Genomic DNA, 144,179 nt, shown 5'->3' on the forward strand with positions numbered 1-144,179 from the left:
ATACCTCTGATGTCATCAAAAGAAATGTTGAACTTGCGAAAAGAAAAATGTGTTCTAAGATACCATGTACCTAGTCGAGACAAAAATCCAGAAGGATATGCACATCATTTGCTCTTTATGTTTTATCCTTTTCGCCAGAAAGCAGAATTGTTAAGTGAAAACTCGAGTACTTACACAGAGAAATTATTGGAAAACGGTGTATTAGAAATTATAAATACAAATAAAAGAATATGCGAACCATTTGGTGAACTTGTTGAAGAAGCAATGATAAATTTTCACGCAAATGTAAATAATCTTGATTCTTTCGCCGAACAGGAAAACGACGATGTTTCTGATGAGATTAGTAATATAAACAACCATGACACTGACGAAATTCGAAGTGAAACCGAAAACATCCCAGTTTTTGGAAACACTTTTTCATCTATTACTGAGCCTGGAATTTCCGACGACGAACTCCATGAAAAGATTCGAACATTAAATAAAAACAAAGGCAAATTTTTGAAGTGGTAAATGATTGGGTTAGAACTTACGTAAAAGGTTTAGCATGTAACGCACACCATAAAGTTAAGCCAATTCACATTTTTTTAACAGGAAGTGCAGGTTGTGGAAAGTCCCATTTAATAACAACAATTTCTGACATGCTAAATAAAGCACTTTCCTATCGTGCAGGAAACTTAGAAAAGGATAAAATTCTCATTTTAGCACCAAGCGGTGTTGCTGCCATTAATATAGAGGGAAATACAATACATTCAGCCTTAGGTATACCAGCGGATAGAAATTTCACTAAAAATATTTCTAAGTTAAGTGATAAAAAGAAATATATGCTGCGAAACAAGCTTTTAGAACTAAGCGTTATTGTAATAGATGAAATCTCAATGGTTTCAAACAAGCTACTTTTACATATTCATCAACGGCTAACCGAAATATTTGGATGCGCAGATGACATTCCATTTGTAGGAATATCTGTTATAGCATGTGGCGATTTTTACCAACTTCCACCAATTCAAGCAAGGCCAGTTTACGCAGAATACAAAGATGCATTGTTAAATCTTTCACATTGCTGGAAGCATATTAAGATTGCTGAACTAACGGAAGTTATGAGACAGCGTGGTGATCAACATTTGATTGAATTATTAAACAATATCAGAGTGGGAAAATTAGAAACGCGACACAAAGATTTACTAAAATCTAAATTTATTTCACCAAATGACCCACATTACCCCAAAAATGCAATTCATATATTTGCTGAAAATCAACCCGCCTCTGAGCATAACAAAAAAATGCTTAATAGCATAACATCGGACGAAATAAATATCGAAGCTATTGACAAAATTCCAGAAAATATACCCGTACAATTAGTCCAAAATTTTAATTCTCGCACTCAAATGGAAACAGGTGGACTTGCGCGAAACCTTCTGCCAAAACTTCATGCAAAAGTCATGTTGACGTCAAATATTGATGTGATAAACTCATTAACGGACAGATAGGTACTGTTCATCGGTTGAAAACCGATAGCTCAGGAAATGTAACAAGAATATATTTGAAAATGGAAGACATATATACTGGACTTAAAGCTATGAGAACAGATCCATATGCTATTCAAGAAAATGTTGTTCCAATTAATAGAGTAGAGAAAGAAATCAAATTTAACAAACATAATCCATCTTCAGCTTCTATGAAACGGCTGCATTTCCCATTAATGCTGTCATGGGCCTGTACTGTTCACAAGGTTCAAGGAAAAACGTTTGATAAAATTGTTGTCTGTTTTGATTTATTAAAACAACGAGCCTTTCACTCAGGACAAATATATGTTGCATTAAGTCGAGTCACAAGTTTAGACGGTTTATACCTAACGGGTACATTTGCTAAGTCAACCATTAAGTCAGACACACGAGCAACAGAGCAATACAATTACATGCGAGAACATTCAAAATTGACACAAAAAGAAACTGGTGTAATTAGCGAAAATTCTATTATGGTCACTTTGCTTAATACAAGATCCTACAACAAGCATAAAAACGATATTAGGTCCGACCGCGTTCTCATGGAAAGTGATTTATTATGCCTAACGGAAACTCAGATACCATTGAACTCACATTTCGACTCAAAACTAGATTACTTTACTTTAATTCCAAACAACAATGTGGACAAATTTTCTAGTCTTTTAGTTGGTCATAATGAAACTATAGAATTGTTTGATATTGTAAAAATTCCTGGTGCAATATTTTTTAGAATGACAAAAAGAACGTTTCACGAAAACGCTATTAATGTTTTGCTTCTATATCGTAAAAATTCCCTCAATAGAGATGAGTCATTATACCTTATTCAACATTTTTTGGGAAATGAAACTGTTGATATTATACTCGGAGATTTTAATGTGAATGCATTTAGCGATGAAAACTATTTCCTTGATTTTCTTACTGGATATAAACAAGTCGTAACCTCGCCAACTCATATATCAGGTTCACTTATTGATCATGTCTATATCCGTGAGAATGTTTTAAATACTTTTAATGTCGAGACCTTCGTTAAAACTGTCTATTTCAGTGATCACGATGCAATCAGGCTTAAACTCTCTCTCTGATTTGAAAAAAAACAACCTATGGAACATAAAATCTTTACAGACGACTTCAAACAACTTTTTTCTTCGTGTTTTTAACCTCCTTTATTTTTTTTTGCATTTTAAACTTTTAAATTAATACTGTCCTCGATCGCAACGCATATAATTGCTTTCCAACATGTTTGCTTAAGGCGGAAATCTTCAAGCCGCAGGGCTTCTTGTATCCTGTTAATATCAAGATGTTTATCTAAACTAATTTTGTTCGCTATATGCGCTATTACTGCTAAGAATGTAAAAAATGGGGGCGCAATCGTTCACGCTATCTTTGCCCAGCTCGAGTATAATGGGAGGCATGTAACTTCCTTAACATAATCGCTAAACCCAATATTGCCGAAATTGACCAATATGGAATCAATCCAGAAATTGTTGTGAAAAGAAAAAAAATAGACAAAAAAGGTTTTTCAGAAGTCAAGAAGGCAAAATCGCTTCACTTGTTGACTTTTGTCACCGCTACGCGGGGCGGAATCTTTAAAATCGCCTGATGATTTATAGATAGAGACAGCACAGAGCCCGGACGCTGCTAAGTTCGTGTCCATGCTAAAACCTCGGAAAATTTCCATTTTTGCAAAAGCCAATGAAGATGCTTCATTTTAATCTCTGTCAATTTAATGACCAATCTGAACAGAGATGTGTACTCTTAGTGTAGCCAGAATATTCCGTGTACGGCCATGACTAACAGTGCTTACATTTTGTTGGTCGCCCCTTGCTGGTTTCTGGTTTGGTCGTAGTAGCTTTATTGATGTAGCTGGAAAGCTAGCTAAGCACTATTCGTGGATTTTATCAGGATAAGAATTATTTTATATTTAAGCGAGAAAGGTTTGCTGGCTAGCTAGCTATCCCAATTTTGGGTGCTGATTTGGATCTCCTTTTGGTTGATGCTGACATACCACTTTAAATAGTCGTGAAATTACTTACTTATTAGCTAGCTAGCTACACAAAGTAGTGCTTTGATTAGAGTGCGCCTTTTTTTCTTAAAGAGCCAGCAACAAAAAACCTTTGTCCTGCTTTGCGTATATAATTTTTTATGATGATGATGGTGTGCATATTTTACATGACTAGCCTCACAAACATCGAGGAATATATCCTGTCTATTATTTCCAGGAAAGGCCATGGCTTAGATGGGGAGTCCTAGAGTGTTTAATGCTCATTTTGAGCTACCAGACAACTCTCTGCAACATCCAACAGCCCTCGCAGTGTGCCATCTCCCCAATTTCCCTCACATGGCTTGGGTTAACCCGGGGCTATGATAGCATTCACACGCCCATATCGAATCGCCACCAAGGGGAATTGAACCGTGCCAGAGTTATAACCTCTAAGCTACTGCGCTATTGAAAACAGCTAACTATTCTGTTACTGGTTAATTAAAAGTTCTCCGTGAGTGCCTAATTTGCTTCAAAATCTTTCTTGAACTCACACACAAAGTGTCAGAAAATATTTTTCTAAGATTTCTTAAAAAAAATTCACGAAAAGGACCATCGATTTATTAAATCCGCAATTTATTTTGTGTTTTTTATTTTAACTTGGTGAATTTAATTTGTCAATTTGAAATTTCAGAAGTTAGATATGTTCAACTTTTTGGATTTGTCAAACAAAACAATGACCAATCAGTTTCCTCAAAATGAAAAATTGCAACTAATCAGACTCTCCGAAAATTTGTTGAATTTAATAAATCGATTTCGATAAAATAAATCTGGTATTACCCACATGTTTCAAAATCATGTATCGCCTTATTCTTAGAACTTGATACTTACAACACAACTTCGTTTCATCAAGAAGAATCGTTTCGCATATTTTAAATACGTGACTAATCCGATTTCCCGATTTTTCCGGATGTGACCCGAAAATTGGGGAAAAAACGCATTTTCGGGAAATTTTTGACTTTAACTTTTCATGCAATCTATATAAAAACCGGAAAATATGTTAAATAACTCCTATTTAGCTTTCAGAAATTTATAGAATGTAAAAATTCGCTCTAAGGTAATTGAATTTTAAGCAGATAGTGGAATTTCGCACAAAATAGAAGCGTTTGATGACGTCGTAGAAAATGTGCTGACGCAAGCGAATTTTTATTGCTGCCATTTTGTTCTTTGTGTGACGTACTATAAGTGTGTCAAGTTTGATTCAATTTGGACAAGCCTATGAAAAGTTATTGACGAGGGGGGGTGGGGCGGAATCCGCCCCGGCCCCGGTCGAAATATGTTCGAAAACCCCGGACCGGACAGGGTTAATATTTTACTTGTTTAACAAAGATATCAAATACCAGCTTGATTAAATTTATATACATATAGTTATATATAATATACCTTGGGCATCACATAGCATTGATTTGTATCTTTTTTATCAAAATCCCTTTTCAAATCAAAGAGGCGAAGAGAAGTTAAAGAGACAAGAATTGAACAACCGGGTTTTAATGCAGTTGATAGTAAAATTGTATTATTGTTTCTCATATTTAAAACGTGCTTTCTTAGTCAGATCAGCTGTTATCTAACCATGCACCATCAGCATTTTCAAAAAATCTTCAACAAGAGAGTATATAAATTTTGAAGGCCTAGATACTGAAATATTCAAATGCTAATGTATTTATTGCTGAATTAATTAACAATGAACTACTCCATCATTCAAATTGAGCTCGTTCAGTATACGAATCTTCAAGTTTATACATAACAAGATTTGTATTCTGAAATTTCCAGAGTTTTCCTGATCAGTTTTAAAAATATCCAGTTAAACTGTTATTTTAGAATACTTCATAATAGGTTATAAAAATTTTATTTTTATTTTTTATTTATTGAGTTGTGTTTTAACATTGCGGTTTAGTTACAATAATAATTGAGAATTGGGATACTCAATGATTTGTTTACCCCAAAATTCTCCGTTTTCAACGTCTATACTTCAAATTTCAAAATCTTTCAGGCTAATGACGGAAATCGTCAAGGCCTGAAGTGTTAAGAAGCTGCTAATCGAAAGGGGACAGGGTATAAAACAATGCTCGAAGCAGAAAGGTGAGACATGCGTAAAAAAAATCTAAAATATGGAATCTTGTGTTACTATTTTTCTAAACATTTACATGGGAACGTGAACATCGTACTAATATACGTCGTCGGAAGTCGTAACATCGCTATCGTGATCCAACTCATGCAACTCTTCTTCTGTGAACAAATGTTTTAGCAACCACCTCAATGGCAACATCAACAGAATAAAAAAAGGGAAGGTCGGCGCTAAAATACTGTTCTTCACTGCTAGCACGATGACTAAGCAAAGTAATTGAATAGCGGTAAACAAATTAATTTTTCGCGTTTTTACTTTACGAATATAATGTAAGTCAGGATGGTGGTTCGGCGGTATGAAAAGTAGTTTTATTCGTAATGATAAACGAAGATGCGATAAAGCCGTTACGCCAAGATACAATAACACTCCCAACAGCACCGCGATTGGTATCGTTCTCAATATCGGTGCAAGAAGAACAGATAAGCCAATCATGAGATGGATTAATATGTTTGTTACTCTTTGCTCGATCACTCGAGTGACATGAGGTCGTGTACCTGGTGCATGATTATTACTAAATATGAAAAGCGAGTTTAAGTGTGCGATTGAATGAACTGGGCATGCACACATCCAAGGTATTCCAAAAATTGAACAAACGCTAACGAGTAGTCCCACCATTAGGAAATCTAGATTGTGCCCAGATCCCTTCAATAACTTATGAGCCTTGCGATCAACGATAGTTCCAGTCAGTTCAGTCTCCATAAACGAAATTATGGTTACCAGAAACGCTGGTACAATGGTGAAGATAATTTCAGCTACGGTTAAACTTCTTTTGCTCCCCATCATGTCAACGACCCATCCTCGTTTCCCTGGCGCAGTTGATGTAAAACCATCTGGGATATCAAGTTTTGGTGAATAGTTATCTTTCATCAGGATATCGAAAATTAGGAAAATTAGCACAGAAAATACGATTCCAAAATCACTGAGTAATCTGCAAAACTGGAGCGGGAAGTATTGACTGTGCCTCAGTTGCAAAATATGGTGGCATAACAAACTGGTACCAAACAATAAAACAATCGTCATCAGCCCCAAACTGACGTTGTAGTCTCCTGAAGCATCGATAGTGGTCGTGTTACAGGGAAAGTTTATACCCAATGTTCCCGAAAGGTTCCCAAACTGTTGAGGTTCTAGCATGTTCCATACATAGCGAAAAGACTCATGAATAAATACTGCGGATATTAAAGCCGAAATAACTTCTTCGGGGAACAGTGTAAAATACCGAACAAGATATGACAAATCAAGCGCTATAATAAGCGTGCACAGAATGGTGGTCCAAAAGCCTATCCATCCTCTCCACGGCAAAAACTCTACGTTGATTGTCTTCGAAAGGTGTTATATACTTTCTTCCATAATTAATAAAGGACCAGTCGCACCAAGAATGATTAAAGGTTGACCTGCAAACCAACCGAATATAACGCCACATATGGACGTCGAACATATCATTTCAGAACTCCCAGCAATCCCTCTGTTTCGTGTGATAAAATGGCAGCAAATGTTATGGTAGGTGCAAGGAGTGAGAAGTATACGAAGATCAAGGCAACAAGGCATCGAAAGTTAAACGCGTCTGTGAAATCGCTTTTAAGATGGGGTAACTTCCGTTTAACATCTCTTAATAACCCTCCAAAAATTCTGCTAGTTCTCTACAGAGGATCATCGTATATATCTTCATGAACATTTTTTGGTAGAGGTTTAAATTGGTCGATGTTCTTCGTTGGCTTTGCTCATGTTCAGTGCTTTGGTTCCATTTTGAAATCGATTGATTCCAAACTGAAGAATCCCAGCTCTCAGATGGTAAGACAGTGCTATTTAAAACATACTCATCAATCCCAGCCAACAAGTCTGTTTGTGTCTAAAATTCAAACTTTTAATTCGATTACGTTGCTGTAGTTAGATTGTTTCTTTTTTTAGTTTTATGCTTGCACGTATTTGTAGAAGCAACTGTATTCTAAAATCTACAAGATTTCTAAGCACAATTCGTAACCTAAGACTAGGTTTTAAATCAGATTATATACCAAATGAAAGGCAAAGGGCAAGGGTTCTGTTTTGTCAATAAAAAACCGTTTAGAATTTTACATGAACTAAACAATTGCAAGTCAATTCGGGTAGCATGAGTTTTATTCTTCCTCTAAGCAACTGTTAAGTATCTGTTTGTTTATACAAAGCATCATTTTTTGGTTTATCCTAGATGTTTCTTAACTTGTACAGTGTCTTTCCTGAAATTATAGACCCCTAATTTATCCCTTAAAATGCTTTATGGCAAGAGTTCAATTTACCAATTCACCTTTTGAATTTTATTACAATATTTTGCGAGTTAGTATTTGAACGTACCTATGATCTCTGCTCTGCGTTTTTTAAAAGCGTGTTAAAACTATATAGAAAACTTACTTTACACACAGATTTGCGGAAGTGATCACGCGACATAAGCGTGCCTAAAACTCTTCCTATCTCATAGCAATCAGCTTGGCAGTCCTCTGCTTTAATTACAACTTACAAAAACCTGACAGGTAAGGAGAGTTCAGTCAGGTTACCCAGCTGTTGACTTTTCCCCTACCTCACAAACACTACGACCGATTTGACCGCGTAGCCAATATTAGCAACTAAGATGGTCGTAGCTTCGGAACCATCACTCATGCATTTTGATGCATTCGAATGATTTGATTCTTTATGTGTCGTGGGGTCCTCTAAAAATTTTATCGTGAATGAATCTGACGATATCCTAAAAAAAAAAGAAAAGAAAAACGCCTTCTTTAATGGGATGTTGAAATTGCCGGTTTGCAGCTGTAAACCGGTAATTATAACAGTGATTTATATTTGGGACGTTTAATATTAAAAACAATTCAAATATTACCCTCGATGAAATATTACCCAGAATCGATGGAATTAGAAACTTTTTTCAATTTCGGTAAAGGTTCTTTATGTATCGAACGACCATTGTCTTTTTGGTTATAATGATAGTGTCTTGCAAGTAGCATAGCATTCAAAATGTGTTGAAAGTGCTCTGAAATAATCTTGTTTTGGACGAGACATTCACAAATTCTATTAGCTATCTCTTGTAATGTACTGTCCTCAATGTCTAACAAACAATAGCTGTCAGCAAGCGTATTTTTTAAATCAGACAACGCTTTGTAGGATAGTTTTGAAATGTATGGTTTGCTCCATCGACCTGAACCTTCCTCAATATCTTCTTCAAGTTTAATCCACCTATAAAAACGTTATTAAACCTTTTAAATGCCTTTTAGGTTAGCTGCTAGCTCAGTAATAAGCGTTTTCGTACATAGACTTCATTGGAGACAAGAATGAGATATCAGCTATTTCTTTGATACCGTATGGTAAAATCGTCCGAGGGTCGAATTTTAAAAAAAAAACACTAAATAAGCAATAAGGCTCGACTAAAGCGAAGCAGTGGATAAAAATATAGATGATACATGTTTTCTCGTCATCCAAAACAAAAAAAGCATTTCCTTTTTGGGTTCATTAAAATAGATCCTCTCGTAAACAGGCCACATTATCGCTATCCATGGTATTTTTTATTGATTTTAATCATCGCGACAAGCAACACACCTAGCAACGAAATTTGGGGAATACCTGGAAATTTCCTGCCACTCATAATATCCATCAGCTGTTTTGTGGAGGCTTTCTAACTCAACAAAACGAAGCGGTTCTTCACAAGTACTGGTCATCGCTCTCTCGTGCTACATATTGACTTAATTAAAACATCATCATTTTGGGAAATTTATTTGACGTCATTTTAAATTCTAATTGACGTCATACAAAATAAACCCGAAAAATACAGACCTTGTTTAACGCTTCAATTCTTAACGGGATTTTGAAAATACTCTGGAATTAGTGTTTGGGAAATCGTCGGTTTTTTAGCTCTTTTTTCAAAATGGGCAAACAATTAGTTAGCGATCTGAAGCTGGTAGGGTGCAAAGGTTTTATTTCGGCATGGATGTCAACCGAGTAACCAACGTTGAAAATGCGCTACCTGAACTTTTCACAATGTTTGCTCCACGATTTGGAAAAATCCATAATATCGTAGAGTTGGGGTGTGCTGATGTCAGCAAAAGATTAGCACCTTTTAAGATTTTGGATGTAACAAATAAGTTCTAAAAGTGCTGTCTATATTTGAAATATTTTCTCAGGAACTGGAAAAATGGAGTTGATGCAAGGGAGATTAGCATAAGTGTTACAAAGCCATTCTCATCCCCAGAGCTCTTTGAGATTAAAACCAGGTTTATCTCAAAGAGCTTTGAGGTCGAGAACGGTACAAAGCCTAATAGCGTGTAAAAATCTTATATTTTTACCGGATTGGTTGAGTAAAATTGAGTAAAATTATTATAATACTTGTCAGGAAATCGATCCAAAATTCTTCTTAAACACAACATTTTTTTTATGAAACGAACATACAAACGTAGACATACAGTCATTAAATTGTCATGAGGGAGCCAGTGCCTTACCGCTAAGAATGCTTAGTTCACCTATAACTTCGGAGAGATCTATAACACAATGAAGAACAGTTATTATATTTTAGTCATGACAATATGTTTACTTTTTCTGTTGCTGGAATCTAAAATTTCTGCACGCTAAAGTTTCGCCATTGTTCGTCGCATAAACTAACTTATTTTCTAATTCACGTACTCAAACGAAAATAACTTTATTTATTTGCTTATATTTCAAGTAATAGTCAGTATAGGAAGTTATAAATTTACAAAGAATACACCGTCCAGAAATTATGATCCAGAACTTTAAATGGATATCGAGCGAGAGCTGATGACAACTAGATCATGTCTGTGAACGACACGTTTTCTTTGTGTAAGACGTACTTCGATAAAAAGTTCGAACACTTGAAGCGTCAAATCACCGTTCCTTCGCCTCCACCTTCAAAAACGAGAAAGTTGAACACTGAATTAAAATTCAAAGCAAACCAAAAACAGCTGGCATTTAACAACGAAATTGCCGAGAAAATTGATGAAGCCATATCCCTAATCAAAGATGGCTACTCCTCTAAACCGCTGAAAAACCTTAAGGTGTGAGTAAGGGAAAGAAGTGCTATGTATTAAAAATCGTGAAACAAAATTGAATGTTGGTCAATGCATTGACTTTGTAATTCATCTTTTGATACCTTTTGCTTTCCCAATATGAGATCTAGTAATAAGGCAGTATAATCCAGGTTCATTTATATACATCGTATGGCCATTTTTTTCAAGGTGGCAGTAGCCCTTTTAAAACTCAGAAATTTTTTTTACATAATTAATTACGAAAGGTTATTTTCAGACTATATATCCTTATTTTTTCTGTTATAACACACTTGTCACGATTTTATAGCTAAAATACTATTATCTTTCACCAAGAGTATTCAGCCTCAATATGTTCTCTTTAAAATAAAATTCATGAATAATTAATTATTTCTCCTGAATATAGTTTAAAGGGGGCTTTTCACGAAGCGAATTGAACGGCGAATTCCACGGCGAATTGTATCTGAGCATGCGCAGTTTTGTTTGTTTTGATTTTGCATTGAACTGCGCATGTTCAGATACAATTCGCAGTCGAATTCACCGCTCAATTCGCTTCGTGCCCCTTAAGTCTAAACGCTTGCGAAATTGTACAGAAAAAAATGACGTAATTATTAAAGAGAAACGTTAATAACAACAAAGATGGCGCATTATGTAGAAATTTAAGACGATCTTTATTATGTTACACTGCACGAGCTTTAACTTTCGATAGCATTTTTGTTTTACTTTAAAATTTTCAGACATGCTTGGTGAACCATGCAGCCATGATACTGTCGGAAATACGAACGCCGTAAACATATATATACTTTGACTTTATTTGATTGTATATATATTTAGGTCATAATTTAGAAGAACCTCTTTCGTTACAGTCCTTTAGTTCTGAGCTGTTGGTTCCCACATTTTGGTCCAACCGAGCCGGATCTTTTATCCGCCTTTTACCTTTGGAATCAATTGTTTCTGGGTTCATGTTACATTTATTAGTTTGAGTATAACATTATTGACATGATGTCAGCTTCAATTTTAAAAAAGAAGCGACTTGCACAAGATGTATTAAGAAATGAGCTGAAAGATGTGTTTCACGAGGTTGAAAACGCGACCGAGTTAAATTTTTTTGGACAGTTATATTGAAACATTGACAAATAGTCGTACTTCATTGAATGAGCTTAATGGGGAAATAATTGACTTGCTGGAGAAAGATGATGAAGTAACAGCACAGGTTAGTGACAACTTCAAATTTGAGCAAATCATTGGGAGCTTGATTAGTTTGGCAAGGTCTAAGCTAGCAGTTGCCCAAAGTGCTAAAATTGGAAATGCAGATTTAAACCTTAGTGTCGGACAAGCAAAAAACATTGCTACTGCAAAACTTTAAAAGCTGAGTATCAAACCATTCGATGGAAATCCATTGCATTTGAAAAGTTTTTTTGATTCGTTTATGCATATGATTGACAAGTCGAATATTTCAGACATAGAAAAATTTTCTTATCTTAAGTTATATTTAACTGGCCCTGCTGCTGAAATATTGTGTGGGTTAAATCTAACCAATGATAATTATAAAGTTGCTGTTGATTTACTGAACTAGAAATTACAAAAAAGGTTGCGAAGCATTTCACAAGTTGCAAGCAAAATTAAACTATCAATACTTTGTCCCTAGCACTTCTTGTTTCTTTGGCACTAACATCTTCCGAAATACATCAAAATTGAATGAAGAACCCTGGGGACGAGGTAGGAAAATGAACACTCTGCGGAACAATTCGTTGCTCAAAAACAGTTTTTTTCGCGAATAGACTGCGCGAGTATTTGATGTGCGTGGGATATTCTTTTCAAAATGTGCGAGAAAATTAGATTACGCGAAACTAACAAAAACGAATAACGCGTTTTTCCACAGAATGGTAAAAGTAAAGAGCGCAATACAAAATTACACTTTTAGCAGTATTCCGAAAGATATGTAATGCATCGAATTGTACAACCCGCAGAAGTTGGTCCTAACGTTAACGATTTCGTAAATGACCTCACAACAAAACAGTATTTTTTTCACGTAAAAATACCGGCAGTAGAAGCCACAGAATCTGCTGGAACGAATTTCGAAAACTCACGGTAAACAATTAAAACAAAAACAAACAAATCAAAACAGTTTTTTAACTTTATCAAGATTTATTAAATAGCTTCAAATTTGGGCAGAAAAACAATAACGGATTCGCCTTCTTTTCACCGCACGCATTAGAAGATTACATCACTCACTCCCATTGTACAGAATCTAAAAGAAAAAGAAAACATTTTCATATAGTGAAGCTTCCAGTGCCTTTAAGGGATGGCCAAGTCAATGGAATTGAAAGCACTGTTTTTCATCTTATAAATAATTAAGGCTAATTCGGAAAAGTATAAAAGAAAAAAACTAAACAATTTGGCAACTTTACTAATTTTATATGCAAAGTTCCAACCATACCAACAGTTTCCAAATCTGACAAAATCATTTTAGAAGTGTTTATTTTTTCAGAATTTGATTGATGCAAGGCCAAGGGAAATTAAGTTTATTGTCCTAGACCCATTTAAAAACATATGCTTCTCATCATTCAGTTTTTTTTCAGCCAACATTAATGTAATCACCCAGAGGAAATTTTAATGTCTCTTGTGTGTGTTTTAGAAGCTGAGTACACAAATACACAAAATTACAAGTGCTGAACTTTGGCAATCATATTTTGCAATCAGACCCTTTTAAAAACTATGCTGAACCATGTTAATTATTAAATTCAGCACTAATAGAAAAGCACCTTGGATAGGATTATCGTGAATGAAATAGTAATTTTTACACAAATAATTTAAAAAATAATGAACTTTGTTATGTGGGTTGTTCTCAAACACACGTGGGCGGTGGACAAGAAACTGTGATGTAATTTCTCTTGGTCTATTATTCCTGAGAATATTCTAAAATAAGAGGGTGTCAATAAGCTGCAAACAGCCACATATATAAGGGCGAGTTCGGGCAACTTTTCCAATTAAATTAGTGATTGTCTTGCAAAACCGCCCGCACTTTCCCGAACTTGCATGGAGCATTTTCAAAATTCAATTCCTTGTAACATACCTTGTGGACGATAGTTGGAAAAAGATGCTTTAAGAGAAAGGAGTTAATAAAGTTTAAAAGTTATTTATCAAGTAAATTTTATCAAAAACCATCAAAAACAGTTCTTTTAAGAACTTTACTACCACATAGTTTATTTTATGGTCTATGCAGGTTTTTTCGGGTAAATACTTCAATTTTTTTGCACAATGCTTAACTTGCCCAAAAACGCCTGCACGTTATACGGCGTATGCAGCTTATCAGCACCCTTGTTCTAAAATTACAAGCAGTTTCGAAGATGCCCACGCCGTTTAGAGGACCTGGTCCGGCTTGGGCATCCTTGAAGTTCTGTTTAATGACAGTTTTAATGTTTTAATGTCGTTTTAAACCTTGTTCTCAGGGAGGGTGTACGGAAAACTAATTCCTATTGACAATTACATTGCTGTTGGTTTGATAGCAAAGGTTGATATTTTATTTTAGTTACTGTAACAGGTTACTTATATAATAAATAAAAAACTGTGATAAAAACGGTTGGTCAGCTCACTCTAGCACACAGAGCTATCTGTTTTGTCTGCGTCCTAGCTACAGGTTTTCCTATATCTGGCTATCAGTTAGGTAGTAATACAGCTTCTCCATATGTATTCTACAAATTACTTTCAATTCTTTTATACAAAACTGAGCTCTAGCTACCTTTCGTGTGATTAAGCCTTACCTTGATTTGGATAAAACCAATTAAAATTGATAATATTGTATTCTTACATCTTCTTAGAAACAATAAAATAAAACACAGCTCGGCGCGTTATAATTGTACAAATTACTTCAATATTTCTTTAGGAAAGGGTACCTTACACAGGAGCTTTCCAATCCAACTAAAATCTCCAGAAAAAGCACAGCAACAAAAAAGCTTAAAATACACAAGTAAAGTCGATTAGAAACAGGACTAGCAATAAATTTTTTCAAAAGAAGAAAACCGTTTTAATACTATTATGTTTCATTAAAATACAACTATAGTGATACTTTTCCCTTTAGACAAGATATTAACTAATTAAAGTAATAACAAATCATAGCTGTGGAGGAGCTTGAGTTATACCAGTGATATTGTTTAATGGTTACATTGGAGAACATTGTTAATTGCTAATCGTCGTGTTAATGACATTAATAGTGGTGTTATTGAGAGTTAATTAATTGTTTGTTTTCACTTGGATTATTTGACTGGAGAAATTGTTTTCTGTTCAAGGTAACTAACATTTAGTACTAATTTTCATGTCGTAGAATTTTAGATCCATCGCAATGGTTTCAAGGAACTTAGATCCCATGGGTAATCCTACTACAGGGCGAGGTGGTGATCGTCGGTAGATTTGGCATGTTGTACATTCTTTATCAATTCTTTTTACTTCTGATATCAATTCTTTATTGTTGTTCCATGGTGGTCCTGCCTTATTGATCAATGACATGAGTTGATTGAGAGATGGGTGAGCAAACTGTCGGTGAAGTTTTTCAGCGATTACAGTCATGTTGTTGTCTTCCCTTGAGATAAAAACAAAATTACATTCATTAGGTTTGTGGATTGATGCAATTACTTGACGCGGTCGAGTCAAAGGAATGGTATAATGTCCACTTGAGGTTGTGGCCAAGTGAACAGTTTCTCCCAATGCTTTTGCAGTGTCACTCTGGAAGTCAAGAATCATATCGGCCCTTTTCATAAACGATTTTGATAGTAACAGGGGTAGGACTTTTGGTATCACATCTGTATTTATTTTTACCTTTGTGTTGCCAATGATAGCAGGAATAGATGCTCTTCCACAAGCTTGGACTTGTTCACCGTCTCCGAAGCGATATAAACTTTTGCTATGGTGATGTTTTACTTCCCTCTTTTCTTCATCAGATAGAGAGCTTATGTATTGATCTAACCAAACATCCCCACAAACGGTTTTACTGGCACCGCAATCGAGTAGGCCACAATTCCATGTTTCTGATACTAGATGTTTGAGTTGACCTGGTTTATCGCTTTCGTTGAGAAGGACGATTTCATGAACCATGTATGTATCATTTTGCTTTTCCGGACAGTCTTGTTGCCAATAAAAAACACTTTCGCATATCGCACATCGAGATACACGACCATTCCTGTCAAGTGGGTTTTTAGTAGGTTTTCTTGTGCCATCTGCTTTGGGTCGAGAAGCATGTTTATCTTGGCGCCATGTATTCCCTTTTTTGTTGTATCTTGATGATGATGCAAATCTTTGATTTAGATTACGTTTGGTGTAATATATCCCTTCTTCATCTGATGATGATTGTTGACACTCGTCTGGGTATGCTTCATTAGCATAAAACGATGGTTCTGCTTTGATTTTGATGGAGGACATACTACTGTCTAAGTCACCATCAATTGATTCTTCGGCAAATACTTTTATCAATTTCTGTCTCACATCATCATAAACTAAGTTTGTTATTGTTGCTTTTATGAGTCTTTCATGAGAACTGTCAAGATTAGCAGCCTTTAATAATCTATAGGCTAGCAGATCATCTGGGTAATTGATGTAAGCCTTTATCTTATAGTACCTCTTTTCAAACTCTGTTAAGAAATCTCGAATCTTCTTCTCTTTTGTTCGTTTATAAGTCTCAAATTTTTCAATTGCATCAAATTTTCTGTCAGTTTATCCTTTGCATATATCTTATCGAGCCTCTTTAAGATATTCTTAACTCCGTCTTCAGATGATATTTGTTCAGATGGAAGTTCCAATGCAGGTTCCTGTGATTTCCCATCAAGAGTAAGTACAAGGGACGGTCCTTGTTTCTTTTTATCTAGTGTTGTAAGCTCCGTCCAAATTCCAATTAATTTTTTCCAATCCTCATAGTTCTTACTTTGGGATAGCAGAGGAGGAGCTTTATTGTATGACACCGACGTTGCCATTTTTCTCTGCTACCATGAAAATTAGTACTAAATGTTAGTTACCTTGAACAGAAAACGATTTCTCCAGTCAAATAATCCAAGTGAAAACAAACAATTAATTAACTCTCAATAACATATAGTAGTATTAGAAGCAAAATTGCAAAGTAATTAATTAATTATTTATACCATAGTCTATATAATAATACGGAGAGTGTGTCCATCTGTCTGTAACAGGCAAAGTTGATGTGTTTATTTTCCTTTGATGTTGCCGAAAAGGTTATGTATAATATGTTAAATGTTCTGACGTTACGGCGCGACGAAAATAACACTACTTTAACGTCAATATCCTAAAATAAATTAATGAAGCCATTACAGTGCACCTAAAACTTTGAGGCCAAATAACTTGGAAACGAGGTGGTGACATCAATGATTTTTCACCGCGTGGGTAACTAGGGACCAACTAGGACAAATTTGGGTAATTTTCCCAAACCTGGGTGCCCGAATCCGTTTCGGAATGGACGGGTTTATGACGTCATCAAAAAACCTTTAAACCACAATATTTTCGTAACCATTGATCAAAAGTACATGATCCTATACATTTTCTTGCTCAGCGATTCATGATCTATGCGATGAAGGCAACAGGTATACAAATTTCCAAAAAAAAATTTTTAGGTTTTGACGGGGCCATTGCTGACGTCAGCAAAATCTTTAAACCCTTATATCTCATTAACCGTTCATCAAAAGCAAATGATCATATACATTTTCTTGATCAGCGTTTTAAGCTCTACACAATAGAGGCAACGTGAAAACAAGTTGCTGTCTAATTTCTTTTGTTGATGGGTTGCTGACTTGATCAAAATTCAAAAAACGCTTCTTTTTCATTTTAATCCTGCCTCAGTGGATTTTTCCACGGGTTTTATCGACTAGTTAGCTATAATACAAAGAAATAAGGCATATTTTGGGTCTGTAAAATATACGTGTCTAAAATGCCGACTACCGTTTCTTGTTCACGGCATATTCCTCTTTGTGTGTTCAAGTTCGGCGGACGTATAATCCGGACCAAAAGACGGGGGGTCAAAATCCGGGAGTGGGGGGGGGGTAGGAGCCGTACTTATTGCATTTTTTACTAAACTTATACTTTAACCCCTCGGTCCAAACTTATTTGTTTTATTAGAAAAAAAAATACCCTAGTTTTATGTGCAAAAATATCAGTCCTATTTCTTTACGCTGATTTTATATGATTTTTTTTCTATCGACATTTTGAGAATCTCAATAATTCTCTTGGTATACCTCGCGTGTAGCAAACGTGCTCCACAATTTCGCTTCGCTCGCAAAGCTCAATTGCTTCGCAAAAAACGTTTCGGTGATGACTAAGTATTAATCTCAGCACATATGAACGCTCTGCTTAAGTTAGATGCTGTTAAGGGAATTAAAGATGTCAGTGGTTTACGCAAAGCATTTGACAATATTGAATCGCAAATTAGTAGAAGTCTTCAAAACTTGGGTATAAAATCCGAACATTATGGCCCAATGTTAATTCCTATTTTAAATAGTAAACTCCCAGAAGAGCTTAGCCTGATATTGTCTAAAAAAATGGGACGTGGAGTTTGGGACATTGAACTTGTTTTAGAAAATTTGGCAGAAGAAATTGAAGCTCGAGAGCGTTTACCTTCAACTGGTAATTTTAATGCCTCAAGTGTTAAACCATTTTGTACCGAAAACTTTTTTACTGATTCAAAACTGCAAAACAAGTTGTCAGAATTTAAAAATAGAAACAACCAGTTTAACAAACCAAAATGTGCCTTTTGTGAGTCAGAAAAACATTCATCACAGTGTTGTGATGTTATTGTGGATATTAGTGTGAGAAAAACAATATTGTTTAACAAGAAAAGATGTTTCAAGTGCATTAGAGTTGGGCATATGAGTAAAAAATGCCAGTCAAAAATTGTTTGTTTAAAATGTAGTGGTAATCATCATGCTGCATTGTGTAATTTTAAATCAAAAGACAACGAGAAAAATGAGAAAAAGGAAAATGCAACTACAAGCTTCGTTTCTGGTTCCTCGAAAGTTGTTGGATTGCTTCAAACTGCAATTGCTGAGGTTTTTAATGTGTCCAAAAGTAAATCATCGAAATTGAGAATTTTGTTTGATTCTAGGTCTCAAATTTCATTTATATCCCCAAAGGCTAAAGATTTGCTAAATTTGAATGTTATTGACAAAACCGACATTACTATCAAAACCTTTGGGAAAAAACAGTCTAATAAAACATTAGAAAAAGTCGAATTTTTAGTGAGAGTAGCAGATGGAAATTTTCTACGTGTTTCTGGCCTAGTTGACCATATCTGTTTACCTATTTCTGGACAATTTATTGACAATATTAAAGCATGCCACTCTTTGCAAAATCTAGTTTTGGCAGATACCAATTTGGAAAATTCAGAGTTGCCAGTTGATATTTTAGTTGGAGCCAATTTTTACTGGTCCTTTTTTACTGGCAGAGTTATAAGGCCTAGAAATGGTTCAGGCCCAGTTGCCCTGGAATCCAAGCTTGGTTATATACTCAGTGGCGAATGCAAAATCCCTTCTGCTGTCTTTAATTCCTTGTCATCCAACTTTGTTGAAACAACTGTACTCAAGATTGTCAGCGAGGTAACTAAAAAGCAAGTTTTACATGACACCATAAGTCATCTTTGGGAAAATCCGCCTGATACAAAATCAACAAACACTGACATAGTTAAGGATTTCAAAGAATCACTAGAGTTTAAAGATAACCGTTATCAGGTGAAACTGCCTTTTAGAGAGGATTTTGATGTTATCAATGATAACTTTCTGCTTGCGAAAAATCGATTGCGTACTTTGGCTAAAAAATTTACTGCAGATAACAATTTGTATGATGAGTACAAGAAAATTATTGACTATCAGCTTGAAACTGGTATTGTTGAAATTGTTCCGGACCATGAGAATCTTCCTTCACATGGGCATGTTCATTATCTTCCACACAGAGCAGTTATTCGTGAGGATAAGTCCACCACAAAAGTAAAGGTTGTTTTTGATGCTAGTGCTTCAGATAGCTCAGCCTGTTCATCCTCTTTTGGTTCATTAATTTCATGTTTGTATGCTGGTCCATCATTGACTTCATCATTGTTGGGTGTGTTGCTTAGGTTTCGAATGCATAACTATGGGTTTGTGGCTGATATTGAAAAGGCATTTTTGCAGATTTCCTTACATCCATCTCATCGTGATTTTGTACGGTTTCTGTGGTTCAAAGACTTCACACCTGGAACAAATTTTGATGACTTGGAGTTGGTCATTTTGAGGTTGTGTCGTGTGTTATTTGGTTGTACATCATCTCCATTTCTACTTTAAGCCACTTTGAAAGAACATATTGGTACATTTTATGAGGTTGACCCTGATTTTGTAAAAAAATTAATTGATTTTCTCCATGTTGATGATGTAGTTGGAAGTTTTAATTTGACAGAGGATGTTGAATGTTTCTATTTAAAGAGTGAACAAAGGTTGGGTATTGCCTCGTTTCGTCTGAAAAAGTTTCAATGTAATGATCCTGATGTTGAAAGGTATGTTTATGAAAATTCACTGTTTGACAATCTTGGTCCCAATCAGTTTGATAATGAGTGCAAAGTTTTAGGTGTCTGGTGGAATAAAAGTCAAGACAAATTGGTTTTTTACTTTGAAACGTTCACAGAACGTTTATCTGCAGTTACTAAACGTGACATTTTGCATTGTATTGCATCATTTTATGATTCGATTGGTTTGGTCAATCCTGTGTTAGTTAAGCTAAAACATTTCTTTCAAAAGCTTTGTATTTTGAAGCTAGAATTGGATACAGAACTGTCAAGTGAACTTTTAAATGAATGGCTGGAGTTGTGTCAACCTTTCTCAAAGTCTGTGCCAATCTACTTGCCTAGAGTTTATTGTTTTAATTCACCCGAAAATAAGATAATTGATATTCAGCTTCATGGGTTTTGTGATGCTTCCTTAAAAGCATATGGTGCATGTGTTTATCTTCGATTCACTAAATTGTCTGGAGCAGTTAAATGTGTTTTAACTTCATCTCGATCGCGGATTTCTCCAATCAAGCCACAGACAATTTCTCGGTTAGAACTTATGGGTGCACTTTTATTAGCTGAATTGATCAATTGTGTTAAAAATGCACTTCATTCCTACCAAATATCATCTATTTTTGCATGGATAGACAGTACTGTTGCATTCTACTGGATCGTAAATAATAGAAACGAGCAAGTTTTTATTCGGAATAGAGTAGCAAAAATTGTCAAGTTGTTGTCACAAGATAAGTGGTTTTTAGTCGGTACCAAGGACAATCCAGCTGATATCATTTCACGTGGCCTTGATCCTGTACAGCTAGTGGCAGTCAACGTTTGGTTTTCCGGCCCTGAGTTTCTCTATCGATCTACAGATGCGTGGCCGAAACTGCGTACTGATCATAAAGACTTGCCAATTTCCGTTAATCTTAATGCTGGAAAGAATGCTAACAATGAGGTCTCTGCTGTCATACCTATTGGCAAATACTCGACTTTACAGAGGTTATTATTTGTCACTTCCTTTGTTTTTAAAGTTTGTTGCTAAACTAAAATTGTGTTTGAATACTGCTGCAAAATGTACCGTTAGTCAGCAAACTCTGAATAATACTTCATCGGTTGCAGATTCTACTGTTAGTCAACCAAATGGTGATTCACTTGTTATGGTTGCAGATTATACTGTAAGTCAACCAGAACATTTATATACTTTTAGCTCACCAGCCGCAGATTCTACTGTAAGTCGGTCTGGTTATGTTAGTGATGTGGTTGCAAACTATGCTGTAAGTCAACCTGAAGAAGAATTTGTTATGGTTGTTAACAACTCTGCTCCTAAGAAGCAGTACAGTATGCGTAGTAAAGTGCTTGCGGACCAACAGGCTGAACAGCTTGTTGCCCCACAAGCACCCCCAATAATTGAGCCTAATAATGATTTGCACGAGGGATTGGCATCCATTCCTGAAGATGATGATCAAGCTAAAGTAATTACTGGTATCAATCCAACTGGTGTGGTTTATTACAATGACGATAATATTAAACAGACTAGCGTTCATAGTTTTGGTAATCTTATTACTTCCGGTGATATTACTTCAAGTTTGCATATATGGATCACAGATTTGCAGAACAATATTCCTATCAAACGCTTGGAATCTTTGAAAAAACAATTAAATTGCTTTAGTGATGAACATGGCATAATTCGGTGCAGAGGCAGGCTTGAACATTCAAACTTGAACTATGATCAGAAATTTACTGTACTTATTGATGGTGCACACCCTTTAGTAAAGCTATTGATTTTACATGCACATGCACATAAGAAAGTCAAGCATGAAGGTCCCAAATCAACATTATCACAGCTTCGTTCTCAGTATTGGCTTCCCAAGGGCCGCAGCATTGTCAAGCATGTGCCCCACAGCTGTTTTAGATGTCGATATTTTAATAGTAAACCTTATCGTTATCTGCTTTCACCGCCTCTGCCTGCTGATCAAGTTGTGCTGGATAGTCCCTTTAAAACTATTGGTGTTGATTATCTTGGTCCTCTTAATGTAAAGGACACGCTCTTGAATAATTCACATAAAACGTGGATTTCTTTGTTTACTTGTTGCGCTACCAGAGCGTTGCATTTAGTAGTTGTTACAAACAATACTGCAAGCACATTTATACTCGCATTCAGAAGATTTTTTGCACGACGAGGTATCCCATCAAAAGTGTATTCGGACAATGGGAGTAATTTTGTCAGTGAAGAAGTCCAAGCATTCGTGTCATCTATTGTATCGTTTGCAACCAGTACTGGAATAACCTGGACATTTAATCCTCCTGCTGCCCCTTGGTGGGGAGGGTTCTATGAGAGACTGGTTCAAATTACCAAAAGATGCTTAGTCCGTATTTTGTTTAAAGCACGTGTTACATTAGACGAGCTTATTACCATTGTTGCTGAAGTCGAATCTGTATTGAACGATCGACCATTAACTTATGTTACAAGTGAGATTGGTGACGAAATTATTACACCGAATCATTTGAACTACGGTAGACGATTAAATGTCAACCCATCGAGCGAAGAAAATAACGATGTATCTAGTCATGTGCGTTACAAATATGTTAACGAACTTATGAACAATTTCTGGACACGATTTAACACAGACTATTTGAGCGAATTACGCGAACGACATAAGCTAACCTCAAAACGTCAAAGTCGAGAACTTATCAACGTGGAGGATGTCGTATTAATGAAGGACGATAAACTGTCGCGTTCTAAATGGAAAATTGGTGTAGTTGAATCCGTTCAACTTAGCAAGGACGAACAAATTCGAGTAGCAACTGTTCGAAAAAGATCCAATGGGAAGAATTTGTTGCTGAAACGCGCGGTGAACTTATTGTACCCTGTTGAAACTTAACATTCGCGCCTTAACTTTCGCGGCTTTCGCGAAAGGGGGGAGTGTCGGAAATACGAACGCCGTAAACATATACTTTAACTTTATTTGATTGTATATAAATTTAGGTCATAATTTAGAAGAACCTCTTTCGTTACAGTCCTTTAGTTCTGAGCTGTTGGTTCCCACAGATACGGTGTGCGAAAATTTTTTTATTCGGAATATTTTTCTTTTAACAGCGTTCGATGCAGCAGGGGATGCTAACAAAGAATCTTTTGAGAAAAACAGAAGGCTATTGTTGAAAAAATATGAATAAACAAAAAAAACTCTGCACTGTTTTAACAGGGTTAACCCAAGGTTCATTTAGAAACAGAAGGTGATAAAAAATAACGAGATTGTAAAAAGTTGGAGCTCGTAGAAGATTCTTTTCTTTTTTATGATACATTTTTAAATAGAAATTTCTGCTGACCCAGGAATTTTGGTGTTAAGTTAAAATCATTTTATTATGCATTAAGGCCTATATTTTTCAGAAATAGTAAAAAAAAAGGTATAAATAAAATACTGAGTAAATAATTCAGCTATTTGGACAGCTAAGAAAGGGTTACTGCCACCTTAATACAGATTTTAGGTTATGTAGTGTAGTTTTATCTTCTGGATCAACATGATTTATAATAGCCTTACATGTATTTGTATATTCTAAGATTTTGACAATTGCCTTGGCCCTGAACCAAATAGTATCATCGTTATTAACAATATTCAATTCAATGCCTTCATAAATAAAAACTTCTCCCAGTACAATAATAATAGATAATGTCATCTTCTTATATGTACAATCTTAAACAGCAGTATAGTGATCCACATTGTTATCTACCATTATATCCACTTTCACAATTTACACATCCACACCCACTACATGTTGCCCAATATATATAGTTACCATTAATGTATCGATAATTAGGGTTTACATCATTCGATATCTCACCACATTGTTTACAATATACTCTAGGAGCCTGGGGGGTTGAGTATGCACTTCAATGTACACTAGGTCTGACTTCAAATCCTGAAAGTACATGATGGAAAGGTCAGAAAAAACTTACTTTCCCATTTTGGTTCATGGTCGTTTGGCGGGAAAGATGGCGGAAGGGCGCAAAAAATGCATAAGGGCGTAATTTACCAAATATGGTCATGTTATATATCAATCGATTACAAATTTAATACTGATCAATAATCACATTAGAACTTCGGTCTGAAAATGTACCGTTCAAAAGTTAGAAGCATTTAAGTGAAGTTCGGTATCTTATCTTTTCAAAAAATATATTGTCTTTTCAAAAAAATGTTGTGTATATTTTCTTGTTTACTACATGTTGCATTTTAATTGAAGATCATTGCTAATTTTGCAGGTTTGTATTGTTTTATATTGAGTATAGAAATCATACCTAAAGTGTGGACAAAAAGTAAATAAATTACATGTGAATACTATCATGCGAATGAATTGTAAGTTTTGTCTCGTGATATTTTATAGCTCTTGTTCATCGTGCATGATATAAAAATTTCTCTTTTTATGTATTTAGAACTAAAAATATGCAATGACTAGTGTTAAATCGCCTACAAAGCTACATGCACCGTCTTGTACAAAAGAAGATAGTAAAAAGAGTACAAAAGACCTTACCAAGTGTATTATTTGTCAGAAAAAACAAGATAATAAGGGAAACAAGAAACTTACAAGTACAGAGAATGGAAGAAATGCTATATTTAACTGTTCAAAAAGTTTGAATGATGATTTATTGAAGGAGATACCATTGAGTCAATACGATGATATCAACTACCATGTCAATACTTGCTATCCCCGGTATGTACGTTCTAAAGAGAGATTTGAAAGTAGGAATGAAACAGCAACAAGCACAGAAGATCTTGAAGTTAAACCAAAACGAAAAAAATCAAATGTTTCCAGTCCTCCACCTCTAGCTGAGAAGCCATGTGTTATTTGTAACCATATCAAATTCAAAGGTGATTTGAAGCGTTTTCGAATTTGCGAAATAAGACGAGCTAATTCATTTTTATCTGCAATAAAATTCAACAAAGATGCTGTTTATGACAGATGTGTGTTACTCAAGTGTCCTGGTGATATTTTTGCAGCTGACATTGTGTATCACAGAAAGTGCTTGAATGGCTATATTGTGAAATTTGAACGTGATATAGAAGCTATAATGTATACCAGAAACGAACATCATGAAGGGGCAGTATTTGCAAATACATTTAAAAACTTCCTTTCAACTCTGGATTTGAAAAAACATGCTTATTCAATGTCATTTTGTCGAGACCAGTTGAATGAAATTTTGGAAAAGGAACATAATAGTGGTATGAATTATTCTTTTCATTAATTTATTACTGGACACCCCTCGTTTCTTTTTTCAATTCGTAATTTCTTTCGCGTTATTTATAGAAGCCTATGTTACGAACAGAACATTGAAGACACTTCTAATTGACAACTTTGGAGAAGAATTATCATTTACATATCCAAAAGATAGGAAGAAATCACAGATGTTTTATTTATCTGACACACACACTACTGCAACAGTTATAGAAACAATGCGATCAAACAACCCAATTGAAGTATGTGCAAATAAATTGAGATCAGAGTGTGAGAACTTTGACTTTAACCTCGATAACAGCTTCAGATATGCCAGTGATTTAGAGCTAAGTTTACAGTACTATCATTCAAGTAGTGCACTTCCTTATTGGGAGAAGTTTTTCAAAATATTATTTTCCAATCGAAGTTATTCAGAACAGATTAAAAGGAAGTGTGATGTAATCTTTCAGATAGTTTTCAATTTGATTAAAGACGGTCAAAAGAAAACACCATTACACACTGCAATTGCCCAGTGTATTCACGACACATGTAAATCGAAAAATCTGATTCAAATTTTGAACCGCTTAGGACTGTGTATCAGTTATGACGACCTAGAACGTATTGACATTGGCATCACCCAACACACAATTGATATAGCTGGTACAAATAGAGTACCAATATCAAAAAGTGTCACATCAACTTCCATTATTCACGGTGCTACTGATAATTTTGATCATGATGAAAACACACCATCTGGAATAGGAGGGAGCCATGATACTATCCTCATGCGGACCGTGAGGGGAACACAATGAGCCAAAAAACTGAAGAAATTCGTAAATTTTCACGACAGAAAAGAAGTCTTAGCTGTGCTTTAGATTGCCAGAATTTGATTAAGATGGGAAGATTTTCAAAACGTGGTGAAATTTCAAATGATTTCATCTCAAAGAAGCCTCCAAATCTAACGGCTGTTATTAAAAAATCACAAAAGTAATATGAAACATGGATTGCTGCAAGGTATTTCTCTGGTGATAGTAATGCTGGTATTCCATCACTCTCAGCTACAAATAGCTTCTTTCAAGATATAACACCACAGATAACAAGTGTTGCATTTACACCAATCATACCATACCCAGCAACTTCATACGATACCATTTTTACAGTCATGAAAAAGTTTCAAGATGTTTTATCTCAAAAGGATCAGCCATATGGACCACTATGGTGTGATGAAAGCGTTTACCGTTTGGCAAAAGAGCTGCAACTGCTAAATCCAACACTCTTTAAAAATATATTCCTTGGTCTTGGTGGATTTCATTTTGAAAAGGTGATCATCGCATGTTGTGGAAAGTACTTGGAAGATGTTGGGATTGATTCCATATTTGTGGAAAATGAGGTATTTGGTCCTGCAATTGTCAATACTGTTTTGAATGGTGGCAACTACAATCGCGGTTTGCGTGGAATGTCATTATTATCAGAGGTTTTCTATACTCTCTTGTTGAAGCAATTCACTGCAGAAAACAAAGATTCATATGAGGAAATCAAGCTTCAGGTCGAATTACTCAATACAATAATACCAACATGTGAAGTTAAAAAGACTATCACCGAATGGGAAAAACTTCAATCACAATTTCATGAAATGAAAATTGATTCGTTTAGACAAGATGGCAGAGTTAAAAGTAACCAATTTTTGTACTGGGATACATTTCTGACAAGCATCTACCCAGTGTTAAGAGATCTTACGCGTTCTCACAGAGAAGGTGACTGGGAATTGCATCTTTCAGCAATCGAACGTGGATTGTCATTAGTGTTTGCTTTCGATAGAACAAATTACAAGCGATGGCTACCAATATATTTTGAAGATTGTTTAGCATTAGAGTCAGAGTTCCCATTGATATATGAATCTTTCAAGGAGGGAGGTTTTGTTGCAAAGTTATCCCAGAGAAAAGGGAGTGCGATACCGATGGATCAAGCTCTTGAAACAAAGTACAATAAACCAGCCAAGAGTTCGTCTGGTATCATTGGAATAACTCGTAGAAAAGAAGCAGTGTGTAAATGGAATCTTGTGAAGCATGAAAAATCTAATTATACCAAGTTTTTGCGTGATATATCAGGTATCAGCGACGACGATAAATATTCTTTGCACCATGAGTTTTCTACTAAACGAACAGAGAGTGATAGAAAGCTAGTCAAACAGCTCAGTGCCTATATCGATGGTAGAGGTAACCCATTTAATGCATTGGAAAATCACATAATGAATATAGCCACTGGAGCAAAGTTAAATGATAAATCTGCTGAATTTTACTTGAAAAGTATCACTTTGGGACAGGAGTCTTACAAAAAATTCAAGATTGAAAGACTTGAAGAAAAAAAGCAAGAAGTTGTTTGATACAATACCAATGACTCGATCTTCAACAAAAGCAAAACGTTTGCATACATTCGATGTCAAAAAAGAAACTATATCTTTTCTTCGAATAATGGATTATGCACGTCTTAGACAATACAATGTCGAAAATCTTCTGTCATATGAAGTATCAAGTACTTCGTTTTACCTGACTAAAGATGGAAACCTAAGGAAGTCCCCTAAATCAGAGCTCGCGCAAGAAATGAAAAAGCTTTTGAAGGAAGATTGCCCAGCAAATGTTCCAAATAATGTGGAAATGAAAGCAATGATTGCTATCGATTTTACGGGTTATGCTCGTAAATTACCTACCAAAAAAATGAAATTGAAGACATACGAAGATTTTGCAAAACTGTGAAAGGATAGACATAATATTCGATCTGTACCTTCAACAAAGTATCAAACAAGATGAACGTAATAGGAGAATGAAAGCTGATCCAATCGAAGTCAAAATTACACACTTCAAGCAGCAATTACCTGTTGAAATGGATAGGTTTTGGTCATCCTCAGAAAACAAAATGGGTCTCCAGCAAATGTTCATCAATTGGATGATTGAGTGTTGTCGATCAGAAATTCCTGTTTTCCTTGGTGGTGCAAACACCGATGATATAACATCTTGTTTGAAGCTTTGCAATGGGGAGAGATCTGTTGTTCCATCACTCAGCAATGATCACGAAGAAGCTGATGATCGCATCATGTACCATGTTAGCCAGTCAATCTCAGAAGAAAGATTTGAGAAAGTTATAGTTGCTTCTCCAGATACTGATGTTTTTGTATGTTCTGTTTACCATTTCAAGCGTTGGATTTTCAATGGTTTGAATGAGTTGTGGGTAGTCAGCGGTAGGAGCGGTACAACAGTTGCATTTCCTGTTCATGACCTGGCAGAGAGGATTGCTCCTGAAGTTATAGATATCTTACCAGCTGTGCATGCATTAACAGGTTGAACCATAATTTGAGAATATTGAGTACATTTGTTAATGTAGTAACTGTAGACCTGCAATGTAAACATGTCTTCAAAATTTAACTGTTCATTCACTTTAAACATGCAATTCATGAAATCTTATTTTATAGGATGCGACACAACAAGCAAAATTGGAACAAAAACAGCAGCGTTAAAAGTTGCGTCTGGAAGTTGTTTTGGTGAACTATCTTTCTTTGGTGTATCTACTTTGAATGAAGAATTAGTCGACTTAGCACAACATTTTATGGTACATTGTATTTCAAAAGATAAGGACGTTATCTATTATAAAAAATCGCAACTGTTAGATTTAGAGAAGCTTCCTCCCACATCGTCGAGTGCAATATTACATATTAAACGTTCCTATCTTCAAACGTATGTATGGTTACATGCCCCATTTGTGAGAAGTATTGACATAGATCCAACACATTACGGCTACGTATTGGATGAAGAAGGTGATTGCCTGAAGCCAAAAATAACTGAAGATGACGTTTTGCCTGATGATTTACCACAGCCTTGCAACTGTCTGAAATGTGCTCGAGCTAATGTCTGTATATGTCGAATAAATAACATTAACTGTTGTCAATATTGTAACTGCAAACGCGAAGAGTGTCAAAACCCATTCGAATGAAATTAGTAAATCTCAATATCATCAACGAACAAAGGCGCATGATATTTTTGTTATAATAGTTTTTTTATATATATAGTGTCGTTTTACTCTTATCGTTTGATCAAGATTTTTTATCAAGAGCCTGAATAAAATAATTTACAATACTCCAAATTATGATCAGTATTGAAATTTTTAGTTTAGTATGCTTCACTTAAATGCTTCTAACTTTTGAACGGTACATTTTCAGACCCAAGTTCTAATGTGATTATTGATCAGTATTAAATTTGTGATCGATTGATATATAACATGACCATATTTGGAAAATTACGCCCTTATGCATTTTTTGCGCCCTTCCGCCATCTTTCCCGCCAAACGACTATGAACCAAAATGGGAAAGTAAGTTTTTTCTGACCTTTCCATCATGTACCTTCAGGATTTGAAGTCAGACCTAGTGTACATTGAAGTGCATACTCAACCCCCCAGGCTCCCAGAGTAATAACTATATATACAATAATTTCAAGTATTTTGTGATACTATTATTTTACTTTCATGCTTATCACACAAGCCAATAACAAAATGGGAACATGCATCCTTTAATAATCCACATTCATCACATCTTAGCACCATTCCACCACTGTTCCGCCTACAGTATTTACAATAACCTATATCCTTATTGACAAAATAATATTAGATAAACTAACAAAAGTTAGTTAAATAAAATTTATATACACTTCTTGTTTTAAGATAATTAAATATTTCCCAAAAGTACAATTTTTTAATTTTTATTAAATGAATTTACACAATAAATCACAATTAATGAATATTGATTAGCTTGTGTATAATTCATATAAAATTGTACTTTTGGGAAATATTTGAATAACTTTTGGAAAAAAATTGTGTATAAAGAGTGTATGTATCTAACTCTTGGATAATATTCTGAAGAAGACTTTGGTAAAGTGCAGAAAGGACCACCAATCAGGTTCAGGCCAGCTTGCTTTGTGTTGAAGAATAATCCCGGGGGTTGTACCCAAAATATATCTCAATTTTTGACACATTCACAAAAAATTATTTAAAAGTAATAAAAGTATTTAATAACGTTACATTTACGGTAAAAAGGCTATTTCATTCATACGGGACGCAAATAGTTTGCATTGCTACTTCCTTTATTCTCCTCATGTGTCACCCCCTTGTCATAAAAGCAGAATATACTGACGTAAACATAAAGTTTGTTTTCATGATAGCGTTTTCAGCGAGAAAACTACGGGCATTTCTGTCAGGTAATGTTCTGATCTGATAAGCTTTTCTGAGTAAAATCGTCACATGAGTGATATCCAGCTAGCTTCTTTATTTCCACTCACAAGCTAAGCTGAACTAACAAGCAGCTTTTTAGAGGGAGATGTTCTCCAGGAGATATATTTATTTTCCATCTTTCTCTAGCAATCCACCATGCAACTTTTTGTTGAGTATCATTTAACGTTGTAAAAATGTTGTAAAATATGTGGATGTACTTTGAAAGTGGAAAAATTAAGGACTTAAACAGTGAAGCTGATATGATACTGAAAATGGAATAGTATGCAACCACTTGCATGTTAGATAAGAAGAACTTTACTGGTATTTTGAAGTTATTATGACAGTTACATGGAGCCCTGACCAATGAAGAAATATCTTCCGTATTCCGTTTGCTGTAAGGTGGAACATTAACACCCATATCCGAAAGTTTTTTAAAGCGTTTTTTGAGATATGGCGTACATGTCGAATACAGCAATGTGCAGTTAATCTTTAAATGATACTGATACACTATGATGATACGCTGCAATATGCTAGAAGTAAAGTCGATTACATTGTGGGTGAGAATGTGTATATGTTACCAAGTAATTTAAACCTTAGGATAGGTAAATTAATAATTATAATAATGAGATCCTAGTATCTAAAACAGGTTTTGGTACTAATCTTAAAGTTAATACGGAAAGGAAACCGGATCTTATACCAAAAGAAAAGAAACCAGATCCGACAACACCAAAGAAAAAGATACCAGATCCTATACCACCAAAGAAGACAGATCCTACAATTCCAATTGATAAAACTGATAATACAAAATCAGAAGTACCGACAGGTGAAATAACTCATCAGGAAGAGAAAATAGCTCTAATTTCAACTATAATTTTTTTTAGATAGATTATCCTCTTTTTCTTGTCATAAAGTATGTATAGATAAACACACCTATACCTGTAATAAGTGCCCATATATTTTGTGATAACCATCCAATGGTATCCTTTGCTCTATTTAGTATCCATGCGACCACGGATCCTATTATACCTGGTAGTGCTGCCGCTGCTTTTCCTGCTAATTTACCTATAGTAGGCTGGCAAGTGCTGGCAAGTGAATTCCTTTTCCGCTAGGTTTATCACCACCTGAGTTTTTTGTGGATGCCGTTGTTGATCCACCGTCTGGTAATAATGCTTCAACGAGGACACCGATAGCCATACCAAAGGCTGTTAGAATTGATACTATTATTATTCCCAGCTCACGGAAGAGGTTTTTAATCCTTTCATCCAATGTACCGGTTTCCTTATCCAAAAAACGTGAAAGTGAGTCTTAATTTTGTTGTATTTGATTTGAAAATCCGTCCTTTAATATGGAAATCTCTTGTTGCCTTGCTAGTTCATTTAACCTAGTTCTCAGTCCTTGCTTGACTTCCTCATCCACCCCGGGATCATTTTCAACCTCTGCTAACTTCTGTTGATCTTTTTGTATGTGATCTTGTAATTCAACACTTATAGCTACAGCTAATTTAAGGGCTGCACGGGTGGTTTGCATTGCTTTATCATGACTATTCAGATCTGGCTGTGGTAATAGCTGCTCCCTTTCATCATAAAAGATGTTTCATTCTCTATTTCTTTAGTATCATTGATAATGTTCATGGTACGATCAACTAATTCAATAAATTCATCGTTATTGGCATCATCCATCTTCATATTGATCTCTTTCAGCTCATTTTCTTTTTTTAATTCTTGTTGTATTTGTTTATTTCGATCAAGACCACCAAAACCAATATCATTTAAAAATTTTGGGCTAAATATATTTTGATATCCACCGTCAGTACGCCATTCATTGTTGTTTCTTAATACTGATACCAGTTCATTTGTTTTCATATTCTTGACATAAACCCCTTTCACCATCACCTATTAGATGGTGGTAAAATCTACCGAAACAACCACTGTATCAAATATATCTACCAGCACCAAAGTATGTTCTGAGACCTAATTCCTCATATTCTATTTATGATACAACTAATGATATACATCAGGTAGATATCTTGTATCTTTCACATGATAAGTACAAAAGAAAAACATAGAAGTATGTTCTCTGTGTTGTAGATGTAGCCAGCAGATACAAATCAGCATATCAACTAACCAGTAAAAGCTCAAAAGAAACTGCTGAAGCCTTTGATTGGATATATGGTAATATCGAATTAACATTCCCCAAAACATTGATTTGTGATGCTGGTAAAGAGTTTTATGGTGATGTTACCAAACTTATGAACAAGCATAATGTAATAATACAACGTGGTGATTCTAGCCAGCATAGAAGTCAAGGTATTGTAGAACGATTTAATAAAACATTAGCAGATAGATTATTTAGTTATCAATACCATAAGGAGTTTGTAGATCCACCAAAAAGTAATAGAGAATGGGTTGGTAGATTGCAAACTGTAGTCAGTGCTTTGAATAACGAAAAAAACAGACTAATTTATGTGAAACCTGTAGATGCTATAAAACATACTTTAGTGAAGCAAGGATATTCACAGCCCATCAAAAGTGATAATAAAAACATTACTTGATGTTGGTACTAATGTTAGATATCTATATGAACCTGATGAATTGGAAGGACAAGTTTATGAAGGTGAAAGACGAAAACGATTTACTGATCCAATATGGTCAGTGGATGTATATAAAATAAAAGATAGATACATTAAAATTAATCAACCAACGTTATATTATTTAGATGGTGGTCCTAAGAGATCCTTTGTTTTTGAAGAGCTTCAACCCATTTAGAATCTTAAGATATTAGGTCCCATATTCTTTCTATTTCCTTTTGTCTAGACTGTGTTTTTAATTTTAGGATTATTTTTGCATAATCATTCATACCCAGTGCTTGGAATATCTTTTTTAGTGTAAAGTAATAGTTTATAAAGCTCTTTTTCTTATTTGGTTTGTACTTATTGTATAGGCGACTTATGACAGTAAATGGATGTTGTACTCGATCGCGTTCCTCTATTGTTAGATGTGGAAACGATTGATTCATTAATGTAAAATAAATATAAAAAATGCTATGCTTGTTTTTTTTTAATAGGGATTCTAGTATGGGGATACTGAGTATAGTATAATTGTATACTAAATTGTCTGTATTATTAATCTGACCCCATAAAGTTTTTATCACATTATCGGGTACAACTTGATCTTGTGTACGAAGGAACTGTTTCAGAATCACAATAAAATTCCCATCCCTCTTGTATATGCACTGCTACCGAAAGGTACAACGTTCAAAAACACTGTATGAAGGTATATAAACAGGAATAATACTAACTGCACCACATTTTGGACAAACTAGTGTCGATGATGTTATGCTCTTTATCTTTTCCACATCACAAGCACAATCCATATCATCCTTATCATCCTTATCATCAGTATCACCAAAATAATCATCCATCCCTATATAATCAAGTAAATCCTCATCATCTAATTCCAAAATTTCTCTGTATGTATGTAAGTTTATTCATCTATACTATATATACAAGTTATTTCCTTAAGTCTTAAACGCGTTGACCATCAGATGTAACCGACGTCACAAAACCCTTCCATCACATGATGACGTCATAGTGTATAGGTAATCAGGGATATGGGGTGTTCTAGCTAGCTATAAAAGTGTGATGGTACCCCTCTGTCCTATACTACTGACTGGACGTTACCCTACGAAATGGGATGTCAGGAACCATTGTCGATGTTAAAAAACATGATTAGTACTGCGTTAAAGTACATGGATCTGGCCGAGTACCTTACGAAATAGACGTTTCCTTCGTAGATTTGACCCACCGTCATCTGTTATAGAAGACCAGGCTTCACTACCTATTCCCAGGCAGACTGAACCCTCCATTGACGTTTTACAGATTCCTTTTGCCACCCATACCACCGCACTAGGGAGTGAACACACTATCGATGTGCCAAGACAGGATCCAACGAGATCAGACCGGCCTCGTCGTGCAGTTCCCCCCTCCCATCTCGATATGTTCTGGAGACAGGAAAATGAACATAATTCGATTGGTTGGTAATGTTAATTGGTTGTTGGTATTGTTGTGGTTGGTAATGTTGTGGTTGGTAATGTTGTGGTTGGCAATGTTGTGGTTGGTAATGTTGTGGTTGGTTTTAACTTTGAAAATTTTGTTTGGACTTAAAACACTAAGACATTATGTTATGAACTGTATGGCTAACATACAATTTTTTTTGGCCTTTATTTGTTGACTCACAAACAGGGACTTGTTCTTTTAGTTTAACATTCATTGAATACATTATAAAGTACCTTAAGGGAAGAAATTACTTGCGGAAGAAATTTGTGCGGAATTTATTTTTGCGGATTAGTGACCCAAAATGGCATATTTTGCGGAATAAATTTTCGCGGATAGCGACCTCAAGAGACATTGTGGAATAAATTTTTGCGGATGCAAGAAATTTGGTAAATCAAAGGTCGGGAAAAACCTAATTTAGTACCTTAGTGTATGGAATATCAAAAATATCAAAAAAAGATTACTAAGACTACTATGACTTTTAAAAGCAGAACTCGCACCTCACCACAATTAATGATAAATTCGCCGTCATAGACACCACATGTCGAAAAATGTGTAGCTTCCCAGGTTTCAGCCATACATTAGAGGATCATTTTACAGAAAAAACAAAATTGTTTCATCTTTGAAAAGTAACTCAACCCATCAGGACGGAAAAAACAGTTTTTGTGGTGATATATTAATTTCGCAATCTTGCACACAATTGATACCGGCAAAAAGTCCAATGCAACTATTTCTCCTTCTGTCCCCATTTCCTTAAACAAGAGTAGAAGAAATTCGTTCCTGATACCAAAGTCAATGGTATTTACATAAATTTATTTAGTATAAATATACAATATATTGGAAAAAAAATCAGAAAAATACAATTAGGATTTGACATTATTTCAAGGGGTCAAAAAAAACATCTCAGCCAACTACTTTAGAATGTATGCAGCCTCAAAATGTAACAGTCTCCATTAACAAGATTTTACTGTCTACAACATCTTTTAGCCATTTCTCTCGGAATCTTGACAGTCCAGGCCTATTAGAAAATCGTAAAAGAATAATAGCTGCTATAAAGCAGTGAAACCAGAACAGAACAGTGACCACAGAATGCATAAATAAGTTTACTTTCATTATTAATCGAAAATGTGAAAGAGGTAAAAATTCGATATTTGGTGAGAGAGCTTTGCGTAAATTAGTAGTTAAAAACTTCGTCACTCGGTTTAAAGACTTAGTTAACAATTATTACACGAAACCTTAAACAATGAGGATGAAAGTGATATTTTTTTGTCTCATAAAAGAATACCAATATGATTTAGTTATATGCAAGATTCTATAATAAATGCCTAATTGGAAACACCTATTAAGAAAGTCACAATGGCTACAGTAAAAGAATCATTTAAAGCTATATAACGTCACTGGTACATTCGTAAGTTTATTAGGATTGCCATAAATCGTTTTTAATTTGCAGTGCACTTACACTGAACGTTTAAAATAAAATTTCAATTTTTTAAATGCATCATACCTGTGAACCAGCTTGCTTGTTTCGAAGACATAATATACTTTACAAGGGAAATGCTAAACACAAAAAGGTAAAACATTTAAAAAAAGTATCAAATCGAATGTCTATACATTAAGGTCTGTACAAAGGTTAAAATATGGCATGAGAGAATCTAAAAAGTTTTTAAACAAGCACTTACCTCAGGTTTGATCGTGCTTGCTTCTATAGTGAAATATACAGATACTGTTGCTCTGGGAATTGGTTTCCTTCTTGTTGGAATGCTCCACTGCACTTTAAAGCGATAACACTTGCTATACTTGCAGACATCTTCACATAAGAACTGTATGTAATATAGCCAACTAACACCTCGTTCCCAAGTCTAAGATATCACAACATGTTTCTCAGTTTCATGCAACTTAAAACATGTTGTTATCCTTGTACTTTTTTGTGGCGAAACAACATTACCAGTAATTTTTTTTCAAGGAAATTAAAATATTTGTTCACAAAATTTTTTGTTGAAAAATTCAGAGGCAAGTACATAATTTAATGGATATTTTTTATAAATGCTAACCTAATGGGTTAATTTATAATTATTGTATTAACTTTTGCTATAAAAAGGAAATCTACATAATCAGAGTATTTTTTAACAAACACATTATTATTATTATTATTATTATTATTATTATTATTATTATTATTATTATTATTATTATTATTATTATTCTTAATGTTTATAGCCACTTAAGTGTTGGAAACACTGTTATCAATGTGGGTCCTGTGTTCTGAATATATACATTAGTTATACACAGGCATAACCTACCCAACTTCCTTTACATGGGTAGCCCCGTGGTACGAAGCGAACTCCATAACAACACGGCCATGTGTCATGTAATGTCCCAATTGATTGCATGTTTTTTTTATAATATTGAAATATTCTTAAAAGACTTTTTGGGTTATTCATGGAAAAAAAAGAATTAAGAGCGCAGTACCGCTTTTACTATGAACCACTTTCTTAGTCAAAATAATATTTGCATATACTTTAACCTACCTTTATAAACTCTTCTATTTTTTGAAAACCCTTTTTAATTGTAAATTCGCCAATAGTAGGCCATTCAACAGTATTATATGGTTGATTAACATTTTCAATATTTTGTGTTGATTTTGAAAGTACTTCATCAATTAAACGATGAGCTTCTACAGCGTACAAGTCAACTTGAGCTACATTTTTAAAGGATTTTTCTTGAATAATGCTCACAGCATTATTAGATTCCTTCTTAATTTCTTGCACATGTTCCATTAATGTATATCCTGCTATAGGTCATTCCACATTAGGCTGTAATAATGCAACTAAATATATATATATATATATATTAAAACATGGTTGCTATATTCAAATATGGGCAACAGCAATGATTTGTTTCATCTTAAGAAACTTCTATGAGAAAATAATAATAAATTAATATCACTTATTTTCTTTTTTAAATATTTGCAATATATACTTCGGAACTTCCTCCTCTTATTGAACACCTTTTCATTTTAACGCAAATGCGCTTCAATTGGCTGAAATATGCATATATAAATTCTTTTTAATAGATGGCCTTAATTCATTTCTTTTTCATTAATTCCTTTCGTCACTGGCCACAAAATAAAAAATAGTGGGGAGGATGCATAACAGTAAATGTGAAGTATATTGTTAATGGTTGTTGTTGAATAGCATGCTAAAGCAGCTACAGCATGCCAATAGTAAATTTCTTTTCAAAAACAAAATAAAACAGAATTGACAATTGTGATTTCTAGAATCAAATTCGTTATTAAATTTCTCTCCTACCAAGCACCCATTTTGTAGGTAAAAGGGGCAATAAATTAAGAATTTAATTTATACACTAAGAATGCAAGTTGAGATGACTTAACTTAAGTTAATCGCAAGTATACGGTTAGCGCCTTTTTTGCGAGTTTACACATTGGCATTTCATATTTGGTTTTCTTTCAGTCGCTTTTGCTTTCCACACGAGTGTCACAGGTCACGACTACACCATGTTTCTCTGTCAGTTTTGAGATTTTAGTTGTACTAGTGGTGGTTGTATGAGGCATGTGTTTGAAGTGTATGGTGTACGGTAGTGAGATATGGGTAGTGAAGCATGAAGATCTGGATCATTTACAAAGGAATGATATGAAAATGGTCAGGTGGATGTGTAAGGCTGAGAGACAAAAAGAGCCCAGATGAGCTAAGAAGAGGACTAGGTAGCCGTTGGAGAAAACTCATTCATTTTACTTGTAAATATATATCTTAAAAATATTAACCTAAGAATACAAGCAGTAGAATAAAGATATAACAACAGAAAGACAATAGTCCTACATCCCCCATGTTCGAGTGCTACCCACTCGGATAAATAAAACAAAACAAAGATATCCTCTCCCCCCTGAAAGTTAATCAACGTTCCCATGTCCCAGATTCAGGAACTTATCGTGAAGGAGCACGGACATGCCAACGGGGTCGTGGTTCGTCAGGTGGGGTGTCTGGTGCATGCACCACGTCATCGACTACTACTGGAGGAGGCGCAACATCGTGTGTGCGAGACGATTCGTTACCAAATCGTGCGGAAGGATCGGAGGACAATTCGCAGGGATCGGCAATGAGCAGTGGTGATTGATGCTCTATTAAAGGAACTGTCGGCGCTAGTCGTGGAGCCGTATCGTTGGTTTGCGATGGCTCATGCAAATCAGGGAGCATCGTAGGACGAACGTTTTCTGGAAGTTGGGCGATGGTCGTCGTCATTTCGGCGAATTTACACAAGAATCGTCTGTTCCATAACGTTAGCCGACCCGAACCGTCAACTTTCACAACATATTGCTCGTGGTTTCCCAATTCCATGACAGTCCCTGACTTGTCCCATTTTTTCAGGTGTCGACCATGTTGTTTTTGTACGTAGACGCGATCTCCAATTGTCAATGGTTGTAGTGGTCGAGCGTGATCATTCAGCAGTTCCGAGGTGCAAGAGAATCGAGTACGCATAGCATCCTTCCGCTTCTCCGAAGCTTCACGCCAAGACGGTTGAACTGAAGGGTTCTAAAATTTGGCTTGTCGATTGACGAAAGAGAATGCGTCACGGATCGGTCTGCCGAAGACTACCTCCGCTGGCGAAATATTACAATCGGGATCTGGTGTGTTCCGGACTTGCAATAGTGCGCGCAGGAAACCATCGTTATCCAGAGATCCATTGGGATTAATATTTTCCATTAGGAGACGTTTACATTTCTTTACCGCAACCTCAGCTCGACCATTTGATTGTGCAAAGTAGGCCGATGATACGCGATGACGAACTCCCCAATTCTTTAGAAACGTCGATGTGTGCGTTGCACAAAATTCCGGCCCTCCGTCACTGGATAGTTCTTCTGGAACTCCAAAGGTAGCAAATAACTTACGGAGGGCAGAAATAAGACCGTTAGCAGGGCTGTGCTTTGTGGAGCCTTGAAGACTTCGACCCAGCCGGAAAGACGATCGCCTGCCAGCAAGTAGTGAAAAACAATGAAATCGAAAAAATCTGCAAAGATTGATTCGAACGGTGTCGAAGGTACAGTAGCCGGTACAGGAGGTGTAGCTGCTTGTGAATGGGGCGTTTCGGTTGCACGATTTACAGTTATGACGGATTGCTTGAATGTCGTTCGTCATACCAGGCCAAAAAACGATCGGCCTGGCACGAGATTCCATCGCTGATACACCTTGATGTGCTGAGTGCAACACCTGAAGCACTCTACCGCCCAATGATGAAGGAATGACAACGTGGTCTCGGTACATAATTGAGTCATCAAGTACATGAAGGGAGTCGCGGTACTGCCAAAATTGGGACGCTTTGACACGACGGGTACAGTCACCATCCTGGAAACTGTTCTCAAGGGATTCGCGAAGCTGACGCATAGTTGGGTCTTTTGAGGTTTCAGTTGCAATAGTGTCCCAGGATATGCTTACAACGGATAATGAGTTGTGACGGATGGAAGCAGCGAGTATGTGCTCGTCGTCGTATGGTTCCTGAGATGAGTCGTATGCAGAGGAAGGATATCGTGACGTTGCGTCAGCCGCTCCGCTAGTCCTTCCAGGTAAGTGAGCTACATTGAAACACCAGGGTAGGGTCCGCTGCTTCAACCGGAATATCCTTGAGTTCGATATCTCGTCGAGTGTACGATCACCAAGCATCTTAACTAGGGGCTTGTGATCAGTCACTACCACGAGGTTAGTACATCCTCGTGTAAAGTACTTGGTCTGTTCTAAACCCCAAGCGACAGCAAGGCATTCGCCTTTGATCGGTGCGTACCTTAGGTGAGAGGAAACGGGATCCAGCGAGTACGATCTTCTACCTAGTAGCACAGCAATCGGGGAGTGAAACTTAGCACAAACAGTGCTTTTGTAGGAGAAAATAGCCAATCCCCTGACGGGACCAATCAGGTCGCAGACAAGTCAATCTCGACGGATCGAATATTTCGACACCATGGCGTATGGCATCAATGATGATCCCTTTGGATGAATTGAACGCAGACTCAAGTTCCGGTGTCCATTTGAAAACGCATTTCGGGCTTAGGAAAGGTTTAAATGGGGACATGATATCTCTCAACTGTGCGTAGTTTGAGACTTGGTTCACGAGGCCGAACCAGTTTCGTATGTCGGTAGTCGACTGTGATGTAGGAAAATTACGAATAGCGTCAATGTATTTTGGAAGTGGCTCGATCGAAGTGTCAGATAAACGAAATCCAGCAAAGTCAACCGTTTTGGATGCAAACTGGAATTTATCCGGGTTGAGGACAATACCGGATTGACCGAATGAGGAACTTCATCGTCCTCCACCAGTGTTCTCGTAGGTCATCATCATAATGGAGCGTGTCATCCACAATACGTTCTTTGCGTTCAAAATCAAAGAGGATGGCATCAAAGCGGCGATTATAGCCATCCCTCGAACCAACGAAACCTTGTGGTGTAGTACGATATCTCCATCTTCCGAACGGCGTTATGAAAGTAGTTAGGTGCCTATCGGATTCACGTAACGCTGTGGAAGCCGTTCCAAGCGTCGCTGACAGTCTTCCATGTATTTGGTGGGACACGACGAGCTAAGTTGAAAGGCGATTCGGAAGCGAAAGTTTCTCTTTGGCAATGTTTGTTTAGAGGTGAAAGATCAACAGTCCTACGTGGAGTCCCATCACGCTTTCTTGTTACGACCATGCGATGGCACCATGTTACAGGTTGACCATATGGTACCTGCTCTATGACACCCAAGGATTCGTCTCGGCGAAGGCCCTCTTGAACTTGTTTTTTCCAGTGAACAGGGATCGTTGCCGGAGTGTGTACCGCTTTGGGGACAGCATCGGATTTGACATGAATCTCAACTGGAGGACCAGTCATGTGAGGTAACGGCCGATGGGGGCATGTGTTGAATGTTGACGCAGAGAAGTATTCGAGAAGCCATTCTTTCATGCGTGTGTTGTTTTCAGGACAGCATTCAAAAGGAAGTTCCTTAGGAAGTTCCGGCACCATGGTGCGAGGTGGGCACGAACATGTTTCTCCAGGCAGTTCAGAAGGTTTCGAACAGCCGGCATTTATGGTCCGTTGACGATCACTTCGTATTTCAGTTGGCACAGTATCTGGTGAAGATAATGCGACATTCGGGAAGTCTTTCGAAACGATATCAAGGTCCATCATGGCCTTAAATGAGAGATAAATCCCCTCGGCATGCTTACTGACATAGACGATTGTAGCACAGCTGTGTATAGTGCCTTCTGCAGCAGTCCAGCGCAATCTTATGGGGATACTTTCCTCTATCGATATCGGTGATTTGTTAGCTGCAACCAGATCAATGGGCATAGGGATCAGATCCTCTGTGGAAAACCCACTTTGATAAACTCCTTCAACGACCACAAGCATGCTTGTGAACCACAATCGACAAGGGCTGTGATCGTGGTAGAGCTTACATTAGGACATTTGCGTTTGAAGTGTTTATAATCAGATGGAGGTGTATATAGGTCCAATAGTACAGTTGGGTGATCCATAAATCAGGATCTACGCCATTGTCCTTTAGTAAAAATGCTATGACCGAGTGCAAAATCTTTAGAACGCATTGAAGATACTTGTGCAAAGATGGCACCTGTCTCTCCTGGTTTCTTGTTAATGTTGTTGCGATTTGGGCGACGTTTGTTTCGATTGAGCCTGTAGCAGTCAATGCAGTGGTGATGTGGTTTCGAATTCCACCCCGATCTCCCCTCTGAGAACAGTGAAAAAGGCTTACCTCTGCACTCTGGGCATGGGATGGACTGGTTCCGTTGGGGTTGGTTACTTCCCTCCATGGCTTTCTTCTGATGCTTGAAGGATGAAATGCTACCAGAAGATGTGCTGGCTGGAAGCGATGGAAGAGCATTTCTGGCCATCTCTTTTGACTTAACTAATGAAATGATGTCGTTAACTGGTTTATCCAGGATACCTTGTGTACCAAGCATCTCATGTTGGTTGTCTGTATCAGCAATTCCCGAGAGTAGTACGTCTCTAGCAATGGAGTCAGTAAAGTCGACAATGTTTGTACATGTACATTGCGTTGTATAGTCACATGTTTCAGCTTTGGCACGTACCCTGGCTGCGAAAACCCTAAATTGTTCGTCACGATCCTGTTTTAAACTTATGAGCTCTGCTCTCGTTACACCAGTTGCAACAGCAATCACGGCTAGACTTTTCATTGCTGCAAGTAGTTCATTAGTGGGCTTGGAGACAATCATGGGGTCTGACTTTAAGAGACTGTCACCCAATGTCTCATCGGCGTACTGAAATAGCTGGGTAGAACATGCTGCAGGATCCAACGCAGAACCATGGACAAAAACATCCCAGCGACGATTGAAAATGTTCCACTGTTCCTGATTTATGCCAACATCAACCTTGGGGCGCTCCAGTTTGGGCCCACGACGATGGGTAGCAGCATTCATGCCTTTCATGAGTACAGTAGCATGGGCATTCAGAAGCGTGCATGCGACTTGTTCCGAAACATTTGGGGTGCAATACGTGCATCCATCGACTGGACATTCCAACTCAATTTTTGCCGCTTCTTCTGAGTTTTATAAGGTCAACATGGAGAAAACTTATTTATTTTACTTGTAAATATATATCTTATGAATGTCAACCTAAGAATACCAGTAGAATAAAGATATAACAACAGAAAGACAATAGTCCTACAGCCATAGCATTAAAGATATTATCCAGATAAGAAGAATTAGTTGGTTGGCACACTTTGAAAGAATATAATAAGGATAATTGGGTAGGAAAGTGATAGTTCCCGGGGCAGAGCCCAGAAGTAGACCAAGCTAGACATGGCAGCAGGTAATAAGGACAGACTTGATGCAAAGGAATTTGAGTTTAGATCTAACACAGAGCATATCCTAAAAAGCTCCTACCAAAAGTGTAAAAATTGAGGAAAAATTAATTTCTTAGAATGATGGAAGTGGGTAGCCACATGTTTCAGGGATCAAAAATCAAAAAAAGTAGAGCATAAGCTTGTCTTGTTAAAGAATTATAAGCTTCAATGTAAATACAGGGATGCGGAAATTTTGTTCCAGAGCAACAAGTTGTAGTCAAATAGAATTATAAATTCAAGTTATAAGTTAAATATAAGTTATACATATAAATTCACTTTGATCTTCACCAAGCTCTCTTAAAGTTGGTTAATAATGAATGAACAACAACTTTTGCTAATTTCTTGAAAACATCTAGCTGTCAAAATTACATTTAGGAGTTTTTTTACGTCGTGACGGAAAATCTTTGGTAGTCCCAGGAACTGTTTGACCATTAGTATTTAAATGGCTTTCTATTGCAAATGTTAAGGCCCCTGAAAGCTATAAATAACACAAGAAATACTTATAAAAATTTACCTATGTGAAGGGTTGCTTAATTGTGACGGAAAATTCGAGTTGTGATTAGAAACATTGTTTTTTTATAAAATTAAGACAACTGGATAATTTTTTTTTTAATAATAATAATAATAATAATAATAATAATAATAATAATAATAATAATAATAATAATAATAATAATAATAATAATAATAATAATAATAATCTATATAATAATACGCTAAGTGTGTCTGTGTGTCTGTGACAGGCAAAGTGGATGTCTCCATTTTCCTTTGATGTTGCCGAAAAATGCATGTCTAATATGTTAAATTTTATGACGTTACGACGCGACGAAAATAACACTACTTTAACGTCAATATCCTATATTAAATTAATGAAGCCATTACAGTGCACCTAAAACTTTGAGGCCAAATAACTTGGAAACGAGGTGGTGACGTCAATGATTTTTCACCGCGTGGGTAACTAGGGACCACCTAGGACCAATTTGGGTAATCTTCCCAAACCTGGGTCCCCGAATCCGTTTCGGAATGGACGGGTTGATGACGTCATTAAAAAACCTTTAAACCCTAATATCCCTGCAACCGTTTGTCAAAAGTACATGATCCTATACATTTTCTTGATAAGCGTTTCAAGATCTATACGATGAAGGCAACAGGCACACACATTTCTGAAAAAAAACACTTTTTGTCTGACATGTCTCTGCTGACGTCATCAAAATTTAAATGACGGTTGTTTTTCTCTGTTATCCTGCCTAAGTGGATTTTTCCACGGGCCTTATCGACTAGTCTCTTATAATAATACGGAGCTTCTGTCTGTGACTTTTGCAAAGTGGATAAAATTTCTTTGATAAAGTCTATAAACATCGCCTATAAATTTGTTCTGTAAATTAGCAAACTTTGACGTTAAAGCAATATTGACGTCAAAGGAAAGTATATTAAGATTAGTGAAGCCATTGCATTGCACTTTTAAATTTAAGGCTTAATAACATGGAAACGGGTGGAAATAACTGACGTCATCTCCTGCGTGGGTAACTAGGGACCACCTAGGACCAATTTGGGTAAGTTTCCCAAACCTGGGTCCACAAATCTGTTTCGGAATGGGTGGGTTGATGACGTCATCGAAAAACCTTTAAACCCTAATATCTCTGCAACCGTTTGTCAAAAGTACATAATCCTATACATTTTCTTGATCAGCGTTTCAAGATCTATACGTTGAAGGCAACAGGTATACAAATTTCTAAAAAAATAATTTTGTGTGTGGATAAACTGAATTTCGTCAATTTGTTCTCGCATATGCACTGCTGACATCAGCAAAAGGTCTAAAATAACCAATTTTTACATTGTCCTCCTGCCTAAGTGGATTTCTCCACGGGCCTTAATAATAATAATAATAATAATAATAATAATAATAATAATAATAATAATAATAATAATAATAATAATAATAATAATAATAATAATAATAATAATAATAATAATAATAATAGTTAAAATGTTTCATTTGCAGTTTTGTCAATAATAGCTTATATTTTATTTTCTAAGTACAAGTAAGACTTTTTACTTCCATTTTCTATTCTTCGAGCATAATTGGGCATAATTAGGATTGTTAGTAAAGTCAGCAACATTCTTTCGTAAAAGTTTCAATCTACTTTCAGAAAATTTGAAAAAATATGTTATCTGTTTGATTTGATCCATCATGTTGCGGACATAATGTACAGAGCACGAATTACAGACAACTAAATTTAGGCGATGAGAAGAACAGTGTGTGTATAAAGCTAATCTGTTTTGCTTTAAAATATGAGCCTGACAACCATTAATTTTACCAGCTACATTCCCAGCACCATCATAACATTGACCTCGACAATTCTGTATGTCAAGAGAAAGTTCATTCAAGGTTTTTAAAATGACCTTTGAAAGAGACAAACCTGAGAGCCCTTCACTACAATGAACAAACCTTATGAATTCCTCTCGCAAGCTACAATGTTGGTCTACAAAAAGAAGTACTACTGACATTTGTTCCTTGGTAGATGTGTCGCAAGCTTCGTCACAAATTATTGAAAAAAATTTAGCTTGTTTAACTGCAGATATTATTTTGTCTGTTATATAATCACCACAACATGAAATAATTTCATTCTGTGTTTGTGGTGATAAGTAAGTTGCATTTTTTGAACAGGCTTTTAAATGATTACCTAAAGCTATATCACCCCCTCTTACTCTATAATTTAAAAGGTCAAGAAAATTGCCAACAGAATAAGGAGCATAGCCACCAACTTCAGGAAAATCTTTTAAGTTGTCTCTGTGTCCTCTCAGGGAAATGCATAGGCAGCCACAAAGAATAACTGTATCAATAATAGCTGCTAAAAAAATTCTGTTGGCTTCTACCTTTTTGGAATACATAGTAGATACCAGTTCATTAATTTTTTTGGTTGTACCTGACTGGTTAGTCCTTAAAGAAGTCAAAATAGAAGAGGTGTCCTTATGAAGAGCACTTTTTTCATGTTTTTTATAGACCGAAACACTATCATTCCAGTAGTTCTGCCCCTTTGAAATAAGATAAGTAGCTAATGCAGATTTTAAATTTATTTTTTGATGCAATAATGTGCAAGGCAGACAAAACGCAGCATCCATGTGATTAGAATATGCTAGCCACGGAAATTGAGCAAACCAAACATATCGAAATCGCCTATTAAGTTTGTCCCTAGGAAAAGTGAATCCTTGATCAGGTTTTGTTACGTTATCAACATATGTGACTATATCATGATCACTAAGGTGTGGAGCTTGCTTGTAATAAGTGCCTACATCATATTTTCAGGTGTAATAGGTTTTAACTTAGCATTTCCTTTGACAAAAAAGTTTTTAAAGTTAAAGGTTGGCTTTTTTGAAATGGAAGAAGTCTCCTCATTAGTGCCAGAAGTACCACATTGATTAACTAATGTTGTTTGGCCTAATGAAGAGGAAAAATTTGGTGATGAGACACATACGTTTTCAGAAAAATATTCTGATTGAAAAGCGTCTTGAATCGTAGCTGACCACAATCGGGATATAAAGTTGAAATATTTCTTTTTAATACACTGGTAAGGGCAAGTATACAGATAAAAGATGACCATATGTTTTTACTGCACATAAGAATAGCTTCCTTCTGTACAAGATCTGCTGCCGAAAGACCTGTGTCTACAGAGGAATGGCTAACTGAAAACTTTAATGTACTTTCTACACAGGAAAACAAATCTGAAGATTGAAATAAAGATACAAAAATTGGATGGTTTGAGTAGAATAGAGAATTTTCGAAAAGCTCTATGCAAGTTAAAGCTCTAAGCTCATCTATTAAATCATTCGTACCTGAAACAGCCAGAGAAGCACTGCTGTATAAACAATCACCGTCTGTCACTGACCTGAAGTTAAAATAAAGCTCTCATAAACCACAACATACAAAATAATTTACTTTGCAATTACACCATTATTGTTAAGTGATTCCATGTGTCGAATGACACGAACTTAATCACTGCATTGTTTAAACAATGTATTGTCAAAGGATTATAGCAATTATAAACTAACCTGAGAGCCCGAATAGAATTATCCTTACAGCTGATGGCTAGCAGATGATCCTTTGGGATGAAACTTTCAGCTTCTTCGTTTCGTTTCACAGCGCCTTCATCTAATAAAACTGAGAAATCGGGATCTCTCAGTTTATTATCCAGCATAGTTCTCAAAGAGCTTGAAACTTTTTGAAGGTCGTTCAAATTTTCTGAAGCTAAATATGACTTCACGTTTGATAACACCATCATGATTTCTTCACCTTCGCAACTTCACTGACCTTGATTTCATTTTTAATTTTTTCGCGTATTTTCATATAGCCTTATAAGGAGCGAATTTTTACCCTATCTGCGAAAGTTATTAGCCAATAGGATGCGTCCAAAATGACCATAAATTGAAGACACATGACTTTACATGGGCATAAATTTCGCATGTAATCCTGCGAAAAAACTATCTGCGAAACAAAGTAGAGATTCAACACCTCAGCCTGCAAAACAAAGTGGATACTGCTAAATCCTGCAAAAACGACATGCGAAGGCGCGAAGCTTGTGTGTGCCGCCCGGGAAAAGATTTGTGCCGATGCATAATCAGTGCGCCCATCCATGTGTTGGCGGGGGCGGTGAAAAAAACGACGTGTTGGGATGAAAAAAGTAGGTCAGTCGATCGCAGAGCCTGACTGACGCTGGCTACGCCCCTGTTTGTACATACATAATACATAATTTCAGTATTAGATCCATTCATAGAAGATTTACAGAAAAAAAAGTTTTTTTCTTTATGATTTTAATTGTTTTATTAAAAAAATTGCGGAAATTCAGTTATTTTTGAGACAAAAAGGCTAAAAAAACAAATTCATGATAAAAAGCAACTACAGTAGGTATATATATATATATATATATATTACAATCACTGAAACCGAAATCGAGTAGATTTCAAATATTACTCTCATTGGATGAAAAATTTATGACTCATGATTATTATGCTTTAAGTAGTTAAAATATGAAGTAGTAGCAGCTTTTTAGGATGTGCTACAGTTTAGATTAGATTGGAAGAGGGTCATTATTATACCCCGTGTCCAACCCATGCTATAGCATCATGGAAAAGACGAGAATGATGCTGGAAATTTCCACCCACCCTATAGTGGCATTTTGTGCTTCTTCCTAGGTGCCGTTTCTGTGTGGTCTGTGTAGTGCACTTTGTTCTCCCTTTGTACATGCAGTTTACAAAGAAAGGTGTTCAGTTACAGATGTATATACTTTATAGACATAAATTTTAAGGGATCACATATGGTATATTTGATGACAGTGCATATTTGAATAAGAAATCAGAGTTTATAAGCCAGTGTAGTATATGGGACCTACATGACCTACATGACCAATGCGTAGGTCATGTAGGTCAGGTATTAGGTCGCGCATTAAAACATACAATGCATTGCAATTACCACGTCCATTTTAGGGTTAGCGTTTAGGAATTCCATCGTCGTTTGTGGCGCCGTAGATTAGTGGTTATAGCTCTCGTGCTCTGTGCGGGAGACCAGGGTTCGATTCCTCTTGACGGCGATTCAACATGGGCGAGTGAATGTTACCATAGCCCCGGGTTAACCCAAGCCATGTGAGGGAAATTGGGAAGATGGCACACTGTGTGGGCCGTTGGATGTTGCCGGGAGTTGTCTAGTAGAGCGCGGGCTCTAATTGGGTCTGCGTAGCTCAAAATGAGCATTAAAATACTCAGGACTCTCCATCTACGACATGGCCCCTCCTGGAAATAATAGACCGGGTATATCCCTCGATATTTGTGAGGCTAGCCATGTAAAATATGCACATCTATTTATCTGTCCCTATATGAATAGAACGCGTTCATCACGTAGGTCGCGTAGGTTACTTTTATAGAAATTTCATCGGGATAATACATAGCATATATATATAAAGAGAAAAAAAATGACTTGCCTAGCTAACTAATAAGCTTTTTCGTTTTCTTGTTTTATATTTTGCATCTAGTTACCATCTTTTTTGTTTGTGTTTGCAGCCATCGTTGCGGGACAACCTGATATTTGTAAAACTACGTGGCCTCACTGCTTACGATATATTTTTAATTGAAACTTTTTAATATACCGATGTTCAGCTAACCTGGACTGTTGTTTCTAAGAATTAAGATGGTAGACTGATAAGCGATTGAAAAACGGAAGAAGGTCCTCGTAGTATCGTTAGCTAATCATTGCTTTTTTAGTACGTATATTTCATATCGTTTTTGTGTTATTTTATTTATTATAGTTTTTCTATCAAATTATTGAACAAAGAATGAATCAAACTACCAGATTATTTTTATCTTTTTTTGTTTGTGGAAAAAATTCCAGGCAGAATTTTATATCATTTTGCCAAAACAGCTCTTAATCTGCCATTATCAAAATAATTTTTTTTTACTTATCTTTTCCCATCAATAACTTTTCATCCATCGCGATAAAACCCTGTGTTTTTTTGTTTACGTTTGCCCAATAAATGAGTTGCGAATATTTACAAAGTTCTGTATATATAGCTAGCTTATGCATGTGTCTGGGACAGGCAAGAAAGAGAAATTGGCTATCTGCACTAATTTGTAGATTCTTAGAAATATGAGATTGAAAATACACTGGAATTTTTTTCTCAACCATAGACCTTTTTGAATGTTTACATTTTCCGCGATAAGACCTTTCGGCTTTAATTGCGTGGCAGGCAAAAAGATGCAGGCGCTAGGTGAATTGAGGTCCTTTTTAGTCTTTTTCTTCGCACAAAGGTATCATTACGACTTTATATGAATATATGTCAATCAGAAGTTATCTATTTACATTTAATAATAGTTTAAAGCCTCGAAAATACCTCCGTAGAAAGAAATGGACTAAAAAAGACCTTTCTTCAGCAAGCTTCCGCATCTTTCTGCCTGCCACACAGTTGTTAGAGCCAGAAGGGCTTACAGCGGAAAATGTAAACATTCAAAAAGGTCTATTATCTTCTCTGTTTAAAAGCAGACTTTCCAATTTGAGTGACAACCATTTTTTTACTTCTGTGATATGTTTGCAGTCTGTTGTTTATATATTTTGCAGGTTTATATGCATGTCCATTGTTCTTGATCCAAAATCAAAACATTACATCATGCCACAACTCATTTATTTGCCATGCTTTTAAAAATATCGCATTTCTTAAATCCATAATCTTTTGTTGCATGGTTAATCTCTTATATTATTTATGCTATTGATACATTACCCACTAAAAAGCTTAGCCATTTGAGTAAAGATAATATTAAGAGTATATGGATTGAGGTCAAACTAAAAAAGTCCTCTCTAATATATTTATGTTCCATATATAGACCACCTGCAAAGGGAAAAGATCTTGTCATGGTGGAATGGCTGTCTCGATATATCGAAGACTGTTTAAAAAACCTTCTGAAAAATCCAGAAGTTTTCATCTTAGGTGATTTAAACTGTAATTTTAATAAACCTAATAACTTGACCAGAATTTTAAAAGATTGTCTTGTCTCTTGTAACTTGAAGCAGTTTATAGATAAGGATACTCGCACAACTATTTCTTCATCTACTTTAATTGATCTCTTTATTTCCAACAGTGAGCATATATGTCACTCCTCTGTCATTGATATGGGTCTGAGTTACCACTCTTTTATATATGCCATTCGTAAATGGAAAAGGGTTAAAATTCCTGCAAAAGTTATTAAATCAAGATCTTTTAAGAACTTTAACAATGAAAACTTTTTGTATGGCTTGCATTCTGTAAACTGGAATGAAATTTTAAATAAAGACAATCTTGACACAGTTTGTAATATCTTTAATGAAGTTGTTACTAATATAATTGATCAACATGCTCCTATTAAATCTAGCCGTGTCAAAGGAGATTGCCCTCAATGGCTAAATGTTGACCTTATTCATGCTATAAAAGAGAGGGATTTCTTAAAGAAAAAAGCCTCAAAAACTAAATTAATTGCTGACAGGGACAAATTCAAAAGAAATCAAGTCAATAAAATGAAAGAAAAGTTGAAATGTCATCATTATGGCAATAAAATAAACATCTGCCAGATCTCTAAATCGTTCTTCCAACTGCTATAGTCATCATCCTCTTTAAACGCTGATGGAGCCTTCAATGTTGTTGTTGCCATTGTTCACAAACCACTTCACCAATTGGTTTGCACACACATGCGTCAACAAATAGCCAACAAAAGGGAAAGTTATCTCTCTTACCTCAAGAAACACATCTGGGTGTGTGCCCTCAATTGCTTTCTTTCAACTCAAATGTCACTCGCACAATGATCATAAATACCAGGCCAATTGATCTGTACCTCTGCTACCATTGTTAAATGATTCTTACCTTGATAAGGTAACTTGAAGGCTTCACCAGTCTCTAATACTATTGTATTGGTTACTGAAAGATAACAACAGAATTAACCCAAATCGCAATATCAACAATGAGGATTCATCGGATCCTAAATGCCTATGGAAAACTCTTAAGGAACTTGTTCCTGATAAAGAGAACAAGAATTTCCATCTTCCATCTCTAAGAACGACATGGAAATAAATGACCCTAAAGGTTTTTCGAACTCTTTCAACTCCTTCTTTGCTACCATCGGTAGTACCCTTGCCCAAAAATTAACTCCTGACACGTCTGATGTCAACATAAAATGTAATGATAAAAAGTTTATATAAAGAAGTTGACGAAAATACCGTTACCAAAATAATAACTGGTCTAAAAAACAATAAGGCTACGGGTACAGATAAGATAGGAGTAAAAGTGTTAACTACTGGTTATGTTCCATCATGTTGGAAAACTAAAAGAGTATCTCCTCTTTTCAAATCTGGAGATCCTAGTGATGTAAACAACTACAGACCGATTTCTATCCTTCCGGTTGTCATAAAAGTGTTTGAAAAAATTGTCCATGAGCAAATGGTTGAGTTTCTAATGGAGAATAATTTATTAAATTCCAAACAATCTGGTTTTTGAAAAGGCTTTTGATACAGTGGACCATAAAATTCTTTTAAAAAAGTTTTACTGTTATGGTTTTCAAGATCGTTCTTTTGATTGGTTGGAGTCTTACCTTTCTAATAGATACCAAGTCACCTTAGTGAACAACACTATGTCAGATGTGATACCAGAGGAGTCCTATGGCGTCCCTCAAGGATCAGTCCTTGGACCGTTATTGTTTCTTGTTTATATTAATGATTTAGAATCTACAATTCACAACTCTTACTTCCATCTGTACGCAGATGACACAATAATTATTCAAAGCTGTAATTCTCCTATTGAACTTAAATCTGCACTTGAAATTGAGTTAAATAATGTCAAGAAATGGATCCACATAATAGAATACATCAGTTCATACTTGAAGGATTAAACAAAACAATTACTCATGAATGCTCTTGTCATGCCATATTTATATTATTGTTCATCAACATGGTGTAATGCTAATAACTTATCTTTAAAAAGGTGAATAAATTATTTTCTAACATAAACACTTTCTTGGGTAAAGATGCTTCAAATCTTAACTCTCTATTTAATTTCAACTCAAGTATTCAATCTTTAAAGCTGTCCATGAGATTGCACCTGCATATTTGAGCAATAAGCTAACATTAATTGTCACAGCACCAGATCATCTACAAGTAATATGTTAGTTTCTCATCCAAGTGGTGCAAGGTGTTTTAATAGAACATTTTTATATTCATCTCCAAAGCTTTGGAATAGTTTGCCAGATGATATCAGAAAATTAAATAGTCTCCTACAATTCAATGTTGTAGTTGGCAAACATTATAACTTTAAATAATAATTTAAAGTTCTTACATTCTCAATAAAATATTTTAACCTTTTTTCTTTTCTTTTAAAAAAATTAAATAATTCTGATGTATAATAATTCTCAAAAGTGGCCCCCAGTGAAAAAAATTTGAAAGCTGTCTAAAAGCTGAAAGATTATTCTGGGCACTGCCACTATAAATATACATTATTATTATTATTATTATTATTATTATTATTATTATTATTATTATTATTATTATTATTATTATTATTATTATTATTATTATTATTATTATTATTATTATTATTATTATTATTATTATTATTATTATTATTATTATTATTATTATTATGTTAATACAAAGCTTCTGTTCTGCCCAGATTATGAACACTGCCCGGATTATGTACGGCAACTTGCTCTGTTTATAAACAGGGCAGAAAATACATAATTGGGCAACATAATCAGGACAGGCCGGCTTATGTTAAAAAATATTATTGGGCACTTACAAAACGAACATAATCAGGGCAGGCCGGCTTGTGTGCGACACTTTTACGTTATTCCTGACTTATTATATAGAACGAACATTATCAAGGCCGACCAGTTTTTTATCATTCGTCATCACATCTGACAAGCAAATAGACCTGGTGGCAAAGTTGTTGTTATTCTTAAATGAAATGCAATCTCGTGGAACCTAAATTTTAGGATTTGCAAGTTTAATAACTTTTCACCAAACTTAATTCACAGAAAGATAAATTATTTAGGTCATCCCCAGTATTCATTTTTTTTTTTATTTCTTATTTTCATTTCTTATTTTTTTTATTTTCTGAATATATACAGGATAAGATCGTCAGTTTATATGTACATATATACAACGAACTGCTATCAATGACCGTCCCCCACATTCTCATTTTGCAAGTATGTGTTTACGTGATCAATCATGTACGCCAGTTGACCATGTTACGCGATTGCGTAGCGTACCTAATTTGCTCCGGATATGTGATTTTTAGAATGGCTATTTATTTGTTTAAGGTAGTGGTATGGTAAATTACACCTCTTCTGTATAAAACAAATTTTTTAACTTTTCTTTTAAAAAACATACTGTCTGCAAAACTGCACTTACAGGCGGAACAGACATTTTTAATTTAAAAGGATTTTACACGCGTAACACACTTTGCGTTTTACATCGCACGCATTACTTGATTTGCACGTGCGAATCATCGCACACCTACTCAAATATTCCTGAAAAAGCCTGAAATATGCAAACAGAACTAGCCATTTCTACATAGCTTTCAGAAGGTACAGTCATTAAAATTGCAATAAACACTTGTGGATTAATTGGAATAAAGAAAGTGTTAACGTTAAAAATATCGAGACAAATTAAATTTGTGAACAAATTAGACCAAACACACTAGAGAGCTCTCACATTCCATAGCCTAGTGATCTTATTAACATTGGCAATATTAGTACACCAGTTTCGGTATTACTAAACTATGGAACTAACCAGAACCACCCAGAATCAGCCATAACTACCCAAAATCACCCAGAACCACCTAGAATCAGCCAGAGCCACCCAGAATCAGCCAGAATCACCCAGCCGATTTCAAATGTCATGCGCAAACTGCGCCGATCTTAAATACAGTGAGAATGCGTACACCCAAAAAAAGATTTCGAATTAAATACGGAGAAATTTAACTCTTTTAAAATTTTTACTCGACCACGTATGTTGCACTGGACATTGTGTTTTCGATATTCATTTACTACAGAGAAATATAATTGATAGTAAAGAATTTTCTTTAGTCAAAAACATCAAGTGTGAAAATCATATATCATATGCTCTTTTTAGGGTACTTTTTCAGACCTGTACATAGTCAGTATAAAAATTGCGCGTAAGCGTTGTTCCGCCTCTCTAGTAAATCCAGCAGTAGCATAGCAATTGCAATGCTTTGATGAAAAAATAATCTCCAATATTCCCTCCTTCTATATTAAAGCCTCCTTTATTTCTGTGGATGAAATGCTAATATACCGCAGCAGTGATTTAGCTTCTAACTCCCAGTCTCCTCTGCCCTGCTTCTCTGTCATGATGGTCGGTGGAATTAGGGCTTAACACGTGTAACAAAATCATGCACTAATTCATTAATTTGGTACCGTCAGGGGCGCGATTTCATAAACCGCCTTGCCCCTAAATCTTTGGGCAAATAACAATGCTGGACTTTTAACGGTTTTTGTAAAATAGGATAAAAGGTAGCTATAATTGCGTAGGGTTAAGAAAAAATAGGATTTTTGTTTAGATGTTTTTATTTACATGTAAAACAATATACAATGTTAAAAAGCGATTGTTCACAACAAGAAAATTGGCAAAACACACGCACAAAAAACCTCATGCGCTGGATTGACCTTAATGGTAATAGGAACATTAATAGTACTTAGTTAGCTACTGTAATATAGTGAAAAACATATTTACAATGTAATGGGTATTCCTAGCGAAAGCAAAAAGTTACATTGTGCAGTAGTGAGACTGTTTTTCGTATCGTTGGATACGGTCACGTTTTCATACTTAAAATTCTTAACGTAGCCCTTCAAACATTCTTCGAGAAAATGGGCATAGACAGGACCTTCTCTCTTCTGCACTTTCTTATATTTGTCGGTGAATGTAACGACGACAGTAGACTTGATGATGAGAAAGTCTTGCGGCGTAATTCTCATGGTACAACTTGGTGAGACACATTTAAAACATATTAAAACAATTTGTTTCAAGAAAATACCATATGCCAGCCATTCTAACGTATAGAGCTTAAACCTTTAGACAAAGAGTTTAACACTTTCAATATGTTAAAGAATTACACAAACTAAAAATACCTTGTAACCATTTTATGCATTGCCTTGAGTCGTAGCATCATACATTTCCCAGAGGTCTTTCGTTTAGGGTTAATCATAGTTAAATCAACAGGCATCACCTTCTGGCAATGATAATCACCATTTTTTTTCTTTATAACAACTAGTGGTGTGACCGGGTTTGAGTTGTATCAATCCTTTCCTTGGCTATTACTGCATCTGTGAAGTGGCGTTTGTGATTAATGTGGTTTGGCTTCCTCCCAACGTTTTTAGATGTTATATACAGGTCACTGAACGATGGTGAAAATTGTCGAAGACTGTTTACATGCTCCATTCTACGTGCCTCGTCCTAACGGTGCCAAGTGATTGGATCAACCTGTAATATTGCAATTATTTATAATATAATTTTATTCGACGTGAACATATACTATGTCAGCATCTATGAAAAGTAATTTTTTAAAACGAGTATGTTACTACCAATTATACAATTACACTTTTTTTATATAAGAACGATTTTATAAGAACAATGAGGATCAGAATTGCTGAAAAATAAGAACAATGGCAAGTGCATTTCAGGCTGAAGCAAAATTTTCTGTTTCTTCTAAAAAAAGTGTATACAACAATTATATTATTACCTGAAATTGATTGTAATCATTTGCTAATCTGTACTTTCCAGACTGGTAAACAGCTCGAACTTCTTCAGTTCTTTGTCTCTGAATAATGACCTTCACTTTTGAAATAAGCTCGATAATTCCAACTTTTTTATTTCCAGTTTCCATTTTTAAAATGGAATGAAGTGATTCGATTGCATTGTTGTAGAATAGCCCATCCAGACCAGATCCCTCTCTCGCTGACTCGATCACGCTTTCAATAAACTGTTTTCCTCGATTCCTCGAAAACCAGTCGTGGAAAGTTGGAGTCCTCCCAATTCTCCTTCAAAGAGTCAAGCTTGGCTTTAAAATCGTCCTCATCTTCAGCCGACGCTAATCCTAATTCCATAACAACGCCGTCATTGATGCCATAGATATCCGCTAAAATTTTTTTCTGCCCCTTTGCACCAAGCTGTGTCAACTTTTTTTTGTCTCGATCAGACATGTGTTTAACACAAAGCAGACTTTTAAAATCAGGTAAGACATGTTTAAACCCTTGGAATAATGCTCGTTCAAGATCAGTACCCAAATAAGTTAGGCTACGTAATTTGCTGTTGGCTAAAAGAAATTCTGTTGCAAAACGTGAAAATGTTTCGGGTGTTTTTCTCATATGCAAAAGGACGGGACCATAAAACCAAGGATGGTTACCTTTGTCGTTTACAAGTCGGAGGTTTTGATAGCCGATATCTGTAAGCCACATATCACACACATTGAATGTGGTATCCATCACAATTATTTTGTTTTGATTTACGCACAATTTCTTGATGTCGTTCAACTGTTGGTCATCGAAAGCGGTGACAATATATTCGTCTGGTGTGAACACTACGTTGCGAAGAAATTTTTGTTCTTCCCGCCTCATTTCCACAACAACCTTTAGCAGCTTATCTTCATTAACATCTGTCTCATTATTCGTACAACAAGTTCTGCCAATGCTCTGCTGTATGTTATACACCTTAAAAACATTAAGTTCTAAATAATTTTGTTTGTATATTTTAACGTTTAAGCCAGAGTTAAAATAGAAAACTGGTAATACCTGTTTTTGATTTTGTGGCTGCGTGGATTGCGAAGAACATCGAAATGGTCCTCCAGAATTGTCAATGCCTTGATCATAAGTACTTTCTGGTCTATTTCCTTTTTGCAAATTGTCTTTCATTAGCTTTAGAACCTTTTTCTCTGTTCGGATAAATGGTGTCGACCTTGCAGTATTCCGTTTTGCATTACCATGACATGCTATACAAAAGTCTGTCGATTCTTCGCCAGACCACGCGATATTTCATAAATTTTTCAGTTGTGATGCTTTTTATGCGGCATATCGTGTTTGTAAAGCTCTTTTGAACTGAGTGACGACGATATGTTCGAACCAAAGCGAATATTTTCTCCTTCTCTACGGCTTCATTGGTGTACTTCTTGCCCACGCTTTTTTTAACAAACCTTTGCTGCTCCTCAAAATGTGCTTTTTGACAATCACCATCAGCGTAGAAGAAATAATTGGTGGGGGTTCCAATATTTTTGTACACACCATTATCGTCGGCCATAATTGAATCAAGTGAATTCCGATCATTATTTACCAAATCCGATCATTATTTACCAAATATGTCGCAGATGTTATCGTACCTATAATTAAGAACAGCATATGGACGTGAAAGTAGGCAAATATAAAAAAAAGACCAATGACTGGTACTAAGATAATATGAAATACCTTTCGGTGGTCCTGCATCTGAATTGAAGAAAAGGCTTAAGTCAGTAACTTCAGCGAATATTTCTGAAAAGATGAAAGCTGCAGTATTATTTATTTTCTTGTTCTAGGAATAAATATACATAAGTACATAAATGTAAAACACTATTCCCGTGTTCGTTTAAAACATATACGAAGATATACCTTTTTATTAGTAAAAGTTTTAATGATTCCTGGATGGATTGAGCCGGTTGCTATAAAAGAGATTATATTTATAAGTCTACAAAAAAGTAAAGAAAAACAATGCGGCAATACCTCTTCCAGGTTTTGACCAATTCTATATTTCTTACCAATCCAGAATCTGTGCAATCAGAAAGAGGTGGTGATAAGAGGACATTATCGTATATATCTTCTGAGCAGTTAGTTACACTTGCTTCCTTATCTGATTCTAAGCAGCGATATTGTGATCGAGGTTCTCCTTAGTACAAGCAGCGGTTATTAAGTAGATGTCAGAAATAAAACATATACAATGCATATTATAAAAAATTTTATTACTTACGATAAAGTTATTTCCATATTCCATCAATATGTTCAACACTGGTACTGGGTAACGGAATTTGCATCGCCTCAGGTATTAGTGACGCATCAAAATTGCACATTATGCATGAAGGGCGTGGGTTTATATTGTAGCTGTCCGCTGCATACCATAACTCATCCTTATCTGACATACACGAAACCAGAAAACTGTCTCTTACGTGATCAACGTCTAATATTTCATCAACATCCTCGTTGATATACTTCGCTAATGGTCCATATGGTAGTCTTTTAAACTTTGAATGAAAAAGAAATGAAAAATTCATAAATGGGCTTTAATGCCAGAGCGTTTTTAAGATTTTCTTTCATCGTAACCTAAGACTGTCGCAAAATTTCGAAAAAATGTTGCTTCTTCCTAGGCATATACTGACATGGGGTGTCTAGCGACATTTGAGCAAAAGTGTTAAAGGCAGAGCTACACTTACGCGACATTGATAAAAATATTCGATTTTTCCAAAATCGTTTTGTGTATCATAGCTAAAAATATTTTTCAGGTGAAGAAAAAAATCGTTTTCCATTCATTCGATTTTCGAATTGGATTAATTTTTTTTCAATTTAATTTGAAATACGCAAAATCAGCACAAAAAAGTCTATTATATTGAAACAGTAATATACGAAAATAAAGTAATATACGAAAATAAATTACACGAACAAGTTGTGATGTAGTGCTTTGAACAACATCACAACATACTCAACAATGTGAGCTTTACTGCGAGTGTATTGTTTTCCATTAGGTGATCGAACTTGAACAGCTGCATGTTGTATTTAATGATTTCGTAGATGATGTTTTCAAAGAAACTTTAAAGCTTGTTTCTGTGGTGCATATTCTTTATTAATACTTTATCACCAATTTGAAAGTAAAGGTTTTTAGCATGTATATAATTGTCAGCTGTCTTTGCGATTTAGAAGTTAATTTTGTTTATCTCTTGGTGGGGTATTAATGGTTGGTAAGTCGTTATTACCATTGTATTGAAACAAGTGTTGCTGGAGCGATTCCGGTTACGGTGTGTGATGTAGTTCTGTAATGCAACATGAATTGATCTAACACATTGTTTTCCTTCTGCATGAGCACATCTGAATGCTTTGCCCAATGTTGTATTGAAGCGTTCAACTTCACCATTCGCGCTAGGCCAATAAGGCGTTACAATGCAAAGTCGGATGTCATGTGAAGTATTTTTAAAACTCCTAGGATTTAAATTGTGGTCCATTGTCGATAGTGACACATTTTGGGTAGCCAAATATGGAAAATGTTTTGTGCAAAATCTTTATGATAATGTGTGATGTAATTGATTTCAAAGTTGCGATAATAGGATATCTGGTGCGGTAGTCAATGATAACCAGAATATTTTCTCCATTTTGGCCTTTGAGATCTATTGCTAATGTCTCCCAAGGTGTTTTTAGGATTTCTGACATTCTGAGTGGCTCACATTTACCTATGATGCTGTTACTGTTTAACAAGCTTGACAAGACTCTATTGCTGTTTCAATGTCTTTGTTGACTCCTGGCCATTAAACTTTTTCTCTAATCATTAATTTTGTTTTGGTGATTCCTGGGTGAGAAGAATGTGCGAAATTTATAACTCTTGCTCGGTTGCGAATAATGACCCCAGATTTGCTTGATAGCATATGACGTATTTTAGCAAATGGTTTTAGAGTATTGTTGTTACTGTCCCATTTTCTTGTTTTGATTGCTTGTAATACTTGTTGCAATAAGTGTTTTTTTGTGTTACAGCATGTATTTCATCAATACCAACGGATTTAGGTGCAGCATCATTTACAATCATGTTAATATAATTCTCAGTGAGTTGCGCAGCATTTGATGGTTTGGTTGGATTTTTATATGGTGTGAAAGGTAGTCTGCAGCGTTAACTTCTTCTTCAATATATTGTGTGTTGTAATTATACGCCTAAAGGTGGAGGAGCCATCGTTGGATTCTTGGTGGTGGATTTTCAAGTGGTTTGTGATGGAAATGCTGGCAAGCCCAGAGGATAGCTAAAGCTTCTCTCTAGGTTTGGCTGTATCTGCTTTCAACGTTACTGATTGATCTGGATGCATAAAAGAATGCCCTTGAGGAACCATTTGACTGTCCTTGTACAAGTATTGCACTAAGTCCATGTGGACTTGCATCAATAATAATCTCTGTGGTGGCAGTTGGATTGTAAAAGTCATTACAGGTGCTGTGGATAACTTTTGCTTAGGAGTGTAAAAGAAGTCTGATGGTCTATTTCCCAATTGAATGGTTGGTTTTTCGTGGTTAATTTTCTTAGTTGGGCTGCAAGTTCGAGGAATGATTTTAGCTCAGAAACGTTCTTGGGTGGTTATACCATTTTCTGAGAGGATGTGAGAGAATTTGATTCTGCTGGTGGCAAATGTGCATTTTTTCGGATTTATTTTTAGGCCATGCTGCTGAATTTTGGTGAGGACTTGGTTCAATGTGTTTTTTTTGGTCTTGCAGCGAAATTTTCCCAGATGATGATCACTGATGTTTCTATTGTTTTTGTAATCGGACAAACTTGTTCGATTTGTTTTTGGAATTGCTTGAAGGCACTGTTGACACCATAGATTAATCTCTTATACTGGAACAACCATTTCTGAGTGGCGAATGCTGTTATGGTTGGCTGTTGGGATGAAGTTTGATGTGATGATATTCTTCTCTTAAGTCAATTTTTGAGAAGAATTTGGCTTCATGTAAGTCTGGAAGTATATCATGTTTACTGTATATTTTAGATTAGTTTATAATTGTGTTGTATGACTGGGGTTTTTACCTATCTCAGTATATAGAAGTTAACAGTGGTAGCAGAGGATGAGTCACAATTACAAGATACCCCCAGTCTTTAATGAGAAGAAGCCATATATACAATTGTTATGTTGATGAATTAAAAGCTTGGATATTATTAACAAATTTAGAGAAGGAGAAGCAAGGCATCGCAGTGGCCTTATCTTTACCAGAAGAAAATTCAACCCAAGTACGAGATAAAGTGTTCAGTGAGATTAGTTTTGCTGATTTGAATAAAGAAGATGGAATGGACACTTTGATAGTGTTTATGGACAACTTGTTTAAGGAAGATGAATTAACTGATATGTATGAACATTACACAAACTTTGATCGTTATAAAAGAAAAAGTGATGAAACAATGGAATCGTATGTAATTATGAAGAAGTAAATACTATGTTTAAACAAATAAAAAGTGCATTAAAAAAGTTTTTCGGAAAACAATCGTTACCCACTAATAGCAATCACAGCATAAAAGTTGAACAACCTATTACTAAAACAGAACCTGTATTTATTACTGGAAGTCATGGAAATTCAGTTAGACATTGAAGCGAACGTTTCAGATATGGTAACAGAAATATTTATGAACAAAACAATCAACGACCATTAAGTAAAAGAAAGAATCCATTCGATAAAAAGGGTGAACCACTTAGATGTCACATTTGTCAGTCTGTTATGCACTTTGCTCGGTTTTCTCCTCATGGAAAAAAAACCTTTTACAAGCCAGCGTTCCAAGCAATGGAAATGATATGGTGGAAAAAGTAGTTCTTTTTACTGGCGCAATGATTGAAGATAAAAGTGTTTTATTGTCAGAAGATCTTAACTGTGCTGTACTAGATAGTGCTTTCTCAGCTACTGTTACCGGAGAAGATTGGCTTAAGTGTGATTTGGATTTACTGATAATAGAACAAAAGTGTAAAATACAACGATCTCCCAGTGACACTGTTTTTTGATTTGGTGGTGGGTAAAGTTTAAAATCCAATGGCAAAGTTAAAATACCATGTAATATGGCTGGGAAGGATTGTGAAATTATGACAGACATAGTTAAGTGTGATATACCTCTTCTTCTTAGTAAAACAGCTATGAAGAAAGTGGAAATAAAATTAGATCTTGTAAACCACACTGTTGATATATTTGGTAAGGTAGTCGATTTGCAGAATACAACATCAGGCCATTATTGCGTACCCTTAAAAGAGGATGAAGTCGGCTTATCCAACTCAATATCGATAAATGTCATTTATCATTTAAAGAAAAAGAAAAGAAAGTTGTAAAATTGCACAAGCAATTTGGACATCCCACTGTAAAATGGTGAGAAGTTTGTTGGCTGATGCAAAACTATATGATAAAGACTGTAAGAGAATCCTGGATCAAATTAAACGGACACCACCTAGACCGGTGGTCTCACTGCCATTAACTACTGATTTCAATCAGTGTGTTGTAATGGATCTTAAAGAATGGGTAAAAAGTAAAATATGGTTGTCACGACTCACTTTAGCAACAGTAATTCAAGCAAATTACCTTTTTATTATCGACAAAACCATGCAGTTGTGAATTGGTAATGGATTTGGTGTTCCTGGACGCTTATTATCAGACAATGGAGGAGAATTTGCTAATGAAGAGTACCGGGATATGTGTGATAACCTAAATATTGAAGTTTGAAACACAGCAGCTTGTACTCAATGGCAAAATGAATTGTGTGAACGAAACCATGTAATTTTAGATGATTGTTTGAGAAAGATTCTTGACGATTAGCCAAAATTATCGTTGGAAGTTGGTTTGATCTGGGCACTAAATGTAAATATTTCTTTGCATATGAATTCTGGTTATAGTTCCTATCAATTAGTTTTCGGACGGAATCCGAATTTGTTATCAGTGTTAAATGCAAATCCACCAGCTTTAGAAGGTGTAACCGTATCTCATGTGCTTGCAAAGCGTATTAATGCCTTCATAATGCACTTAAAGCCTTTGTGGAAGCTGTAGCTTCAGAGAGGGTAAGAAGAGCTTTGAGAGCACAAACTGCAACGTGACTCACCAACTGCAGCTAAAGACACACTTCGTATGTTTTTTGGAATAGCAGCCTGCAAGAATTGGACTGGTGTGGCATTAGATGTAAAGTCTGCAAGGTCACACTATTGATTGTGATGTTTATGTTACACCACTCAAATAAGCAAGTGTTCCAGATGGATTCACATGGAAGCTTGTTAAAGTCGTTTATGGCTTAAACGATGGTCCAAGAAATTGGTATTTCAGCCAGACCTTATTAAAGCTTAAGGCAGAGCAGTCCACAGTAGATAAATCATTTTGCTACTGGAAAGATACAGGTAACAATCTTTGTGGCATCTTTATAATACATGTAGATGATTTTGTACTTGCAGGAAATAAACATTTTAAAGCATCTGTTATGTCACAGTTGATTAAGACCTATAAGGTTGGTAAGATAGAAGAAATAAACTTTAAATACATTGGAATTAACATTTCTCAAGTTTGTGGGAATATAACTATGGATCATAAGCAGTACGTTGAATGCATTCAGGAAATACAGATTTCCAACAAACGATCCACTAGAAAGCATGATGAACTCAATGATGACGAATTACATGAACTTAGATCTGCAATAGAACAATTAAACTAAATAGCTGCACAAACTCGACCAGATTTGGCTTTTGATGTGCTGGAATTAGGTGTTTCCATTAAAAATGCAAGAGTAGAGCATCTTTTGCTTGCTAACAAGGTTATAAAGAAAATGAAAGCCACTAACAATGTGTGTTTAATCTTTCCAAATGTGCCAAAGTATGAATTATGGAAGTTACTAGTCTTTTCAGATGCGTCATATGCAAACTTACCACATGGCGTCTCCAGTGCTGGCGGTAGTATTGTGATTGTCGTTGCAGAGGATGGGAAATGTATTGCTGCTGACACCTTATCCTTATTTAATGGTATTGATAATGCATACTACATAGGCTGTTTGATGTCACAGATATTGTTTTCACAGAGAACGAATGAGAATTGTATTCCTATCACAGCTTATATCCATAATAAATCTTTGTATGAAAATATTCATGCTACTACTCTAGTGTCAGAGAAACGTCTTAGAATCGATATAGCAGCTATTCAACAAATGGTCAATGAAGGAAAAGTTTCTGTTTCATGGGTACCTGCATCAAGCAAAGAGCATCCTTGCAGCGGCTGATAAATGATTTAACGAATGGGAAGATTACATTTGATTGATTATGTTGTGAGCACTTTGTTGTAGCACATTGAAAGTCAGTATGACAGAGACAAAATTTCTTGTTGTTGAACGAACCAAAAAAGAAAAAAAAACTGATATTCTTATGTTTTTATACACTTTATTTTGTTCAGAAGACAGGTATCACAGAGCGCTATCTCTCCTAAAGGAGGGGAGAATGTTTAAGATGTTTACTAAGTACTGTATATTTTAGATTAGTTTATAATTGTGTTGTATGACTGGGGGTTTTACCTATCTCAGTAAATCTATTAAAGTTAACAGGTGTGCCTTTCTCTGATAATTGCCTCATTGGCCGGACGCATGTCGAGACACAATCTAATGGAACCATCAGACTTCGGTACAGGTACTATTGGATTTAGCCATGTGGTAGAGCCAGATATAGTTTCGATGGGGTCGTTTGCGAGAAGACGTTGTATTTTTGCATCCACTTTCTGTCTTGTGTGGTAGGGTATTCGATGTAACAGTTGCTGGATGGGTGCTATGGTTTCATTTATGTGTAACTGTGGTTTAAAATTTTTTAGCTTTCCTTGTCCCTGAAAAACTTTTCTGTGCTTGTTGACAATGGTTTGTGTGCTTGGATGATTTGCTTTCGGTGTGTGTTGTGCTGGGGAGATGGCTGCGGTAAGATTCTTTTTGGGAGGACCTACTCTGAGTATGTTGAGGTTTCTGCTGTTGTTTTGCTTAGGATGGAACCAGTTTTTCCATTTATGACATAAATTGTGTCGGTCACGATGTTGTTATTACTGCAAATGGTTGGTAGAAACTCTCCCCGGACTGGTAGAGGTGTATCAGAGTTATAAGGGAAGATCTTTATGTGTGAATTTGTGAGTTTTGGAGTTGGGTGAAGTTTTCCAAAGTTGGCTTGATCTATCAGATTCAGTGTTGAGCCTGAGTCTATAAGGAGGTTGATCTTAGACCCATTTATGGTAACTTCATGTAGGTCTGCTGAGCTTTTGTTGATGACAAATGAATAATATTCTTCATCGTCATAGTTGTCTTTGTTTACATCCTCCCTTCCCTCATCATTGTTAGCAGAAACAAATGCTCTCACCTGCCCAGTTTTTGGTCATGGCGGATAGTGTTTAAAGCTGCGGTCATGGCGGCTGTGTTGTGAGTTTTGTTGTCCAAGACATGTATGCGTAGATTGTGAAGGAGGGAGTGGTGGTGGTCGGTTAGGCTTTGGTGGTGCTCTTGGCTGAAATTGTTTGACTGTTGTCTTGCACATTATTTGGAAGTGTCCTACTTTTCCACATCTTTCACAAGTTTTATTTCTGCTGTGACGACATTGTTGCCCAGTGTGGCCAGTTGCACCACACCGGAAACATGCCATGAGATTAGATATCTCGTTTCGGTATCTCGATGTTGGCAGTTGAGTGCGATGATGAAAGGATAACGAATTAATTGATGATTGAAGATTTCTCCTTCCATTGCTACAGCATGTGCTTCTGCATTTTCCCGTGCCTGAGAGATGTCGTTGATGAGTTTCCCTAGGGGAGTGCAGGTTCTGTGAGTAATCTTTTCCTGAGCTTGGAAGAGTGACAGGAGGCTATCACATGATCCCAGATCTGGTCATCTTGATCTGTATATTAACAAAATTCACTGAGTTTACGTAAACGTGTTATGTACTGTTCAATGCTTTCAGTTGTCTTAGATAGATAGATAGATAGATAGATAGATAGATAGATCGTTCAAATGGAATGTTTTTTTATACTTTAAAATGTTCATCCAGAGCTTGGAGTGTGACATCATATTTGCTTGTAGGATTGATTGTGTGAAGTATATCTTGGGACCAACAAGATGTAGTAGCAGAGCTTGTTTGCGATCATCATATGTAATGCCAGAAGCTATGACAAAATATTCAAATGCTGTCTTCCATTTGGACCAGCGTTGGACTACTGAGCTTGATTCTCCCTTTGGAGAAAAAGGGTCAACAACAGGAATTTGCATGGCCAATTCAGCAAAATCGTTAGTTAAAAATATGCAGGGAAGGTTCGTTAAGACTTGTCGCCAGTGTAATATTGTATTCAGGGCAGCATTGGAAAGAAAGAGATAAGTATAAATGTATAAACAAGAACACTTAACTTTGTGTGTTTACATGGCCATATTGGTTACTTGAGTGAGATTTATGTAAACATATGCACAAAACGAAGAATGTTGTGTGGAATAAATACTACAAAAATAGTAAAAATTATTAGTAACATATAAATAAAATAGATTAAGTAAAAAATGAATATTATATAAAGTTAAAACATATAAGGATAAAAACAACTGAGGTGGAACGCATATGGAATAGAATATGCACAGAAAGACTAAGCACGGTGAGAAGAGTGCTAACTATATATAACAGACACATGGAATGACTATGCGCAGAAAAACATAACTAATCATGAAAAAATTGTGAAAAATGTTCAAATAATGTCGTTCTAAAATCATTTAAATTGTCTAATTTACGATTATCAATAGGCAATGAGTTATATAACTACCACCAGCAAAAAAGAAACCGTGCTTAGCGGTTTCCAATTTTACTCAGGTAATTTGATGGAAAACAGATTGTTTCTAGTTCTTTTAGAATGTTCTAGAACCTCAAAATAATTATTGAAAGGTGAAGTCCTTTAATAAGCACTTTTTAACCATCATGCATTGATCACGTCTCACCACATTAATAATTTTCATTAGCCATTTGTTTGTATGTTTTTGGCATGATTACTAAGTGAATCCAGCTTTCTCATCTGACTTGCATTAAACATAACTTTAAGTGTGCTGCTGTAGGTGAATAACAGGATTATCATCAATATAAAGACATTCAACGCAGCGTCATTTGTAAGGAAATCTCTTGTACGTTGTATCAATCTTAACCGACTACTTGCAGTTTTATACATTTTATCGAAATTACTAGATAATGATAAGTGGTTATCTACTATCGTTCTAAAGTACTTGTATTGGGACACAACATTGATAGGAGTATCACCATAAACGACATGCAGCGAATCTTTATGGATTTTCAACCGTTGTGAAGTACCACACAGCATCACTTCGGTCTTGCCTCTTTAAAGTCATGATTAGCTCGTTCTCACAAAAATAATCTGCGACAATCTCCATATCAGCATTAAGGTTGGATTCAATTATATGAAAATGGCTACCCTAAAAGAAAAGACCAGTGTTATCTGTAAATTTACTAACTGTCGATTTTTTTAATTGAGTTTCAAAGGCGTTGAAGAAGATAAAAAATGGCAGTGGTCCCAGCTTCTTCATTGAAACGGACATTGTCAATCTTCAAAATTTGTGTTCTGTTGAAAAGGTAATCTGTTAACCACGCTAATTCATTCCCTTTAATGCCATAAGCCTGTAACTTCGTTAATAAAACACCATGACCAAAAGCTTTAGATAGGTCTACATATATACAACCTACCATTTTGGCATTATCTATCTCTTGCAAGTACACTATCACATAAAAAGGTGGAAACCAACTTGATGGATTGTTTTTTTCTGAAACCGTACTGACTATCACTCAAAACATTTTCTTCCTCTAAGAAATTCATTAACTTGTTATGAACAGCCTTTTCCATAACCTTCTATATTTCCGCAAAAAATAAAAATGAGCCCACCCATCCACAAAATCTAGTTCTGTGAAATTTAGTTACTTTAAAGTATATTATGTTGAAATGTACTCATAAGAGGAGTTTATACTAAGAATTACGTCGAGATTTTTTTTGCTATGCCTAGTTTTCATTGGTGTTTTATCTTGCAAAGAAAAACTATGTCAGAGACAATGCCAATCACAGCCTGGTTGGCCAGCTATATTTTATCAGTGTCATAATCCGGTCACCACGACAAAATGAAGGCAAAAAAAACATAATCAGGCAATGCGTACATAATCCGGCTGTCTTTTTTATAAACAGGCTGTTTTCGCAATCTGGGCAGAACACTTCCATGTGTCTGTATTTCTGTGACTTTTGCAAAATCAATTATATTGTTTATAATTCTCTTTAGCTAACAAAGTCATATAAAACAACACCTATAAAATTGTTCTGTAATTTACAAACTGTGACGTTACAATATTGATGTCATTTTCTATTGCTGTATGAATGGGTATAAAACAGCATCTTCAGTGGATAGTATAAAATCTTTCATTAAATTATCCTACTGTTAAGTGGAGTACTATGCAATATTACATTGATTAAGAATTTATAAATGATACTGTCAGTCAAACTAGACAGATGTTGCAACAACGTTCATCAACAGGCATGTTCAGAAGACTAAGCAGTGCAGAGAGGCTATATGCTACCTCTAGTGCTCCCAGCTCTAAGAAAAGGAAATCGACTTTGATTTTGTGTAGCCATTTTGGCGAGAAGTATCAACAAAATTGTGCCACCATTACTGCCACAAGCAACCTCGTTTCCATGTGAACATCTCTTAAAATAATTACTTTAATAGGAAAGTAATATATATATACTACTAGTCGATAAAGCCCGTGGAAAAATCCACTGAGGCAGGATAAAAAAGAAAAAAAGCGGTATTTGAATTTTGATGACGTCAGCAACCCATCCAAAAAAATTAATTCAGAACCTAGTTTTCATGTTGCCTCTATTGTGTAGAGCTTAAAACGCTGATCAAGAAAATGTATATAATAATATGCTTTTGATGAACGGTTAATGAGATATCAGGGGTTAAAAATCTTCCTGACGTCAGCCTAGACCCATCAGAACACAAAATTTCTGTTTAAAAAAGATTGTATACATGTTACCTTCATCAAATAGATCTTGAAACTTTGATCAAGAAAGTGTGTAGGATTATGTATCTTTGACAAACGGTTGCAGAGATATTGGGATTTAAAGGTTTTTTGATGATGTCATCAACCCGTTTATTCCGAAACGGATTCAGGAAGCCAGATTTGGGAAGCTTACCCAGTTTGGTGTTACGCATTGAAAAATGACTGACGTCACCACCTAGTTTCCTGGCTTCATTAATTTAATATAAGATATTGACGTAAAGTAGTGTTATTGGCGTCGCTTCAAATCGTCAGAAAATTTAACATTTCAGACATACCTTTTTCGGCTACATCAAAGGAAAATGAACACATCCACTTTGCCTGTTACAGACACACACACACTGACAGAAACACTCTCCGCATTGCTACATACGGGCAGGCATATTTGTGACAGGCATAGTAGTCATTGTCCTTTGATGTCGCCAAAATATTCTTTAAAGTCACTGAAAAAAGTATGTCTTATTTGTTAACAGCCTAGATGTTATGGCACGACGTCAATGCATTAAGACTAACGTCAATTCATTAAATAAGAATTGTGCTCTTTTAAGTTAAGGCTGGAATAACTTTGAAACAGGTGGAAATAACTGATGTCATCTCCTGCCTGAGTAACTAGAGACCACCTGGGACTAAAATTGGACCAATTTCCTAACGTTGGGTCAACCCACCTGTTTCAGAATAAACAGGTTGATGTGGTCTTTAAAACACCTTTAAACCACAATAACCCTGTAACCGTCAGCAAAATTGCCCTTATATCTCTGTAATCGTTCATCCAAAGCACATGATCCTATATATTTTATTCATCAGTGTTTGAAACTCTACACATTACATGTGACGGGTAAAAAAGTTTCTCTAAAACATTTTTAGTATATGCACTGCTGATGTCAGCATAACTCATTGAAGAACCAATACTTCTTCCAATGTTCTTCTGCCTAAGTGGATTTTTCCTCAGGTCTTAACTAGTCTATTATAATAATACAAACAGTGTCTGTTTGTGACAAGCAATTCTGACTTTCACATTTTCTCCTTAAAAACAAGCAAGAAACTATATCAAATATGCTAACAACAAACAACTTATTTTGATGTACCGTCACAATGCCACAATTTAATAGAATTTGGCATGGGCTATGACAAATTCTACAAGACAGGGGGTCCGTATATACGAGACCTGTATATACGAGGAGCTCTGGCGACAACAGCGTTTTCACTTTGTGTTGACTCTGCCACAAAAAAAGACAACCTTCAAAGCATTACAGAAATGTGCATCTTTATTAACTTTCTATTTACTGAGCAAATTGAATCAAATGAGGCCTTTTTAAGAACTCTACACCAACAAACTTTTATTATATCTTATTATATCTGCCTTTTTTTAAAGTTATGTGCAGGACTTTCGGGATACAAGGCTTGATGTCCTGCTGTTAAAAAACCCTTAATTAACACTCCTGTCACTAGGATGTTTAGCCTACACAATATTTGTTGATGGACGAAGTAATGTTGACATTTCTTTGGTGTTTTACCACAACCGGAAAGTATGTTTTTTAAAAAAATTAGCTACTTGCAAAAATAAATTCTCACAAATTTTTTGAAAGTATCTATTCGCAAAATTATATTTTCAAGATTTCGATTAGCGAAATAGCAAAATTAAATTCTCGCGAAAATATATTTCATTATTATATTTATGGTGGTGAGCACAAATGACGCGACTAGAGGTGGCTCAATTGACTATAAACTTTTAAACTTTTTTTTCATGTATCAAATTTTGCTGATTATAGCAAAATTGCAAAATTAAATCGCACAGAGAACCTTATTTTTTCCAGTTTAAAAGACTTAACATACACAGAAAACAATTTTTATGATCGATCCTTTCATAACCTTCAGACATTAGTGTGTTTATAAGGCTAGAATATTGAGGATTCAAGAGTAAATAAATAATTTTGCTTTCTTTGCAGGAACCAATAATACTAATATGTGTAACTTAAAAATGTAGCAAATAACACTGTCTTTATGACAAGAACAATGAGTCAACATCTTCCCTGTTCTTTATACAATATGAACACAAGAAACACTTATACAGCAAGTAGCAACAAAACACTAGTGGAAACTGTTGCATTAACTGGTGGATTGCCTACGCCTCATAAAACTTCATTACTTCCAGGTGGAGATAGGTTCAGTTTTAACAAAATTATCGAAAAAACATCAAAAAGCTCGCCAAGACAAGACAGTGGTGGACCATTTAAAGCTGATCACAATATTGTGCTTGGATTAAATTATTTAAGTCACAGATACCAACAACTTACGCCATTATCAAGACGAAAATCTTCTTCACTTTCAGATTTGCAAAATACAGATGGGAACTTGGATGATGCTTTTTACAAAGAAAAATATAGAAAAGGCTTCTCCATTTCTAAAGATGTTAATGCGGAAGATACCAAAGTGCGAAGTGTATCATCAGGGAGAGGCGAAGAAATTTTAAAAACTTGTCGAACAAAAATAGCTTTGTTAACAAAAGAAGAGTCATTAAGGAACCCTGCAAACCACAGAGTCAACCAGTCAAAAGAATATTTGTCTGATAGAATAAAACAGATAAATATATCAAATAGCCAAAAAAATATGTATATAAAACTTCAACGTAAAGCTTATCAAAGATCTAGTCCTGATATCTTTAAGGATAGCAAAAATGAAAAACCTGAACAAAAACAAAGACGTTCTTCAGTTGATTTATGCTACTTGAAAGGCAATGTTGTGGACAGTGGAAAGGAGAAAGTTTTTATAAGTATTAAAAGGAGTGTAAGTTGTGATTTTTATTTTGTTACTATTGTATATAATTTAAATTTTATGGGTTTGTTTTTTTAATTTGTTAGAACTGTTTGAGATTAAAAGGGTCTGACTTAAAACATAACATTTAAATTATGTTACAAAATTCTGTACAAATTTCCTTTATTTCCAATGTGTAAACGATAAAAAGCAACAAAGAAACTAATTGTTGGAAATAACTTTCCTGTTAACTGTATAACTTTATCAAAAAAAAGATTATTTTAGTATGATAGCTAAAAGAAAAATTTTTGTTGATTTAACAGATTGAAATTCACATTTTTATTTCTAATTCGAACCCTGAAGTTTGCTGTATTCTTCAGTCAGTGAGTACTATGTAGGTGTTCTTCCATATAGGCTAGCTTCACATCCATCAGAACAAAATCAGATTTTGGTTCAGGATTAAATGGAATGAGAAATTTGGGAAATACGGTATGTATGCAGTGTCCACTAAAAGCATGAACTATCTTTATTGTTACTAAATTTGTTGCAAACATTGTTGCTCATGTGTATGCCAAATGGAATTTATTTAATGGTTTTCTTTCATTTGTGCGAAACTTCAACATTTCTTTAGTATAGCATTTATGCACAACAACTTATTATCAAGAAGTTTTTATATGAAAATATTTCCTTAGTGAGCAAGGAAATGTTTTAACATTAGTGAGCAAGGAAATGTTTCAACATCAATTTCACTTTCTTTTTATTTGGCATAGGAAGTAAAGCTCTTAGGTTTTTTAAAAATTACATAAACTCGTGCACTAATGTGCATCTTGCAGTTCTGGCAAACATGTATCGAATCCTGCTCGTAGTATGTAATGATGCACAAACCAACACTCGTTTTAATTTTCAAGCAGATATTCTTTGTTGCAAATGTGTGTCGATATAAACCATCTTAAGCCCGTGTAATTGTAGTTTTCCTTGCATTATAGTGCTTTATGAACTGTATCTTACAGTGCTTATGTAAATCAAAACATCTTCGAGACTATTTCTGTAGAAGGAAATGTAATACCGACTTAAACAAGTATCATGCACCTACAAAAGGAAGGCTTGCAATCGGTAAACAATATATCTTGATATTTATTTTATTTAACACATGGTAGAATTTAAACAGGTTTTAATTTAAACAGTAAGTCTCAAACATTTAAAAATGGAACCTTAAAGCATAGTTTGCACAGTTAAACTAGTTGAAGCAATTTCAGGCAAAAACATAATCTCTCAACTTTTTTGTAGAATGCCTTGGAATTTATTTATTTATAAAATATTTATAAAAAAATTATAAAATATTTATACAGGATAGGTCGTTTCAGTTTATATACATAATGTTTACATATATATTTACAAGTGTAAAATAACTGCTTTTCAAACGAGTCCTGTCAAAGAAACAATAAAATAATAATTTTAAAAGCAAAAATACATGATAGAAATTAGTATAATACCATATATTTTCCAAACCATACTGGAAACTAGTTAGAAGTTAGAGATAAAAGGTTAAAAAAGTTAAAAACTGAAATTATCTAATTTCTTTAAAAACATATTCTCGTTATTTTCGTAACGGATGTCTCTTGACAAACTATTGTAAATGTGTGCACCTTGATAGAAAAAAACACTTTGTGCTTTCTTAGTTTTCACCTTTGGTAACTTTATTGAGTGTTTATTATTTCTCGTTGTTTTGGAGTGTGACATCAGTTCAAAGTAACTGTCCATAGGCGATGGAAGTTTCGTTGTAATTGATCGTCTGACAATTTTACACGCGTGACGTTTGATTGATGTCATGATCGGAGTGATGATTTCTTGTTGACTTTTGTTCCCAGTGATTACGGTAACAGCACGATCGTGTATTTGATCGAGTTTTTCTATCAACGTTCTTGACAGATTAAGATTCACAGTCCGACAATAGGTAAACACTGGGACGACAATACTTGTGTAAATCATTTTGGCTGCTTCTACAGTCAAGTTCGGACGTACTTTTGACAGCAGTTGTATTCGAGTTAAATCTTCGTTTAAGGTTATTGTTGAATCAAGAATGACTCCCAAATACTTGTAAGATGTTGTTTGGTTTAGACTGGATCCGTTGACTATTACTTTTAGTGTTGCAGCCTTTTTAATACTAGCTGGGGTTCCAAATATCATTGTTTCTGTTTTGCATTTTTTGAGGTTTAGAGACAAGTCGTTCTTTCTCAGCCAATTATAGATTTCAGGCATGTCAATATTCAACATTTTTTGAATAGATTCAGAATCTTTCCCATGAACGTATAAAACGGTATCGTCAGCGTATTTGAGGATACTACAATGACGTAGGCAGGTGTCGATATCGTCCAAGTGAAATAAAAATAACGTTGGTCCAAGAATTGATCCTTGTGGAACTCCTCTGAAGACTGGATACTCCCCAGAGAGGTGACCGTCGTAGAATACGCACTGCTTACGGTTAAAGAGATAATTTTCAAACCAAATCAATTCCTTTCCAGTTATTCCGTAAGATGGTAATTTGGATAGAAGGAACGAATGACTAACCGTGTCGAATGCCTTACTTAAATCAATGTAAGTCACCCCTGTTAGGTAGCCATTGTCCATGTTTTTACGAATATTATAAACCAAGATGTTACAGGCTAATTCCGTTGATCTGTGCCGGCGGAAACCAAACTGACTGTTTTTCAGCAAATAGTTGTTTTCAATATAGTTTGAGAGTTAGTGATGTACAACGCGTTCAAGTATTTTGGACAGACATGGCAATACGGAAATTGGCCGGTAGTTGGTAAAGTCTGATTTTGATTACGATTTGTGAAGTGGATTAATTTTTGAAATCTTCCAGCCTGTTGGAACGATGCCAGTTGACAATGATCTATTGATAATAAAAGCTACAGGTTTCGAAATTTCGTCTGCTGCATCTTTTAGAAGATTTGGTGGAAGATCGTCGATACCCGATGCCTTTTTGCGGTTTAATTTTTTCAAGTACTTGCAGATTTCAGATGGTGCAACAGAGCGAAATGAAAATTTTTGAGTAGTTCGAATTGGTACTCTTCGTGGTTTGTTCCATACAAAATTCTTGATAGGATGGAGAGTTTTGAGTAGCTTTGTAGTGACATTGGAGAAGAAACGACCAAACCCTTCAGCTATAGCTTTTTTGTCGGAGATTTATTCGTCGTCGACTTTAAATAACGTATTTGTTTGCTTCGTTTTTGACTTTGTTAGGAAAATCTTTTTCAGTGTTTTCCAAAATAATGTTGAATTGTTTGTGTTTTCTTTTAGTAGGTTTGTGTTATACGTTTGTTTCGCCTTTTTGATTAAAACATTAACTTTATTTCGTTGGCGTTTATAATTCCCATGGTTTACAGTTGTTTTCGATTTTCGAAACTTTTTGTGGAGTACATCTCGGTAGTCCATTTCGTTTTTACCTTCATGTGTCAGCCATGGGCATATGTTGGTATTCGTCCTTTTTGTAGCATAAGGGGCGTGTTCATTAAAACTTTCAGTCAAGATTTGATTAAATGCCTGAAGAGATTCTGAAACGGAGTGTGAGTTATACACCGACGACCAATCAGTAGTTTTGAGGTCTTGTTTTAATTTAGTATTGTCATAATTTTTGCAATTTCTGTAGCGAACCGTCTTTGGGTACGTTTTTACTCTGTTTTCTTTTCGATTGAAACCAATTAAATCATGATCACTAAAGCTGATCCCGTAAACGTCATGTTTTGTAATGTAAAGTGGGGCATTTGTAAAAACCAAGCCTATTAATGATTCACATTTATCTGTTATTCTTGTTGCCGTTTTAATTATCTGCTTAAATTGGACAAGCGTGAAGATTGATTTTAATTCATCGTTCTCCTTATCTTTTTGATAATTGATGTTGAAATCTCCTGTTAATATCGTCTCTTTATTCTCAGATGTTGCTTTTGTGAACGAGGTGCGAAGAGTTTCATTGAAGTTTCTCGGTAGGAATTTTGATGACCACGGGGGTCGATACCAAATACTGAGAAGAAAACGTTTCGTTTTTGGAAAGTTTATTTCTAACCAAATACACTCTAATTCAGAATTTTCCAAATCCGTTCTTCTCTTAAACGGTATCCCATCCTTAGTATATGCAGCAACACCACCATGACTTCCAACGTCTCTGTTTTTATTTACAATCGTGTACCCCGGAATGTCAAAAGGCTGTGACGGAGTAGCGTTATCGATGTGTGTTTCACTAAGAGAAAAAATATGTGTGTTTTTGTGCGTATGTAAAAAAGCTTATAAATTAGCCATATTTTTATAAAGTCCTCGGATATTCTGATGAAAGACTTTTAATCCTCTGTGCTTGAACAAATCTTGTAAAATTATGTCCAGTTGGTCCAGGACATTTCTCCACGTCTCCACACATCAGTAACAACATAACTAAAAACCCGCCTTTCCTTCCATAGACATATTTCTGATGTACTCTTGTAACAAATAATGACGAACATGTAAAATTCTCTTTGCAGTCAAGTTTTTCTTTCAATAATGTTATACTTATCTCATCTGATGTAACAAAACAACGACATTTAACAGCCAAAACTGTAAAAATTAAAATTATCCAGAGAGCAGAGCAAAACACGACCGCCCTTCTCGCTGTCATTTTCTTTGTTTCCACTCATAAAGTGAACTATGAATTAGTGATAAGCTTTAGCTTGTTTAATTTATGCCTTTTAAAAAATTGTAGTTTTTTTTTTTTGTGGCCAAACAAATTATAACTGTAATGAACAAAATCTTGTAAGTGCAAGATCCAACAGTGGAAAATAAATGTGGCGTATATTCATCTTATATTTTCTTCTGCTCATTTTAGCTTTTGCTGAACTGATAAACGACATGTGGACTCAGAACAATGATTGCATAACACCGAGCTCATTAAAATATGAAGTTCAAAAATATGCAAAGAGATTTTCTGGTTCACAGTATGTATGCGTTTTATATATTAAAAAACAGAACAGCTTGCAAAATCTTTTTTCTCTATTGCACACCCTTGTTTCTGTAAATTTATCTTCCCTTGGACTTCCCAAGTCTGCACTCACGTTATTACCACTTGCTTCCCAGCCCACCAACTGGGTTTGTAAATATCTTTTGTTATATAACAAATATTTTGTTTGTTTTTAGGCAGCAAGATGCACAAGAATTTTTACGCTTTTTTATCGAGGGTGTCCACGATGATTTGAACTATGTGAAACAAAAACCTACCCTTGCTATTCTAGACGACTCAGGGTTGAGGTATATCTTACATTGTAATCTACAAGGTACTAAAAAAGTAGGTGCCTATTTAATGTTGTTGAATTTTACTTTTTCAGTGACATTGAAAAGTCGAAAAAAAACTGGGATCGATATTTGCAGCGTGAACGCAGTGTTATTCAAGGTGTGGAAGTGATTTATTTGTATTTTTCCCTTATCTGTTTACATCTTTAACTCATGCCATAACTTGTAGCTAATGTCCGTCGTGAATTCTTTGTTGTGTTTAAATTTAATGATTTAAAGCTTATATCCTATTACGAAATAATTTAGCTTAGTATGAAAGTGGTTGGAATGCTGATTTCCATCACGCACGTCTATTAAAACAAAGCTCATTTAGGATAAGTTCATTTGAGTAAGATGCCTTCTAATATTAGTGAAATCCTATGAATCAAGTTTTTTCAATAAATTATCAATTGTAACGATTCCTAAATCAATCTCAAGCTTTTTTACATGGAATTACCCTGTTTTAAAGCAACGGCTTTGTTTTAAATTTAACAATGCTGATTTTGATATTTTATTTATAACTGCATTTCTTTTTTTCAGATTTATTTGTTGGTCAACTAAAAAGTATTTTAACGTGCACAACATGTTCCCATCGCTCTGTAACGTATGACCCATTTTGGGATCTATCTTTGCCCATACCGGTATGTTTTATCGTTTGCCTTGTTTCCATTTTTAATGCCTTTTGTCGTGCTAAAATCACCACCAATGTTTGAGAATTAACTTTGGCGGTTAAGTATTTTAAACATTTTTGCGAAATAAAATTTCGCGAATTCGTAAGTTGCGTATATTTAGCGAAAATCGTCTTAAACAGACCACCCAAGAAAAAAAAAACAGTCTAAGTGTTTGTTAGAAATTTTTTTGTAAAACTGATACTCTGCTTAAAGCTTCTCAATGGTGCATGGATAAAAAATTCTACCTTGTTTTCAACCTCTGCGAATGCGTCGGATGTATGTTCCCTTATTAAGTTTTCTAGCTCTTTTGTAGTTACCCACCTGTGTCAATTATTTGCGTAATAAGGATTTCAATTTTTTTTTAGAAATCTCGCATTGGTGATGTAAAGATTTCTGAATGTTTTAGTGCTTTCACGCAAGAAGAGGTGCTTGATCGCGACGAAAAACCTGTAAATATGATCAGTTGGATAACCCACATCAAACATATGAATACTAAAAAGTCTACCGACTAAAATATCAAAATAAGATTTGCTTCATAGGATTGTAAACTAAGTCGTTCTGAATGCGTACTATACCTTCAGCTACGTCATCGTAACACTCTACCTGAGACTTTACTGTGGATGATTTGGAGATCAGAAATTTAATTCGTCTTCAATAATTACACTTCATCTATACTGTTTAGCAAAAAGGGTGTATTAACGATCAAACCAATCAGCTAATTTTCTTATTTTGATTTTAGACGTGCGAATCGTGCAAAAAACGAAGAAAATGCACAAAGAGATTCCTAATTGAAAGATTTCCACAAATTTTAGTAATTCGTATCTTTTCATATTGCATCGATTTGTTTTTATTTTTAGTGTTATTATTACTATACATTATTTTATTAGTTCACGAGTTTTTTCTTGACTTACCATTAACAGATTTAAAACGCTTCTCCGGACTACGTTATCGCACCAAATTAGATACAAAAGTTAGTTTTCCGTTTGAATTGGAACTTGAAAAGTTTGCTGCCAACACTTCAGGTCCGTCTCCAGTATTGAAATTTATAAGTTCGTTCGTTTCGTTACATTTTGCGGGTTCCTTTGTCCGTCCATCCGTTTTTGATCGTTTGTGTCAATTTTGTTGTTTCTGTAACTAAAATGGTGCTATTTTTATAGATGTAACTGACTTTCCAAGATATTCTTTATATGGGGTCGCAAACCACATGGGTGGGACGTATGGTGGCCACTACACAGCATATTGTAGACACCCTGACACCAATAAGTGGCATCTTTACAACGATTCGAGGTATGAGCTATCGTCATTTTAATATTGTTTAAACCTTGTTTAAACCGTTAGACATTGTGGTTTTTGAGCTAGTTTAAATTTTTTTAATACTTTAAAATTAAATGTTTCAACGAACATTCATGTCTTCCTTTTTGTTTTTTGTGCGTAAAAAAAATCGGGACTGGAAATGTGAGTAGCTTAAGGGAAGAACTTTTTGCAGAAAGAAATTTTAGAAGAACTAAATTTTGAGTAACTTTTTTTTTTTTTGATTTTAAACCTTATTTGCAAAATAAGTTCCTCAAAATTTCACATTATGTAGCGCATTTTGCGTTAAAAACCTAATCGCAAAAAATTGGTTCATGTCTCTTGGTCGCAAAAATAAGTTTTGACAAAATTTCTTCTCGTGCTTTCTTCAATTTCATTTTGACCTTTTATAAATTAGAGTATAAAATCTCAAAATAGCGTGCGTGTGTGAGAGTAATTTAAGTTCAGGCCCCGCAAAAAAAATAAAATTAAAAGCAAAGGTTTATTCGCGAATTAAAAATCCGGCGAACGCGTTTCGCGCAATGAACAGACCAGCGCACTTTTCCTGCTGGTTCAATATCTTTTTTCGAAAAGTATATTACAAAGAATTATTTCAGCGAGACTAATTCTGGATGAAAACATGACCAAGACTAAAGAAGAAGATAAAAATTATACATATATTTATATGTTCGAGTCTATAAATTACATACATGCCGGAAAAATGGCCAGTTTGTTTTTCGCCGCCATCAGCTCGACTTTCGTGGAAGTCACTAAAGTCGAAAACCAACAGCCGTTCCGTAGCCCCTTTAACTATTTGCGAAAGTAAATTCTCTAATTTTTTTTCTCTTTTTTTTTTGTGAAACAAAAAAATTATTTCACTTTCCGCCTTAACTTTAGGTTTCGTCTAAAAGTCATTAACGAACTCTTTGAATCAAAATTACATGCTATCGTTGTTGACACCTTATATACTAATTTTATACGCTATCTTTCTTGCACAAAAATAAAATTCACGCCAATCGCGAAAGTTAATTCTCGCGAAAAAATCATCAAAATGATCGTTCGCGAAAGTAACTATTTTGATGGCTATTTCCCTTGATTTCGCGATTTTCAGTTCCTTCTTAAAGTGAACAAACTTGTATGGTGAGCAGTTTGGTGTACGAGAAAAGGGATCGATTTTTCGATAAGTATGTCTGAACCATCTTACGTTGCTTGATGTACAGGACTCCTGTTTTTAATTTATTTTAGAGTGAAAGAAGTGTTGTCAACGAGTGTGGTGACGTCATCTGCTTATGTGTTGTTTTATGAACTTGTCAAGTAAAAGTAAAGTTGGATGGGTTACTTCACTAATCTGAAAATCACGTGCGATGCTTCTTTGTAGAGGATATTTTTTATCTCGATGTCGTCCATTATAATGGCTGCTAAATTGAAACCAAACTTGCACGTTATATACACATATAAGAAATAGAATTGAATAAAAACTATATATATTCACTGAATTCTCAATACAGAAAAGAATGGTTTACTAGCGCTAAACGAGATTGCTAGTGGTAAAATCGCTTCTTTTCCGCCATTTTTAAAATTTGGGTTAGATTTTAAAACGAGCACTAAATTTAAAACTTCTCTTCGAATTTTATGTACTTGATTAAGTTGTTTTTAATATTTGAGTAAAAAAGAGAATTTTTAACCGTTTTCTAAATGTAAATATGTATATATATTTATATATGCTATTTCAACGAATGTAATTTATTATATAGATTATGAGTTAATTATAAAAATATATTGCAAATTTTCTTACATTGTCTTGTCACTACTAATAACATATTTGAAAAAAAAAATTGTTTTTCTTGCTAGGAGAAAATTATCTAATAACAATACTTGAAATTCTCCTCCTGGAATACAAAAATGGTTTATAATTATATGAAAACCAGATAAACCCGCCTAATTTCAAACTTCAATGCAAAAATAAAAACTGCAGCAATACCATATTTTTTGTTTCTTTTTTGAAAAGTTCCAAAGTACCGTTGCATATCTGTAATTTGTTATGTTAGTGCCCCTGAAAGTTAGGGAAAGTGATTTAAAAAGAATTTCGTATGTTTTTTCGCATTCTATACTCGGTAATAGAGAGGAACTTATATATGCTTTTATTTCATATTTACGGGAAAAGTGTGATAACCCACGGTAACATCCTCCCAAGAAAAGTAAAAAAAGTCATGTCCTAGGTGTGCAATAAAATGCTTACCATAAGAATGGTCGCACGAAGTTGCCCAAAAGGTATGAATAAACATTTTTTAAAGGTGTCTGCTTTGTTCAAAAACAGGAGTTAGGATAGGCGAACTGCGCAAAGCACGGCTGCTGAATAAAAGGTTATGATGACAGTGTTGATTTTGAAGAGCAGACCGACTGGCTTGGTCTGCTCCATAATAAATCAAATTACATGTTGCAACCATCATAACAAAAAAGTCTAGAAACAAAGACTAAGAATGTTTTGATATTTCTTATATCGTGGAATTTGGAAGTAAATACACGATAGTAAATAATATACGTCTTCCTTAATCTACTATATACAGCAACTGCATGTCTAACAGATGTATACTTGATCATATTCGTCTTGACCAAGTTGCACATCATACTGAATTGTATGAAACAAGTAGCAGTAATCATAAAGTATTTCTTAGCTGTAATAATGTAAGGATCAGGTTTGAATAGACTTGTAAGTTTATTCTGGTATGGTTGCTTTACGAGCACGTGGTCATCAATTTTGAATTGATTGAATTTGCAGTAGTTGTTGTTGTTTACTGTGTTGTCGTAGTCAGGAATTGCTGTACGTATTTTACAAATAAACATCACATTTGCTGGTGGAATACTAGTGCTAAAATGAGGGGTGGTGCGATATGACAAAATGAAATTATAGCAAGCTAATTTTCAATCTTTTTGCTCTATTTTAGCGGCTCTAATTATTTTAGCTAATAGGCCTCACAAAACGTTCTGCTTTGCCATTAGCCTGTGGCCAATAACGTGAAATTCCTCTATGTTTTATTATATGTTATTTTTTTTATGTCGAAGTTTAAAGGATTTAAACGGTGGCTCGTTATCGGAAACAATTTTCACTGGGTAACGAAACGCTGTGAAAGTTTTTTCAAAAACATCATTTACTGATTCTGCAGATGTGTCTTTTAGGTAACCTATTTCAGGAAATTTTGACTTGAAGTCTGTTGCACTTTGTAATCGTACTTTTTGGGAAAAGGAGAGAGAGATCAGAACACGTTCGTTATCACTTTACAACTCTCTTTCAACATAATATTAGTTTGCTTTTATTAGCACTCAGTTGTTGTTGTGATTTCCATCATAGGTGGCCTGTACTTTATAACAGCTTCCTCTTTGCTTAAAAACAAAGTTGTAAAACAAATAAAAATAAACGGCAAGAAAAGGTTGTGTCTGGTAAAAGTCAGTGTTTATAATTTTTCTTGCTACATACAAGTCTGTCTAGTACTGTCTCCATTCTTCTGGTCTATATATCCCGCATTGGTACGCTCTATTAATGGAAACGCCTTGTTTACTCCGTCTTACTTTATATGCGTCTCCAATTTCTTCAAAATCCTCCAGGTATGGGCTCCTCATTGCCGCATCTACTACCTTTTCATCCTTTGTACATGTGGTATTGTTATGTCTCGCCAAGTCCTCTATCATTTTCCCATAAAACAAGTTCCCTTTTAATTTAGCAGTATCGCCAGCGATGCGCTTATCAGGGTCTTTATCTGCTTGGCGACGCGCATCCGCGATTTCCTCAGGAAACCCAGCGAATGGTTTACCACGTGAGTACTTGAGTAGCTGGTAGCAAGCCGTAATCTTCTACCCATGCTCCAGGTACCATTTAACCAGGTCAGTACAAAGGAGGATCTTCTTAGTTCTCATCACTCCCAACAGCTTCCTGGTACCCGAAATACGTTTTCGTCCGGTCTTGGTCAAATACGCCCGCATGTGATCTGGAATGGCTTCATCGGATATCTCTTTGACCTCAAATAACGGTGACATTTCGCTAAATTTGTCGTACACCTCGGTGGGGACTTCGATATCAACTTGGGCAAACCCGAATAGCGATCCATCTAGAATGTCTCGCACCAGATCATCTATTTTTTCAGCAGGGTCTGCCTTTTTTATTACCCTCTCCTTATCACAAGGGAAGTCCTGCAGTAGTGTGCTTAGGTAGAACATATTGGCATCATACCCGAGTATAGTCTTGCATTTTTTGGGCTCGGTATAAATATGTGAGCGAATACCCGTCACATCACTCTCATGATACCTGCAAAATACAATAGCTGGCCCACATACCATGCCAGTTTGCAGGAGTTCATAGGCCTCGTTCTTTGTACATAGTGTACAAGCGTTTTGAACCTGTTTACAATACTCGCATTGGGCTTTGGTGCAACGAGCCCCACATTTATGCTTACAGGGATCCCCTGGAGCATAAAGCTTTATATCTGGGTTTAACCGCAAGGATTTGTTGAGTACATACCGCATTGACACACCTGGGATGCTCACGGCATCCTTCAAAATGTCAATCTCATCCCTGTGGTATGTAATGTGAGTCTTGTCGACGGCCTCGATAAATGGTATTACGTTCGCCATATTGTATTCGGCTAAACAATCCAGCATCGTGACGCATTCGATTTTATAGAACTCATCCCGAAAAGATTGGTAATCTTCAGGTGAGAGTGTGTCTCTACCACTGAGTGCGCTATAAAAAGCCTCATGATCGACTGGGCCCACATGGTTCAATTTTTCATAGCATGTTAGCCATTCGTACGGGAACACTAATTTTTTGAGATTGCAATCCAATGACTTGCACCATTTTTTCATAACTCTGGTGCGAGGAAATTTTTAATATCGATGAATTTGAAGTTCGAGGTGGTTAGAAACATGTATTCATCATCTTTTTTCGCCACTTTGATATTATCATCATCCGCAATCTGTTCGACAAAATACCGCTTTATCATGTTTATATCGTACTTGCCACTATTGAAACCTAAGCATTTTGAGTTTGTTCCGGGAGCATATCGAAATCATCCGGCTTGGGATATATCTTTTCAACTTCTTTAATAATCCGAATCTGTCTCTGCTCCAGTTGCTCAACAAATTTTTGCACAAGCACCTTTGGGTCTTCATTCATCATAAATGTTGGATGTTTTTGTAGACTATCGTGAATGGCTACGCTGACGGGTATATGCTCTGATATATATTTTAGATAAGACGTTTGCTGCTGGTTCAATGGTGCTAGGCGAGCCTCGAAATCAAAAACGATGAAGTGAGGATTTGCTCGAAATTCTTTCTTGAATACCCTCTTAACCTTGGGAGGATTTTCACACTCCCATGCAGTGACAAGATTGTAGCCGAGTTTCCGAATGTGATCCTCTTTAAATTTGGTGAAATTAAAATTATTTTTATCCACGTTGTTTCTATTAGGCTGACATGGGCATCCATGCCATTTGCAGCCGTGGTATTCGTATACTGTTTTTGTCTGAGGATCATACCCATCAATCTTGTATACAGCCTTACTGCCGTCGTGTATCACACGTTCCCCCCATGTCCACAAAGAGCATGATGTATATGCCTACCTGTTTGATTTGACATGGCTTCAATCCATTGGCATGCCGCGTAACTGAAACCTTTATCGGGATAAAATACCTTTTCAGAGCTACTCTGCATCCGTTCGATCTTTTCACCTTTGCAAATGATCTTGGTTTTGATACCTTCGCATTCATTTTGTTTGTGTCGTGTGAGGTTCTCCGATCTGTTGAATCTTTGTGTACAAACCTCGCATTTCCAATGCTGCGTCAATACATCCATTTTCTTGATATAAAAGCAAAGCCACCTAACATACCAATGTTGATCGTATCAAAGTCTTTTTCGTATTGGCCTTGTCCATATACGAGACGCCATGACGCCTTATTGTTGTTATCTTTTGGATCAAATACCCTTATGTTAATCTTGAATCGTTTGACAATACTCTCCAAATCCACTAGCCTCGTGGCACGTACCTCTTCCCTCTTTAATTTAGGTTCGTCATAGTATTCACGAGCTAATTTTAGGGCCGTTTTTGTGAGGAACTCTGTCCCTCTTTTTACATACATCTCCCTTACAGCTAAGCATCTCCAAAAGCAGAGATTGTCCGTTCTAGTATCTTCACCGTCCATGGCATAGATACATCTTTTTCCCCGCAACCAATCAGGTAAGGGTCCACATCCAAGTAGTGGTTCCCTCGTAGAAATTATTTTGATCTGAACGTGCTTGAATATTATTTTACCTTCATATGCACCTGGTGTTTCAATAGTTCTATCTGGTGGCAAGTAGGCTTTCGCCCAAAATTCGGCATCTTCCAGATCCAGGCGCTTCATCTCGCATTCATCCACAAAAGCCTCGATTTCAGCCATGCTTGATATTGACTTTGAGTTCTTTGTCTTGTGGTAATTGGCCACATCGCCACCGCCTCTGTAAATCTCACAGCTAAAGATGTATATTACCTTCACGCGCATATCAACGTGTGATTTTATTTTTCGCATAATGGTATCTGTCAATGGCTGGTTAAGTTTTTTGTTGAACCGCCATGTCTTGATGCGGCTCCCCTCTTCTATCATTTCCGCGTCATTATCAAAAATGTTCTGAATATCCTCGATTACCTCTGAGTTCGTGGACTGCTTCGATTCTTTCCCAAACATGTGTTTGAGGTCCTCAATTCCTTGATATTCATCTTCGATGGTGACCAGTTGGATCTCATTGTGGAGAGTTGGTGTTCCTGAAAATTGATCCCTGACTCTGTTATAATAGTAACTAACGGTATCCCTAACGCTCCTTAGTTGCTTAGCGAGAGCTTCATGAGTTGCCGCTACTGGTGCCGACACGGTATTATATAGTTTACTTATTGCATTATGCTTTATTATATACAGATTTTCTTTTCAACCAGAAAATTTTGTTTGGTCAAGGATTGAATATTTTGGGAATTTTCCTTAACTCATATTCTGTATAATATGAGTATATACTATTATATATGATTTAATATTATTATGTGTTGGTTATTGGCATTTATATTCTGTATTATTATGATTTCACGTATGACGTCATACGATTTCGTTTTTTACTTGTTTTTGGGATGAGGTGGTGGTGGAAATGGTGTAAGCGGAGTTTTTGGGGGTAAAGGTGTAGGAGGAATAAAAAACTGGTTATATTCACTCCCTACTACTACTAGGATAGGGATAATTGACTCGTGGCACTCGGGGATGAGCTCGAGGATAGGGATGAAAAACTTATTCTTAAGCAAGACAACTCGGAACTACGGCATAGACATGTTACACACCGATATCAATATGATACCGTGCTATGTGTGGTTGATAAAAACGATCCTCACGAGCATGGAAAAAAAGGCATACATAAGCACTATATGATCCGATGCCAGCGTAGACAACTTGGTGCAAGAATAAGCACGTTAAGGGAGATGTACCCCGAGATGACTGTGAGGAAACCTGAATGCGATGATCCGAATACTGTACATGCCTGGTGCCGATTCAGGGAGGATACCCTAGGCATTGAGAATTATTACCTTAATCATTTCACGTTACCCGACGATGATACGCGGGATCTATTTGAGGGTATGTTTGATATTGATATGTCGTAAGCAGGTGCTAATTTTAATACTCACAAGGGTATTAAAATTATCATTTTTGACCCTTTTTACTGTATGTTAAAAGGTAGTGAAATATCAAAGATGGAGGAGGATAGGAAATGCACACACTGTAAGCACTATCTTTCTTTGGGAAACTTTTGGATCAAGGGGAATGGTCAACTGACTAAAATGTGCATCAAGTGCCTTGATATAAAAAAGGCGTCGCTAGACCGTACAAAATGCCCTCATGGTAGGCGGAGATCCCAGTGCAAGGAATGCAAGGGAAGGCAGATTTGCCACCATCAAAAGCGCAAGTCTCATTGCAGGGACTGCGGGGGAAGTGAGATTTGGTTGACTATTGGTTCGACTATTACCCCTAATCTTAAACTTGTCTGGGGTTAGAACGTGCTTGGATTTTATGCATGCCTTATCCATTTATTATCCATTTGCTCGCCTTGTGCATTGCCCTAGCAACCTCGGCAAGCGTCGGTGACTTGCCAGTTTTTTCCACATACTTAAAAGGTATTTTGTGGTGCACATGCACAAATTCATAAGCTTCCCAGGTATAACCCTCGGAAAACTGGGCTTCAATATAACCTCTACAGATAGTCATGAACTCATATAGAGGCTGGAAGCCGGTGCGTACGTACCGCCCCCTTGACATTTTCTTTCCATATGCATGTCTTTTTAGTTTCACCATTGCCCGTGATCTTGAAATTTTCAAGGGTTAAAAGGCGTTTACATCTCTGACCCTTAGCCTTCTCCATATTAATTTCTATCTCTCCACGAGAGATAGAAATTTATCGTACGCTCTATTCCGAGACATATCGGTTACCCTTTGACATCTTTTCACTCGCCCACATAGGTTGCGTATTGGTGTAGTGCAGTCTTTTCGCTACCTCGGAAAGCGGAGGGGCATCGCCATTTTCCTTATATTGAAGTAGCACCTTGTGATCGATATGCCACCTCCTACCATAATTTTCTCAGGTCATACCCTCGACGAACGGAGATTCAATATGGGCCCGCAGCGTGGATATATCACATCCAATACACTCTCGGGAACTAAGCTCCTTGTTTCCCCGTAGGGCCCTGGAGTCTTGGATTCTTACGACGGAAGGGAGATGTCCGGCAGGATTGTGAATTGGACATTGATACCTCATTTTTTGATGATCGCATATGCTCCCACCGCCACAGTCTTTGCATGTTGATCTTACCCTTTCATGTTGGCAATACTGACTTCCCTAACAGTCCTTGCATTGAGACCTTTGCCTTTCGTGGGGGCACTTATTTTTAACACTCCACCGCTTCATTTTATCCAGGCAGCTTATACAGCTCTTGCTTCGACCATCCCCCCTGATCTGAAACTTTTCCGAAGAAAGATAGTGTTTGCATCTCGAGCAGCTCTTTTCCATATTGACTCGTTTTTGTCCTTGGGACAAATACAAGTTTTTACTGGACACTCTATTTCGGTTTGGGAACTATGCTTGCGGGTAACCACCCTTTTTTGACTGCCATTTCACGACTGGCCCTGCCTGCGGCAAAATACGCCACCATCTTGAGGACATCATTGGTATCCATCTTGGTAGAGGGCCTTGTTATGCCCAAAAATTTCTTACCTGCCATGGCATAGGCAAAGGTGAAACCAAGGTCTACAACTGTCTTATAGATCATGTCCAAAATCTCCTTTTCCTTCGGTGTTACGTTGCTTGTGGTCATTCATTATTACCGCATTTTGAAAATATCCATATTTGGCTGGGCTTTGCCCTGCCGAGGCTCTGGATTAGTCGCTGGCTTGTTAGATTCATCTTTACCTCTGTCGAAGTTGTACCATATACCAACCCTTATCGCCAATACGGCTAAAGTCCCTACCCCGTATATGTAGACATCAGTCGACTTACTAAAACCCGCGACAGGTTCTTGATCATCTGGCAAAGAACCTTTGCCCACGTTCTTCTGTAAGTTAGCCTTGTTCTTCCGGTTCCATTCGGCAAGTCTCTTGCCTGCAGCGACACGACCCTCGTTCTTCTTGGTTATGACTTGGTTAGCAGACTCCTCACTCATTTATAATATCCTCCTCTTTCTTTTTGCCCATGTGTCTCGCGGTATGCCCTGTTACAAAAATCGGAGCTTCTACCAATAGTGCAGTACATCCCGACATCTCTGATGGCGTCTCGAATAATGAGGTCTTCCTCAATGTCTTGTCGGAGGCCCTCGACACTATCGATATCCACGATATTTCCAATCATGTTCGCATACAGGCTGACCACATGGGTAGTCAGCGCTTTTGCTGTTTTTCACCCTTCTCGTGGAGTTCTCGCTGTACGTACTCGGCATATACCTTCTCGATTGCCTCATCTGGAGCCTTGTCGACAAACCTTGCTGTGCATTTTTTGGGTAGAAGATTCCCCTTGCCCTTGCGTAGGGCCTCTTTCAAGGCTTGGCGTTTATCGATGGGTTTCTCTGTCTGCTCGTAGGTTTCTGCAGAGGCGGCCGTGTCGAATACTCGTGCAAGATCTGACATTCTCTTTATTTTATGTTGAAATTTTAGATAGAATAGTAGTATTATCACATAGGGTAGAAGTATAGCTACATGCAAACACACTTCCATATATAGCAGGTGTGTTTGATAAACCGCGCTAGACTACATTCTACCCGGAAATATATCGATGGCCTTCCGTTTGATTATCCGCAGCCCATATGGGCTGCATGTTGGTGTAGTGGAGTCTTGCAATTTGCACCTCTTCGCTAGGGTATACCCCGTTCTCCCTGCATTTTATTAGTATCTTGTGATCGAACTCCCATTGCCCTCTATTCCCCCAATTCATGCCACCCCTAAACTGTGTTTGGATGTGCTTCATGAATGTTACAATATCACATCCCAGATATTCCTGGGATGCTATCTCCGTATCACGATTTAGGGCATTACGAATCCTAGCTAGAATTATCATGTACTGATAGGCAGGGCGATTGCATGTTGGACATTGGCGTCTTTGTTTTCCATAGGGGCATTTGGTACGCTCTCTTGAGGCCTTGTCGATATCAAGGCATTTAATGCATAGCCTCGTTCGTTGTCCGTTACGTTGGATCACCTTGAAGTTGTATAGTGGTAGGGTTTGCTTACAGTGTGTGCATTTTCTGATTCCCCTCATATTGTTTTTGTTTTGTAAAGTAGTACCTTTACAAGCTTTGAACAGCTTTTGGAAAACCTCGTTATTCAAAAATACTTAAAAAAGTGGGGAGATACGACCCCGTCGTCATGTACAACTCTCTTGTCATAAAACGCCGAGAAACAGGGCTTATTCTGTTCGTACTTAACCATACCCTGGTTGTGTACCCGAAAACCTACGTTTTTGGCCATGTCTAGACCACCCCTCAGCGCACTCAGGTATCTACTCCAGGTCACAGCATTTTTTTCTTTGACATGCCCTTTCATTGAAAATTTCGTACCCTTTTTTCCTTCAACGAAGTAGCACTTGACTGTCAGGGCAATCATCCGAAACCCAATAAGTTCGGGTTTGAATAGTCCTCCTGTTTGATTCGAGTACTTATCAGTGACGAGCCAGTATTTTACATCCTCATCATACTCGTCAAGCAGTTCGGGGCGAACGACATCTCTTAACTCTTCCCCAGATATGGCAAAATAGGCACTGTCAGTTTCCATGTAGATGTACTCAAAGTCTCGACAATCCACGTACTTGTCCAGAAAATCGTAGTAAAATTCGAACATCCGAATCTTGGCTAGTTGGTACACTGAAATACCACACTGGTAGGCTCTATTGATAGTACACTTGTGTTTGCCCCTTCTTACCTCATATGCATCCCCGATCTCTCCAAGGTCCTCTAGGTATGGGCTTTGCAGGAGTGCATCAACCTCCTTTTCATCCCTCGTAAACGTAGTATTTGCGTGCCTCGCCAAATCTTCAATCATCTTGCCGTAGAAGCTGTTTCCCTTCAACTTTGCCGTATCCCCCGCAATACGCTTGTCGGGGTCTTTATCAACCTGTCGTCGTGGATCAGCAATCTCTTCTGGGAACCATTTAAAGCGCCTGCCTCGAGTGTATTTGAGGAATTGGAAAAAGGCAGTCACTTTCAGCCCATGGTCAAGGTACCATTTTAGCACAGTGCTATACAGTAAGATTTTTTCAGCCTTTAGCAACCCCAGAAGCTTACGTGTACCCGGAACACGCTTGCAGCCCGTATTTTTTAAGTATTCGGGCATGTGCTTGGGGATTTGATCATCAGGTATCTCCTTGACGACAAATAGGGAACCATTTCGCCGAATTTGTCACGCAGATCCTCGGGTACCTCGATATCAACCTGGGCAAAGCCAAACAACGATCCATCCACCACACCTCGCGCTAGTATCTCGATATTGTGTTCCGATGTCGGTGTGGCCACCTTTATCAACTGTTCCTTCCCACAGGGAAAGTCTTGCATCAAGGTACTCGGGTAGAGCATATTTGCGTCGTACCCTAGAATGGTCCTACACTTGTGGGGTTCGCTGTACATGTGAGATCTGATACCCGTCACGTCTCGTTCGTGGTATCTACAGAATACGATCGCGGGACGGTAGGGTAAGGTCGTAGACCTCATTCGTCGCACATTTTTCACATGTTTTCCGTACCTCCTTGCAGGCCTTGCAAGCCTTGCTATAACAAGAGTCCTTACACCTATGCCTGCATGGGTCTCCCGGAGCGTATAGCTCTAGCCTGGGGTTCAACCGTAGGGACTTGTTCAGAACGTAGCGCATCGACACGCCTGGAAAACTGACCGCGTCCTTCAAAATATCTATTTCGTCATCGTAATACTGCAACCTCGTCTTGTCCACGGCTTCAATGAAAGGTTCCACATCGTCTAGGTTGTACTCGCACAGCCAGTCCATCATGGTGACGCAGCCTCGCCTGTAAAACTCGGCGCGGAATGTCTTGTACTCTTCGCCAGATAGTGTGTTTTTCTTACTTAGACGGCTATAGAAGTCCTCGTAAGCCACAGGCCCAACATGGTTCAACTTGTCGTGGCTTGTCAACCACTCGTATGGAAACAAAAGCTTTTAAAGCCTACATTCCAACGACTTGAACCAACCGTCATAGCTTAAACCAGGGGCAAGGAAATTTTCGATATCGAGAAATTTAAACCTCGAGGTGGTGAGGAACATGTAGTCGTTATCTTTTTTCGCCACCTTGATCTTATCGCCTTGCGCGATCTCTTTAACGAAATACCGCTTGATCAGGTTGATGTCGTACTTGCCAGAATTAAACCCTATTACAGCTACTTGGCTTACCCACTCGTTCCACAACCCCCGGTTCTTTTTGGAGAGAATGTCAAAGTCGTCGGGCTTAGGGTATATTCTCTCGACCTCCTCCACAATCGGGGTATGCCTCTTTTCCTGCTCTTCCACAAACTCTTTAACCAAGACATTTAGATTTTCGTGCTCGATAAACGCCGGGTGGCTATTCAAACTATCGGCAATACCAACACTTATTGGAACATGTCTCGAAAGGTATGTTAGATCAGATGTTTGCTGGTAATTTAAGGGCGATAGGAGGGCTTTGAATTCAAATACCAGGTAATGAGGATGTGGCCTGAACTCCTTCTGAAAGTACGTCTTGATTTTGGGTGGTCTATTACATTCCCAAGCTGTGACGAGGTTGTACCCCTGTTCCCGTATCATCATTTCCTTGGACTGGGTTGCAGTGTAGCGAGTCTTGTCCGCTTTGGTTCTCTCGGACAGACAGGGGCATTCGTGCCACTTACAACCATTGTACTCGTATACAGTTTTTGTGACAGGCTCATACCCATCTACTTTCCACTCCTTTTTGCGATTACGGATAACACATTCACCACCATGACCACATAGGGCATGGTGAATATGTCTTCCGGTTTGTTTTGACATGTATTCTATCCATTTTGATGCATCATAGCTAAAACTCTCATCGTAAAAGGCCTTCTCCACCCTGCTCGGCATACGTTTGACCTTCCCCCCTTTGCAGATAATCGTCGTCTTGGCACCCTCGCATTCGTTCCTCTTATGCCGCGTGAGATTCAAAGCCTCGTTAAAAACTTGACCGCATACCTCGCATTGCCTGTGTTGGGTCAGCACATCAAAATCCTTGATGTAAAAACAGTGCCCGTCCGGCATACCAAGATTAATGGTGGTGCCTAAACCTTTTTTGTATTGCTTTTGACCATAGACGAGTCGGCATGGTGCTTTCTCGGAGTTTTTCTTGGGTTTAAAGACCCTAATTTTGAACTTGAATTGCTTGGCAACCCCCTCCAAATCCACTAGCCTCGTAGGCCTGACGTCCTTACGCTTAAGCTTAGAGACCCCGTAGCACTCTCGAGCTAAGGTGAGAGCTGGCCTTGTTAGAAACTCTGTTCCTCGTTTTACGTTAACCCTATCTCTTACGGCCAAGCATCTCCTGAAACATAGGTTGTCCGTTCTGGCATCTTCACCATCCATAGCGTAGATGCACCTTTTTTTTTGATACCAACCCGGGAGAGAGCCGCATCCCAAGAGGGGTTCGCGCGTGTTTATCACCTTAATCTGTACGTGATAGAAGATAATTTTGCCCTCATGCGCTCCCGGGTCTCGGTGGTCCTAACAGGTGGTATAAGCCCTAGTCCAGAACTCGTGATCCTCCAGATTGAGGAGCTTCATTTCGCATTCTTCTACGAACGCTTCGATTTCCGCTATACTTGACAGCGACCTGGAGCTCTTAGTTTAGTGGTAATCAGACACATCGCTCCCACCCTTGTAAATATGACAGCTAAAGCTGTACACAACCTTAACGCGCATGTCCACGTGTGGTGTAACTTTTTGGATAATCGCGTCTTTTAGAGGTTGGTTTAGATGCTTGTTGAAACGCCATGTTTTGATCCTATTTCCATCCTCCAACATCTGGATATCGTTCCCGGGGCCTTGATATTCAATATCCACCGTGTAGTCCTCCCTTGCCTCCTGTTCAATCTCGTCTTGAAACGTTGTACCACTCAAAATTTGTTACTTTGCCCTGTTGTAATAGAATGGAACGGTATTCCGCACACTCTGTAGTCGATCGGCAAGAGCGTCGCGAGTTGCCGCCACTGGTGTCGACATGGTGATATATAGTTTGCTGATGGCATTCTTAAACCAATTCATCTTTATTATATACAGAGTTTTTTGCAAAATGGTGATCTGGCATTTGCTCAATTTTTTGCCGAGCAAGCTGGGAATTTCCCCCTACTCCACTTACTCATTTGTTAAGGACATACCCTTGAATACCATGACTAAGCACCGCATGATGGGGTTTTTTCATGCATATCAATAGATTTTTGTACAATGAGGCGTGACAAAAAGTTGTGACGTCACAAGCGAAATTCTGTATGATATTTTTTATGAGAGTTTGACCGTAGTTTTTGGAAAATCCTGGGTATAAACCATCCCTACACTAGCTAAAGACGTTAAACGTAAATCACGTGGTTCCAGGTATCTGCGCAGGTTGCCATTGGTCTAGTAATTCCAGTCTTAATGGACTACAACGTCCCAAGCCGTTTTGCTTGGCACCATGGTCCTCTAGCAGAGTGAACTACCAGCACAGGCCGCTAAAGGCTGTAATATTGCCTACTACCGCCTAATAAAGGCCTTACACGTGAATAACGAAATTCTACGAGCCTGTGTAGGTTATGGTTGGCCAAGTCCTTCCAATTTGAATAACCTACGGCGTCGCAACTCGTTCCCCTCGCCGACATGGCCTTATAATAACCATCAACTACGTGCATAGCCTTCAAAAGGCGGTATTATGGTCTCTTACGGCCTAATAAAGACGTTACACGAAAATCTCGTGATTCCACGAACCTCCACATGTCACCATCGGTGTAGTCCTTCCAGTCTCAATAGACCCCAACGTCCCAAGTTGTTTTCCTTCCCGCCATAGGCCAATAGCACCGTCAATTACGTGCAAAGACGCTAAAGGCCGTAATATGACCTTTTGCCGTATAATTTAGTCCTTAAACGTAAATCACGTGATTCCACGAACATCCGCATGTCACCAATGGTGTAGTCCTTCCAGTCTCAATGGATCCCAACGTCCCAAGTTGTTTTCTTTGCCGCCATAGGCCTATAACACCGTCAGTTACGTGCAAAGCCGCTAAAGGCTATAATATGACCTTTTGCCGCCGAATTAAGTCCTTACATGTAAACACGTGTTTCCAGGTGACCGCACAGGTTGCCATTGGTCTAGTCCTTCCAGTCTCAATGGACTACAAAATCCCAAGTTGCGTTCCTTGGCGCCATGGCCTTATATCACCATCAAATAAGTGCACATGTTGCTAAAGGCTGTATTATAGCCTTCTACCACCTAATAAAGGCCTTACACGCAAGTTACGAAATTCCAGGAGCCTGTGTAAGTTATGATCGGCCTAGTCCTCCCAGTCTCAATGGACTACAACGTCCAAGTTTTTTTCCTTGGCGCGATGGCCTTATATCTCCGTCAAGTACGTGCATAGGCCACTAAAGGCTTTAGTATGGCCTTCTTCCGCCTAATAAAGGCCTTACACGAAAATCACGTGGTTCCAGATGTCCGCGCACCTTGCCACTGGTCAAGTCCTTCCAGCCTCAATGAACTACAACGTCCCAGGTCATCTTCCTTGCGCCATGGTCTTATATAACTGTCACGTACATGCACAGGCCGCTAAAAGCTGTAATATCGCCTTTTGCGGCCTAATTAAGTCCTTACATGTTATTGACGTGGTTCAGCGTATCCGCGCAGGTTGCCATTGGTCTAGTCCTTCCAGCCTCAATGAACTACAACGTCCCAAGTGGTTTACTTTTGCGCGATGGCCTTTTAACTGCGTGAACGCTACTAAAGCCTGTAATATTGCCTTTTACCGCCTAATAAAGGCCTTACACGTAAATCACGAAGTTACACGAGCCTACACAGGTTATGATCGGTCTGGCCCTTTCAGTCTCAATTGACTCTAACGTCCCAAGTTGTATTCCTTGGCCTTATATCCCCGTCAACTACGTGTAAAGGCGCTAAAGGCTGTAATATAACCTTTTGCCACCTAATTAAGTCCTTACACGTAAATCACATTATGCCACGAGCATGTGTATGTTGCCATTGGTCTAGTCCTTCCAGTCCAAATGGATTACAACGCTCCAAGTTGTTTTCCTTGGCGCTATGGCGTTATAGCACTGTCATCTACTTGCACAGGCAATTAAAGGCCGAAATATGGCCGTTTTGCCGCCTAATTAAGCCGTTACACAAAAATCACGTGTTTCCAGGTGTCCACGCAGTTGCCATTAGTCAAGTCCTCCCAGCCTCAATGAACTGCAACGTCCCAAGTTGTTTTCCTTGACGCCATGGCCTTATATCACCGTCATATATCACCGTCAAGTACATTCACAGGCCACTAAATGCTGTAATATGGCCTTTTTTGGCCTAATAAAGGCCTTTCACAAAAATCACGTTAATCCACGAGAGCGCACAGATTGCCAACGGTCTAGTCCTTTTAGTCTCAATGGTCTACAATGTTCCAAGTCATTTTCCTTGCGGCGATGGCCTTTTATCACCGTCAAGTACGTGCACAGGCCGCCAAATGCTGTAATATTGCCTTCTACCACCTAATAAATGCCTTACACGTAAATCACGAGTTCCACGAGCCTGCGCTGGTTATGATCGGTCTAGTCCTTCCAGTCTCAATGGACTACAACTTCCCAAGTTGTTTTCTTTTGCGCCATGGCCTTCTAATAGCGTGAACTTCGTGTTCACGCCACTAAAATCTTTAATATTGCCTTTTACCGCCTAATAAAGTCTTTACACGTAAATCATGAGGTTCCACGAGCCTGCGCAGGTTATGATCGGCCTAGTTCTTCCAGTCTAAATGGACTCAAGCGACCCAAATTATTTTCCTTGGCGTCATGCCCTTATATCACCGTCAACTACGTGCACAGGCCACTAAATGCTGTAATATGGCCTTTTGCGGCCCAATAAAGGCCTTACACAAAAATCACGTAGTTCCAGGTGTCCGCGCAGGTTGCCATTTGTCTAGTCCTTCTAGTCTCAATGGGCTACAACGTCTCAAATCGTTTTTCTTGGCGCCATTGCGTTATGGCACTGTCAAGTACTTGCACAGGCCGTTTAAATCCGAAAAATTGTCTTTTGTCGCCTAATTAAGTCCTTACACTTAAATCACGCGGTTCCACGAGCCTGCGCAGGTTATGATGAGCCTAGTCCTTTCAGTATCAATGGACTACAACGTTCCAAGTCGTTTTCCTTTCAGAAATGGCCTTATATTGCCGTCAAGTACCTGCACAGGCCACTAAAGGCTGTAATATTGTCTTCTACCGCCTAAGAATGGCCTTACACGTTAATCACGAGTTTCCACGAGCCTGCGCAGGTTGCGATTGGTCTGGCTCTTCCAGTCTCAATGAACTACAACGTCGCAAGTCGTTTTGTTTTGCGCCATGGTCTTTTAACGGCGTAAACTTCGTGCTTAGGGCGCTAAATGCTGTAATATTGCCTTTTACCATGTAAAGAGTGCGGTGGTAGAGATATATGCCAGCATGAAAACGGAGGGCATATTGTAAGGACCGTAAGGGCAGTCAGATTTGCGAGCATGAAAAACAGATGGCTTGCTGCAAAGACTGCAAAGAAGGGCAACCGATATGTCTCCGAATAAATGACAACGATCGCTGTACTCGTAGCAGGTGCCGCTATAAATGCATTAGCATTCTCCGCTACAAATTTTCTATTTAGCAAGCTCTCGAGACACGGTGAGGCTGAGCGGAAGAGGCACGATGAAACCATGGAACAACTACAAGCAGCCCAGGCAAAGTGGATACAAGATTGACAAGCCAAATTGGTTTGCTGAGCAACGGGAACTGCAAATAAAGGCTGGTAAAAGCCTGAGAGAATTGGACGATAGTATGTACAGATACTACATTGTTTTGGACAAGAAGGCCCCACAATTGAAAGATTTTTACACCCCTTCAAAGCAACAACAAGATGAGGAATTGTTCTTCGTTGTTGGCTCATTGTCTCTGCTAGGCTTCGCGGCATATAAGTATTTGTAAGAACGCTTTTAACATGTATAATAAAGACATGTCAAAAGCATCACATAGTGTTACCGATGAGGAGGCGGAAAAATTAAGCCAAATTTACTACATGCCAGAACATCTCTGGACCGGGTGCAAAGCTATCAAATTACTCGCGAAGGAAAGCGGTCTATCCAAAAAGCTAGTAACCCATTGGCTGAGTAGGCAACTCTTGTGGCTGAGACACATCAAAGGCCCAAAACGTATTGATTATCCGCATTTTACCATTACAAGACCTAATGAGATGCACCAGTCTGATCTGTTGTACATACCCCATGATCGGTTGTATGGCAATACGTACAAATATATCCTGACAGGGATTGACGTTGCCTCAAGGTACAAAGTAGCCAGACCCCTAAGAACCAAGAAAGCCAGCGAGGTCGCGGGATGATCCAAGATATTTATAAAGCAGGACGTTTACACTTCCGAAAAACCTTTCAATGCGATAATGGTTCCGAATTCAAGTCAGATGTAACGAAGCTGCTAGAAGGCAAGGGGTGGAGATTAAACGGGCTACTACAAAATACCATCATACGTTTACAGCCTTTGTAGAGTCGTACAACAAGGTCCTCGCCGAATGACTCTTCAAGCCCCAGGATGCATAAGAGTTGGTTTCTGGGGAGCCTAGCTCCATTTGGGTCAAGCACCTGTACACTATCGTAAAAAGTTTAAACAACAGCAAGACTGCCATGATTGAGATAAAACCTAACAAGGCCATCAAACTGCATGAGATACCGCCCGCGAGAATCGAAGAATATCCCGAGTTAAGCCCCCTACCTGAGGATGGTTTGTACTTGTATTTACCACAGCCGGTGGAGGAACATAGCGACTCGAAAAGACGCGCAACTGACACCTTTTGGAGCAAACATACTTACAGGTTGGACCGTATAGTAGCAGGTAGTCGCGTTTTGTACTATTTAACGGACGGCCCTGAAAGGAGCTTCGTCTCGGAAGAGTTGATGCTTATTCCTGAAGATGTCCAGATACCGCCCGAGCATATCAAGGAATGTTAATAGTTCTTCATTCGTTCCTCTAGGGCATCCAAATCTGTTTCAACCAAAGCATCATCCTTGTAATCATCTTCATTCGGATCTCTTACATAGTCCAAAGATTGTTGGGTGTAGAACAGGTACCCATAAACGATGCCTTTGATGACATTAGACTCATTCTCCAAATCAATATCGACTAGACGTCTATCCAGTATCGGAAATTTGCCAAATCCGATAGCTTCAAGCCTTTATCCTTGATGACCTCGTAACAGAGTGCCCCATACTTGTTCTCATTAACAGAAAAAATATAAAGTCCTAGGGTTTAAATATCGGTCTCTAGATCCCCGTTGATCTCACTTCTTGCGAATGTACCCCCATGCTTTCCTTCCTGACCATACCCTGTGTAAAAGATCGTCGTCCGTAGGGTATTCAAACCCTTCATAGTATTCCCCATTTCGATACCTAAAAGTTTCCATGCAGGTAGGGCAATAAACAGTCACTGATCCTGCCTTTATACAACATCGCAGCACAGGTACTCTTATATCATAATCCCTTGTAAATTGCTGTTTTTGTACATATGCTTCCATCTTTTTGATATTTCAATACCTTATATCTCGAAGCCAAACTGGTCAATAGAGGGGGCTCATGGGAGGTTCCTCACTTTTGCCTATAGTTTTCACTACCCGCAAGAGTAGTAAAAATTGTGTTTGGTTGGGTGTGGACAGATCTGTCCACACCCTGGGGACCAGCGTCGCCTACGACATATCAATGTCAATCATTCCGTCAAATAGATCCCGCGTATCATCGTCGGGTAACGTGAAATGTAAAAGGTAAAATCTCTCAATGCCTAGGGTATCGTTCCTGAATCGGCACCAGGCATGCACTGCATTAGGGTCATCGCATTCCGGTTTCCTCGTGGTCATATTAGGGTACATTGCTTTTAACGTGTTTATTCTTGCACCGAGTTGCCTACGCGGGCATCGGATCACATAGTGCTTATGTATACTTTTTTTCCATGCTCGTGAGGATCGTTTTTATCAACCACATATAGCACAGTATCATATTGATATCGGTGTGGAACATGTCTTTCTTTAAGTCTCGCATTTTCCTTAGTCTGTACCTCAAGTTCGTCCCCGAGTACCATCAGCTGACTATCTCTGCCGTCTAGATCATCCTCGAGTATAGCGACGGCAATATCTCTGTCCTCCAGGGCCTGGCGCTGCTTCTCAAGTTCGTCTTGTAGTTTTTTCACACCTCCCCGGGCAAGCCATTTGATTAGCCCTACAGCTTTAGGCTTTTTTCACCTACGCACAATTTCTAATGCCTGATCCAATGTGACGAAAGCGTCATGCCTATTTTGGGCCTCATTTAGTGGTGGGTTCCCAACCCCTGCCCCTATAAGATCGGCGCGCGGCGTAGTCTCAATATCTGAAAACATGTGACAAATATCAACGAGTCCCAAAATCCTACCAATATTGGCACGTTTGAACATAGGTTCATCCTGCTTATTGGATAGGATCTCGATGGCCTCTGCGTTGAACTTAACTTACGACGACATCTTTCTATTATAGCAACGTAGGCCAGAGGATTTCAACGTGGTCATAAATTATAATTTTAATTCCCACAAAAGAGTATTAAAATTGTGTTTGGTTGGGTGTGGGCTTCCTATTCTGTAATATATCGATTGCCTTTTGATATGTTCTCACCCGCCCACGTAGGTTGAGTGTTGGAATAGTGAAGCCTTTTTGCCACCTCAGCAAGCGATGGGGGATTGCCATTCTCTCTATATTTAATCGGGATCTTATGATCAATGTGCTACTCCCCATGGTTGTCCTAGGTCATGACCTCAACAAACCGGGCCTCAATATGGACCCGCAGCGTGGATATATCACACCCAAGATACTCCTGGGAGCTGAGCTCCTTGTTTCCCTGTAGGGCCTTGTGGGTTCGACATCGTACAACGGAAGCGAGATGTCCAGCAGGATCGCAAATGGGGCAACGCAGCCTCCGTTTTTTATGGTAGCAATACTGACTCCCCTTACAGTCTTTGCAATAGGCCCTCTGTCTTTCATGGTGGCAGATCTGACTGCCCTCGCAATCTTTACACTGCTCCCTCCGTCTTTCATATTTGCAAATCTGGCTACCCTTGCAGTCTTTGCAATATGCCATCACACTTTCATGGGGGCATTTGTTTTTGGCACGCTGCTGTATCTTTTTATCCAAACAACATATGCACCATTTTGTCCGTTGACCTTTCCCCTTAATCCCAAAATTGTCCATAGATAAAAAGTATTTACATTTTTGGCAGCTCTTGGTTCCTTCCATATTGACTCGCTTCTGACTCTGATGACAAACACAAGTTGTGGTCACTCGAGAATCTTCCAAGTCCTAGGATGTTCCAATTTCACATACAGGCATGCATGCTTGAATTTTTTCAGATCAGTCTTGATATTTTCCCAATCGGGTATTAAATTCGTCTCCTCATCGATTAGCCTCATGTCACTGCGCTCGTGAGGGTACCAGAGAAAGACCTACTTCTTTTGACGACGAATTTTCTTGGGGAGAGCTGTATACAATTGGGTTAATTGCCACAAATTATGCTTCCTATGTCTACCTGAAATGGCTTATTTAATTAGGGATTGCCGACGCTTATCGAGGCTTTCGTCAGATATCATGTCGTCAACTATGAAGAGACTCTCCTCGACTGCCAGTAACGACGACTGTTTTTTGATCCATTCAAAAAGCTCATTTCCGGGGTCTATTAGGAACACGTAAGGGTCCTTCCAAAATGAGGCCCTCTCAAGGTATGTCTACCGTAAGGTAGGGCAAAGTATCACTATATTGTGATAGTGTGTCCTATACTCATTTTCCAGTAGGTCCAAAACACGTTGTGTCTTGCTGCAGCTTGTGGGTCCTGTGAAAATTGCCGTGCACGGTTCCTTCACAATGTCTGAAATTTTATTTAGTAGTTGCTCCACTTCCTGTCGTGAATTTTAGGGTATATCGCGGAACAGCTTGAACAAATTAATACACCACCATGATTATTCACCAAAGACCCCCGGCAGGCAGGACAGAGCTTGGTATTTTGTGTGTGGTATTCGAGGGGTACTGGAGTATATATTAATTTTCCTTGTAGGCATCGCAATACCTTGCGGTACCTCTCGACGAGCCGTGCCTTTTCCTGGCTCTCGGAGGGTGCCACGATGAGTTCAATGTACCGGGGTATAATATCGTATGTGAGCAGGTTATACAAAAGCAGGTAATTCTCATCCCGTAGAAACCCTCTAATTTCTATATCTATGGCAAGAGGGTCTACCTCGTGTTCGATAACATGGTCCTTGTTTTTGGTACGCCTCTTCCTCTTCGCTTTATCCAGACAACCTATACAACTCTTCGTCCTAGTATTGCCCCTAATCCTAAACTTGTCTGGGGTTAGAATGTGCTTGCATTTTTAACATGCCCTGATCTCCATTTAGTATCCAGGTAGTCGCCTTGTGTATTGCCTTGGCAAGCTCGGCGAGCGTCGGAGACCTGCCAGTTTCCACATGCTTAAACGGTATCTTATGGTGAACGTGCAGGAATTCATAATCTTCCCATGTCATACCCCCGGAAAACTGGGCTTCAATATAACCTCTACAGATAGCCATGAGCTCATATAGAGGGGGGACATTTTCTTTCCAGTTAGGCACCATATACATGTCTTTGTAGTTTCACCATTGCCCTTGATCTTGGAATTGTCTAGGGTTAAAAGGCGTTTACATCTCTGGCACTTGGTTCCTTCCATATTTCTATTTGCCTAGGGGCAAATAGAAATTTCACTAGGCGCTCATTTAGGTTTCGGCACGATACTCGCAGGGATCCATCCCTTAGAGACAGCCATCTCGCGGCTCGCCCAGCCTGCAGCAAAATAGGCCATCATCTTAAGGACGTCATTAGTGTCCATTTTTGTAGAAGGGCGTGAAATACCCAACAATTTCTTACCCGCCATGGCATAGGCAAAGGTGATACTAAGGTTCACGACAGTTTCATATAGCATGTCCAGGATCTCCTTTTCTTTCGGGGTTACGTTGCTTGTCGTCATTTATTTAGTGTTATTTTTTGAAAAAATTCAATGCATCTTGAAAATGTCAATCTGAGGCTGAGTTTTGCTATGTTTTCCCTGCTGTGGCTCGGGTGTGGTGTTTTGAGATTTGTTTCCGGACTTATACCACCATATACCAACCCCTATGGCAAGCATGGCCAAGGTCCCTACGCCGTACATGTATACATCCGTTGTCTTGCTAGGACCTGCGACAGGTTCTTGATCGTCTGGTGAAGAACCTTTGCCCACGTTCTTATGTAAGTTGGCCTTGTTCTTTTGGTTCCATTTGGCAAGTCTCTTGCCAGCGGCAACACGACCCTCGTTCTTCTTGGTTATGACTCTCTCTTCTTGTTTTTGTTTTTCTTCACTCATTTATCCTATAGAGGGTCTTCCTTAGTCTCAGCATCATCCTCCCTTTTCTTGCCCATATGTCTAGCCGTGTGTCCTGCCACCAGGAGCGGAGCTAAACACCTTCCAATGGTACAGTACACAAGGATCCCAAGGTCTGTCATAGAGTCTCGGATTATAGGTAAAAGTCTTCCGTTCCAATGTGGTAAACGAAGGAGGCTGTGTCCATGTAACAGAGTCGCAACTTGCTACCATATTGGGGCTGCATATAGTCATAGTGGAACTATTGCATGACCAGCTTTGACATGTCCCGGATGGCCTGGCCTATATACACCGGCTTATTCATCTTGACCTCAGTTTTAGCCATCTCTACGCCTAGGAGGTGCTTGCCGAACCTGCTTCCACTCTTGAAATTTGGTTTCATGACGAGTTTCATATACTTATCCTCGTTGGTGACCAGCTGGATGTTGCGGTGGTTCCTAATGTTCTCCATTGTCTTGCCAAATACGCTTAAATTCATTAGCCTGTAGAAATCTATTTCAAACTCGTTTTTGGCGGCCGTTCCCAGCCTCGTGTTGTGATCTATATACCCTCTAAGTCAGGGTTTCTGGTTGAATTGGATGACCCTGCGTACCTTCCTCAGCTCAAGCCCATGTTTTATGGCCTCGTAAAGGGCTCTAATGTGTACAACGTACTTTCGCTTGTTTTCCAACTTTGGTAACAAACTCTCGACCTTGTGGACCGTCGTGCGTTCGGGTAGGAACGGCAACTCATTATGCCTATCGTGCAGTCTCCCGGGATAGTCGATATCAACTTCAAAAATGTACCCATGCCCATTGTCCCTAACGAGCCCCTCGACGCCTTTCGGTGAATGCCTCAACGTTGGAGATCCATTTAAATCCATCTGTTGGCAGATCTTGACGCATCGCCCAGCCATACAGGTTATTAGCATCCAAATACTGCTGGTAGGATGATTCAACCCCTGGATCGAATTGGTCTCCCATGTACTTGTTATTAGCCTTGGCATACCGGTGTGCAGCCTGAGTTATACATCCCCGGATACCTTTTTCGAACATCAGGAGCATGTCAGGGTCTGTAAGGAGTTCTAGCCTTATCCCGGTATATTTCAGTGCCGCCTTCTAGGCCAAGACAGTTGCACTGTAAAAGTGTGCAGGATCAAGCTTATAGTTTATCAAGCACACGTCTCGAAACGTTTCAAACACGTCGGCTAATAGCAGGACGTCTGTGCTGAGGTACACATCGTGATAATCGCCCATAGTAACGTTATCACCCTCTGGAGTGATACAATTCCATACCTTTTTCGCATAGGTATAGTCATTGTCGCTGATCCCCTTCATATTCAGCTTGCTGTAGAAGGCCTCCTTGGGGGGGGGGGGGGGGTAGCTCCGACTCCTTGAATTCTTGCCATCCGTCCATGTATTCGAAGGGGTATACGCCCTTCCTGCGCATGAGTTGAAACATGTTATCCTCATTGAAAAACCAGCGGAGACTTTTGCACTGTTCATCGTTGAGGCTGCTTGCCAATTTGTCTAGGCTTGATGCCATGAATCGACAAGGGTCGATAAACCTAACCTCTATGGTCTTGTACTTCTCGCCATCTCCGTACCCCATACCTGCAAGGGGTACCTTGATTTTAACGTTGAAGATAATATACTTATCGGTATTTTCGGCTATACAACCAATGTCCTGGGTGTCGTACTTCTCTCCCAATTCTAAGATAAACAGGTGTGCGTCGTACCCTGAAAGATGACGGAGATATGGCTAGGTATTGTGTATCTGAGGTTGTAGATCGTGTGCGCTGCACCTCTATACAGCCACGTATAGTGGCAATGATCTGAACTTTACGGCTATACTCGCAGCCGTCAAAGGGTTTCATGCAGATATGACATTTCGATGCCTCGTCATGTTTTATTTTCAGGACTTCTGTTAGAGGTAGCATGGGTTGCTGCGGGTAGGTATTGTATAGTCTTTTAACTTCATCCTCCAGGTGGTTCACGAACCTCGTCATACAGTCCTCACCCCTGTAGACTGTTAGCGGATCCGGTACATCCCCATAGGCGAATTTTGAGTGTGTACACCATCCAGATGGTACGTGCTTACTCAGCTTTTTAGTCTTGGTCTCCCTGGCATCCTCTACCGGGATGAGTAGACTCTCGAAGTCCGCATATATGGCAAAAGGTACTTTGAATTGTTGTTGGCCATCCCTATAGTATAGCCATTTTTCAGCCTCTGTTGGCATCGTAATTTTAACTGCCCCGTGTTCCTTGCAGTAGCCATGGTGCTTGTCCCTCGATTTAACTGTAGGAAAGGCCTGTAGGCAGTTCAGGCAAAAGTGCATTTTGCCGTATTTTTCGAGGTCTCAATACCTAGGAGGCGCGATAGGCTTTTGACAGCTGTGTAGTGGGTCTTTTTGTCATCCGTCATAAGCAGCAGGTTCACCTGCTTGCTACGTCCACTGTGCTCCGATCGTCTCAGTATATTAATCTTCTTTCCCGTCACGTATAGGACATTCACTGCAATGGCCTTATTATTCATCTCGCTCTTGATGCTTGTCGGAAACTCTATACCCTCCCAATTATATAGGTCTACGTAGGGCCTCAGCTTAGTGATTCTTTGTGCATCTTTTTCCACCTCGGTATAGTGTAAGGATGCTATAACAGCCCACCTGAAACACTCCTCATTCCCATTTTTTGGGTTAATGATGGCATTCTTGGAAACTATCCATTTTGGTGCTGCAATATATGATGAACCCCTTGTTAGCCACAAATTATGGAAATCTACATCAAGGTGTAGGATTCGACTAATCGTAAAGCCGCTCCGAGGTAGCACAGGATGCTCCACATGTGTTTTGATTTGAGCAAACATACTGTCCAGCACGTCGTCTACGTCGCTACCCTGGAAGACTGAGGCCATATTACTATTGAACGCCGTTTTCACCTCAATGTACCCGTCGTTGGCCTCCTCCGAGGTCGTCCTCTTCTTCTACATGATCCATAGGGACAGCTGTTTCTTTGCTGAGCCCACTACCTGCCCCTCAATCAAGGTTTTCACATCGGGTCGTACCATCTTTATATACCTGTCTACGTCAGCTCCTCCTATACTGGGAATTTGAAAGCTTCGAATGGTCCTGTGTAGTGCGTGCTTATGTTCCTGAGGTGTGAAATCTTGCCCCGGTTGATCATATAGATTTTGGATATCCTCGATGTAGTCTTCCTCAGCCTCCTGTTCGACCTAATCATGAAGTGTAGGCCTCGTATTAGCTGTCGTATTATAGAGATCCATCACCCTACGTTTGAAGGCCGCATAGGTTCTCTTAACCCCATCCCTTATAGGCTTGGGACAGCATCAACTAGCCAGTTGTACCATCCTCGCATCTTTGTTGTGTCACGATCGAACGATTTTTCGACATTTCCCGTCTCTCAAAAATGTCCATGCCCTCCGGCGTTGGTACTATAATTACAAACCTGACTGTTTTTCGTTGTCCGACCCTTCTAGGTGGCCTCTTCGGTATATCATCCAAAAAAGAAATCAATTCAGCCTTGCCTAACTTGTAATATCCCGTAACTCCACGGCTTTTCGCGATATAACGTAATTGTTTCACAGTGTGTGTGTCATTTCTTTATTGTATAGATTTTTCATTCCCGGATGATTTCATAGGGGTCAAAAACTAACACGTCTTGACTGCACATGCGTTGATTATTAGCATCACTAGGGATTTCCCCCTTTGACTCATTTGCTAAATACTTTGATGTTCGTAGACTTTTAGGGAATTGCACTAGAAATTTTTTGACTCATTTGCAGCATTGATGACGCCAGCATGATTATTAGGGACTAGGCTATGCATTGATTATTAGGGATGAACCATTGATAGGCACTGCTTGGTCTTGGATGGTACTGGATAACCATGGCTCAGCACTGGATGAGCAGGGATTTGTTGTGGTTGAATGTGGCATGTGCGCGCGCGGCTGCGCCAGAACATACATTCCCCTATCTCTACAACGTCCCAAGTCCTTTTTCTTGACGCCATGGCCTTATATTACCGTCAACTATGTGCAAAAGCGGCTAAAGGCCGTAATATGGATGTTTGTCGTCTAATTAAGTCCTTAGACATAAATTACGTGGTTCTCCAAGCATGCGCATGTTGCCATTGGTCTAGTCATTCCAGTCTCAATGGACAACAACGTCCCAAGTACTTTTCCTTTCCGCCATGACTTTATATCACCGTTAACTACGTGCACAGGCCGTTTAAGTCCGTAATATGGCCTTTTGCGTCCTATTAAAGACCTTAAAAGTAAATGATGTGGTTCCACGAGCCTCCGCATGTCACCATTGGCCTTTGAGATTAAATGGACTACAACGTCCCAAGCCATTTTCTTTGCCGGCATGGACTTATAACATCGTCAACTGAGTGAACAGCCTTCTTTAGACCGTAAAATGGCCTTTTGCCGCCTAATAAAGGCGTTACACGTAAATGACATCGTTCCAGGTGTCCGCGGAGGCTGCCATTGCACTAGTCCTTCCAATCTGAATAAGCTACAACATCCAAACGCGTGTCCCTTGCCATCATGGCCTTACATTTCCATCAACTACGTGCATAGCCTTCCAAAGGCCGTAATATGGCCTTTTTACGGCCTAATAAAAGCCTTACACATAAGCAACCTTGTTCCACAAGCCTCCGCATGTCACCATTGGTCTAGTCTTTCCAGTCTCTATGGACAACAACGTCCTAAGTCGTTTTCCTTGACAGCTTATATCAAAGTCAACTACATGCACAGGCCGCTAAATGCTGCAATATTGCTTTTTGCCGCCTAATTAAGGCCTTAAAGATAAATCACGTGGTTCAGCGTGTCCGCGCAGGTTGCCATTGGTCTAGTCCTTCCAGTCTCAATAGCCTACAACGTCATAATTTATTTTCCTTGGCACCATGACCTTCTATCACACTCAACAACGTGCAAAGCCGCTAAAGGCTGTATTATAGGTTTTTGCCATCTAAGGAAGTCCTTACACGTAAATCACGTGGCTCCACGAGAATGCGCATATTGCCATTTGTCTAGTCCATCCAGTCTCAATGGACTACAACATCCCAAGTTGTTTTCGTTAGCGCCATGGCCCTTTAACAGCGTGAAATACCAGCACAGGCCGTTAAAGCCTGCAATATTGCCTTCTACCGCCTAATAAAGGCCTTACACTTAAATCACGAAATTCCACGAGCCTGGGTAGGTTATGATCAGTCTAATCCTTCCAGTCTCAATGGACTACAACGTTCGAAGTCGTTTTTCTTGTCACCATGACCTTATATCACCGTCAAATACATGCACAGGCCGCTAAACGCTGTATTATCGCATTTTGCAGCCTAATAAAGGCCTTACACAAAAATCACGTGGTTTCAGGTATCCCCGCAGGTTAACCTTGGTCTAGTTAGGGTTAGTCCTTCCTAGTCCTTCAAGATTTAATGGAGAACAACTTCTCAAGTCATTTTCCATTGCGCCATGGTCTTTTAGCACCGTCAACTGCGTGCACAGGCCACTAAAGGCTGTAATATGGCCTTTCTCCGCCTAATAAAGGCCTTACACAAAAATCACGTGGTTCCACGTGTCCACACAGGTTGTGATTGGTACAGTTCTTCCAGTATCAATAGACTACAACGTCCTAAGTTGCTTTCCTTGACGCCATGGCCTTATATCACCGTCAAGTACATGCACAGGCCGCTAAAGGCTGTAATGTTTCCTTCTACCGCCTAATAAAGGCCTAACACGAAAATAACGTGGTTCCAGGTGTCCTCGCAGTTTGGCATTGGTCTAGTCTTTCCAGTCTCAATGAACTACAACGTCCCAAGTTGTTTCCCTTGACGCCATGGCCTTATATCAACATCAAAAACGTGCACTGGCCGCTAATTGCTGTAATATAACCTTTTGCAGCCTGATTAAGGCCTTACACGTAAATCACGAGGTTCAGCGTGTCTGCGCAGGTTGCCACTGGTCTAGTCCTTTCAGTCTCAATGGACTACAACTATCCAAGTTGTTTTCCTTGACCCCATGGCTTTATATCACCGTCAAGTATTTACACAAGCCGTTAAATGCTGTAATATGGACTTTTGCAGCCTAATTAAGGTCTTACACGTAAATCACGTAGTTCAACGTGCCCGCACAGGTTGCCAATTGTTTTTTTCTTCCAGTCTCAATAAACTCAACTTCCCAAGTCGTTTTCCTTGGCCGCATGGCTTTATATCACCGTCAACTACGTGTAAAACCGCTAAAGGCCATAATATGGCCCTTTTCCGCCTAATAAAGGCCTCAGACAAAAATGACGTCGTTCCAGGTGTCCGTGTAGGTTGCTATTGCTCTATACAAAAATACAACGTCCGAAGTAGTAGTAGCAGGAGATGAATTTAAGTAGGTATGATACCTTTACCCCGTCAAAACCCCGCCAATCTCATGACTCAAGAAATGTGTACTGGGGCGGTCGAATTGGCACCTTTGCTACTCAAGTGTGTCCCGGACCATATCAAGACCCAGGAAATGTGTACCAGGGCGGTTCAATCGAAACCCCGGCTGATCAAGGATATTCCGGACTCTCTCAAGACCCGGGCAATGTGTACCGGGGTGGTTCAAGGGAGACCATGGCTGATCAAGGATGTTCCGAACGTCCTAAAAACTCAAGAAATGTGCGCTATGGCGGTTCAAAAGACTCCCTGGATGCTCATGTATGTTCCGGATCATTTCAAGACGCAAGAGATGTGTACCGGGGCGGTCGAATTGGCACCGTTGCTACTCAAGTTTGTTCCGAGCCATCTAATGACTCATAAAATGCAAGCCAGATTCGGGCTCAAAATAAACAATAACTACAAGGCACTGTGATGGCTCTGATATAGTACTCGATTAGTATGACCGATGTTTCTGCGGGCGCAGACTCCTTGTAATGGCCAGGCTGCTTACAATGGCGGCAGTTGCTCTAGTTCCAAGACCACTTAGAAGAACTCTATTTGAACTCTCTTATCACCAAATAAAAGGATGTTCAAATTCGGTGACGAGAATGTTAAATAAAGAGAATTTTACAACAACAAAGCTAAACCGCTAAATATCGATGAAGTAAATGTTGAAAATATTATATTAAACGAGCCCAGTCCAGCAAACAAGGGTAAAGATGAACGCTTCGTGATTGCCTATAAAAATGACGACAACCTAGGTCCCTTACTGATTAAGACACCCAAAAAGATTCATTCCAAGGGTGCCTCACGTTACTCGGAGGCTTCAGCACTCACCATGTCATTTAATCTCACCAACCACCCCGAGTGGCTAGAAAACTACAAGAGAATCCTGACCAAGGTAGAGTACTTGGGGGGTCACTGCTTCATTACTCCCCTTGTGAAAAAAGGGCGATAAGCTGAAGGAGTGGGAGGGCAAAATCAAAACCAATTTCCACAAGAAAAAGGTACCGGAGGACAGCTGCGAATGCAAGGCTATCATCAAGCCCGCGGGCATCTGCAGGCAAGGCCAAAACTACTACATGCAGACATACTTGGAAGAGTGCAAGTATAAGGATGTCTAGTTTCATGGTTCCAGCTACCTTAGCGATTCCGATGAAGATAAAAACGAAGGTTCCACCGTCTTGTAAGTGCTTGTCAAGGCTTGTATGGTTGCCCTCAGCCATACAAACAAACATGAAGGTTGCAGAACTCAAAAAAGAAGCGAAAGCGCTGGGTATTAGGGGCTACTCAACTATGAACAGGACCTCTCTTCTGGAGGCGATCTACAAGGCCAAGTTCAAGGACGTCTCAAGTCAAACAGACGGGCCCTATTGCAAGCCCTGCACTAGGATTGCTTGGCGGAGGAATCTTGAACAATACTAGAGAGAGCTCGATAAAAGACAGCGACGTGTTATACTTGACTGTGGCCTTATCATTGATCAAGGCACGGGAGAAGTGCTCGAAATCGTCTAGTATGTATGAACAACATATTAGACTCTATAAGCGGGCGGCTCTTCTAAATACCGCTGACATACTGCGCAGATTGAAGTTTTTTTAATAGTTCATCCTTGGCTTCCTCACGGCCCTTTGCGACAAGCTGCTGTCGTTCCCTATCATTGATCGTGTTTACAATCTTTCGCGTTCGTTGACGTATCTGTTCCTTGAGCATCATATATTTGCTCTTTTCCTGCATAATCAAGCTGAACTCATAGTCGCTGATCACCCCATTTTCCACTGCCTTGCTAATGAGATCGACAACAGAGTTGAGCTTAGTCTCTGCTAGTAGCCTGATGCCCTCGTGTTTTTTACTCTTGACACCTAGCCTCTTTCCCACGTTCCGCAGACCCGCTTGCCCCAACCCTACGGCGATCGTGATACCACCCATAGCCACACCTAGTGGTACACCAATTCCCGACAGCATGCTGCCTATTCCAACCCCGCTGGTGATTGCAGATACAGCGAGTAGCCCATGATTGGTATATCTCACCCACGTACAATGCATTTTGAGCTTTTTAGCGAGCTTGACCCGCTTTTTAATCTCACTACGTAGGTACTACTCGACTTCTTCGATTTTGCCGAGTCTGTAGACTTGTGAAGTGTCCTGCTCCTCCGTGCCAACGGGAGGTGCAGAAGGTAAACTCGGATAAAGCTTAGCAATCTCTGTCATTTTATTCTATAAGAATATGCATCGTTAATCCCACGTGAGGGTTCTTTTCGTTTTGGTACTCGTCTATTAGCATAAACTCTAACCTGTCTGTTGAACCTTTAAGGGGAAGGTACACGGGGTTATCGAAACTCCAGGTAAGCATGTCTCCCCAAGCGTTTAGCTCTTTGATGCGAAGAAGGGCTAGTATATTGGATTTCTCACCACTTAAAAGAGAATAATCCGGATCCAACTGGTTACACGTGAGTCTCAGCCGCTGGTGAACGTCAGTCTTGTAGCGGCTGTCATGGTCGCCCTCTGTGAACAGTACTTTGGCATCAGCCCCATAACCCATAAGGTCCTGTAGTGGTTGATCAATTAGCACACTGTACCCCTTGTTAACCCGGAGTCTGCAGACTCCGTTCTTGAGCACAAGAGCTTGATCCTGTCCCCAGATTGGCTGTTGATTATGGCCACGATATCCTCGATTTGATATAGACCCTGATCAATCGAAATGAGGACTTCCAACGGTCCGGTATTCATCTTAGCCCCCGCCTTATATATGTTGATCTCGCTCTTAGTGAAGAGGTTCCAACACGTAGGGCAAATACTGATAGACTTTAGAGCCATCCTCGTGTTTTCCCACAGATGGCGCTTGAATATCGTAGGTTCCCCGGCATCCGTAATATACAATTGCTTCATCTTTTCTTCTAACAAGAAACATGAACATTTACAGCTATAATCACAAGGCAAAGTACAAGTCAAATAGAGGTGAATGGCCTCTCCGTGTACTCCGATTGGAGCATCAAGACCTCTACGTGTCTACCGAATCACACATCTCCATATCTTTTCCAGAGTTCACGAAACACCCCATCAAAGTCCCCACTAACCTGTTGAACGATACCGTGAGTGTAAATTGGAGTGGTTAAACTCTTGACTACTGGAATATACAAGTGAACTTCGCTTGTCATTGTGCAGGCACCGCCTTGAGCATCTCTGCCAAACACCTAAAAGGCTCCGTGCCTCTCATCAATTCCATTTTCAAATTCCACGTCTATTACCACATGCGACGTATCCTGGCGAGAACGAAGGTACCCATGCCATACGATGACGGCTTCTCGCAATACGAGAACCCTTATTCAACCTCGGATTACGCGCAGGTCTGCAGAGAATATGGTGCCGACCCCAATGCTCTGTACAAGTCCAAAGCTCTCATGTCATCGTTGACAAACGGTAGATGGTGGCCTCAAGCTGATGGCGATTGGGCCAAGTTCATCACCTCCACGAGCCAAGGCCTGACATCGGAAGGCCTGACGAAGCTTAGCGAGAGCCTTCGCGTTTACGTGATCTTGCTACTAGGATCTCAAGCTGATGGTAAAGCATCACTTCTAGGCTCGGATGCGGGCAACTTCACAGCGAGACAGATACTTTTACAGAAATTCGAAGCCATGGTACAGCGTGAGGAGAACGTAGGTCAAGACACTAACGAGTTTCAAAAGGTGCTCCAATATGCTGGGACTCCAGTAAACTTTGCCGTAATGCAAAACGTGTACATGCTACCATCCGATATGAACCTGCGCATCGGTAAAATCGTCGGGTATAACAACAACATCTTGATCGCGTCCGCGAGTACGATGATTGGTATACGGCTAGACAAAAACAACAAGCCTGATATTGGAACCGCGTTCCGCGTTGCTGCTGCGCAGCCTCGGGGTATAAAACCCACCAGGTCACCACCTCGGCAAGAAATTGTGAGAGGTGGTTGCTCTCCTGATAGAAACACCAACGACGCGAAGACACCAAGGCCACATTGGTTTCGGCGGGAGTAGGCCTCATCCTAGCCTATCTCTGGTGGAAGTAAAGGTCTAATGTATTTTGTCAACATACTAGACTCTCAACGATCCTTACTTCCCAGCCCTCCCGACATAGGCCACGACTAACGCGACGACAGCAGCTAAAGCCATGTACAAGTGCTTGGCTGCGAATTCGACGACTCTCGCTCTAAAGAACGAGACAAATTGTGCCGATAATCCCTGGTAGCGAATTACCCGCTTTCCCTGCTATATACTTCAGGAATTTTCCAAGTCTTTCAAGCTGCTTTTGTACGAAGCCTTTCCCACCCCCAGCGGCAGTTCCTCCGGCGGCACCTCCACCACCTCCAGTAACAGCGAGCACGATGGTTGATACGAGCAAGTCAACGGCGTAGACGATGCTCGCGATAGTCAAGCCTTGTTTCTTGAACAACATCTTGATGTGTCATCCCCAGCGATCTTCATCAGAGTTTCTTTGATAATCCTCAGTTGGTTCTGAATCTCGGAGGAATATACGCCGTGTTGCTCTCGTAGGGCTTTCTTCTCATCCCGAAGTTTCTTTAACTCTTCCCTAGCCAAGGCTATATTCCCGTCCTCAATCTTTATCTGTTCCTGGGTTATTCCAGGCGTCTTCTTCTTTCTCCCGAGCCTCTCCACCTTGGTTTGTACTTTGTCAATCTGGCTATCTTTCACGAGTATCTTGCTTTCCAGCATCCTCAGCTGACCACGGATCGTTCGAATCTCGAGGTCGAGTCCCCTTCTCTCGCGATCCGTGAAGATCTCGCCTCCTCCAAACGAAGTATCTTCCATCAAGCTCTCCGTATCGTCGAGTACTTTCCCGAGCAGTTGCTCCATCTCGACAGTGTCCGCCTTTGCCTCGATCTGCTCCACATCGTTCAAGAGCCTCCCGGCCTTTGCCTTGACAGGTTTAATATAGTCCTGGAAACCCATACGCCCCAAGCGATTCTTGAGGCGTAGCCCCCTCAACAGCGCCGGGCCAATAATTCTAAATTCACCATTATCTACCCTTGTGAGTCTTATACCATCGAAAAAAAGCTGCTTCCCTTCCTGCTTAAACTCATCGTAAGGTATCGCTTTTAGATCCGGATCTAGCTCCACCCCCTTCCCGATAAGATAGTTGTAAAAGCTAACAACCTTTATCCTTTTCAGCTTTTCCTTTTGACTTATCGTGGTGTCGTCTCCTTCCTTCTCCAGCAACCTTTGCAACCATTCCGATTGACTTAGCGTGGTGTCTGTCTCACTCGCTTCTGTCTCAGTCGCTTCTATCCTACTCGCTTGGGGTTCAGTGCTGGACCCCTGAATATCCTCAGGTCGAAGGATCACTTTCAGCTCAATGTTCTCTTCAACTCCGCGGTTAATGTCTGGAATACCTTTAAAAGCTCCTTCATCTGGAGTAATCAACATTTATTGAACTAAAAACACCGCTATAATAAACATGTACGGAACTGACCTTGATCCATGTGCAGAAACGAGGACTATGCTCTCCATAAAGGGGAAGAGGCATAGTGTGAAAGTATCGCACACACCCAGCACAATCAGCCAGAACGAGGACTTGTACGTGGACATTCCTAACATGAGCATGAATAATGTTATTTGCCCCGGATCCCTCAAACTCCTCTTTGACCTCGAAACCACGGGGACTAACACGAAGTGCACGATCGTTAACAACATTGGAAAGACCCTGGTGCAAGGCCTTCGCATCACGCTAAACAGCAGAGAAGTGCAGAACATTAGCGACCACAGCACCTTGGTAGTGTACAGAGACCTCTGGTTGCCCAAAATTGAGCGCGAAAACGACTTGGTACTGGACGGTATTGGCGAGTCTGATGGTGCAACTAGACAACTCCAAGTGAAATCTACGGCAAAACCTGGAAATGATGAAGAGAAGGCCATCGTGAAGGCGTACGGCAACACCTTTTGCATGCCCCTGGGCAAAATATTCGAGTTGACGAGGGAATTGCTCTTCTATCAAGCGGGCCTGCACGACAGAGTACAGTTTGTGCTGCACTTTGCGCCATATAGCGCCGTCATCGAAGATGAAGGCACACCCACGTCAGGCTCTACGGCAGCTAAACCCGCGGATGCAACTTACAAAATTACCAATATTGCGATGGAATTTGACAAGGTATACCACGAAGGCCTGGCTAGTGCTATGGTGTCGAGGTATTCAAGGCTAGCGCTACCATACGAGCGTGTACTCCGCAGCAAAGTTGTGAAAATGAAAAAGTCGGACACTAGTTACAATCTCCAGATTGATACACCGGTCAAGTCTTTAAGGGGCGTGCTGCTATTGTTTCAAGATCCCGCTACAGTCAAGCCATACTCTGGCGTAAATGAGACGTTCTACAATGCCAAGATTGAGAGGATCGCGATCACTGTGGAAGGTAAACCGAACGAACTATGCAGTCACACCATGCTACCCATGGACCATTTCAAGCAAGTTGCGAGGCTGTTTGGAGGTGCGCACTCTACAGTGACAATAGGCTAGTTCTTCAACGAGAGATATGCTCTCTTCCTTGACTTTAGAGTATCCATCGATAACACTTCAAATTACTAAGGAAGCCGACGGAACCGGTGATATTACATGTTATGTGTACTTGCTCATGGACGCGCAACTGAATATTTTGGATGGTAGGCTAGAGAATGTAATGTACTAGATAAACATGGCAACAATAGGTGTTCTAGTAGCCGGGGCGGCTATAAACGCCCTAGCATTTAGCGGTTAAAATTACCTATTCTCCAAGCTCTCGGGGGATGGTGAAGCGGAACGTAGAAGGCATGATAAAGCTGTTGAACAACTGAATCTGGCACAAGCGGAGTGGGTACGAAAAAGGCAGGCAAAAATCGATTGGTTTGCTGAACAACTTGAAATACAGAGACAAGCAGGTAAGAGCCTTCGTGAATTGGATGACGACATGTATAAATTTTATATCGCCTCGAGCGATAAGGCCCCGAAACTATCCGACTACTATACACCTTCCAAGCAACAGCAGGACGGTGAGCTGACGTTCATAGTTGGATCAATGGCTGTTCTGGGTTTCGAGGCTTACAAACATATGTAAGAAGTATAATAAAGACATGTCAAAAACGAACGTTGCCACGGCTGAAGAAGCAGAAAAGCTTGGAAATATCTATTATACCCTGGAACATCTCTGGACTAGACGCAAGGCGATCAAATTGCTTTCCGAGGAGAGTGGTCTCTCCAAAAAGAGGGTTACTCATTGGCTGACGAGACAGCTGCTCTGGCTCCGACATATTCGAGGACCTAAGCGCATCAACTACCCTCATTTCACCATTACAAAACCCAATGAAATGCATCAGTTTGACCTCCTTTACATGCCGCATGACAAGTTATATGGAAGCACCTACAAATACATTTTGACGGGTATCGATGTAGTCTCGCGCTACAAGGTAGCGAGACAATTGAGAACCAAGAAAGTTAGCGAAGTCGCTGATATGATCAAGGACATTTACAAAGCAGGACCTCTCGGCAATCCGAAGGCCTTCCAGTGCGATAACGGTTGTAAGTTCAAGTCTGACGTGACAAAACTGCTAGAAAGCAAGGGCGTCGAATTAAAGCGCGCAACCACCAAGTACCACCACACTTTCACGGCCTTTGTCGAGAGCTACAACAAGGTGCTCGCGGAGAGACTGTTCAAGCTCCAAGATGCGCAAGAGCTGGTCACTGATGAACAAAGTACCCCTTGGGTCAAGCACTTGTACACTATCGTGAAAAGTCTCAATAATACCAAAACTGTCATGATCGGGATGAACCCTTCGAAAGCGATCAAGATGGATGAAGTCCCGCTTACGAAATACCAGGAGTACTCGCAGGAAAAGCCATTACCTGAGGATGGCCTATACTGTATCTACTACAACCTGGAGAAGAGCACGGTGATGCTAAAAGACGCGCGACAGACGCATGGTGGTGCAAGAAAACGTATAAGCTGGACCGTATCGTGGCTGGTACCCGTCTGTTGTACTATCTCGACAGTGGATCGCTTAGCGGCTCCGCAAAAGCACCTGATTGAAGCTTTGTGTCAGAGGAGCTCATAATAGCACCAGAGATGTTGAAGTACCTCCGGAGCATACCAAGGAGTGGTATCTGCGGCTCTGTTTTTGTGGTTCATAAGAGCTACAAAAATCTAAGCCATATCGATGTCGAAGAGCTCCTCGAATTGCCCCCGCGTTTCAGCGTCAGGTAGGCTGAAATGGCCCCAGTAAAAGTTCGTGGTGCCAAGAGTGTCGTCTCTAAACCACCACCAGGCGTGCACGGCGCTGGGATCGCTGATGTGCTGTAAAGTAATATTTGGGTGGCTCGCGCTTAAAAAATTTAGCATCGTACCCAGATGCCTACGATGGCATTGGATCATATAGTATGGATGCTTGCCTTTAGTTCTGCTCTCATTAGGATCGTTCTTGCGAACCACGCAGAGTACAGTGTTGTAAGGATCTCCCCGAGGCACGTGTCTCTGCCAAAGATTATCAATTTGTTCACCCCTTTCCTGAAAATATGGCTCCAGGAGCGTCATGGCTATATCTTTTTCTTCAAGGGCTGCGTCCTTTTCCTCATGATCATCCGCAAGGAGAGCCAGAGCCATATCGTTTTCTTCAAGGGCCGCGGCGAGCTTTTGCATTTCTCTAGGCAGCACCTCTTCTACAACTCACTCCAAAAATGATTCTGCCCCAGGCCTGCCACACCTCAAGAGGAAGCAATAAAGGCCCGGTTCTGTCAGTAAAACCATGTTTGGCTGGGTGTACTTGGATCAAAGTACACCCTGGAGCTCGGTAATAGCGTCGCTAAGCCGTATTTTGTACTTGTCAGGAACAAGTCTCTGAATAGCCTGTACCCCGGCTCTTCGTTCATACACCGCGGCTTTCCAAACATCAGAGGCAACGATGCATTGTCCTTTATCCTGAACAAAAAAAAACCTCACTTGTTTTCCTTCAAAAAAATCAACAGCTACAGACATTTTGCTTGTGATGTGTGAGATCTGGGGGATTGTGTAGTGCGGACGGTGCCCCGTGAATAGCTAATGTGAGCCACGGGTTTACATTAATACTTACCCTCCCCATACAAAAAAAATGTTCAGGTATCCCTGGGGGAAGTTAAGGTTTGGTAAAGAGTAAATTCAAAAGTATCTCTAAGGGCTCATCCTCCAAATCTTTACTCAGATCCCTTACATACAGTAAAGGGCGCATGGTATAGAATGGATAGCCTTAAACAATACCTTTGATGACTTCGGGTTCGCTATCAAGGTCAATGTCAACTAACGCTCTATCTTCTATAGGAAACTTGAGTATGTCGCCAATTTTCTCCAAGTCTGCCAGATCTAAGAGCCTCAGGTCCTTATCCTTGATGATCTCGTAGCAGAGCATGCCCCACTTTTTCACCTTGGCCGAGACAATATGCAGACCGAGACATTCAATATCATCCTCGAGCACTTCATCAATCTCTTCTACCGGGATTGTTGCCCACGGCTTTTCGCCTGTGGCTACTCTGTCTAGAAGCTCATCATCATCCGGATGTACAAACCCCTCGTAGTATGGCCCATCTCTAAATCTAAAATTTTCCAGGCAAGTAGAGCAATAGCCAACGCTAGATCCTGTCTTAAAGCAGCATCGCAGCACGGGTATTCGAATTTCGTAAAGGTTTCTAAGTTTTCGGCTCCTTACATAATCTTCCACCTTTCTTCTTTGACATTCCAGTACCTTTTAACAGGCTTTGAAGTGGTCAAACATCATTATAAGGCGTGTTTTTGTGGCTCGTGGGAGCTACAAAAACTGAGGCTTATTCTTCTAACGCTGGGACACCTAAATTGTACAAGTCATCTCGACCTAAATCGATAAGCCTGAAGTGGCATCTCCGTCGCTCCACATGTCTTTCTTTTTCGAATCTGTTAAAGGTATATATACCATTGGAATTATCGATAACGACAATCTCTTCGGAATTTGGATAGTTCTCCTTGAACCACCCCCTTATGCTGGGGATAACGCGTCTTTGAACACTCCGGAGCATATACGGAAGATGACAATGGACGTCATCATTCTGTGTACTATGCTAGCAATAAATGACGATCACGTTGTCTCCTCGGATTATGCGCGGTACGAGCGGTACAAGTGTATCATTTTCCCGGGACTGTTCCTCAAGATCTTCCATCATGAAGTCAACAGCTGCTTGCCTTTGTTCCAGGTCATATTTAAGAGCCGCAATTTGTTGTTTCTGCTCCCCAAGCTCCTTTTGTAATGTTTCGACACAATACATTTTATCTTATAGTTTTGGAGCTGGGTTGTGTGTCGAATGGGACATAGGTACCTCTCCAGCATGCGAAATGGTCATAATACTCTTATATCATCATATAAGAGATGATGCCAAGTAGGGCCAACGACCTACAGACGATTAAAATGACTTGATCAGAATGTCTCTGCCTCTGTTCAGACAATTTTTGGTAACTATCTCGGAGCTCCTCCTTCAATTGAGAGATGGTTCCATCGCTTTGCCGAAGCTTATATTTAAGCCGCCGAATCTAATAAATAAGCGCAATTTGTAATTTTTTCACACAAGACATATTTATTTAGAGGCTTGAACGGGGAGTCTTTACAAAAAAACAACAACACCCAGTTCAATTAAGAATCTTGCTGCAAAATGCTCCAAGTTCGAGGGTGCTCCAGTCTCACGTACAAACAAGAGTGTTTGGACCTTTTCAGCTCGGTTTTGATAGTCTCCCAGTCGTTGATTATATTGGTCTCTTCGTGTACCATTTTCATGTCGCTCCTTTTCTAGGGGTACCATATGAATAGCTGCTTCTTCTGTCATCTGAGGTTCTTCGGGATGGCCGTATAGCTTTGAGTGAGTAGCCAGAGGCTGTGTTTTCTATGTCTACCCGATATGGCGAGCTCGAGCAAGGGCTGTCGCTTTTTATCAATGCTATCGTCGGCTATAAGATCGTCGGCGATGAAGAGCGTCTCCTCACCCGCTAGGAGCTCCGACAGTTTCTGAATCCATTCGAAGAGTTGACCCTTGGGGTCCACCAGAAACACGTAGTCATCTTTCCACAGCAAGGATCTCTCGAGATAAGTCTTGTTCCAGCGGAAGGTAGGGCAGAGAATGACAATGTTGTCGAAATGGTGCTTGTACTTGTTCTCCAGGAGGTCAAGGACTCTCTGGGTTTGCCACAACTAGTAGAACTTGTAAAGATCGCTGTATGCAAGTCCTTAACCACGTCAAGAACCAATTTATTTAACTCGTGTCTGCCTTGGGCAGACACGAACCTTACTTATTACTTAGGCTTTGGTACAATACTCGCAGGGATCCACCCTTTGGAGACGGTCATCTCTCTTGAGGCTCTACCCGCGGAGAAGTACGCCACCATCTTAAGGGCGTCGCTAGTGTCCATCTTGGTTGATGGGCTCGTGATGCCCAGGAACCTTTTCCCCACCATCGCGTAAGTGAACGTAAAGCCTAGATCCACGACAGTCTCGTACAGGATGTCGAGGACTTCTTTTTGCATGGATGTCACGTTGGTTGTCATTTATTAGAGTTTATCGCATCTTGAAAATGTCAATATCAGGCTGTCGCTCTGACTCTTGCTTTCGCGTGGGCTTTTGCGTGTGCTGCTGAGGCGTAGGGTGATGCTCCAGCTGCGTTGCTGCCACAAGCTTCTTACGGAAAACATAGAACCCAACTCCTACATAGGCGAGTACGGCAACAAGACCTCACCAAGGTATACGGCGCCTGACTGTACAGAAGTACCTCCAGCAGAGGCTTTGACTGTACCCTCTTGTTGCTTCAGATCTTCTTTCCTCTTCTTCATCAGTGCCGCCAACTTGTGACCTTGTGTGACTCTCCCGGGGTTCTTTACTGGTTTTGTAATGACTCTCTCTTCTTGTAGCTGTTCCTCACTCATTTCTTATAACTCGTGAGAGTTACAAGAATCACTTCTATCTAGCTGGCTTTCAAATATCTACCTTCATACATTATACGGTTTATATAGGGGTCTATCTCCAAAACACAGACATGAGGTGGAAAGCGCGCCGCTGGGGGTGTTAGGATTTTGGTACCATGGGCAGCATAATCCCCAGTGCAGCTGCACCAATCCGTGTATCTTATAGAGCCAAAGCCGACTATAGCACGAAATCTCTCATCAAGTTCACAATTGTCAAGACTTATTTTCTGTAGAATGTTTCCCATCTTTATCTTGATCTACATCAACCTCCCCCTCAACTACCTTGGACACGGATAGCTGGCAATGGTTAACGGTGTGCGCAGCTACTAGAAGAGGTGTTAGGAATTTACCAAACGCAGAATATACAAGAAGACCAAAATCTGCCATACTATCGCGAATTATAGGATCCTCTTCAATATCGGCTCTCAGACCCTCTGTGCTATCGAGCTGCACTACACGCTCTACAACTTTGGTGTATATGCTGATGGCTTGTGATGACAGCGCTTTGGCTGTCTTCTCACTTTTCCCTTGGAGTTCACGTTGAACGAACTCGTTACGGATTTTTTCGATGGCTTCGGATGAGGCTTTGTCAAGGGAGACCTTTGTACATTTTTTGGGCAGTAAGTGCTTGTGCCGTTTCCGTACGGCATCCTTCAATGCTTGACGCTTGTCTAGGGGTTTGTCTTCATGCTTGGGAGTTGGGGTGTCGACTTCATCAAAAATCCCTGCAATATCTGCAACCATATTTATAAGACGCCAATAGCAGAAGAAGATGAGCATGACCAAGCTATATGGTAGTAGCACGGCGATACATAGGCATAATTCCATTTGTTTAGATGGTTGGTAAACAACCACCTAACGAGCATTCTAGTTGGAGATGAATCGATGGCCCTTCTTCTGGTTTGTCGCGACCCACATCGGTTGCATGTTGGTATAGTGGACTCTCGCGAGTTGCACCTCATCGCTTGGATATACCCCGTTCTCTCTATATTTAACGGGGACTTTGTGATCAAATTCCTACTGCCCTCTGTTGCTACAACTGATACCATCTATGAATTGGGCCTGGATGTGACCAATAAAGGTGCAAATTCCGCACCCCAGACACTCGGTGGAGGTAATCTCGGTGTCATCCTTAAGAGCATTCCGAATCCTTGTTAGAATAAGTTCATACATATACCCGGGAAAATTGCATTCCTTGCACCGGTTCCTCCGCTTTTCATGGTGGCACTTGTTGCGCTCCTGACACGCCTTCCAAATATCGCGGCATTTTATACACTATTTCGTTCGCTGGCCTTTGCCTTGGCCATACACCTTAATCTTGAATTTATCTAGTGGTTGATTTCGTTTACATTTTGTACATTGTTTACCTTCCATCTTGTTGTTGAGATGTGTAAAGCATCACTTCACAGAACCAGGACAAACCCACACTATTCTTACGTCAGCGGGGATGTATGTACCCCGTCCTCATGCAATACTCTTTTGTCATAGAATGCCGATAGCCCTAGCTTGTTTTGCTGGTACGTGACCATGCCCTGGTTGTGCACCCGAAACCCACGTTTTTGGCGGTATCCAGCTCGCCTTTCAGTGCTACCATGTACCTTGACCATGTCACGGCATTCTGTCTCTTTGACATGCCATTTGCACGAGAATTTCGTGCCTTCCCTACCTTTAGCGAAATAGCACTTTGCCGTCAATGCAATCATTCGAGATCCGATGAATTTAGGTTTGAACAACCCTCCCGTTCGACTCGAGTACTTATCGGTGACTAACCAATTTTTTACATCAGCGTCGTACTGCCCGAGGAATACATGGCGAACGACATCTCGCAACTCATCCCCAGAGATGGCAAAATACGCGCTATCCGTATCCATGTACACATATTCAAAATCTCGGCGGTCTACGTACTGATCCAGAAAATCGTAGTAAAACTCCATCATGCGCAACTTTGCCAATTTGTAGATGGCAATTCCATACTTGTAGGCTCGATCGATGCTTACCCCTTGTTTACCTCTTCTTACCTCATACGCGTCTCCGATCTCTTCAGGGTCCTCAAGATATGGGCTCCTCATTGCTGCATCTACCGCCTTCTCGTCTTTAGTAAAGCTAGTGTTGGCATGCCGCGCCAGATCTTCGATCATCTTGCCATAGAAACTGTTCCCTTCCAACTTTGCCGTATCGCCTGCGATGCGCTTGTCAGGGTCTTTATCAGCTTGGCGTCGCGCATCGGCAATCTCTTCCGGGAACCACGCGAATGGTTTACCTCGTGAGTAATTGAGGAACTGGTAACATGCCGTGACTTTTAGCCCATGTTATAGGTACCATTTGAGCACGGGTGTGTACAACAAGATCTTTTCGGCTTTCATCAAGCCCAAGGGCTTTTTGGTACCTGGAACACGTTTGCGCCCCGTCTGTTGTAGGTACTCGTGCATGTGCTGAGGTATTTGAGTATCGGGTATCTCTTTAACAACAAACAGCGGAGTGATTTCGCTAAATTTGTCGTGCAGCTCGGTAGGTACTTCTATATCAACTTGTGCAAAACTAAAGAACGAACCATCTAGAACACCTTGCTCCAGAGCCTCCAATCACTCAACGGGGTCTGCCATCTTTATCAACTTCTCCTTCCCACAAGGGAAGTCTTGCAGCAGGGTACTTGGGTAGAGCATGTTCGCATCGTAATCTAGAATGGTCTTGCACTTGAGAGATCTTATGGCTGTCACATCCCTCTCGTGGTACCTACAAAAGACTATCGCGGGGCCACCAACTATCCCTGTCCGTAAGAGCTCGTAGGCCTCGTTCCTCGTACATTCGCAGCAGGCTTTTTGGGTCTCGCTGCAAGCCTTGAACCGGGTTTTGAAGCAGTTATCTTGGCACTTGTGCTTGCAGGGTTCTTCTGGAGCATAGAGCACTAACTCGGGGTTCAAGCGCAGAGACTTGTTCAAGACGTAGCGCATCGACACGCCTGGAATGCTAACAGTGTCTTTGAAAATGTCACTTTCGTCGTCGTAGTACTGCAGCCTCGTCTTATTGACAACATCGACGAAGGGTAGCACGTCCGCTAGGTTGTATTCAGCCAGCCAGTCCATCATAGTGACACAGCCCCTCTTGTAGAACTCCTCCCGGAATGCTTGGTACTCTTCGGGGGAGAGTGTGTTTTTCCCGCTAAGACTGCTATAGAAGTTTTCGTGCTCAACAGGGCCCAACCTCTTCCCCAGGGTCTTGTGGCCCCTGAGCCGTTATTTCGGAGTGGCCTCTATCAGATTTATCAACAAGGCAAAATACCCCGGGAACGAGGTTGGACAGGGCCGACATGGTTCAGCTTTTCATAGCTTGACAGAAAGTTCTTGATATCGAGGAATTTGATTTTTGAAGTGATGAGGAACATGTAGCTTTTCATAGCTTGAACTTTGAAGTGGTGAGAAACATATAGCTTGAACTTTGAAGTGGTGAGGAACATGTAGCTTTTCATAGCTTGGCAGCCACTCGTACGGGAACACTAGCTTTTCGAGCCCACATTCCAGAGACTTGCACATGCCGTCGTAACTCATCCCGGGGGCGAGAAAGTTCTTGATATCGAGGAATTTGAATTTTTAAGTGGTGAGGAACATGTAGTCATTGTCCTTCTTTGCCACTTTGATCTTCCCGTGCTTCGTGTCGTCGTCTTTGGCGGTTCGCTTGATAAAATAGCGCTTGATTAGGTTGATGTCGTACTTTTCACTGTTAAAACCGATCACCGCCACTTGGTTTACCCACTCGTTCCAATCAGTTTGATCTCTGTTGGAGAGCATGTCAAAGTCATCGGGCTTGGGGTGCAGCCTTTTGACTTCTTTGACGATAAGAGCTTGCCTCTGCTCGAGTTGCTAAACGTATTTCCGCACCAAGGTTTTGGGATATTCGTGCATGATGAACGTGGGATGTTCATTAAGATTATCGTAGATGGCGAAACTCACTGGGATATGCTCCGAAAGGTATGTTAGATCGGCTGTTTGCTGCTGGTGTAAAGGTGCTAGGAGAGCTTCAAATTCAAAGACGATGAAGTAGGGGTGAAGCCAAAATTCTTTTTTGAAGAGCCTCTTAACTTTTGGGGGGTTCTCGCACTCCCATGTGGTGATTAGGTTGAAGCCACGTTTTCGGATGTAGTCTTCCTTGAATTCGGTGAGCTTGAAATTATTCTTATCCACGTTGGTCCGACGCGGTTGACATGGGCATCCACGCCATTTGCAGCCGTGATATTCGTAGACTGTTTTGGTATGGGGTTCATAACCATCTACTCTATATACCTCCTTATTACCCTCACGTATAAGGCGTTCCCCTCCATGCCCGCAGAGTGCATGATGTATGTGTCTTACGGTTTGCTCCAACATGGGCTCTATCCATTGGCACGCCGCGTAGCTGAAACCTTCGTCGCCATAAAAGACTTTCTCCGATTTGCTCGGCATGCGCTTGACTTTTTTGCCTTTGCAAATGATTGTCGTCTTGAGGCCCTTGCACTCGTTCTTCTTATGCCTTGTGAGGTGGCAGGCTTGTGTAAAGATGTGGGCGCAGGCCTCGCATTCCCAGCTCTAAGTCAAAACATCCATCTTCTTGATGTAAAAGGAGTGGCCCTCCAGCATACCGAGGTTGATTGTGTCTAACCCTTCTTTGTACTAATTCTGACCGTAAACGAGCCGCCATGGAGCCTTTTCCGAGTTCGTCTTAGGCTCAAAGACTTCAATGTTAATCTTGAAGTGCTTCGCTATACCCTTGATGTCCACGAGCTTCGTTGCACGTATATCTTCACGTTTTAGCTTGGGATCCTCGTAGTACTCGCGTGCTAGGGCGAGAGCTGGTCTTGTTAAGAACTTTTCACGCTGTTTTCGCTTTTCCCGGTAGTGCACGGTTAGACATCTCCAGAAGCACAGGCTGTCAGTTCTTTCATCGTCTTTGAAAAAGCTGTAGATGCACCTTTTACCGCGCAGCCAATCTGAAAGTGGTCCACATCCAAGTAGAGGCTCCCTCGTGGAGATGATCTTGACCCGCACATGCTTGAAGACTATTTTACCTTCATATGCGCCGGGGGTCTCTATGGTTCTGTTGGGTGGCAAGTAGGCTTTAGTCCAAAATTCCGCATCCTCCAGATCGAGCCGCTTCATCTCGCATTCCTCCATGACGGCTTCGATTTCCGCCCTGCTCGATAGTGACTGGGAGCTCTTTTTTTGTAGTAAGCCGACACGTCTCCGCCACCTCGATAGATGTCACAGCTGAAACTGTAGACTACCTTGACGCGCATGTCTACGTAAGGCGTGATTTTTCGCATGATAGCCTCTGTCAGCGGTTGGTTAAGGTTCTTGTTGAACTGCCACGTCTTGATGCCATTGTCGTCCTCCAACATTTGAGTGTCGTTCTCGTCAAATATGTGCTGAATATCCTCGATCCCCTCAGGGTTCTTAGCTTGCTCCTTTTCCTATTTCCCGGACATGTGTTTGAGATCGGCAATGCCTCGATATTCGTCCTCGATAGTGATCCTTTAAACCTCATCGCGATTTGCTTCTTCGCCTTGTTGTAGTAGTAGACAACGGTATCCCGCACGCTCCGTAGTTGATCTGCAGGAGCGTCGCGAGTTGCTGCTACCGGGGTCGACATGGTGTCATAGAGTTTGCCGATTGCGTTACTGAACCAACTCATCTTTATTATAGGTAGATTTCAACTTCAAAATAGGGCTCGCGGTCTGAGCCTTGAGTAAGGGATACCGTTACTCGGGGTAAAGGTATCACACCTACTTAAATTCATCCCCTACTACTACTCAAGTCGTTTTCCTTGGCGCCATGGCGTTATAGCACCGTAAACTACATGAACAGGCTTGTAAAGGCCGTAATGTGGCATTTTGCCGCCTAATAAAAGCGTTACACGGAAATAACGTGGTTCTAGGAGTCCGCGCTGGTTGCCATTTGTCTAGTCCTTCCAGTTCCAACGAAATACAACGTCCCAAGTTGTTTTCCTTGGCGTCATGGCCTTATATCACCGTCACCTTCTACCGCCTAATAAAAGCCTTACACGTAAATCACGAAGTTCCACAAGTCTGCATAGATTATGATCCGTGTAGTCCTTCCCGTCTCAATGGAATATAACGTCCCAAGTCGTTTTCCTTGGCGCTATGGTCTTATATTGCCGTCAACTACGTGCACAAGCCGCTAAATGCTGTAATATAGCCTTTGCCGCCTAATTAAGACCTTACACTTAAATCACGTTGTTCAGCGTGTTCGCGCATGTTACCATTGTTTTAGTCCTTCCAGTCTCAATGTACTACAACTTCCCAAGTCGTTTTCCTTGGCCACATGGCCTTATATCACCGTCAAGTACGTGCACAACCAGCTAAATGCTGTAATATGGCCTTTTGCCGCCTAATTAAGGCCTCACACGTAAATCACCAAATTTCACGAGCCTACGTAGGTTATTATCCGTCTAGTCCGTCCAATCTCAATGGACTCCGACGTTCCAAGTTATTTTCATTGTCGGCATGACCTTATGTCACCATCACCTACGTGCACAGGCTACTAAAGGCTGTAATATGGCCTTTTTCCGTCTAATAAAGGCCCTACACAAAAATCAAGTGGTTCCAGGTGTCCGCGCAGGTTGGCATTGGACTAGTCCTTTCAATCTCAATAGACTACAACGTCCCAAGTTGTTTTTCTTGGCAACATGGTCCCGTTACCACCGTCAACTACGTGCACAGGCCACTAAAGGCGGTAATATGGCTTTTTTCCACCTAACAAAGGCTTTACACAAAAATCACGAATTTCCACGAGCCTGCGCAGGTTACGATCGGACTAGTTCTCCCAGTCTCATTTGACTACAACGTCCCAAGTTGTTTTTCTTGCCACCATGGCTTTATATCACCGTCGTTTACGCGGAAACACGCCGAAGGCTGTAATAGTGCCTTTTTTCGCCTAGTAAAGGCCTTACCCAAAAATGACGTCGTTCCAGGTGTTCGCGCAGGTTGCTATTGGCCTAGTCCTTCTAGGCTCATTGAACTACAACTTCCCAAGTCGTTTTCCCTGGTGCCATGAGCCTTTAAAAGCGTGAACTACCACTCAGGCCGCTAAATGCTGTAATATCACCTTTTGCCAACTAATTAAGGCCTTACACATAAATTACGTGGTTCAGAACGTCCGCGCATGTTGCCAGTAATCTACTCCTTCTAGTCTCAATTCACTACAACGTCAGAAGTCGTTTTCCTGGCGACATGGCCTTAAATCACCGTCAACTGCGTGCACAGGCACTAAAGGCGGTAATATGGCTTTTTTCCACCTAATAAAGGCCTTCCACATAAATCACGTGGTTTCACGAGCATGCGCATGTTGCCATTAGTGTAATCCTTCCAGTCATAGTGAACTACAACGTGCCAAGTTGTTTTTCCTATCGCCATCGCCATTTAACAGCGTGAACTACCAGAACAGGCACAGCACAATTAAATGCTGTAATATTGCATTCTCCCGCCTAATAATGGCCTTACACGTAGGTCACGAAATTCCACGAACCTGCGTAGGTTATGATCCGTGTAGTCCTTCCCGTCTCAATGAGCAGCAACGTCCCAAGTCTTTCTCCTGGGCGCCATGTCCTAATATCACCGTCAACTACGTGCAAAGGCCACTAAAGGCTGTAATATAGCCTTTCGCCACATAATAAAGGCTTTACACAAAAATCATGTGGTTCCAGGAGTCCGCGCAGGTTGCCATTGGTCTGGCGCCATGGCCTTATGTCAATGTTAACTTCGTGCACAGGCCGCTAAAGTTTGTAATATTGCCTTCTCCCGTCTAATAAAGGCCTCACACGAAAATAACGTGGTTCCAGGTGTCCTAGCAGGTTGCCATTGCTCTAGTCTTTCGAGTCTCAATGAACTACAACATCCCCAGGCGTTTTTTTTGACTTCATGACCTTAAATCACCTTCAAGTACGTGCTCAGGCCGCCAAAAGGCTGTATTATTGCCCTCTACCGCCTAATAAAGGCCATATATGTAAATCACGAAATTTCACGATCCTGCGTAGGTTATGATCGGTCTAGTCCTTCCAGTCTCAATGGACTACAACCTTCCAAGCCGTTTTCCTTGGCGGCATGGCCTTATATAACCAACAACTGCGTGCATAGCCTTCTCAAGGCCGTAATATGGCCTTTGGACGCCTAATAAAGGCGTTACACAAAAATCAGGATGTTCAGCGTGTCTGCGCAGGTTGCCATTGGTCTAGTCCATTCAGTCTCAATGGACCACAGCGTTCCAAGTTTTTTCCCTTGGTCCTATGGCGTTATATCACCGTCAACTACGTGCAAGGCCGGTAAAGGCTGTAATAGGGCCTTTTGCCGCCTAATTAAGTCCTTTCACGTAAATGACGTGGTTCCACGCGCATGCGCATGTTGCCATTTGTCTAGTTAATCCAGTCTCAATGGACTACAACCTCCCAAGCCGTTTTCCTTATCGCCATGGCCTTATAGCACCGTCAACTACGTTCATAGTCTTCTAAAGGCCGTAATATGAAAGATAGAGAAGTGTTCCTTCTGACGTAGTCGCGCATACGCGCACGCGCACGCCATAGGCAAGCACAACTGATCCCGGCTAATTCAGTACTCTGCGGTACCATGCAGTGCCGCCTACCAAGGGTATATCCCTAATAATCAGTGGATAGCCATGGTAAGTCCCTAATAATCATTGACGTCATCAATGTATGCAGAATAAGAGTCAAAAAGTTTTCTAGCGCAAAATCCCTAATAGTCTACGCGAACATCAAAGTATGCAGCAAATGAGTAGTGGAATTCCCTAAAAATCAACGCATGAGGAGTAAAGACACGCTAGTCGAGCAGAATGAAATCCTCTGACAAAACAAAAAACTCCATACAATAAAGAAATAAATACATGCACTGTGAAACAATTATGTGATATCGCGAAAACCAGTGGACTATGTAGGGGTGTTTGCGGGATGCCCAAGCAAGACATCATAAAACATATCCAAAATAATATTGCCCTTCAGAACATGTGTAACAAATCCGTTGAAACACATTCCTGATGTCTGAACTTGCCTTCCCATTCCTTCACTTTTGCGGTAATATATTTACCATTTTTAACGTGTTGGTTATCAAAGTTTACTCCTTTCAAAGCTTGTATTTTATCCAAGATACTATTAAACTTCTCCAGCCATCGGAATTTATCATAGATGTCGAATGACATGGTAAGTGCTTCTTCATCATCGTAGCGCGAGGCGCCATTGGAATATAGATCCTTGGGTGTTTTGATCGTTAGATTACTGATCTTGCCATCGTTATTATATCCCTGCCTTTGTTGGCGCTAAAGGGATCACTTAGCACGATATTCTCAATGTTTACATTTTTAATATTTAATGGAGCCGCCTTGGAATAAAAGTCTTTTGATTTAACCGTCTCTGTACCGAATTTAAACATCCTTTTATTTTGGTAATATTGGGGCTCAACTAGAGTGGGGTACACGGACAGTAGCCGCCGTTTTACGTGATATACATGTAGTAACAAGACCAGCAAAGCATTTTGCCGTGTATAAGGAGCCTCCGTTGGCATTGCAGGCACCGGTCGTATTTGTCGAGGATCGCTTCACATTCATCGCATTGTTCGTTCAACGTTTATTTGTCCCTTCGCCCCTATTCAACTGTGCATGCTCTGGATAAAAAGGTCATCGAGTAGTGGAATCCCCCTATTCGATTGCTCAGGCGCTAAGTTTAACTCCACAATACCCCAAGGTCTGCCTTTTCATCTTCCGTAAAACACTACTCCGTGGCCCTGTTGGGATGCCAGGCTACTGGAAGAAGCTCCCTATTAATCCTATACTTCCACGCTTTTCTCAAGCGATGGCGCTCGAGTAGCTTAGGTTCCTCCCTACCCATGCTATGATACATTTCCCTGGTAACAAACCAATCCGGAACATGCTTGAATCTCCATGACCCTTGTGCGACAGCCTTGGTACACATGTCTTGGGTCGTGAAATGGTCCGGAACAAACTCGAGTAGCCCGGGATTGCGTTCAATAACCCATGTGCACATTTCCTGGGTCTTGATATGATCTGAAACATACCCAAGTAGCCGGGCTCCCGTTCAACCGCCATGGCACACATTTCTGGTGTCTTTATATGATCTGGAACATTATCAAGCAGCCGGGGTTCTTCTTCAACTATCCAATTGCACATTTCCTGGGTCTTGAAACGGTACAGAAAATTAGCGAACAACCAGGGGTTCTCATCAACCGCCATGGCGCACATTTCCTTTGTTTTGAAATGGTCAGGGACAAACTCGAACATGTAGGGCATTTCTTCAGCCATCCAGTTACACATGTCCTGCGTCTTGACATGATCTGGTATATTCATAAATGTAGTGATATCTCCCTCAACTTCTATATCACACATTACATTTAATCGATCCAGCACATAATCGTACATATGGTGATGCTTATCAACGGCTCTGTCACACATGAGCTGATCGGGAACATATTCAAGCATCTGGGGTATTTCTTCAACTATTCAATTGCACATTTCCCGGGTCTTGAAAGTATCGGGTATATTTCTGAACCAACTCATTTTTCTTGAAATAAACCCTATCCGGGATCATTGGGTGCGGACCATCGAATATGGGAAACACCTCTACTCAACTGCACATGCGTTAGTTTTTGTTGATGTCAGCAATATTACTAATATCTTGTGCACATGCGTGTTGGGATAATCGGTTATTGGATTTGGTTTCGGGATTTCTGGGATTCCGGTACTTGTTGTTGTTTACCTTGTTGTGTACGTTGTTGTTGTTTACGTTGTCGTCGTTGTCGTTGTTTTGTCCTGGATGTATGGTTTTACTATCTCTAAAGGCTGTAATATGGAGCTAGTGTAGGGATGGAATATAACCATACTTTTTAAAAACCACGGTCAAACTCTCATAAAAATTATCATATAGAATTTTTCTTGTGATGTCACAACTTTTCGTCACGCCCCATTGCACAAAAAGTTATTGATATGCATGAAAAATCCCCAATAAGCGGTGGTTAGTCATGCACAGCAAGTGGAGGGAAATTCCCAGCTTGCTCGGAAAAAAAATTGAGCAAATGCAAGAGCATCCATTTTTCAAAAAACTATGTATATAATAGAATGAACACATATACTGTGAAAAAATTACGTGATATCGCTAAAGGCCGTGGATTTACCGGGTATTATAGGCTACGTAAACAGAATCTAATTGAATATATAGAACGTGATGTTGCAAACCAGGAAAAATGGATCAAGATTGTCGGTGAATATCCCGACGTCCTAGCCCGTGTGCCAGATCGGTTAAAGACCAAAGATATGTGCAGCGAGCCTGTTAGAATGAATACCGGCATGTTCAGGCACGTGCCGGACAGGTTAAAGACGCAGGATATGTGTAATGAGTTTGTTGAAAAGGAGCCCTGGGCACTCGAACACGTACCAGATCATATAAAGACGCAGGACATGTGTAGCAAGGCCGTTAGAATGAATACCGGCATGTTTAAGTATGTCCCCGACAGGTTCAAAACACAAGACATGTGTGATGAGGCTGTTGAATTGTACCCCCTTATGTTCGGGTTCGTACCGGGTAGATTTGAGACGCAGGACATGTGTAACAGGGTAGTTGAAAAGTATCCCCGGATGCTAATATGGGTACCGGATCAATTCATGACACAGGACATATGCAACAAGGCTTTTGGGGAGTATCCCCTTTTTCTCTCCTATATCCCGAACAGGTTTAAAACACAAGACATGTGCAACAGGGTCTTTTTGGGGAGGAGCCCTGGCTGCTCTATTTTGTACCGGATCAATTCAAAACGCAAGACATGTGCGATGAGTTCGTTGAAAAGCATCCCCGGATGCTGGGCTTTGTGACGGATTGGTTTGTCACCCGGAACATGTTGAAAAATAGAAAAATTGGACCCAAGTGGCGTAGGGAATATCACAAGAGGAAAGCCGGAAAGGCCGGGATTAAGAAGGATCTTCTTCCGGTAGCCTGACATCCAGATAGGGTCATCGATTGGTGCTTTTCAGAGGATGAAAAGGCAGATCTTGAAAAATTGTGGGGGTTGGCTTGAAACTACTATAATAAATGAGTTGTTTCAAAACGCAAGACATGTGCAATAAAGCTGTTGAAAAGCAGCCCTGGGAGCTCGAGCATGTCCCCAACAAGTTCAAGACTCAGGACATGTGTAACAAAGTTGTTGAAAATATCCCCATCTATTCAAGCATGTGCCGGATCATCTCAGGGCGCAAGACATGTGTAACAGGGCTGTTGAAAAATATCCCTTTATGCTGAGGTATATACCGGACCGGCTCAGGACGCAGGGCATGTGTAGCCGGGTGGTTGAGGAGGATCCCTTTATGCTTGAATATGTGCCGGATCGGTTAAAAACACAAGACATGTGCAATAAAGCTGTTGAAAAGGATCCCCAGGTGCTCAAATATGTGTAACGAGACATGCGCGACAACATGTGAAATTCATAAGTCATCTTACAACGTGGTTGTAAGATAATACTACCATAATAAATGTGTGTCAACTGTCAATCAAAATTCGATATCTTTAGAACCGCAGCATTAATGGCCTTTACGGCTGGTATCGGCATCTCCCTACCCCTCATGACCCTGGCATTAGTACAAGAATCGGAGAGGGAGAAGGAGAATGAACAGAAAATTCTATCCATAGATGATCGTCTTGAAGACTATAGAGTAAATGGAGCATTGTAACCACTGTGAGAGGGCACTCGATGCGTACGACAGGTGCACCTGCGGACGTAGGTTTGTGGAAGGCGGTAAAATGTTATGCTGGTACTGCTACCATGAATATACCATATATAATGGGGGTGGCTGCGTATGTACAATGACATGCAATTCTCTGCAGTCGTTCGAAATACACAATAAACAAGATGCTTATCAAACCTAAATGATTTTACTCATTTGCTGCTACCTTTACAGACATCAACGATATCAATGTGGACTACCTTACGGTGTCAGATCCCATTACTGCCAACGGGGGTAAGGATCAACGGTATATAGTAGGATACCATACACGGGACCTTGTGGTAGCCCTCGGGGTAAAAACACCAAAAATCTACTCCCCTCATGGAGTCACCCGGTACAACGCCAATGCAGTACCAGCGATGAGTCTCGATTTTGAAGAGTACCTCGATTGGGTTGAGAAGTATCGTCAAATCTGCTCCAGGATTGAAGAGTTGATATCTGAGCGATTGACGACAGAGCCTGTGAAAAAGGACCGTTACGTGAATACTAAACTCAAATACTACAAGGATGTAATCACGACCAAATTCTATGGTATGCCAGTACCCCACGATGAACCCTGCTAAGCCAGTGCCATCCTGGCAATTTCATCGGTGTATGGGTAAGGTAAAAAATACTACCCTCAGGTACATATCACAGAATGTCGATACAAAGACTTCAAAAAAGAATAGTTGCTGATTGAGGATTAAAACCATATATTTTATAGGTCTTGTATGGCCTATAAAATATATAAAATTAAGGCTTATACTCAGGTGGCCACTCTAGGTACCGGATACATACTAAACAGATTGAATTTTTTTTAAACGTCTTGCCTTCCTTCTTCCCGACACTTGGCAACTAGCTGGGCACGCTCTTGTTCGTTGATGCTATTCACGATCCTATTAAACCGCTTTTGCATCTGTTCCTTCAGTAGCATATACCTCTCCTTTTCACGGTTAATCAGGCTGTACTCGTAGTCGCTGATCACACCGTTTTCCATTGCTTTTGAGATAAGATCAACGACGGAGTTAAGTTTACTTTTGGCAAGCAGCCTGATACCTTTATGTTTCTTGGATTTGACACGGAGCCGTTTTGAAGCGTTCCGGAGACCAGCCTGACCTATTCCGGCTGCAATCGCGAGTCCCCCATGGCACAGGCCAAGGGGACCCCCAAGCCTGAGGCCATAGCTCCAATCCCTAGTCCCGACGTAATCACGCTCACGCCAAGCAGTCCGTGGTCACAGAAGCGTACCCACGTATTATGCATTTTAAACTTCTTGGCAAGCCTGTTCCGCTCCTTGATTTCATCTCGTAGATATACCTCTATTTCCTCAATCTTTTTTAACCTAAAGACCTGTCCTTCATCCTGCATATCAGCTCCTTGCGCAGGTTCACTCGGTAAATTTGAGTACAGCTTAGCTATATCGCTCATTTATTCTATCAGCAAATGCACTGTGAGGCCGGTGAACGAAACGTTTTTCTCATGGTGATATACGTCTGTTAACATGAATTCTAGACGGTCAGTAGAGCCTTTCAGGGGGAGGTAAACAGGGGTATCAAAACTCCAGGTTAACATGTCCCCCCCAAGTGCTTAGCTCTTTAGTGGGAAGCAAGGCCAGAATTTTAGACTTTTTACCATCAAGCAGGCAGTCGTCTTCACCCAATTGCGGACAAACGAGTCTTAACCTATGGCAAACGTCGGTTCTGTAATAGGCATCGTGGTCACCGCTCGTGTAGTACTTTTTTTTGCGGGGTCGTAGGGTAGGCCCAAGAGCTCTTGTAGGGGTTTGTTAATCACCACCGTATAGCCATCGCTGACACGGAGCCTTCATAATCCATTTTTCAGGACAAAAAGCTTGATCTTATCTTCTGCTTGGCTATTTACGATACTCGCAATATCCTCTATTCTGCACAAACCATTCATAATCTCGATCCGCGTCACCCTCTGATCAGGCCCCACTTTACGTATGGTAAAGTCGTTATTACTATACAGGTTCAGCCAGCAGGCGTGATACTGATAAATTTCAGAGCTATACGAGTGTCCTGTCCAAGGTAGTCTTCAAATATCGTAGGCTTTTCGATATCACTGATATACAGTTGCTTCATCTTTGTTTTAAAACAAAGATGAACATATACTCATAGGGGAGAATGGGAACTTGGTATTACAAATTTGGAGCATCAAGATCTATACGTGTCTACAGACTTGCACATTTCCGTGGCCTTCCCCGAGTTTACCAGGAATACCATCTCTATTCCCACCAATCTGCTGAATGACCCTGTTAGAGTGGATTGGACAGGGCAGGCGTTGGACTACTGGAATATCCAGGTTAATTTCGCTACCCATTGCGCATCAACAGCCCTAGGCATATCTGCCAAGCACATGACGGTTCTGTACCCCTTGTCAACACGATCTTTAAATTTCACGTGTACTACCACATGCGTCGTATCCTGGCAAAAATGAAGGTGCCCATGCCGAATGACGATGGGTTCTCACAGTACAAAAACCCCTACTCAACCTCCGGATACGCCCAGTATGCCGCGAGTATGGTGCAGATGCTAATGCCTTGTACAAATACAAAGCCGTCATGTCGTCGTTGACGAATGGTAAATGGTGGCCGCAAGTTGATGGTGATTGGGCCAAGTTCATTTCCCCCACAAGTCAGGGTCTAACGTCGGAGGGTCTGACCAAGCTGAGTGAGAGTATTCGCGTCTATGTAGTCTTGTTGCTGGGGTCTCAAGCAGGGGCCAAAGCATCTTTCATCGACTCTGGTGCCGACAACTACACAGCAAGGCAAATATTATTGCATAAATTTGAGGCCATGGTCCAACGTCAGGAAAATGTTGGGCATGACATTACGGAATTCCAGAAGGTGTTGCAATATGCCCGAACTCCGGTGAATTCTACCGTCATTCCCAGCGTATACATGCTACCTTCCGACATGAACCTGCGCATAGGAAAGATTGTGGGTTACAACAACAACATTTTGATCGCACCTTTTGATGTAAACGTGGGGGTGCAGGTCGATGTGAACAACAAGCCTATTGTGAGGCATGCGGCAGATATCAAACCACCACCCAAGCATACCATCGGCCATGTGGCAGCTATCAAAATACCTAAGCATACTACGCCTCCTAAGCATACTACACCTCCTATACCTCCTAGGCATACCTTACATATTAACCCCCCATACATACTCCCGATCATACCATACAGGTTATACCATCTATACTTCCCAAAAATGCCACGCCTCCTATACTCAAACAACCCCACAACACGAGGATACCAAAACCGCGTTAATCACGATAGGGGTAGGCATCATAATTGCCTATATATGGCTTAAAAAATAGACCTATTTCCTCACGTCTAGCACGACAAACCCGGCAACGGCTGCAATGGCCATGTACAGGTGCTTAGCTGCATATTTGACGAGCGTTGAAGCTACTCCCAGAACGAACGAGACTACTGTACCAATGATCCCAGGTAATGCAGCACCTGCCTTGCCTGCCAAATAATTAAGGAACCTTCGTAGCCTTGCAAGTTGCTTCTCCACAAAACCTTTTTCATCACCAGCCGCGGCACCTCCTCCTTCACCGGCCGCGGCAGAACCTCCTGTAACGGCAAGTACAATAGTGGAAATCAGTATACCGATAGCGGAGACTATACTGGCTATGGTCAGACCCTGCTCCTTGAAGACTGTTTTAAGCTTTTCAAGCAGGGATGTGTTATCCTCGGAGATTTTCAATAGCGTATCCTTGATATGTCTCAGCTGGCTGTAAATATCACGCTTGAGTTCTTTCACCTTTTCCTGTAAGGCATTCCTTTCATCCTTCATACCTTTAATTTTTTTCTCAAGATTTTCTATTATTTTTTATCGGTTTCAGAAATCACACCATCGTATGCTCCATCTTTCTGATCCAGCTTCTGTTCCAGCCTCTGTTCAAGCGTGCTGATCTCGCTGTCATACGAAATTATGTTACTTGTTAGACTTTTATTGTTACCCTGATAGGTTTGAAGTTCAAGGTTAAGTCTATTTAATTCGCGTTTGGTGAATTTAGAGAATGAAGTTTCTTCTGTAAGGGTTTCTGCATCGTGTGCAACCCTCCTGATATTATCTATAGTTTTCATCTGAATGATCTCGCCCGGGTCCTCATTATTAACCATATCATGAACCTCCAGCGCGAGGCTCTGGACCGCTTGCATTTTGTTGGGCGTAGCGAGATACTTGGTAAAGCCAATATCTCGAACATCTTGAGCCGTAAGGCCATAATTTTTTAATGTACTTAATGCTAGGAACCCGGTCCCATACTCATTTGTTACCCTTATATTCTTGAAAAATAGCTGTTCCTCTTCACGCTTGAAGTTACCATTAATTACGTTTATATCTATGCGGGTTTCATCCAGAGGTCCCAGGTTCCAATTATTATTATTAAAATGTAAGTAAAAATCACTTACCTCTTTATTTAGTTGAGCTTTCATCATTCTATCAAGTGCACCTCCCTGCCGTTGTTTTTCTGACGTTGAAGTCCCCGGTTTTCCAGGGAGTTGCTGCGTACCATCATCTGGTTTATTCGTATACTGGATTACTCGGCATTTCTTTATTTAAAAACTCCTTATATATATAATAAACCTGATTACATTCGGAAACACATTGGACCCCTACGCAGAAACGAAGCAACTTTTTGGTATAAAAGGGCGGAAACAGAGGGTAAGCCATATACCCTCTAAAATCAACCAGAATGAAGACCTCTATGTGGATATTCCCAACATGCCCCAGAATGATGCCATTTTTCCGGGTAGTCTAAAGCTCTTATTCGACCTAACGTTAACAGAGACCAATACAAAGCGTACCATAGTCAGCAACATTGGCAAAAGCCTGGTGAAGAATTTACGCATTGCGGTGAATGGCAAAGAGGTCCAGAACTTATCGGATTATAACATCCTAGCAGTGTACCGGGACCTCTGTCTACCCAAATTTGATACGGACAACAACCTCATTCTCGAAGGCATCAACCACAATGACGGGACCATCAGAGCCCTGCAAGTCAAAGCTAGTGATCACTGGGTACGGATGAAGAAAAGGCGATTTCCGCGGCGTATGGCAACACCTTCTGTATAATTCCATGATAGGCTTCAATATGCCCTGTATTTCGCACCATACGGTGACGTCATCAAAGATGCAGGGACAGCAGCCTTGGGGAGCACGGCAGCCAAAGCGGCCGATGCCGCGTACAAAATTACCAATATCAAGCTTGAATTTGACAAGATTACTCATGAAGGCCTGGCAAGCGCCATGATGTCAAGGTATAGTCATCTCGCCTTTTCCTACGAACACATACTCCGCAGCAAGGTAGTCAATATGAGGAAACAGGATACAAGCTATAATCTCCAGATCGATCAGCAAGCGAAAAGCCTAAAAGGTGTCCTGCTACTCTTCATAGACCCCGGGAAAGTTAAAGCCTATGCTGGGGCCAATGCATTTTTCTATAACCCGAAAATTGAGAGTATTAGTATAACCGTTGAGGGGGAACCCAATGAGCTCTATTCCCATGCCATGCTCCCCAAAGATTATTTGGAACAGATTGTCAACATTTTCGGTGCCCACGACAGCAATGTCACGATTGGCCAATTCTTCAATGAAAGGTATGCCCTATTTGTGGACTTCCGGGCTTCTCCTGACGATATCCTACATGGTAGCGGAAGGCTCCTACAACGCTTGAGCGATGGGATAACACTACACATGACCAAAAAGGCTGATGGAACCGGTGATTTTACGTGTTATGTGTACTTGCTGGGGCAGCCATAAACGCCCTCGCATTTTGAGGGACCAATTTTCTATTCAGTAAATTTGCAGGGCATGGCGAAGCGGAACGTAAACGGCACGACGAGGCCGTTGAAAAGCTTAACGAAGCACAGGCAAAATGGATCAGGAGGAGGCAAGATAAGCTCGATTGGTTCGCCAGGCAGCGAGAGATGCAGCTCAAGGCGGGTAAAAGCCTTAGGAAACTCGATGATGACATGTATCAGTATTACATTGCTTCAGACAAAAAGGCCCCCCAGTTAAAAGATTTTTACACTCCTTCAAAAACCCAATAAGATGGTGAGTTAACGTTTTTCCTTGGCTCCTAATCCCTGCTAGGGTTTATTGCCTATAAGTATCTGTAAGAACGCGTTTTTAACATTTATAATAAAGACATGTCAGAAGCATCACACATTGTTACCGAGGAAAAGGCTGAAAAATTAAGCCAAATTTACTATACCCAGAACATCTGTGGACCTAGCGCAAGGCTATCAAATTACTCGCAAAGGAGAGCGGTCTCTCCAAAAAGCTAGTAACTCACTGGCTATCCAGGCAGCTCTTGTGGTGGAGACACATCAAGGGTCCGAAGCGTATAGATTACCGTATAGATTTATATATATAGCGTATAGATTTTACCATTACAACACCCAATGAGATGCATCAGTTTGATCTGTTGTCCCATGCCCCATGACAAGCTATACGGTAGCAACTACAAGTACATCTTGACAGGGATTGACATGGCTTCACGTTACAAAGTAGCTAGACCCCTGCGTACCAAAAAAGCCAGCGAAGTCGCGGGTATAATCTAAGATATCTACAAGGCATGACCACTTCATTACCTTCAAAACCTTCCTAAACCCTTACCATTACCTTCAAAACCTTCCAGTGGGACAACAGTAGCGAGTTTAAATCTGAACTAACGAAGCTACTGGAGGGTAAAGGAGTGGAAAATTGGAGGGCTACCACCAAGTATCATCATACGTTTACGACCTTTGTAGAGAGCTACAACAAGGTACTCGCTGAAAGGCTCTTTAAGCCTCAAGATGCACAGGAATTAGCTTCTGATGAGACCAGTACCATTTGGGTCAAGCACTTGTACACTATCGTCAAAAGCGTCAACAATACCAAGACTACTATGATAAACATGAAGCCTAGCAAAGCGATCAAACTCGAAGATGTCCCATTTGCGAAAAGCGAAGAATATCCCGACGAGAGACCCCTACCTGAGGATGGCTTGTACTTATATCTCCTGCAGCCCGGACCCTACCCGCAAAAGTAGTAAAAATTAGTGTCTGCCTAGTCCTCTAGTGCCGGAACACCCAGATCATGCAGGTCATCGAGTAAGATCGATTAGTCCAAAATGGTTCCTGAAACGTTCCACATGCCCATTCTCTTCAAACCGATTAAAGGTGTGTTTACCATTGGGGTTGTCGATGACAACAATCTCTTTGGATTGTGGGTAGTTGTCCTCGAACCATCTCCTTTTGGTAGGGATAATACGTCTTTGAACACGCGCACAGTAGTATTGAAGATGATGGTATTCATCGTCATCCTGTGCACTATGTTTTCTGTATAACATGATGATGTTGTCCTTACCTGGATCCTGAGCATGTGGTACCTACCGTTCTTTCATCGGTATCATCCTCGAGTATGGCGACGGCAATATCTTTGTCCTTGATGGTTCGATGGTGCTCTTTAATTATATCCTGTAGTTTTCGGACACCTGCCCGGGCTAGCTATTTGATTAAGCCCACCGCTTTGGGTTTCTTAATCTACGCACAATCTCTAATGCGTCGTCTAATGTCACAAAAGCGTCATGTCCATTTTGACCTGCTTTGAGGAATGCGTCCGATGCACCCCCCCATAATATCACGGCGAGGTATGGTTTTCATGTCTCTGTATGTTGCTCTTATATAATCAATTCCTAAAAACCTCCCCAAATCGGCACGTTTAAACATAGGTTGATCCTGGTTGTTGGCCAGGGTCTCGATGGCTCCCGCGTTGAACATAACTTGCGACGACATCTTTCTATATACCGATGTTCGGCCAGAGGATTTCAACGTGGTCATTCGAGAACCCTCCAAGTCCTAGGATGCTCCAGTCTCACATATAGACATGCATGTTTGAATTTTTTCAGTTCAATTTTGATCTCATCCCAATCGGAGATCATGTTCGTCTCTTCATCGATTAGCCTCATCTCACTCCTCTAATGAGGAAACCATAAAAACAGGGCCTTCTTTTGCCTCCTCAGATTCTTGGGCAAAGCCGTATACGATTGGGTTAATAGCCACAAACTCTGTTTGCGGTGCCTTCCTGAAATAGCCAATGTAAGTAGGGACTGCCGACGCTTGTCGAGGCCTTCGTCAGCTATGACGTCGTCAACCACAAACAACGTGTTCTCTCCTGCCAACAATAAGGACAATTTTTGGATCCATTCAAACAACTCATTTCCGGGGTCTATAAGGAACACGTAATTATCCCTCCATAATGAGGCCCTCTTGAGGTAGGTACTGTTACACCGTATAGTAAGGCATAATATCACTATATTGTGGAAGTGCTTCTTATACTCATTTTCGAGGAGGTTCAGGACACGTTTTGTCTTGCCACAACTTGTGGACCCTGTGAAAATTGCTGTGTGAGGATCCCCTACAATGTCCATTTACTAATAGTTGCTCCACTTCCTGCGTGAATTTTTGGGTACAAAGCTGCACATGCGGAGCAAATTCATACACCTCCATTATTGTTCACCAAAGGCCCCCGGCAGGCAGGGCAGAGCTTGGTATTTCGAGCCTGGTATTCGAGGGGTAGTGGGGTATATGTTAATTTGCATCTGAGGTATAATGTTGTATGTCAACAAGGTATACAAAAGTAGGTAATTCTCATCCTGTTTAAGCCCTCTAATTTCCCTATCAATAGCAAGGGGGTCTATTTCATGTTCAGGGTCCTTGCATTTAGTACAACGCCTCGCCTTAGCTTTATCGAGGCAACTTATACAACTCTTGGTTCGAGTTATGTCCCTAATCTTGAACCCATCCGGGGGAAGTAGTTTTTTGCATCCTCTACAACGCTTGCTCTCCATTTACTACTGCAGTATACGCCCTTTTCAATGCTTTCGCCACCTCGGCAAGCGTTGGAGATCGGTAGGTCTCCTGGTATCTGAAGGGTATTTTGTGGTGCACGTGTAAC

The 144,179-nt window shown here is 39.5% G+C and overlaps 5 protein-coding genes and 1 pseudogene across 11 annotated transcripts; 2 read left to right on the forward strand and 4 right to left on the reverse strand.

The window, feature by feature from the left end:
* Positions 1-5,336: 5,336 nt before the first annotated feature.
* On the reverse strand, positions 5,337-9,342 carry LOC130636927 (sodium bicarbonate cotransporter 3-like; annotated as a pseudogene).
* A 13,992-nt stretch (positions 9,343-23,334) lies between these two features.
* Positions 23,335-34,009, forward strand: LOC130636171 (uncharacterized). Of its 3 annotated transcripts, XM_057445800.1 has the most exons (3): positions 23,335-25,395; positions 25,481-25,650; positions 28,854-29,042. In XM_057445800.1, exons 1-3 carry the CDS (start codon positions 24,624-24,626, stop codon positions 28,896-28,898), a joined length of 987 nt encoding a protein of 328 aa, XP_057301783.1. In that variant the 5' UTR covers positions 23,335-24,623; the 3' UTR covers positions 28,899-29,042. The 3 variants fall into 3 exon arrangements, with proteins under 3 accessions (XP_057301783.1, XP_057301781.1, XP_057301782.1); XM_057445798.1 differs by lacking the exon at positions 28,854-29,042 and having other exon boundaries at positions 25,481-26,636; XM_057445799.1 differs by lacking the exons at positions 23,335-25,395; positions 25,481-25,650 and adding an exon at positions 28,200-28,721 and having other exon boundaries at positions 28,854-34,009.
* A 1,459-nt stretch (positions 34,010-35,468) lies between these two features.
* On the reverse strand, positions 35,469-49,672 carry LOC130636172 (A-kinase anchor protein 14-like). 5 transcript variants are annotated; one of them, XM_057445805.1, is made up of 6 exons: positions 47,601-49,512; positions 47,385-47,437; positions 37,220-37,518; positions 36,371-36,550; positions 36,196-36,248; positions 35,469-35,709 (listed from the first exon to the last, which is right to left on the reverse strand). In XM_057445805.1, exons 3-6 carry the CDS (start codon positions 37,466-37,468, stop codon positions 35,625-35,627), a joined length of 567 nt encoding a protein of 188 aa, XP_057301788.1. In that variant the 5' UTR covers positions 37,469-37,518; positions 47,385-47,437; positions 47,601-49,512; the 3' UTR covers positions 35,469-35,624. The 5 variants fall into 5 exon arrangements, with proteins under 5 accessions (XP_057301788.1, XP_057301786.1, XP_057301787.1 ...); XM_057445803.1 differs by lacking the exons at positions 47,385-47,437; positions 47,601-49,512 and adding an exon at positions 49,523-49,672; XM_057445804.1 differs by having other exon boundaries at positions 47,385-49,512.
* On the reverse strand, positions 39,239-40,766 carry LOC130636928 (uncharacterized protein K02A2.6-like). Its single transcript, XM_057446778.1, has 2 exons — positions 40,622-40,766; positions 39,239-40,524 (listed from the first exon to the last, which is right to left on the reverse strand). The coding sequence occupies exons 1-2, from the start codon at positions 40,764-40,766 to the stop codon at positions 39,239-39,241; spliced, it is 1,431 nt and encodes a 476-aa protein (XP_057302761.1).
* A 54-nt stretch (positions 49,673-49,726) lies between the features above and the next one.
* LOC130636170 (ubiquitin carboxyl-terminal hydrolase 2-like) lies at positions 49,727-81,679 on the forward strand. Its single transcript, XM_057445797.1, has 13 exons — positions 49,727-49,801; positions 71,827-72,664; positions 73,046-73,120; positions 73,618-73,744; positions 77,487-77,595; positions 77,795-77,905; positions 77,983-78,047; positions 78,467-78,567; positions 78,963-79,046; positions 79,337-79,415; positions 79,518-79,619; positions 79,755-79,884; positions 81,133-81,679. The coding sequence occupies exons 2-13, from the start codon at positions 71,882-71,884 to the stop codon at positions 81,203-81,205; spliced, it is 1,839 nt and encodes a 612-aa protein (XP_057301780.1). The 5' UTR covers positions 49,727-49,801; positions 71,827-71,881; the 3' UTR covers positions 81,206-81,679.
* Positions 81,680-105,172: 23,493 nt separating this feature from the next.
* Positions 105,173-106,967, reverse strand: LOC130636929 (uncharacterized). Its single transcript, XM_057446779.1, has 4 exons — positions 106,421-106,967; positions 105,867-106,352; positions 105,545-105,793; positions 105,173-105,327 (listed from the first exon to the last, which is right to left on the reverse strand). Exons 1-4 carry the CDS (start codon positions 106,965-106,967, stop codon positions 105,173-105,175), a joined length of 1,437 nt encoding a protein of 478 aa, XP_057302762.1.
* Between the last annotated feature and the right edge of the window lie 37,212 nt (positions 106,968-144,179).

The sequence above is a fragment of the Hydractinia symbiolongicarpus genome, chromosome 3 (genome assembly GCF_029227915.1).
Source record: "Hydractinia symbiolongicarpus strain clone_291-10 chromosome 3, HSymV2.1, whole genome shotgun sequence".
Lineage (NCBI taxonomy): Eukaryota > Metazoa > Cnidaria > Hydrozoa > Anthoathecata > Hydractiniidae > Hydractinia > Hydractinia symbiolongicarpus.

Excerpts from the sequence above, each read along its gene's own strand:
- LOC130636928 (XM_057446778.1), bottom strand. The coding sequence starts at position 40,766 with ATGTCCCCATTTAAACCTTTCCTAAGCCCGAAATGCGTTTTCAAATGG. Across the intron at positions 40,525-40,621 it reads CGATCCGTCGAGATTGACTT|GTAGAAGATCGTACTCGCTG; the intron begins GTCTGCGACCTG and ends CTGTGCTACTAG.
- LOC130636170 (XM_057445797.1), top strand. The coding sequence starts at position 71,882 with ATGACAAGAACAATGAGTCAACATCTTCCCTGTTCTTTATACAATATG. Across the intron at positions 79,047-79,336 it reads TTGATCGCGACGAAAAACCT|ACGTGCGAATCGTGCAAAAA; the intron begins GTAAATATGATC and ends TTTTGATTTTAG. Across the intron at positions 79,620-79,754 it reads GTTTGCTGCCAACACTTCAG|ATGTAACTGACTTTCCAAGA; the intron begins GTCCGTCTCCAG and ends CTATTTTTATAG.
- LOC130636171 (XM_057445798.1), top strand. The coding sequence starts at position 24,624 with ATGACTAGTGTTAAATCGCCTACAAAGCTACATGCACCGTCTTGTACA. Across the intron at positions 25,396-25,480 it reads GGAAAAGGAACATAATAGTG|AAGCCTATGTTACGAACAGA; the intron begins GTATGAATTATT and ends CGTTATTTATAG.
- LOC130636929 (XM_057446779.1), bottom strand. The coding sequence starts at position 106,967 with ATGGCCTCAGTCTTCCAGGGTAGCGACGTAGACGACGTGCTGGACAGT. Across the intron at positions 106,353-106,420 it reads AAGCCTATCGCGCCTCCTAG|TTAAATCGAGGGACAAGCAC; the intron begins GTATTGAGACCT and ends CCTTTCCTACAG. Across the intron at positions 105,328-105,544 it reads CAACGATGAACAGTGCAAAA|AGGGTGATAACGTTACTATG; the intron begins GTCTCCGCTGGT and ends GTATCACTCCAG.
- LOC130636172 (XM_057445801.1), bottom strand. The coding sequence starts at position 46,673 with ATGGATGCTGCGTTTTGTCTGCCTTGCACATTATTGCATCAAAAAATA.